The following is a 144,179-nucleotide window of genomic DNA, read 5'->3' on the forward strand; positions in this document are numbered from 1 at the left end:
CCCTGAAATTGACACCCCTATTATGAGGTACATACATTTAAATTTTCGTAGGAATTATATTTTTTATCCATTATGACTATCCTCGTGTTAGAAAAATTTTTTTTTTTTTTTTTTTGAGAATTGAGGACCACTCATAGTTTTGAGATCATCTCCAAGCGAACTGCATGCCATCATAGGCAGTCGACCACTCGGTCCATTCGAACTCTAAATCTCACGCTAAAGTTCTATAGGTGAACAGTGCGGCGCCAATATTGGCGTTGGATTGCTGTTCACCTATGCAAAAAAATTAGGCTATGGGATTTGCCAAAGAATCACGCGAAAGAGGAGAAAATAATGGTTACCTTCGCAGCAAGATCGCGAAAGAAGAGAGAAAATACCATTTGATTGGAGATGAATTACTACATTTCTAAAGTTTTGCTGTATTTTGGAGATAAAAATGAATTTTTTCGGTTGGAGATGCCCTATTGATGGAGAAAAATAACAATTGTGGTGCGATAGTAGATAAAAAGGATATATGAAAGAAAAAGTTACATTTCATCAGAATTAAGAGAAAAAAATCTGATTAAGAGAAAAAAAAAAATCTGACGGTGTAAAAGACATCAAAATGAGAGTCAGACAATAGAAAATACTGATGGTCAGTACTTGATTCCATCACATAAAAAAAAAAGTGTGTATCAGCAAATGGGGCTTTGATATCAGAAAGCTGTGTAGAATCTTCTGCGAATATAATCGTCATAGCCTGCAAAAGAGAAGCTGCACACACAAAAAGGGGCCGAAAACAAAGGCTTCATATTCAAATAAACCAGCATTCATTGGCTCCATGAGAGAATTTTATTTGGTGGGGTTGACCGAATGCAAGAAATATCTGGTTGTAGGAAAAACGCGCCTATACCGAGGTGTACCGAGTTTTTTGGTATAGGCGCGTTTTTGCCTACAACCGGATGTTCCTCTTCATCCGGTTGGAGGACGTAATAATTGTTCCTCCATGAGAGCTGCAAAAAACATAATATAAATGATTATTGCCCTCAAAAATAAATATCACCAATATTTCACTAGCCAAAAAATAAAAAAAAATTTATATAAAAAATCCATGATTTAATTATAAAATTTGTTCAATTTGTATTATGATTAATGAAATTAAGATACCATAAACAATAATTATTTTAATATAAATTAAATTATTTGAAACACATTCTGATGATAAATTTTACATGAAAATATCCTGACATAGTAGAGAGAAATAAAAAAAAAAACGTAGAACTATAAAATTTTTGAGGTCTCGAAACTCTTTTCATTAAAAAGTCAACTTTTAAAATGTGAATGGATCGAAAAGATAATGTGCAATTTTCTTCTAAAAAAAATATTTAATCAACATGAACCTTGATTCAACTTTGAATTCTCAAAGTACTTTGACTTTTCAAAGTAGAAACTTCTAAATCAATTTTAGAATAATTTGAACTTTATTTTCAGAGAACTCATAGTCAAAACATTCATTTGTTATTATGGCATTCAAAAGATTGAAAATATTAAATATTAAAGGAAGATTATTTTGGGTTGTCCATTGATAGTTTATAATTTCAATGAAATAATTAAAATTCTTCTACTAAAAAATCTATAAGTAGATCTTTCATTCCACTATTAAATGAAAAAAAAAAAAAAAAGAGAGAATTCTCATATTTAAAGAATCCTAGAGCACTGCCTGAAGATCGATGGCAATGGACCCCGTCTCCCGATAATCGTCATTCGCCACCAATCTACACTAATGCCCACCATCCCTCGCTTGATGTCGACTAAAATTAATAACCACCACTGTTTTTCATCACTTGTACAAGCATTATTACTTAATTACCTTTGTTAAATATTGACCAACATCAATGCTTGTGTCACTTTATTGCCTTCTTGTTTCATTAATATCTTTTGTTATCTAACATGGTATCAAATTGATAGTCCAGACATTATAAAAAAGCTTTAATTTCTCTAATTGTAAAAAAATGAGAAACATTTATAACCTCGACTTACATAATGGATTGTTTTAGTTGAGGTAGGCCAGATTGTTTCCATTTTCTATATTTTTCGCCTAAAAAACTCTTTCCCTTCTTGTAAGTTTCAATCTTTTTTTATCCATGTGTATGCATAACTTTTGTACAGCTCGAAGACAAAAAAAAAACCCCTCTATTGTTACAATTCTTCTAGCATGCAACATCTAATGTATAGTCTATTGGACAATTTAGGGTTAAGAAGCTTTATGTTTTGTGTTTAGCCTCAATTACAAGCCTAATAATAACTCCGCATTTTTCATTAATTTATACAGAGTAAAAATGTTATATAACAGAGGATCATTAAATATTCTAAGATATCACACAAAATAGATTCTAAAACCATAAAAAGCCGATTCTAAAATTTATCTAGGGTTAAGAAGCTTGATGTTTTGACTTTTTTTTTTATTTGAGATTTTTTAACAAAAAAAAAATGCTTTAGAAAACAGTAGAAAATCTATCACAAACAAAACTTACAATCACCACTAAGAAAAAATTTGCATCTTAGGGCCAAGACCAACATTTTTAACCTATAATTAGGTAAATATAAAAGCTTACATAAACAAGTACATGACTTGTCTACCTAAAGAACATTAATGAACATCATGAATGCTTGAGTAATACATTCACATCAATAAGAAGTTGGCTCCCTGTCACTATGCAAAATGATTTCTTGACCAAAGGTTTTGATTTGTCAACAGTAAGCATCAATTTCATGAGCTTTTCTCCATACATTACATGCTCCTATGAATAGTCTCTATAGTTCACATGCAAATAGAATGGTCCCACTTTGAACTTGATCTATATGTGGTTTCTGATTAAAATGGTGATGTCCTCATTAATGCCCCACTTGTATTTGAAGAAATGTTTATAATGTTTGAAATGTGGTCCATTTTGTAGAGAGGTTTAATGAGGAAATAATAGGCTTAAAATAATAAAAATTTAAAGTGTATAAATATATGTAGGATAATATTTTTAGCTTATTAATTAGGTATTCATATTTTGATTTTTTTTGGGCATAATATAAATATCTTTAACTAACTTGATTGCTACCTTGCATATCAAAGAGGCTTCTATGAATTTATTACATGTTGGAAATTGAGCAAGAAGAATAAGATTGATTTCTCTTGTATTATTTTCTTATGTCATAGAAGTATTTGAGAAGAAATGAGACAATAAGATTTAGGGGTGTCAAAATTAGATTGCGGGTCGGGTTCGTGTCAAATCTGACACTGACCCGGTACTGTTTGACACAACCTGAACCTGACCCTTTTTTTGCAGACAGGTCAAAAATTTCAACTTGAACCTGACCCGTCCTGTTTACAGGTTGACCCAACCTGACAAGATTAGCCCGGGTCAACAAAGAGCCACATAACGCATGGGTGCGTCCAGGGGCGGAACATGCGGGTGTGGCTGTAGAGCGAGGCGAGACGAGTCAGAGCAGTGGGCTGGCAAGGCGAGACACGCGATGGAAGTACCGCAATGGTTTGCGCACGAGCTGCACAATGGGCACGCGTGGTGCGTGCGCGAGATGGGCAACGGTATGAGGGTGAGCCGGGCACGCGGTGCAGAGTGCTAACAGTGAGCGGGATACTACGCGTGAACATTAGATGGGTCATTATCGGGTTCGCGGTGTGAGACCTCGTTCCCTTACTATTCCTCTCTGATTTGGATTTTTCCTCTCAGGATCGTCCAGGACGATTGGAAATCGTCCAGGCCGATCGGCACTGTAGAAAATATCGGCCTGAAGATAGTTCTGGGAACCGTCCAGGACGATCTTTTTGGTCTGATCGTCCCGGGACGATGTGGATCCTTTCACTATTTGATTCTAGGGCATCACACGCGGGTTGACCCAAACCCGACCAAGAATTCGAAATGGGTCAAAATCGGGATCCGAACCTAACCCGTTCTTAAATCGGGTGGACCTTAACCCAAAAAATTCGGGTTGAATTTTTGTGTTGTGTCAATTTTTGACACCCTTAATAAGATTTTTTTCATGAAAAAATCTAATTAGGAAAGAATAAATTAGAGTCTTTGCCTAGTTAAACAGCAATAAAATGCCAGTCTTGCTAGCAATGTATGTCATGTTGTGTTGTAGAGATGTAGCATATATAGGGTCTGTTTTACCGGACTATATGAGCTTGTAAACAGATATGATAATAAGCATTTATGTTAAGCTGGTTTTTCAGTTATATTTATGTGAGCAGGTTGTCGCTTTAAACTAGTATGTTAAAGAAAGATGAAGGATAAAACGATATCTGACATACAAAAGATGAGAATTAGGAAGATGACTTATTGAACTTAAATTGAAAATATGAAGTCATCAAAGACAAAAAAGATCTCAAAAAGTAATATGCTGTATCAATTTGTAATTTTTCAGTTTCTTGAGTCTTCTCATATTTGCATAGATTTACAGAGACTAAACAACTAAGCACACATACAGTGTAAAATAAATAAATAAAAAGAAAGTTAATTAAAATATTTGGTTTTTTATTAATCATAATAAACAATATGGATCATACTCTATATATGATAAGAGTAAGAATTTTTGCAAATAAGATAATCAAGTGTTATTGACTAATATAAAATTAAAATCAAAAGTTTTATATAACAAATTATACTGTACGATATATATATATATATAGTCATATAAGATCTATTAGTTCAATTATTTAAACCAGACTTTTTTTTTTATTTTTCAAAAATACATATATTTTAATTTGAACTAAACATATTGTACAAATATTTAAGATATTTGTTTATTTCAAGTCTCGAGATCAGAGAGTTGAAAGGATAATATTTCATACTATATGATACATATCATATTGTCCGAATAAATAGAGTGATTGTCTATATGATCTCATATCAGGCATGCGAAATCAATATCATATTTTGACAAGTTGAACTAATCATACAGAACAATTTGGATCGTACTATCCGATCTAATAGAGAATAATTTTTAAAATTTCAAACTAAATGAACTAGTTGTACTATATGGTTCTTGGATTGTACTGTACGATCAACCATCAAATTTATTAAACATCCTTTTTAGGAAATTATTTTAGCCACCTTCTAAATAGCAAAACCTTAAGAAACCTAAAGAGTTTCTTTTTTCCAAATGCTTTTAGAACTTTCGTAAAAATTATGCGCGTTTTATAGAAAACATTGAAGAAAACTTGAGAGAAATCTTTTGGAGGAGTATAAGAGATTTCCAAAAGATATGAGTATGAGGTTCAACACGATTATTTATATCTTTTAATCCTCTAAATAATTGGAAAGGATCGTGGGGAAGAGCTCTATGGATTCTTAGGGTAAAGAGTCTTGATCTAGCCTGGAAGGCTAGGGCGTGAATGCTTTTTGTGAAGAGAATTACGTGGTGTTAGAGAGTCTCGGTGTACACAACTCACCTTAGCCTGTTGGTTGAGAGCTTATGCTTTCAACTAAGAGGTCTTAGGTTTGAGTCTTTGTGTATGCATTGTGTGTGTGAGTTTGCCTTAAATGGTCTAAATGTCCCAAAAAAAAAAAAAATCTTGGGTTCGAGTCTTTGTGTATGCATTGTGTGTGAGTTTGCCTTAAATGGCCTAAATGTCCCCCCCCCCAAAAAAAAAAGTCTTGGTGTAAAAACTCTTGACCTAGCCTAGGAGGCTAATGTTTGAAGACTTTTTGAGGAGAGAAGCATAGCAAGGGTTTCTTCATTACCCTATGCACAAGGAGAAATTATTGTGTACGCAGTTCGAACATAGAGAACGGTTCGGATGTTGCGTATTTAGAGCTTATTTTGATGCGTATTTTTTGATACACAATTAAAAAAATATGTAGCAAAATAAACAGTAAATACACAACAATTCGAACCATTCTCTACGTTCAGACTACGTACAGAATAATTTTTCCGCCTCATGCCGAAGAGTGGCTTCTCTGTATTGCTGGTAGCTAAATGAGAAAGTGCTAGTGGAATTCTCAAATAGATGATTTAGGGAGTGGATGTAACAGGACCACTGGAAGTTTAGTTTGTTTGTTCTTACTTTTATTTTTTATTTTTTTATTTATAAAAGCTTCTTCTTAATTAAAATTTTAAAAGACATACCAATTCACTCCATCCCCTCTCTTAGTGTCAGAGCACTTTCATGTTCTAAAATTTGTCTTATTATTGCATTGAAAGTTTAATTTATCTTTATATATTATAGAAGAATATAGATCGTAGAAAAGTCCTGAGTTTGTAGTGAATTTAAAAAATTTTACCGTTAGATGAACTTCTAACTGATCATATTATTGTTCTTAAATCTCTACTGCTCTATCATGTCTAGGCCATCAAGTCATCCCTCATTGTCTTGGTTATATCCTGATGCCCACCACTAAAGATCATCTTGTTGCTGGTCCTTCAAGGGTCATCTCCTCTCAATAATCAAACCCAAAACAATACATGAAAATTGTCAGTTATTGACGGCTTTCCGGCGGACTATTTTTCAACGATTTTCTGACGGATAACAATGAATTTTTTTTCAACTAAATTTCTTGTAGATTTTGCTGGCAGTTTTGATTCTGGCGGTTTTTAATAATTATATTTTTTTAAAAAAGGTGACAATTTTAATACATTTGTCATTCCAGTAAACTAGTCGAGTCTTTGAATTTTTTTTTGGAACTTAGTTCGAATCCTATGGCAGGCGGGCAACACGATCTATATATGATAGCCCGCCCGCTCGGTTGCCTGGTTGCTGCCCTCTCGAGCTGCCTTGCTGCCCGCTTGCTGTGGGATTTGAACTAAGTCCAAAAAACCTTCAAAGAGTCAACTAGTTTGCCTTAATGACAAACATGTTAAAACTGTCACTTTTTTTTATTTAAAATATAATCATTAAAAACAGTCGGAAAAGTCATTGAAAAGCCTCCGGAAAATCTACCATAAATTTAATCGAACCAAAATTAATTGTAATCCATTGGAAAACCGTTAGAAAAACTGCCAAAAAATAGTCTTCTGAAAAGCCGCCGGAAAAACCTGTCGGTAACCAACGATTTTCATGTGGTGAAAAAAAATTATGTATAAACTACTATTCATCAACTTATTAATTACATGCTTAATTCCAACTAATTTGAAAGACTTTACAAATTCAAATTCTATTTATGTTCTCATATTTAATATCAATCTTTCGGGGGGTAAAAAACTAATAATATATCTTATTACATATATAATTGCCCGTGATGCTGTGAATAACATAATCATTTTATTTTATTAGCATGGAGATCTTCATTTAAAAAAGAAAAAAAAAATACATAAATGTTGCAGGGAAGAAAGCAGATGCCTTGAAGAGATCTTCTTGGCCTTCTCATGTGATTTAATGGCAAACCTTGCAATCTGTGAGGATTTGAGCTGTTAAATAGTTAATTATTGATGATGATTCAGAACACTAACATGGGAGAAGAGACGAATAAGTGATGGTTTGTCCTTCCTGTCATGAATTGGTGAGAAGCCATTAATTGCATGTAAGGTAGCAGTCAATGTCAACTTCTGACAATAAGAGTTTTAGAATTGAAAAGTTGCATGCTTGAAGACAATTTTAAACGAGGAAGAAGGTAGATGCCCTCCTCCGAAAGAGATTATTATATGTGGAGTTCGGATTGAAGTTGTGTTCGATTTTTATGAGTGTGTGCAACAAATGCATAGTGATGAACAATAACTATGCTTTTACTGCTCACACTCATAAAAACCGAATGATTCTCCAATCTAAACTCCGTACGTAATAATCTCTCCTTACAAGAATTCCATGCCCATCTCCTTCGATTTTATGCAAATATATATTTATTATTATTATTATTTTAATAGAAAAGAGTAGAAGAAGATAATAAGAGAAAGAGCAAAAAATGAGAACCGATATGAGCGAACAAAGACAAAAGAGAGAAAAATAATATTCAACTTAATATCAATATAAGTTGTCTCCAATACAATAATAACATATTTGCTAGAGATTTAGAAAAATAATATTATGATTCTTTATTAGATATCAAACAACATTAGCAAGTACTTGTCCTTATATATGAGGTCGGTAAATTAAATGAATCTTTTTTCTATATTATACTCTATTAAGAGTCAAATTCTTATTTAAATTTAATAAAAAAAATCTTTTTTGTTAAATATCAAAATATATGAAAATTAAATTAATATTAAACTCAATAAGAAATTTTTTTTTTGTCAATTATATTTCCACCTGTATGATAGGCCGAAGTAAAATAAAAATAGGGCGCGGATACCAACTCTTTTTAGAAAATAAATACAGTTATAAAATAAACAATTATTCATATGTGGCATCAACTATCTTTCAGAATAAATTCAATATCATAACAAATTAATTAACACTCTTTAGATCAATCATTTTCCACTCTAAAATAAATTATTCTTACATATGAATTAGATTCGTAATGCATCGGTAGAATAGCTAAAAATGGGCTAAATTTTAAAAAAGAACTGCTTAATAAATAAAATTAACAGGAGCATTGAAGATTAAATATTTAAAGAAGAGTAAATACTTCAATCAATTAGTATGAATACGCCAAAATATTTCACGCATTAAACTCACCGAGAGAGAGAAATTGGAGAGAGAGAGAGGCCAATGAGTAAAGGAATTTTAACCGAGTAAAAATAAATAAATAAATAAATAATCCAACTCCAGAGAAACTTTTAATATAAATAATCTTACTTATAAAATTAAATATAATATTTAAAATTTAAGAATAATGATTATTCTATAAATTTAGATAAAATAAATAATCCTAATTAAAATATCATTAATAGTTAATCATTATACTTAATTGTTTTAATAAAAAATTAATAAATAAATATTTAATTTATTTTTAATTAAAAATATATAGTTGAGTTAAAATTATAGATAATCGGATGGTTTGAATTTTTCTACGCGATATATTTTCAGAATTTTTGTTGATCAAATGCATTGTTAAAATTTTAACCTTTTATATTTCTTATAAAAAATAATAATATCATATATATATATCTAATAACTAATTTAATTTTTAATTATTGCATTCACTCCAAAAAATTAACAATTAATTAAATAATATAATTATATACATAAATTAAACTATTTAATAATTAATATAAATAGAAAATAATAATAATAATATCTTCCATATGAGATGATAATTTCAAAATGAAAAGCTTTAAATAAAACTAATATAACCTATATTATTAAATTTATTTGTAATCATATTAAAACAAAATTAATACTACTAATCATGTAAAGTTTAATCAATCTCAAAGTTAAATTAAAATTGTTAATGTTATATAAAATAAGTTTTTAAACATTAATTTGTTAATTTAAATTATTAGAATATATTTTCTATGAAAATATTATATTTTTTATAAAAATTAACAATATTTTTTCGGTAAAATTTGCATTAAAAATTTTTAAAATTTTAATATTAAAAAAAAAATGTGTCTCCCATGTTGAATTATCATTATTATTTTAACCTCTCATTAGGCTCTACACAGCTCTCTACTTCTCTCTCTCCCGTCTCTCTCTCTATCCAATCAGCTCGTCTCTCCTGTCTCTCTCTATCTTAATGAGTTGAATGCCACCAAACAATTTGATATATTTTAGGTGCGCCTAAATTATTTGACACATTCTGTAAGTGTCAAATTGTTCAATGTATTGCTCCTTTTAAATTTTCCAAGCTGAGATGCTCCTTCAGCTAATTCAACCTATTAAGCTGCTCTTTTTTTTTTTTAATTTTTAGCCTTGCAAATGAATGTTACATATAGAGGAAATGACCTAGATTTTTTCAATCAAGTATAGTTTTACACTAAGAAAGAAAGAAAAATTGAACTGCACTTTCTTTAGATTCATTGATCAAAATAAAAAGGATCACATACGCTTCTGTTTGGTAGAGTGCTTATTGACCAAAGTAATTAATAAGGTAGAGCCAAATTTTATTTATTTATTTTATTAATTTATTTAGGGAGTGTGAAGCTCTTCTCCTTTCTCAAATTTAAAGTCTTTTGTCTACAATCTCAGCTCCAATATCTCTCTATCTCGGGAAAGGGAAAGAAATTTTGAAACTAAACTTTAATAAAAAAATTTTCTAATAATTATTTTATAAGCAACTCATATGATTTGTTGGTCGGGAGCTTTGACTATCAATCAAGAGGTCTTAAATTCGAAGCTTGTGTAAGTGATGTGTGCAAGAATTCGATTTAATTGACTCAAAAGTTTATATATATATATATATATATATAATTATTTTGTTGATGAGTGTTTGCATGTATAATATATTTGTTAAAATGTTGTTAAAAATAAAATAATTAATTAATTTGCTTCAGACTAACTTTTTTTTTTAATTGAATTTGTTCATGATCAAATTACTCGCATTTGCTTTGCAGTGGCTTGCTTTGTTAATAATTTGTGGAAAAAATATGATTAATTAATATCAATTAAAATATCCACATTGACCTAATGATAATTATGATGGTTAAGATAAAACAAGCTTGAGCCGGTACAAAATTAACTAATTAAACCTATAATATCTCCAAGGAGGATTCACATAGATCTCAAGATGACCTCATTGGCATTGCAAGCAGAGTAATCGAACTAATTACACTTTTTTTTTTCTATTATAGATAGCTCGTCTCCATCCTCCAATCAATCTTGTGTGTTAGACCTTCTCCGACCGAACTGCATATCATTGTATGTCGTTTGTCATTCGCTGCATTCAAACTCCAAACTTATGCCAAAGTTCGGTAGGTGAACAATGCGACACTAATAAAGACGTCGGACTGTTCACATACACAAAAAAATTGGGTTGCCGAATTTTCCGAAGACGGGCGCGAAAGAGAAGAAAAGCGCGTAAAAGAGGAGAGAGATTGTTATATCGCAGGAAGCGCGCGAAAGAAGAAAAAAAAATATAATTTGATTGGAGATGAATTATGCCATTTTAAAATTTTACTATATTTTAGAGTGAAAAATGGGTTTTTTGGTTGGAGATGCCCTTAGGCAATACTATTGCATTTATCATGAAATTAGTATTATACAATAATACAAATTTATATCTAGATATCCTAACACAATTTATCATCATTTTTATTTAGTCTTAACTTGTTTCTATCGCTAAAAAACATTTGTGTTTGAACAGGGGCGGAACCAACTTTATTTTTGAGAGTATGCAAAGCAGATGAAAGGCGCCCAAAAAAATCAAGTGACGAGAGCTTTTAGTGAGTCACAAGAGAGGCAGTGTCCAAGCAATAACCTGACAATCATGAACGAGATACACACAAAAAATAATGAGTGGTTAGGTCTATATAAATTAGATTAAGACTGGATGAGTGCAAACTATTTAGGATTTGATAAAAAAAAAAAAAAATTAGGTGTGATGCAAATTTTTGAAATTGCTCTCTTATAAGTAAAACTCAATTTTAAGGATGAACAATTCTATTCAATATAATACCACCCTTGTGTGTGAATATCCTAATATAATTTGTATTAGAATATACTTGAAATCTAATTATATATATATATATATATATATAAAAGAATTTTTTATGAGAATTATAAGAAAAAAATTATTGAAAACTAGAAAGTAAATGCCTTGCAATCTTATCATCACAACTTGGTTTCTGTCCAAGGTGTCCTCATTGCCCTTACCGATCAGAGATTATTCTGTACATACACCGGATGAAAAAACCATCATGTTTACACTTAAGTATCGAGTGATATTGAGTACCGCTCGGTACTAGATCGGTATCAGACGTGTCGCATTTTTATTGGGATCTAGACTCCGGACATAATGACTTTTCCTTAACAATAAAGGAAGCCATGCACTCCAAACCCTCCGTTACCGTTGCAGATGCCCCTTAATTGTACCCATAATCATCTTTGATTGGCTAGCATTACTGGTTTGGCCTAATTCAACCATAGTTAGTCGGTTTACTCCGACCTCGAGCCAGTTATAATAATCTATTTCGCAACCAACACATGAAACTGAATTGCCTATATTTTCTCAATTATGAGAAACAAACTAACCAAAACATCAAAGTTTTATTAGGATTGAGGTTAATATGGCTCCTTTAATTGAGGGGGCACATCAAGTACTTCAGGCCAATTTGCAAGCCGAGTGGTGGGTAATCAGCTGTAAATTGTACTAGCTTTCTTCCTGTTTGGGACAGTTTTCTTCCTGTTTCATAAAACAATTTTTTAATATAAAAATTAAAATTTTTATACTAGAAAGCTCCGTCCCAAACGAAGCCTAAATAAGAGAAAGTCCTCCAACCAGAGATTTTAAGCTAAAAGCGCAAACAAATTGCCTTCATGATTGATAAACACCCTAAAACAAACTTGCTTATTCGTTGCACATATATTTATAAACACATTATACAAAAAAAGAAGGCCTACAGAAGGTAGGCTTTTACAATTAAAATTAAATCAACCCTCCCACCCTTGAAGATTAAAAATCAAGAAACTGTACATTATGTACCAAGCAGATGTGTTGACTAGTATTTATTGGTCGTATTTCTTGGATTAGTCAGGAGTCCTGCTTCCCATTGTAGGTAGTAGTGGCAGATGAAGCAGTAGAAGGGAGTCTTGAAAGCACAGGCTTTGGTGGTGGAGCTGTGATAGCATGAGGGAGTCTTAAGGAAGAACTTTCAATGAGACCAGCAACTCCTGCTGCGGCAGACTGAGCGTTGGAAGGAAGAAACAAATCATGCCTTTGATCTTTATAGGCACTCCAAACCTGTCAAATGAGAATCCAGACATTTTTGGAAAATTTATGGTGGCCTTCTCTACTAAAATTTTGCTTAGACAAGTTCATCTGATGAGAGATATTTAGTGATTACTTTCCAGTAATGGAAACTTACATCAGAAGCATTCAAGATTTCACGAACTTTGATACAGTGAGCACCATCAGTTGCAAATGCATGTAGAACCTGAATTAAAGAAGACATCAAATGGAAGTAATTCTTAATAGCTCCCCTAACAAATTTTATGAAAAATGCCATTCGAAATTAGTAGGATGCATACCTCGACTGCTAAAACACGGCCGATTGAAGCTTCAGACTCACTCCACTTCATTTGAGTGCAGAGACCATGTCTTCCCCCAGCTCTCCAATCAAGAATTCCAAGTAACACTTCGACGAGGCCAACCCTAGAAATTTTACATTCTCTCAGCAGGTTGAAACATATTCAAGCAAATCTTCATGCACGCAAAGAAAATTTACAGTAAAAAACAGAGCAAGATAGCCGCATATCAATCTAGTAGAGATTGTATGGAGGCTATGGAGTAGCATCGAGAATAATGCATCCACGATACAAGCGTGATAAAATTCAAGGGATTTAACTACTTAGAATGCTACCATCTTAAAACGTTTGCATTAGTATTATGAGGGATATCCACACAAAAAAATAGCATTTAGGCTTCGTTTGGATTGTCAAATAGATGAGCTAAAAATAAAAAGGACTCAGTTTAGGGTTGTCAAATAGATAGGGGCAGCTCATTGGCTCGTAGGGATTGCTCATAATAGGATTTAAAGGGTTGGAATATATGGGCTAATGAGTTAAAATGGATTTTAGATAACTGTCTATTTTATTTACACAAACGAGTTTAAACACCAAATCATGAAAGCTCCATTAAGTCCTATTTGGGGCCCTCCAACTAATGGACATATGGTTGGTGCTTAGGATCCACTCTAGAGATTATGGGTTCAAGTAAGGATATGGATATGCATATGAGTATTGTGCTTTGGTGCACAACGTCACAAAAAAAGTCCTATTTATGACCCACTTAAGCAAAAACAATGAATGTGGAAAGCCGCTATAGATAAGACTAAACAACAATGAATGTGCAAAGCCACTATACATAAGATTAAACAACACTTGCCACTACTTTTGTAGGAGGCTAAAAGGAGCAAAAACAAACTTGGTTCAATTCAACCTATCGAGTAGTCATCAAGGTGTACCTCCATGTCTCTATCGAGGATAACTTTGATGGATTCAATGCCCCTATGCAAACTCGAAGTAAAATGGCCCTCAATATATTCATTGCTTCTAGATCACTCCAGTTCGAACAAAATATTCATCATCCTTTTGATAGAGAAATTGGCAAAATGTGTGAGCTAATTGACACTAAACAAACCCAAATATTTTCACCACTTTTGTAGGTCTATCAAACCATCATGTTGAGGTTATTTCAGGTCAAACAAGGACTCTCGAAGCTCGTAGTATATTTTCCTAAATCTTAAAACTTCAATGATTTTTCATATAAACCTCTTCCTGGAAGCCACTATTTAGGAAAACATTCTTCAGAGCAAGTTGATACAATGGCCAATTAATATTTCCAACTAGTGATAACATAACTTTGATTGAGTTAAGTTTGGCTACCAAGTCAAACCTCTCCGTAATCAATTCCAAGCATTGGCCCATTTGCAACAACTCGAGCCTTCAACCTGTTCATTGCCATCTGCATTGTGTTTGATATCGAAAAACCACTTGTATCAAAGTAGTCTTTTCTATTCAAATAGATCTAAGATTTCAAAAGTTTTATACTTCTCTAGTGCTTTGATTTGTTCATAATAGAGGTCTTCCACTTGGGTAGATCTAAGATACAAGTTATTTAGGATCTATAAATTTGTCATAGTGGTACTAAAAGCTTAAAGCTGGAAGACGATCCTTTATAGGAAACAAGGTTATAATTCAGATGCTGAGCATGAAAAATCTTACACCCTTTCTAGTAGCAATAAGCTTATGAAGATCATTAGGAGGCTCAATAGACAAATTCACTAATGTTGCTACCTAGGAAAATTTCAGGATTCTCTAAAGTCAATTAAGACTCTTTATTCCAAACTAGCAATTAAAGAATCAAAGAGAATGCATACTGTACCCATAGGCATGTCCAAAATAACTATTAGGTAATATGTAGAGAATAAATTTTTCTAATAAAATAGGTCTCTGACAATATATCATATATTTTTCCCATTATTGCAATATCATTGATTGAGATTTACTTTGGATTTTTTTCAGCTGGGAATGATATAAGAGAATCTTGTATTTATTTAAGAGATATTTGAGATCTTCTTTCTTTAAAGTGTGTTAGGAGAATTGCAATAAATAAATATATTGTGGGCTCTGAAAATTCGGCCCTGGCCTCCGCCCGCTGTCTGTTTTTTCTTTATTCAGGGGAGTTTTAACGGATTAAGTTCCGGGGTAAATTTTGGGAAGGCAGATGAGTTTGTAGATAAGACACTACCCAGATATTTCGCTCTCATTTTGCGATGACTTTATGATATGAGTTCTGGTTTCCTATAGGCGCAAACCCCTATAGTTAATTACTCCTCCCACTAACGAGAGAGAACTTCGTCGATCAGATAAGTAGATAATGCATGTTATCTGACATATAGTAGTAGCATGGGTTTGGGATTTGGAAGTTTAAGGTTTGAAAGATTTTGATATTTTCATAATTTGAAATGGCACCATCTTATACTTAAAGCGGATGATGGGGGAATGGATGATGGACCCGATCAATATCCCATGGTTCCGTCATCCCGGGCTATCGTGATCCCTGGTCTACTTAGTCAGAGGAGGTAGTCGACCCAACCTGACAGAAGGATCCTTATCGACAGCCATGGGTTGCTTCGTCCAAGGGTACCTTGTAGACCTGGAGTTGGTATTTGTCTAAGGGGACAAATTTGAATCCACCTTAGCTAAAAGAGGGTTTTGTGCCCTATCGATCATATCTTATTAATTCATATCTAAAGGATTTGATGCCATTAAGGAGCGTATTGACTCTGGCCATAACCAGTATTTCATGGTGTCATTTGGCGGCAAAACCACTCAGTTCATAGGATCCCAGGTCATAACCTTTTATCCTGCAGTGCCATTTGGCAGTAAAACCGCCGGTTAGAGGACACGTATCACATCCTTATTGGCAGGAGATTATTTGAGAATGGATCCTAGTGATATTTTCGACTATGCATTTAGCTCTGTGTAAACTGAAGTTATATTTGAATTTGTGCACCTCGATAAACTATTGCTTTAAGTGGTTGATGATTTAATTTAAATTTTAAATATCTTGGATTTTGAGATTTTTGTGGAATTTGGATTTTGGACTTTGTGGAGTTTTGGATTTCATGAGTATTTGGGTGGCATTTTGGATTATTTAGAATAGACCCCTCCGGTTGAGATATACATTCAACACGTCCATCATCGGGGTAAAAGGAGGTTATTTCCTTTTGAAAATATTTGTATTTTGTGGATGAACCTTGTCAACTCTGTTGAACTGTCGATAGAGGATCTGGTTTCATTGGCTTTATGCCTTTATCAGTGAATTCTCATTGTTATAATCCTTGAGGACCTAATATGAATGCATTAAAACAAATATATCGGTCACCACAACTGTATATTTGTTTAATGGTTCGAACCCTGTCGGCTTATATTGATCCGTATAGAAGGATTAGGTTCGAACTTGAATTCACTTATTGACCCGCGCAGGAATCATTCCTAGACTTCATGTGTGTACCAATAGCACGCTCGTCGAGACCCATGCGGGTGTTTGAGAGCATTTTATAATTAAACCATGTCGACTCCTACTTAGAAGGATCGGATTTCGTAGGCTTTATGCCTTGATTAGTGAATTCTCTTGATTATAGGACTTGAAGGCCTAATATGAATGTATTAAAATAAATACACCGGTCGCCACAACCGTGTATTTGTTTGAAGGTTTGAACCCTGTCGACTCCTATTGATCTGCATAGAAGAATCGGGTTCGAACTTGAATTCACTTATTAACCCGCGCAGCATCCCAAGACGTCGCGTGTATACCAACGACACGCTTGTCGTGCCCATGTGGGTTTTGTGATTGCATTTACCCCTTTTGTGTACCTATGTGTATACAAATTACGGTGCATGTGGGGGGACATTTCAGATATTTTAGTTATGCATAACTGTCATTTGAATGCGCACAATATTTCATTTAAGAGCTTATATACGCCTTCTGTCAGCTAATACGAGTGTTGCGAATCCGGTGGCATGGCGTAACAGCTTCTGAATTGAGTTGTTCGCTGCTTTATACAGGTAAACTGTCGTGCACTAATTTTTGCTTTCTGTAGGTGGATTATAATGTACTAAAGAATCTCCTGCTTGGGCTCATAGGCACTTACATTCACTGCAAGTGTTTTATATCTTTTTATAAATAGTGCATTGTACATACAAGAAGTTTCCTACAACGACTCATAGGAACTTGCACACGTTATAGTCTTTTATACATTTCTGCTTGTAGATGACATGTCATGTGTAGGGTGGGTCTCTTGCAACCTTGTAGACTTTTGCACTTCACTACATATCCTCTGCCCTTACTTGTAGGGAGTCGGTATGTTTGGTGGATGTTAGACAGATGTCGGCCATGGAGGTGCTATAGTATTTTTGCTACAATGAAAGGTAGGTACACCGAATGTGCTGTGAACATTCGTATGTTGTCCGACGTACATTTGTAAAGGGCTTCACTCTTTGTTGGGCTTACTATGCTTGTTGACATTGATGACAATATGTTGTTGTGCTCTTTCTAAATATGTTCATGGGTAATTGCCAGACTCATAACATGTCTATAACTATCATTCGCAAATAAGCTAGTGTGTTCATTTGTATGCCTTGCCCATAAGCACACGAGCTTTTCGTAGTTATTTGAATTCATCATTTGTTATGTCTTGTATATTTGGATTCATCATATGTCATCTACCCAACTCTTTTGCTCGTGGGGGATTCATGTATTCGCTAAATGCTTGATTGGTTTTGACTATGAGAGTGCCTTTGTAATCATCACATGTTGTAATTGCTATTGTTGTTCACAAGTGAGTTGATATAGAAATCTATGAACTATCTGATGTTGAATGTATATTCACCGTGACAAGAAGCCCATTACACTTGCAAAGATTCTATTATTGTTGTTTGCAAACAAATAAGTGTGCTTGCATATAGTCAGACAACTCCCATTGTATGTCAACTTCCACTGCTTAATGCCTCCTTAAATTGATTTTAGCTGGCAACTCACTTCAAGTCGGATCTCGTTGCTTGTAAGGGAATCAATATATTTGATTGGGGGTCGAAGTGCTCATTGGATCATTGCATTCATATTCTTCATGGTTGTGCCTTTTCTGTATCTAATGCACATATCCTTTGTTTCAATTCTCTCCATTCATTCATGATCATGATATATGAGTGAAATAGAGAAATTTTAGTTCCCATGAGTCATTATTAAAAGGGTCTATCAGTGTTCATTTGAATTCAAGTCATAGTGTGATCCCTTGTAATTTTCACTTAGGTCCAAGTTGAGTCACAACTCTTTTAATTTACTTGAATATGAGTCCAAGCCCAAGATTGAGTTCAAGTAGTCCACATCTTGTTCAAGTTTGTTTTGAGTTTGACATCCAAGATCATATTCTTTTTTTTTTTATTAGACTTGAGTTCAAACACAATTCAATTTGAGTCCAAGTCCATCATTTGATCAAATTTGATTTAAGTTTGAATTAAGCCTTTTATTCATGTTTGCACTTAGTTCATTAAGGTTCAGTTCAAGTCCCCTGCTGTCTTGTAGAATTCAAGTCCAAGTACCGTCCCGTGTTCACCCGAAATTTCGGCAACCTCCCGACGTCTCCCCCTTTTAGGGGAAAACTACGAGAAAATGGGTCTTCCCACCACGCGCAATAAAGGCGTGTATGGTAGGTGTCCTCGGACGAGGACACCGCGGCCGTGATCTTCCTTCCCACCACGCGCAATAAAGGCATGTATGGGGTCTTCGAGGGTACCTGTTTGAAAATGCAATTTTCTTTCCCCCCGCTCGGAGGTACTTATGAGTGACCCCGCCTCGCCGTGGGTGCCGCACCGAGGTCTCATCCCACCACGCGCAATAAAAGCGTGTATAGGCGATTTTCCGGTGCGCCATGAACATTGAAGTAAGGCTTTAGGTGATTACCCGCCTCATCGTAGGTGCCGCACCGGGATCTCATCCCATCACGCGCAATAAATGCGTGTATGGGTGATTTTTCAGTGCGCCACGAACATTGAAGTAGGGCTTTAATTGATTACTCGACTCGTCGTACGCGTCGCACCTGGGTCCCATCCCACCACCCGCAATAAAGGCGTGTACGGGAGGTTTTCCGATGCACCGCGAACTTCGAGAACGAGAATCTGAGTTTAGTAAAATTCGTACCTTCGCGGGGTTGACATGTAGATCGAGGCATATGAAGGATTTTTTTATAATTAATTATTAATTATACTTATCTTTAATTAATTATGTTTATTTATAGTTAATTATAATTAGTTAAAGTAATTAATTATAATTAGAATAATAAATTATATTTAACTTTAATTAATTAGAACTAATTAATATTAATTAACTTTAATAAATTAATAATAAAAAGGGTTATAATTAATTAAGATTAATTTTAATTAAATTAATTAATATTAATTATAATTATTTTAATTAAAATAAATTATAATTAATTATAATACCATTATAATTAATTATAATAATTATAATTGAAATTAATTTTATTAAACTTAATAACTCATCTCTCCATCACTCTCTGATTGGCAAGTTACGGGATTTGGCCGAATATTGCATAACAGGGAGAAAGTTACCTTTCACACCAAGCGAAATCTCGTCCCTGCTTTTCGATCGGACAAGGGAAGTCGGTGCGAAAGATGAAAGTTTTGGTTACAGGCAATGGTTAAAATTAAGCGCAATATGAGCTCCCTGGCCTTTGTAGCATATTCCAAGTAAAAAACGGCCTCGATGGCTTACGACATCAGTCTTTTTTATGAGGCTTGCGCCTCAATTTGGTTGAGGCCGCTTGGCCGCCTCGGCCTCAACTGAGTACTATATAAGAATATATTAAATCTCACATAATTTTTGAGTAAAATGCCCGACATTGGAGTCTATAGAAGAGGAGGAAGGGGAAGAGAGCCTTGTATCATTCAATAATGATGATTCAAATAGAATGAAAAGAACCCTTAGTAAGATGAAAGTGCTGATGACTCTATGAGACTTCTTTGTGATATGGTCATTGGCTATTTATTTTATGGAAATATTGAATTATATGTAATACAATATTATGGAATTTTGAAAGATAGAATTTTGAAGTTGACTACATTTCTGTTGTCTATTATTATGGGATATTTTGATTTCACTATCAATATTTATGCTTTTTTCAGCGTTTTAATATTATTATTACACAAATCATTAGTATTAAAAAAAATAACTAATCCTTTTAAACTCCTTGAGGCTTACCCAACGCTACGCTTTCACACCTCGTTCACATGAAAAACCGCCTCAATACCACGAATAACGCAATATTTAAAACATTGGTTTAGAGTATGGTTTTAAGATGGATGAAGGTTGAATGACTTCGGGTGAGCTACAGCAGCGACGGGCTTCGTTGGATCGAAACAGAGAGCGAGAGGGAAGACGCTAGGGGTCGGAAGCTCCACGGATTGGGTTTCGGCTCTACAGGTAGGGGGTTTATGCTTCTCTCTCTCTCTCTTCTTGCTCATCGTTCTTTGTCTCTCCTTTCTTCCTTTTAATGTGGATTCGACAACATTGCGAATAGGCTAAGCGATTTAGTCGGAGATATGTCAGAGATACGGGATTCGATCGAAGGTCTTGTATGGGCATTCGGACAAGACAAGGCGTATGAGAATGGGGAAATCTAGCGTCGGCCTGGAAGGATTGGATAATGAAGTCGACGGAGCGTTGCGCTAGGCACAGGGTTGAGGGAAAGCAAGGGAGGAAATCGGGAAGGCTTCGGTGTTTGGAAGAAATAGAGGTTGGATGAGGCGGTTGAAGATTTGTTCGTGGAGCCGAAGAGCAGGCGAAGAGCCAGTCGGAAGAGTGAAGGTTCCCTTTCATTTTATAGACGTGAAAAAGGGACGTGTCGTCGCAGGATTCCGGGGAAGTACGGCCGACTGCGCGCTAGGCTGCACAATCTTTGAGGATTCATGATTAGGAGCAAGGATTCACTCGCGAGATTCATATGCTGTTATATTTTTTCTTTGTATTCCTCTGGTGTGATTGTTCAGAGATAAGAAACTTATATATATATTATATATTGATATCTTAAATTGCTTCCCATGCCAAAGCAGCCATTCACAACAAAAAAAGGAAAATATTCGAGAAAAAGTAGGGATTTCAGGTGAAGCGGGAGAAAGGAGGTCGGGTGTGTTGCTACAGAGAAGAATATCAGGATTTACCCAACTAAAGAAGCTCAAATGCAAATAAGAAACATTTGGAACAACACTTTGATACCATAAGATGGGTTGGCCAAATGGATGCTTAATTCTTCAACACAATAAAATGTGGTTGCATGTTTTATTTATTGATTCGTAGCAGCCATACCAAGGCGGCAAGGAGATTTGTTCTTTTTTTTTGGTCTTCATCAAATTGGTAAACTTTACACATCTCACAATACATTAAAAAATCTTCCATGTAATCTCTCTTGTTGTTTAGTGGAATATTTTGATCTTTGTAAGATTGTGAATGAATGCGGACATCATCCAACCGCATAAATCTTTGTTTCTCTCTCTCTCTCTCTTTTTAAGTTACTCATGGTCCATCATATTCGCACCTATAGTTGATGCTTCTACAGTTAAATTAGACACATTCTATTTCCTAGAAATAACTAAAATTGAAATATTATAAAATAAAATAAAAATTGAAATAAATTAAATTAGAATTTATTTTTTATTTTCTCTAAGCTTCCGACAAGTACAAATACGAAGCTTTCCATCCTTAGTCAAGACAATCTTAAAATAGATGCAAATCAAACAGCATAATCTCATCCCCAAAAATGGAGTTGAGGCGAATGACATTGATCCCCTTCAAATCAAACAGCATAGCTAAAGTCGAAGCTAGCATGGTGAGATAAGAAGATGATTTGGAGGAAACTAGCAAGCCAGTCCGTGTGCTGGTTTACAAGCATTGATTAAACACTACTACATAATGCCCTCAATGATGCCACCACTGGAACGAGACTAGCCACTTAGTAGTAATGCCAACTTAAGAAGATCTTAAGAGTGGTTTGCCCAGTGGAAGGTGTGGAACGGATTGTTTGTTTATAAAAATCATATTTCACTGCTAGGGCTTCATATGGTGCACCAAGAGCCAAAACTCATTCATAAAAGAACATTTCACTGTGAAGTCGTGAAAGAGAGTTTTTGAATAATTTATAAAAGGTAGAGGACTATACTAGCAGTATTGGAAAATATAGAACTAAATTAATATAGAGGATAAAATTTGTGATTACAAACAAGTGTTTTTTAATGTCTTGGTAACCCACAGTCTACAATATGTTGCAAAGGAATTCACTATTACAAGAAAGGAATTTGAAATAAAAGCACGGTACAAATTCCAAAACATTCTAAAATTAATTATGAAACTAATAAAATATAGGCACGGTAAAAATTCAAAAACACTCTAAAATTAATTATGAAACTAAAAACAAAACACAAACTCAAAAACCATTCAAGATTTGAATAAAATTTCAATTCATAGAGACTGGATCCAAACAAAATGACATAATAGCACATGCATTGCATCTAACATGGTTGAGACTTATATTTACCCAAATGAATAAAAAACTATGATTGATCATAACTTCTGGTCATCTCTTACCACCTATAATGTTCAAGGAATCAAATAGTATCTTGTTCGGCCACCAATCCGCCCAAAAAATCAATTTTTATGATTTAAGTGGTATCTAAAAGTTTATTTTGGAAATCTTTATAAAAAAAGTAATACTTTAAATAAGAAACAAATGCAATACTAATAATAAAACTCAAATAGAAGCATACTTCAACCCTTGGGCAACTAATGCATCTCTTGCTCGATTTCCTGCAACAACAACACGTTTTAGAGTCTCTAGTGCAAGTATACTGCCACCTTGCCACCCTATTGCTTTCATGAGTAAAGGTACAACCTGAAAACAATGAAGAGAACGAAGACATAATCATAGGTAAGAGTCTTATTAAATTGCTAGTGCTCTGAGGTACTAAGTATTAGAAATTCAGTAAAATGGCTAACAAAATAGTAACAGGAGAACAAGGATTAATAATTTCAGTGAAGTTCGGATGTAGCAAACAGTTCAGACGCAACATAACATAAGAAAACCTGAATAAGTTGCCAAACATTGTCAAGTCGTGCTCAAAAAAAAAAAAAAGTTCAAAGCTTCATGATATATAAATATTACACGCATTTATATCAGAAAACATAGAATATTATATGGACAGAAATTACAAAATTTTATCTTTTGTATGCACTGCAATAAAATGATAGGATAGCAAATTTAGAGCAATGTAAATAAATATCTATTTTTTATGGTCTTTATAAATATGTTTAAACATGAGCATAGAAACCTTTCATAAATTATGCAAGAAAAACATGGTATGAACTAACAGACCAGGTTAGAGAGTTGGTTGCAGAGCACAGGTTTAATACCTGCGGAGTTCCTGCACTTGTCGCTGCCATAGCTTCTGCACATGTTGTGCTAGATGCCAATTGATGCAGTACACGCAAACAACTTAGACGCACACGTCCTTGTGCGGTCTGTTCACTTGGCTCTGATTGTCCATCTTCACTTCCAGTTTTCCCTTCCCCAGATGTCATCACTTCTCGCCTTCCTTCATACGCCATAGCAGTAACAAGTTTTGGAACATAGCCAAGATAACCAACGTGATCTGCTAGAGTTGGATGAACCCGTAGCAGGGAGACCAATGCAGCAGATAGAAGCAAAGGAAGCTCAGGATCAACAGCTTGTGTTTCATAATGTGTAGCAGCAATTGATGAAACATATTGATCTAACAGTCCTTCCAAAAATCGTTTGGGATTTCTCAAAGGAAACTTGGGATCCTTTAAGAAAAGTCTAACGTAAATGCCTCCAACCTGAATTAGAATGCAAGTCAAAGAACCGCCAAGAAACAACATATTTATTTGCAGCAGCAATAAGAAACCCAGACTAAATTGAAGTCTACCTGTGGCTCATCTTTCATTACATGTGGACCGGATGCTTGCTCAGTTATATCCCAGTCAACAACGCTCCCTTTCATCTGTTCTCTGTATAGATCAGCTGCCATTGTTGATAACTGTGCTGAAAGAGAAGCAGCCATAGCAGGTGTCCAAACAAGTTCAGGAGTTTCTGTTGTCTGTTCAAGTGAGGCAATCACAGCCTCACCAGGTCCATCCCTAATAACCGAAACCAAACCATCTGGTAGAAACCTTGCTAAAGTTATAGCCACCCTAGGTCCATGCATTGGCTGACCAACAAGTTTGCCCAATAATGAAGCCGCCGCCGCTCTCTGTGGCAAAGGAATTTCTTCTGCAAGGATGGAATTTATCTATCATTCCAACATATTGGCTGTGGTGTTGTGGGGGCAAGAGGTGGAATATCCTAGCATTGCTATACAGTTTTGTATGAAACTCAAAAGTACTGAATATTAATTGGTTTTTCAATCTGTCCTAAATGGCTACTAGATAACAAAAGAAAAGTATAGTGTCGACCTATATAGAGTGGTATGAAAAGGCCAGGAGATTTACTCTGCATCTAGAAAATATAGGAGTCAACTAATAAAAAAAGCAGAATATAAATGGGATAAAATAGCAGTGGTGAGTGATCGAATTCCATATGAATCAACTTGGGGGCTTATAGGGATGCAAGCAGAGTGGGGCTGATTCTAGACATTATTGAAAGACCAGTGCCATCATTATTGAACTTTTTGTTACTTCAATAATTCATGTCAACCATCCTATCAAATTTTTAACCATAAACCAATGATTTCCCTTTCATTTTATCACGTTAGTAAAAAAATGTAAAGAACATTCAATAGGATTGTTTCACCTTGTAAAGGTAAGATAAGTTCCAGAAAATAGACCACTCCGCCATGTTTAGCTACAGCCCAAGCCAGCTGTGGGGTGCCCGCTAAAGAATAAAGTACAGCAAGAGCTCCATCCCTGCATGCAGGACTGCTGTGTAGCAACTGCAAAAGAAGGATAAGGTTTTCCCTCTCGGCAACCATAGCCTCCAAGCAAGGAGCATGTGTTGTTAACAGTGAAAGTACAGCAAGACAAATTTGAGGTATGCTGTTCCCAGCAGAAAAATCAACAGTAAGGCACTGAAAAAGAGGTGCAAGTCGTTCCTTCATTGAAAAAACAGCAGCTAGACTTGGGTTGCTTGTCAGCAGGTTCTGCCATACAAAAAAAAAACAATAAGTAAACCTGTAAATCATCACAAGAATTTCAATAAAATTGATATACCTGAAGAGCAATCAATCCAACTCTAAGGTTTTTCACTAGTTCATCTTCCTCCTTGTTTTTATCCTCTATACTGGAGGAGAGGAAGCCATCAATAGAAGCTTCCTCATTGTTTTGCCCATGCTGAACATTTGATGGCTCATTAAGTGCATTATTAGGATCAGTCTTCTTTGGAATATAAGAGCCTAAATGACTCAAGTTATGCACCAGATCTGATACAAATTTAAGAAGAGCAACACAAAAGGTCTCCGCTTCACTTATTTCATAATCTGGTTGATTATTATACACCCTCAGATACACATTACCAACATGTAGCTCTTTAGAAAGTGCTTGATAAGAAAAGGAATGTAATTCAGTCAGATCATAGGAACCATCGGGGCCTTGATTGGCACGCTGATCATCTACAAATTTAAGAAGCTCGGCCCGAGTCAGAGAGTTCCAAATAATCTGTACACAATGAAAAGAGACCAATCACAAACAAAAAGTTAACATCTCTTTAACAGCATGTAGCAACTCAAAGAAGTTTTGGGTTGATATTTGCGTACAGCACACCAAACTGAAAGTTCTTCCTCCTAACAAGAGTACTAAAATAAAGAAAATATAATTATAAAGGCCAGTCCGCTTCATGTAATTATCTGAATAAACTTGTGACCACATACATAAATGGTCAATTCACTAAGTCATCAAGGAATTGAAATTGTAACCCCAGGCATGATTTGTTCAGGTACATATTTAGGAAAAGATTTAATATCTTTACAAACCCAGGATCATCTTTAAGAGTTTTAATGAGAAACTCAAGTCATTGTCAAGAATGAAATCAAATTCTATTAAAAATTTAGGTTTAAATTCAAGAGTTTCATTTAGAAAATTAGGTTCAGAGTTAAGAATTGACTTAATTTTTATTGTAGTTCCAAAAACACAATCTAGCTCAACTTTGGGCAGTATTTTAGGTTCAAATATGATTTGAACTGCAAAGTTCAGCACAAACTCAAAATCAATTTCAAATTTAGGAATCAACTTTTGTTCGGATGTGGAGTCAAGAATTTGTGCCAATGTAGGTGTAGCATATTCAAACAACTCCACAACATTGAAGAATCCAAATGTAATCATAATTCTGCAATTAAATTCTTCATAAAAGGATGTTCATGGAGTAAAGAATATTTGCCAATGTAGGTATAGCATATTCAAACAACTCCGCAGCATCAAAGAATCCAAATGTAATTATAATTCTGCAATTAAATTCTTCATAAAAGGATGTTCATGAGCAGTAAGTTCTTCAATAAGGTCAGCTTTGACCATGCATGCTTTTTGAGTTCATGTATGTTTGGCAGGTCTGAGAGGAGAAGATAAAGATTTCTCTATAGAGATTTTAATTGGGTGTGCTATTACTAACAAATCGTTCATAGTACTCTTCAATATTCAGACATTTGGTTAATGACTCGTTAGAGGCTCTTAGTAAATTGTAGCTTAAGTTGGCACTAATCTTTCATCTAACACCTCTAACAAAACACAATGATAACAAGAGCATCTCACAAAAAATCACTTTATCATATGATCTGTCCATCTATCATACATTCACAAGAATTATTGTTTATACAACCCTTTAAAGTGATTATTCAACCGACCTTCAAATTTCTAAACGACAAATATCATCCTCTAAGTTTATATTTTAAATCAACTAATGTTGGCTTTCGTTAACATGCAATATTTGCCAAAACAATTGAGCACACTATGAGTTTAGACTTAGCACATTCAAGCCTTTCAAAATCATATAGAATATAATATTCAAAAAAGTATTCCAAATTATTGATCAAACTTGGAAATTCCTTGATATTATTCTTCACATCAAATGTATGCATATAATTTCTTTTCTCATAAAATTGATGTCGTGTTTGTTTAGATCCATGAATTACCCATTTTTGTTTAAATCCCATATAAGTTTTTTTAATTGATTTAAGTATTATGTCCAACTTTTAGTTACCATGACGAGACAACCAGAATCTATGATATCAATTTGATTTCACCAATACAACCTAAGATGAAATGCCCAATAAAACACAAAAACATAATCCACATGTTACCAACTCTTAATTTAGCAGGAATTAGTCATATTTATGGGAAAAACAACAAAAATATTGCTTTTCTTCCAAATAATACTACACTAGTCTTCAGAATCTGAAATTTTTCAAGAAAAATAGTGAAATAATATAAACTTTAGCAACAATTAAGATTCATATTATGAAAGAATCACCAATTCACAAAACTTCAACTACGCACACAGTAGCCACGAAAAAATAATGAGAACAAGAATAAAAATCACCCAAAAGGAAAATTCAAGCCCCACAAAGGCACAAGGAGACACTCAAGATCTATGAAGCACTTGAGGAATAAACAGCCAACTACACGCATGTAATAATTGAGACAATTTGAAAATTTTCATCAATACTCAATGTTCATTCATATTTGCATGCCACAGGTTTTATTATAACCCTAAGAAATCCAAAGAAGGTAACTTTTCAAAATATAAAAAGATCTTATCAAATGTAATAGTTTTCACAGATATTAGCACATGAATTCTAAATTCCAGCATATGGGCAGAGGGAAATCGTCACTTATCACATATAGCAGAAACAAAGATCGCAGAAGGAAATTTACGGAAAGCAACAGAAGGAAGGATCCACCTATGTGCTATATTAAAAAAGTTAAATGATACAATCCACACCAAAAAAACAAAAAAAAATCACCAAAGGAAAGTTGTTGATTGCTATAGCCTACAATCCCAGAGCATTAGTTGGAAGGCAATCATTGCTACAATACCAGAAGATAGGAAGATAGATGATGATTCTACAATCTCACTAAACAATTACGCAAAACTATTGAAAGCAAGTAACGACAACATTTCAAAGTTTGCATCAGCTACTGACTTAACACCCCCTTTAATAGAAGCAGCAGATGCATAACAAAAAACTAAAAACACCTAATTAAAACTAAGTAATTTAAGCACATGTGCATTTGTAAGTTTTTCCTTAATTTTGTAAAAGTACGATAACTTTAATTCATTTAAACTTTTTTTCCCTTAAGATAGCTAGCAATTGGAGCCATGTATTACTAGGTATTCGTCAATAAATAATTTCTTTAATGTTATTAGCAAGAAATCCATCACTAGAGACAATAAATGCTACAAAGATTGCATATGGTGTCACAAAGCAAAAAGATTTAGATTCCAATATCAGTTTTCAAATTGCAAAACCTCAAATACTTCCCAAAAATGCATCAAGTGATCATCTCGTACCTTATTAAAAGTTAAAATATAATCAATTAAACAACAAGAAATTTTCAAACAAAAGATCACAAGATATGATTCATTATCATCATGAAAATACAAAATGCATTGGTTAATCCAAAAGGTGTCACTTTCCTCTCATATAATCCATTTTTATCTTAAAAGCAATTTTTCACTCTTATCCAATCCTTGAATCAATTACAAAAAAGATCACAACATCATTCATCATGCCCAACATATCATCCAAACAATATATAGAAAATCCTATATTTAATGGTGATTTTAGTGATGCTCTACTATCCAAACAAATAAGCCACGTCCCATCTTTATAGGTATAAGCAAAGCTAGGGCAAATTAAGGAGTCAGTAACTTTTCTAATAAACCCATTTTTAAGCAAATCATCAACTGGTCACTTAAGCTTAGAAAGTTCAATTGGATTCATCTTATAATAATGCAAATTAGGCAATAATGATCTAAGAACCAAATCAATGGGATGTTGTACATACCTAAGTGATGGTAATTCATTACAAAGTTAATGAAGACAAATATCTTGAAAAAAAATCTAGCAATTGTGTAATATAATCAAGAAAGGTCACGATCCCAAGTACGACATCATTCAATACAATAGCTATTAAGGCATATACACCCTCTTTCCTTATTCTCTTTTTAAAACTACTGTAGAATTAAGAATGCACAAAGGCTTTTTCACTTCATTGGGAGAACTAGATCTTTTGTAGACTCATATTCACTTTTAGATATTGTAGGTTAATCTGATTACTACATGAAAAACTACATAAAACAGCCTAGCATTAAAGAATCAAATAGAGAATTATTCCCATCCTCATTTGTTCATGCTAACGTAGCATAAATACCAAATTGAAAAAATAATAATGAAGTAAAAACTAAAACTAATCAAATTTAAAAATGATTGATGCATCCGATGAATAAACATGAAGATCGCTAGGGCTTCATATTGTTGCATTTGTTTTCTTGTTGAGATGGAAGGATTTTATTTTGGCGTGCATGTGAGAGAGTTTAGCAATGCAGAAGTTTGAACAGGTTCTATTGGAATCTTACTGAATAGAAAGACTGATGCTCTCCTGATTTCCTACTAATCCTTCTCTCAGTTCCCAGGTGCTATTCTTTCACTCTTCAAACTTCATTTCTATTTACCATATATTTTTGCCTTTTATGTTCAATGCAATGCCTTCACGCTCCAACACAAATTGCTGCACGATTCTAAAGTGAAAGAACAATATGCATGTTTTGTCTATATGGATAGTGGATACTGATATAAGGTTAACTTATATCTATGTAACTTGAGTTTGTGATTTTTTATCAATGGGCATCCCAAATTTGATCCTAGTTCATTTGGGTCATCACCTTCAGGAGATGTTACAAGTCCCATTGGTCACTGTTAATGATTGGGGACCGGGGATGGAAGAGTAGCAATTGTAATTAGTTTGTCTCAATGGATACCCCAAATTTGATCCAAATTCATTTGGGTTTTCACCTTCAGGAAACATTACCCGTCTCATCAATGATGAGGGATGGGAGACCAGCAGTTGTGGTCAAAGGAAACAATAATTGGTAGTTTAACAATGGTATAAAGACCTATTGACTGATAATTGGCCTTGCCGAAAATTAGCAGTTCAGTTGGGTCAAGGACCCTAATGAAACTTTGATCACGTATGAGGGACCTAATGATGAAAGCTTGAGACACCCACGTTGCTAGTCTCATTCCTCAAAGAGTTGATCGGATACGACGAAAGCTGCAAGATCCAGCATCGGGCGGACCGGGAACCACAAGACCGGCTGGTCCAATAGTTTTTGGCCAAGGAGAGGTTGGTGGACAGGGAGGGGAAGTTGGGTGAGTTGGTAGGTCCTAGCACGGAATTAAATTATTATGTTAGGAGAGGATCAATTAGGAAATTCTTTCCTAATTGAAATTCAAATAGAAAAGGGAAATACATTAGGAAAGAGGGCTGAATTAGGACGAAAGAGGAAAGTTTATTTAAGTCTAAGGGTTTGTTTGGGACGCTTTTTACCTACGTTGTTCTACGAAATACAACCCAATGATCGTTAGGGGTGTAATTTTTAACTCCGTTCAACAATTTTTTACGTCTCAGAGATGCTTTTCGCAACCTACAAAAACGTCCCGCATTCTCTCGCGTTCCGCTGTTCAGATCTTAACAAATGACAGAAATATCCCTTCTCATTTTGCTTCATCCTTCCAAGCTATCACATAAAGAACTTCGCCTCTTTGAGTATCTCAGAACATTTTCCTCAGTCGAAGACCACGTTAACCAAAGGAACGTTCATCTCCTTTAACCTCTTGACAACGACAATGGGACCGGACGACAACAATGCCTTGAATTACGAACCAAAGTTTCTAACTATGGCAATACCCTAAGCAGGTCGTGGAATTTGAATCCTCGCTTCCTTCTTGAATGAAAGCCAGCCTCCCGTATAAGCTTTTTTCTTCCACTGAAGTCTTTCCTTCCGCTGGTCCTACGATATTGATGGTGGCAGGTTGTTGCTTTACAGCCGCACCAAGCTCCAACTTTTCGTCGACATATTCAGTGGTGACAAACAAGCAACCAATCACTTTATTTGTTATTTGGCACTAACGGAGTGCTACTAGGGGCGGAACCAGCTTCAATTTTGAGGGGGGGCAAATACAACACAAAAATAATTAAATTTTAAAAAAATAATATTATATATCTATATATTACGACAAGTTTTTTTTTTTTTTAAATCAAGCAAGAAAAATAAAGAAAAAAAGTGTAATTAAACAGTCATGAAAAGCATGAAAGAGAATATTAGAACTAAATGTAAAAAAATATATAGATATTTTAAGGCAAGTTAGGATAAAAGAGTTTTTTAGGGGGGGCCAAAAAAAAAATTTAGGAGGGGCAAAAATTTTTTTTTACTCCTATAAATTTTTTTTTTTTTTTTTTTTCCTTTTTTTAATTTTTTTTTTTTTTTTTTTTTGGGGGGGCAAATTTTTTTTTTGAATTTTTTTGTGGGGGCAATTGCCCCCCTAAACTGTTAGTGGTTCAGCCCCTGAGTGCTACGAAGAGAAGGAAGAAGATGATGAAGGCATTAATGATTACAATAAGCCATGCATTAAAAATGATGCAGGCATTAATATTTTATCAATGCAGTGTGTAAATAATAAAATCTTCTTTGTATTTGTTGTTTATTAAAAACTTTTAAATTTACTATCAAACATTTTTGCTATATACAATGGGTGTACTAATGTAAATTTTATTATATATTTAATATTCATTTAGCTCAATATATCATATTCTTTGAGCTAAATTTATCAAGTTAATATGTAAAAAATGATTCTTGATTTCAAATAACTTTAATTGTCTATCTCCCCACACAGAAATTATAATAGAGTACATAGAAATAATTTTTTCATGATATCTAATTACATCCTTCTTTTTTTAATTTACTCATAAATATTTATCAAAATTATTTTATTATTCTTTAAAAATATAATTTTTTATGAAGGAATATCAGAGAATCTAATTTTTTGTCAGGTTATTTTAAAATATGATAATAGTTACTTTAAAATATGATAGTATATTATAAAAAAATTTATAGTACTTTGATATATAAACTTATAAAATATTTGCTTAAATTGGATACGATTTTAATTTAAATTTGATAGTTTTTTTATCATATTCTTCTTAAAAAAATTGACACAAATAATTTTCTTTCATCTCAATATATAAAAGGTTATCAAAGTAATTTATTCTGATACAACTACAGCACGGCAGCTCGACGGTTATACTTCAAAAACAAAATACACTGACTTTTGCACAGCAACTTCAGAAAGCGGTTTCTATATAACAATTTTACAACCTACTTTACCGACAGGCGCAGCCGTCCCAAACAAACCCTAAGTTTAGGGTTTATTTTGCTTTATGTATAATTTTGTGAAAGGTGTTGTCTATTGTTTTTGTAAGGGACCCTAACAGCATATAGGGTTTGACAGAGAAAGTCCCCCTCACAAAAGAAAATAATTGTATCTTGCTTTGTTAGTATTTGATTTTCTATCAATAAAAATCTGCGTTTTTTGTTGGATCTCTTTGAGTTTGATGTTGTTTTTAATACCAAGGCGTATCAAATTGGCATTAGAGCGGTGTTCTGGACTGAAATTTCATTTTTTTTCTCACCAAATTTTTTTGAATTTTCCCTCTCTGTTGCTGTTTGGAGGCCATATTCGCATCAAAGTTGTTATTTTTTTTACTGTTAAAGCCTTGATCCGGTTACCAATGGCCGGAAGAAGAGTTGAGGCGTTGGAAGAAAAGGGGTAAGTAGGGAAACTATTAGATGTGGGATCAATTAATGAACGTATTTTAACAATAGAAGGAAGGTTTGAGAATATAGAGGAGACAATGAAGCGAATGCTGGAGCTTCATACTAAAATTGCTCCGTCGGAAGCAAGGATAAATAATGAAGATGACTTGTCGAGGGAAGACAGAGGGGTAAAAATTTAATGAGGGGAGGAGGAAATATCCTACATTGAGCCTCTACAGAGAAGGGGTAATGGGTAGGGAATATGCAGGTAAGAGGGAATGGAACGAAGAGAACAGGGGGTTGAATTTAAGGGAAGAAGGGAATATGAACGAAGAAGGGAGGAGAGGGAACCATGGAGAGACCAAAATGCTCATGTCATGGGAGCAGAATGGGACATAGGGGTGGAGGGGATTAGAAGATTAGGAAATTAAAAATGCATGTATTTGAAGGAGAAGATATGCATGGGTGGATATATAGAGTGGAGAGATACTTTATAGTAAATGGGTTGACAGAAGAAGAGATATTGTTGGCCACCGCTCTGTCTTAAAGGGAAGGCACTGGCATGTTACCTATGGAGAGAGACGAGGTACCCAATCCATTCGTGGGAGGAGTTCAATGAATGATTGTTGGAGCACTTTTGAACCGAGCAGGATGCGGATTACTACGAGCAATTTTTTTCCTTAACAAAGGTTGGCACAGTGATGGAGTATCGGGAAAGATTTGAGCTTATGTCAAGACGATTAGGGAGGTTATCATAGACAATATTAGAAAACAACTTCATGAAAGGTCCCAAACCTGAGTTGAGGGCAGCAGTGCGGGTGGCAAGACCACGTGATCTAATAGAGGCGATGGAGTTGGCGTAGATGATTGAGAACAAGAAATTACTACATGAGAATAATAAAGGGGTCAGTGGAGGAGGTTCTTACCGCACAACGGCCACTTTCCTAGCACCAAAACCATACCAATTAAAAGGGAGACGCCAAAGGAGAGCAATTCGGGAGCCTGATCGGGAGGGGATTTCAAGAGGCTGACTGATACTGAACTGCAAGACAAGAGAGCTAAGGGGCTATGTTTCATATGTAATGAAAAATTTACATCATGACATAGATGTAAAAATCACACATTGCAGGTTCTTATTATATGTGATGGAGATGAATTGGATGAGAATGAGGCGGTGAAGGAGGAGCCCGTGCACTTAGAGGTGGCGAAAGTTTCATTGAACTTTGAAGTGGGATTCACCCTAAATCACACTATGAAAGTAAGGGGCATATAAGAGGAGCATGGTTTAAAATTGCGCAATATGAGGCTCGCCTTGAGGCCCGCCTTTGCGCAATTCCAGTAAAAAATGCCTCGATGCTTACGCCTCGAGTTTTTGTTATGAGGCTGCGCTAATTTTAAAATAATATTTTATTATTATCCGAACCTATCTCTGCGTTCGGTCACCTGACCCAATAAAGCCTCACGCTATATATATTAAAACTTACATAAATCTTGAAGTAAATGCCCGACATTAGACTCTATAGGAGAGGAGGAAGGGGAGAGAGCAGTTCATCATAATGATATCGAACCAAGTGGTAGACAAATTGGGGCTGAAACTGGTGGACACTGGAGGGTTTGGAGTGATGATGGATACAAGAAAGATAGAGAAGAGTAGAGGCATATGTCAAGGTTTGGTGGTAGAGCTGTAAGGGATCCACATCAAGGAGAATTTTCTTCCATTAGAGATGGGAAGTACTAACTTGATTTTGGGCATGAAATCGCTACAAATCTTGGGGGAGATCAAGGTGAACCGGAAGGCTTTGGCCATTGAATTTAGGTGGAGGAGAAAATGTGGTAATTAACGGAGACCCCAGCCTATTCAAGGCAATAGTTTCTTTGAAAACTATGGTTCGTGCCCTTCAAAGGGAAGGAGGGGGGTTTCTTGGTGGAGCTCCAGAGTCTGGAGAGAGGAGGGATAGAGGATGGAGAGGACATTCCAGACATTGTCCAGCCCCTGCTTCAATAGTTCAAAGAGGTCTTCAGCTTCCCCAGAGATTACCACCCCTGTGGGAGCACGAGCACTTTATTATTCTAAAGGAGGGAGTTCCCCCATTAGTGTACGACCCTATAGATACCCCCAAATCAAAAAGGACAAGATTGAGAAACTGATCAAGGAAATGCTTGAAGCTGAAATTATCAAGCCCAATGTGAGCCCCTTCTCTAGTCTTGTATTGCTGATGAAGAAGAATGATGGGAGTTGGAGGTTCTACGTAGACTATGGTGTCTTAAATAAGAAAATGGTACCATAAAAGTTTCTCATATTTGTTATCGAAGAACTGTTAGATGAGTTGCATAGATCTGTGATGTTTTTTCAAGATCGACTTGAAATCTAGATACCATCAGATCAGAATGTGACCAGGAGACACCCACAAGATAGCTTTTCAGAGGCACGAGGAACACTATGAGTTCATGGTGATACCGTTTGGCCTCACTAACGCACCAGCCACCTTCTAGTCCCTGATGAATAGGATATTCTAGCCCAACTTACAAAGGTTTATGTTGTTGTTTTTTTTTTTTTTAAACTATATATTGGTTTACAACAGGCCCGAGGGGGAGCAATTGGAGCATTTAGGAGTTGTGTTGCCCACCTTAAGGGAGCACTCCTTATATGTCAATCTGAAGAAGTGTTTTTCGCCCAAAGTGGAGTACCTAGGGCTGTGATATCTCAGGAGGGAGAGGCGGTTGACCAAAGTAAGATTGAGGCCATGCTTAGATGGCCCATACCCAAGAATTTAAAGTAGCTGGGAGGATTCTTGGGACTCGCAGGCTACTATCATAAATTTGTGAAAGGATACAGTTCTATAGCAGTGCCATTGATAGAATAGCTCAAGAAGAACAAATTCAAGTGGGGAGAATCAGCCACCCAGGCTTTTGAGGAGTTGAAGAAGGCTATGAGTAGTGTCAGTCTTATCCCTTCTGGATTTTAGCCAGCCTTTTATAGTGGAGATAGATGTTGCGGGCATTGGGCTGGGAGCGATACTCATGCAAAACCAAAGGCCAGTGGCCTATTTTAGTATGGTGTTGACGACTCGGGCCAGGCTCAAGTCAGTCTACGAGAGGGAGCTGATGGCGATTGTGCTAGCCATTAAAAAATGGCAACCATATCTACTAGGAAAATATTTCATCGTCAAAACTGACCAGAGAAGTTGAAAATGCAGGTGAAGGTAAATGCGCACATACGGGACATTCAGTTCGATGTGAGGGATAAGGTTTACTTAAAGCTTCATCCCTACAAACAGAAAACCCTAGCACGGAGATGGAATGATAAAGTATCACCCCGATATTTTGGTCCCATGAGATAGTAGAGCGCATAGGGGCCATGGTGTATCGCCTACTGTTACCACCATCGTCAGCTGCAACGGATATCCCTTCTTCTACACTTCCCCCAACCTTGACAGATGACAAGGTGTTGTTGGAACCACCAGAGATCGAAGGAGTGCGACCAGGAGTAACTTGAAGCAAAAAAGTGTTGATCAGGTGGAAGGGCCTATTATAGCACGAGGCCACGTGGGTCTTACCAGAATATGCAACAGCAGTTCCCTGCATTTCACTTTAAGGACAATGTGGGACAAATTTTTTTTTTTTTTTTTTTTTGGGGGGGGGGGGGGGGAGTATTGATACGGCAGAAGTAGCGAGAACTAGCACCAGGCGAACCTGAGAACCACTGGACTGATCGGTCCAATAATTTTCAGCCTAGGAGGGGTTGGCAGACAAGGAGGAGAAGTCGGTTGAGGGGGTGAGGCCCAACAGGGAATTAAATTATTATGTTAGGAGAGGATCAATTAGGAAATCCTTTCTTAATTGAAATTCAATAGAAAAGAGAAATACATTAGGAAAGAGGGCTGAATTGGGAGAGAATAAGAAAGCTTATTTAAGTCTAAGTTTAGGGTTTATTTTATTTTATTTAGAATTTTGTGAGAGATGCTGTCCACTATTTCTGAGAGGGATCCTTGTGGCATCTAGGGTTTGGAAAATAATGTCCTCCTCTCAAAAGAGGATCATTGTGTCTTGCTTTGTTCGTATTTGATTTTCTATCAATAAAAATCTGCGTTTTTGTTGAATCTCTTTGAGTTTGCTGCTATATTTAATACCAAAGCGTATCATGATCATAAGTAAATATAAATTTTCAAAGCAGGCGTACAGCATGCAATGAAAGATTTTTTTTAACCTTAAAAGCTCAGCCACATTATTGCAACTATAAATTCAGAATGTAGAAAAACTATATTCCAATATACTTGGCCTTAAAACAAGAGAAGCCATCTGAAAAAATTGATAGGATATATTGAATATGGTAGCAACTGAAAAATTCCAAATGTAACCATTATATATAACAACAGTACTTTGATTATACCTCGGGAGACTCCAGATTAGAATTCAGACTTAACAGAAGATCCTTTGGCTCTTGAGCTTTAAGCATGCTACAAAGTTTAGGAGTTAGCAATGCCCTGAGTGCATTATCTGCTGAATGATTACATGGCATAGACACTCCATCACCAACAAAACCACATAGCCTAGAAAGAGCCTGTGCTGCACGGACAGCATGGAGATTTTTAGCTATCTGCACACTAGCCCCAACGCCATGTGCTTCACCTGAATCGTTTTCCTCTGCTGTAGAATCATACTGCAGTAACAGAGGCAATAGGTACCTGGAAAGTATTTTTTTAATTTTTTTAAGGGAAAAAAGAAAATCAAATCATAAGCAAAAAAGAAACTACATCCCAAAACAAGGAAGAACCTAGTCATTCAATATATGTTTCCTGCTCTATTTTATTTTATTCATTTTCCTTTTATGTGCCGAGTTTGTTATCCAGGGAAGAAGTGAACAATGCCTGAAACTAAAAAAAATATGCACTTAAATAACAGTCCAAGAGTATCAGGAGTCAAATTAAGAGTAACAGAAGACATGTAAACAACTGTACTTGTAGACAACTTCCAGCCAGTAATCAAATTGAAAGTTTTAAATAGAAGTTTAATATAATACATATGCAACAAAAATTTCTTCCAATATCATAATGTTCAACGGCTCAATCTAACTATTTAAGACAGCCAAACAAGCATCATTCAGGCCCTGCAAGTCAAAAATGGAAAATAAACATTTCCTGAAATTCATTGACAACATACCATAAAAGGCCAGCTTTAAGCAAAGCATCTTGCATTTCAGCAGACACAGAAACATGCGCTGCAGTCTGAAGGGCAGCATCAACAGCTAACGGAACAAGTTCCAGTTCAGTGCAGTGAACAATATCCTCAATCAAGCCCCCAAACTTCAGCATCTCTGTTATTGCATTGTCAAATTGACTTAATGCTGAAAAAGTACACATTACGTTTGTGACAATTATTGTTGCAGGTTCATTTGGAGGAGTTGTTGGCTGTACCACACCCATACAGCGAGAAAGTAGTGCCGCAAGCAATGATATGCCACCATCCCTGATAAGTTCCTTACCATTCAAGGCAGAAGATGCACACCTGAGGAGATGAAAGCAATACACTAACTTTATTAAGATTCAACAATGACCGTTATGTACCTTTACTTCTAAAAAAAACCATATGAAGATAGTATATTGAGAATGAATTTCATTACGTTAGCCAAATTAGCTCGGAAGCCGCAACTAGAAGAGAGGCTCTTTCAGATGAAAGGAAATTGTTATCACTTTCGTCCACAGTTATTGCATTAAGTAACATGGGATAGCCTGCATATTTGAAAGGTTCCAAGACATCCCCATAACGTCTATACAAAATGCATTGTCCTTTCAGCAAAAGCAGCAATCTCCAAACTTGCGGTCCTTGAAGTCCTTGCATTGTCGCCTGCAGGTGCATAATGTGATGCACATATAAAGTACACATGTTTGGTGGAAAAATAAAAGCAATTGATGATTAGAAAGTAGTGTAAGCATAATATAACATAGAAAATTGCAAGAATTTCTTTGCCACGATATTTTAGCCTTTGTCACAATCTTTAACACAAACACCCAAGGAAAAATGCATAGGGAAACGTACAAAAATGCAACAATCAATAGATGCTAACAGGGATGTGTGCACATGCATTTATGACGGAAAAATGCAAAGAAATTTAAAATTAACTATCAACTTAACAGGCACATTTTAGAAATAAGGTAGTGTCTAGGAGTGCAAACGAGTTGAGTTGAGCTCGAGTCAGAGGTGTTCGAACTTGGCTCAACATCCAAATACCGAGCTCGAACTTGACTCGCCAGGGAAAATAGCTCGTCAAGCTGCTCGTCGAATCCGAGCACTGATACCGCGTCTCACACCGAATATTCATTTTTTCACCCACGGATTCATTTTCCTGCCCGCATCCTACATTCTCATCTTCCTGCCTTTCGTCTGCCCGCGGTTTCGTTCCGTCGTCGAGTCCAAGCTCTAATCCCGCATCCCACATCGAGTCCAAGCTCCGATCCCGCGTCGAGTTCGCATTCCGTTGCTCCGCCTTCGCGTCCGAGGTCCGCGAGCCACTCAAAGAGTACTCGATTTGAGCATAGGGATGTTGGAACTTGAGCTCGATAAGCCCATCAAGCTCGAACCCGTCGAACTCGAACCGGCTCGCGAATCGACTTGACTCGATTGCACCCCTCGTGGAATCCATGATAAAGATTACATGTCTACTTAATGAATAGGTTCACAGTAAGTACAAAGTGGATGATAAAAAATGTGGCTATTTTATAAGGTTCACTCTTAGCATGGAAATGTTTCAGTTGGAGAAAAGAACATAATCCACTTCAAAAAAATGTACAAATCAAATGCTTACTTTATTATGCCAAAATACTAAGATATTACAAGATGACGCCATTTTTTAATGAGATTTAAGTTATCTAGTTTAGTGACATTCTAAAACAAAAATTCTGTTGATGGAAATTGCATCCTAATTCAATGACACCTAGTATTGCTCAACTTGGGCAACATTTAGATCTCATGGTGCATCTCAAATTCAACTGCATTCATGGACTCTCCCATTCTTAGTCTATGTAAATAAACCTCGCTTAATAGTAATAGCACCAGAAGTTCCATACAGTTGAAGTAATGAACAAGTTATTAATAACACTTTATATTATTCTTCAACAGCTTTTGAATTGCTAAAAAATCATTTACATATATGCCAACTACATTGCAGCAATGCATGTGCATAGAACTCTACAATTATTATCAAAGGAAACGATAGCAATCTCAAAAATACTGACATCCTTCAAATGTTCCAACAATAATATTGATATCTTGACATAAAACTGGCCATTAAATAAGATTGAACCAACGGCTTCTAAAACCTATCAAATCTATTTAGAATATGCTAGGAAACACTTTAATCTCACAATGTGAGAACAATATGGTAAACTAAAAATAGCGCATACTAGCATCCTAATCTACGGAGGGAAGCTTGCATAGCAAGCTAGGGCCTTCAACAGTCGTACAGCAGATTGATAGCAAGCCGAAGCTAACATCTTCTTGAAATTCTCTTTGTCAACACCTCCCGCATATTTATAAACTTCTCTCCATTCCTAAAATGTAATATGAGCACATATGTGTTCAGAAATTTGTTTTCTAACAATAGTCTCAAAGTAAGCTGGGCCATGTAAAGAAAGCAAATCCTTCCCAAGCTAATTACTTCATTTCCAAATGAAGCAAAACTATCTTATAACAATGTGGCAACAGGAAGCTAAACGGTTAAATATATGTTGATCTTTAAACTCCTGGCAAACACTATAACTCTCATCATATTATTATAGTCTTCATGAAATAAATAATCTAATCAAGCAAAAGTTGCAATGGCATATAGCTAAAAGACATATTAAAAACCATAATAAAGATTACAGAAAAAAATCCTCCATCATATGGAAATAGTTGAAATTCAAATATTATTCTATTTATGGGAGCGCCATGAACGAGAAATTTATGGATTTTCTTTGGTGGTTTGGGTGAGCTATCAAGAAAATCCATATTCTTTCCTCAATAAAGAATCCCTTGGTTATTCTATTTATCGCATAACAATGACCATTCTCAAGATCTTCTTTCTTCCTTCGGGATCATAATGTTAGACCGGTCCAAGGTGGATTGGTCCAGCAGGCCCTACGCAAAGGGCCGGCCCGGGTTTACTCCAGGCGGACTAAAGGTCAGCATTTGCTGCAGCCCGCCCCATTGGGGGCCCCACTATTTGAATTGGATTTGGAAGGAGGGGGTGGTTAGGGCGGGAATTAAGTTATGCATGGGTTGTTTAGTAATTTTCCTTATTATTTTGTATTTTTTAAGTACAAGGGTTGGGATTAGGATTAGGGTTACCTTTGATTTGCTGAATTCTGTTGGTACTTTGATGCTCTTAGGCTCTAGCGACGTCTAGAGAATTGGAGAGATATATCCCCTCTCAAATTGAGGATCAATTGTATCTTGGTATTTTTCTTCCGATTTCATCAATTATTACATTATTTCTTGTTGTTTTTCTTGATTTGTACGAAGAATTGTGGTGGGAGATCACTGAATTTTCATTATTTATAAGTTTCACTTGAGTTATAAAAGTGTTGCCTATCAAATTTGTATCAGAGATGTATCCATGGCTAGATTTGGGGCTGTTTTTAGCTGACTCCTGCAGCAGCTTAATTTCACCTTCAAATCGCTGTTTTTTTTTTTTTTTGCTGTTTGGGGTGGGGCTGAAATGCGTATTGTTGGGTCTAACGAAGATCCGGGTATCAATAGTGGCCAAGAATGTTGATGCCATGGAGGAACGACTTCATGGGGGATGAGTTAAATCAAAGTGACGGTGGAGGATAGAATTTCCTCCATGGAAGACAAATTCTCGGGCCTACAAGAAATGGTGAAGATATGGGATCTTCAAAACCAAACGCCAGCATAGAAGGCAAGAGTAATGGTAGGAAGAGATACAAATTATGATAATCGTGGGGATGAAAATGACATGGAGATCATAGGAGAAGATGGAAGAAGACCCCATCTAGAACCAATTCAAAAGGATGAGAGAGGTGGAAGGTATGAGGAGAGGCGTGGATACATTGGGTATGAGCAAAGGGGTGCTGATTTTGAAAGAAGGGAAGGAGATTACAACCGGAGAGGTGCTGATTTAGAAGGAAAGAAGGGGGGAATCAAGGAAGAGTTTGGATATGAACGTGGAAGGGAGGATCGAGATACTTGAGGGGGACCACCCACTTGGGGAAGGGCAAATTATGGAAGAATTAGGGTAAATAGATGAGATCCGAAGGTAAAGAAGTTGAAGATGCCCATCTTGAGGGGGATGATGCACACTAATGGATCTACAAGGTAGAGAGATATTTTACCGTCAATAGGTTGATGGAGGAGGAGAAATTGACGGCAGTTGACCTATGTTGGGAAGGTAAGGCATTGGCTTGGCACTACTAGAGAGACATGAGGCGGATTATACGGAGTTGGAGGGAGTTCAAAGAGTGCTTATTGGAATGTTTATGAATCAGCATAGGGGACTTCTATGAGTAATTCTTTGACCTGACACAGGAAGGCTCGATGAAAGAATACCGCAAGAGGTTTGAGTACCTGGAGAGTCGTTTGATGTTGTCTGAGACTGTACTAGAGCGGAATTTCATGAAGGGGCTCAAGGCGGAGATCCACACAGCAGTTAGAGTGATGAGGTATTGTGACTTGGGAGAAGCTATGGAGCTAGCTCAACTGGTGGATGATCAGAAGTGCTAGGAGATGGGAGCCAGCGGCGGCAGTTCAGGTGGCTTGTGCAGGCTGACCATCACCTTCTTAGCACCCAAATGACCAACATCGAGCAATCTTCGTGAGACCCCAAGGCAGAAACCTATAAGAGGGGGTAGTGGGGGAACTTCAAAAGGCTTACTAAGAGAGAGCTGCAGGAAAAGAGATCGAAGTGATTATACTTTAGATGTGATGAGAAGTATACTCCAGGGCACAGACGTCGGGACCGAACTCTTCAGGTTCTCACTGTCTATGATGATGAAGAAGTTGAGGGAGGTGGGAGTGAGGCATGGGTAGAAGAGGAGGACAAGCTGCATCTAGACATGACAGAGGTCCCCTTGAACTCAGTGGTAGGATTCACCCCAAATCATAGCATGAAAGTTAAAGGAGAAATAGCAGACATGGAGGTAGTGGTGTTGATTGACAGTGGGACCACTCACAATTTCATCTCTAACCAGTTCGTGGACCAACTGGGGTAACATTGGTGGATACGGGGTGTTTGGAGCGATAATGGGCATGGGGAAGGCGGAGATGGGTAAGGATATATGTAGGGGAGTATTGTTGGTCATATAGGGGGTTCAGGTGAGGGAGGATTTCCTCCCATTGGAGTTAGGAAGCACTGATGTCATCTTAGTAATGAAGTGGCTGCAAACCTTGAGAAATATCAAGGTTAATTGGGGAGCTTTGACAATGGAGCAGGTGGTGGAGGGGAGAAGAGTAGTGATCAGAGGAGATGCGGGGTTATCCAAAGCCATGGTATCCCTCATAACCATGATAAGGATGATACAAGAGGTAGGGGGAGGATTCCTAGTGGAGCTGCAGAGATTAGAGGGGATCAGATTGGATGAGGGGGAGACATTCCTCCTTCAATACAACCACTGATACGACAATTCAATAAGGTCTTTAAGCCATCTCAAAGATTGCTACCATCGAGGGAGCAAGGGTACGCTATTACCCTAAGAGAGGGAGTGTCACCCATCAGTGTCAGGCCTTACCGTTACCATCAATTTCAGCAAGATGAAATTGAGAAATTGATCCGAGAGATGCTAGAGGTATGGATTATCAGGCATGGTGTGAGTCATTTATCTAGCTCAATCTTACTGGTTAAAAAAGGACGAAAGCTGGAGATTCTGCATGGACTACCAAGCCTTGAATAAGGAGACTGTGCATCTATGCCAGACAAGTTTTCCATCCAAGTGATTAAATGAGATATTAGATAAGATGTGTGGGGCAGCTATCTTCATAAAGAAAGATATGAAATCCGAAAACCATCAGATATGGATGAGAGGGAGAATATTTCGAAGATTGCTTTCCGAACACATAAGGGACATTGAGTTCATGGTGATGTCGTTTGGCCTCACCAATGCCCCGACTATATTCCGGTCTCTCATGAACAGGGTGTATCTCAGAAGATTTGTGGTGGGTTTTTTTATAATATCCTGGTGTACAGCAAGTCGGACGAGGAACGTTTGGAGCACTTAAGGATGGTCCGAGAGGTGTTATAGAAGTAGCAGCTGAGGGTCAATCTAAGAAGTGTTGTTTTGCACAGGCCTGTGTGGAGTACTTGGGACATGTAGTATCTTAGGAGGAGGTGGCCGCTGATCAGGCTAAGATTGAGGAAATGCTGAGATGGCTGCTTTCGAGGAATCTGAGGGAGAGATTTCCTAAGGCTGATGGGATACTACAGGTGGTTCGTGAGGGACTATAACACCATCGCCTGGCCACTGACAGAACAGTTGAAGAATGGTAGCTTCTTGTGAGGGGATGCAGCCACTGTGGTGTTTGAGATATTAAAGAAAGTCATGACCATTGTATCGATCATGGCCCTACAAAATTTCAATCAGGTTTTAGTGGTAGAGACTGATATATCAGGGTACGAATTGAGGGCAATCCTCATGCAGAGCCATCGATACATAGCTTGCTTCAACTAAGTATTGACAGCTAGAGCTAGGCTAAAGTCAGTCTACGAGAGGGAGTTGATGGTTATTGTGCTAGCCATCTAGAAGTGGCGGTTTAACTTGTTGGGTTGACATTTCATTGTCAGGACAGACCAAAAAAGCTTGAAGTACTTGTTGGAGCAAATGATGGTGATAGAGGAGCACCAGAGATGGCTATTAAAGTTATTGGGATATGAATTTGAAATCCAGTATAGGCCTGAGATAGAAACAAGGCAGTAGATGCCTTGTCCAGATGTATGGGAGAGCTCTAGGAGTTGGCCATATCGATACCCCTGATGTTGGATTGGAGGGTCATTAAAGAGGAGAGTGTGTGAGATGAGGAGCTGAGAAGGATTAGAACATATTTACTGAAGGATGAGAATAGTCACCCTGGCTATTCTCTAAGGGGGAAGAGACAGCTATATGAGGGGAGATTTTTTAAGCCTCGAACATCAGTCCATATTCCACACCTGCTACAGGAGTTCCATGGGAGCGTTGTTGGGGGTCACTCTAGGGTGCGAAAGACATACAAAAGACTTGCAACATAATTGTATTGGAAAGGGTTGCATAATGATGTGCAGGAGATGACAGCTAATTGCGAAGTTTGTCATAAAAACAAGTACATGGTCATGGCTCTAGGGGGATTACTTCAACTCCTACCTCTACCAAATCGGGTGTGGGAGCAGGTCGCCATAGACGTTATAGATAAGTTACCCCGATCTGAAGGGCTTACAGTGATTCTAGTGGTAGTAGACAGATTGAGCAAGTATGCTCACTTCATTCCTCTATAACACCCCTATACAACAGTGATAGTGGCAGCAGCTTTCATCAGAGAGGTGGCTAGACTACATGGATGCCTAAATTTATAGTGTCTGACAGGGATAAGGTGTTTCTCAGTCACTTTTGGATGGAGTTGATCAGGTTGCAGTGAGCCATACTAAAGAGGAGAACCGCTTACCACCATACAGATGGGCAAACGGATGTGGTAAACATGAGCCTGGAGACCTACCTACAATGTTTTATTTCGGAGACACCTAGGCTTTAGGCAAAGCGGCTAGCATGGGCAGAGTATTTGTACAACACTTTGCATCATTATGCTTCCCAGATGACCCCATTCAACGTGTTGTACGGACAAAACCCGCCTCACTTGGTGCATTTTAGGTGAAGTCGCACACTAGTCTTTTCAATAGAGCAGTACTTAGAGGAGAGATAAAGTGTTGGAGGAACTGAAAGGCACCCATTGAGGGCACAACAGATTATGAGGAAATAGGCAGATGGACACAAGAATAACATCTAGTTCAACATAGGGGAGAGGGTGTTCTTAAAGCTATAGCCCTACAGGCAAAGGACTGTCACCAACATGAGGAATCAGAAGCTTGTCCCAAGGTACTTTGACCCATATGAGGTTTTGGAGAGGATTGGAGCAATAGCATATCGTTTAAGATTACCATCGACAACGACTATACATCTAGTGTTCCACGTGTCATAACTGAAGAGAGCGATTGGGGATCATGCAGCTAGTTCAGAGTTAGCGATGACACTGATAAAGGACTTGGAGGTGGTATTAGAACCACTGGAGTTGAGGGGGGTTCGTCAGGGAGAAGAGGAGACTAAGGAGGTTCTGATAAAATGGAAGAGCTTACCAGACCACGACGCCACCTGGGAGCCATATGAGAGAGTGAAGCATCACTTTTCGTCATTTTATCTTGAGGACAATGTGATTCTTTGGGAAGGGGGTATTGTTAGACCGGTCCAGGATGAACCGGTCCAACCAGCCCTAGGAAAAGGATCGGCTTGGGTTTACTCCAGGAAGACTAAAGGTCTGCCTCTACTGTAACCCACCCCCCTTGGGGGTTGCACTATTTGAATTGGATTTGGAAGGAGGGGGCGGTTAACGCAGGATAAGTTATGTATGGGTTGTTTAGTAATTTGCATTATATTTTGTATGCTTTAAGTAGAAGGGTTGGGATTAGGGTTAGGGTTACCTTTAATTTGTTGAATTATGTTGGTGTTTTGTTGTTCTTGGACTCTAGCGGCGTCTAGAGAGTTGAAAGAGATCCTCCTCTTTGTATCTTGGTATTTTCCTTCCGATTTCATCAATTATTATGTTGTTTCTTGCTATTTTTCTTGATTTGTGGGGAGAATTGTGATGGGATATTGCTGAATTTCCATTATTGATAAGTTTCACTTGAGTTCTACAAATGTTACCTATCACATAACTCCCCTTTTGCCGCTTTACTTAGCAAGACATTGTGTCTTACCTTTGTTGCAAACACCAACATGATAGGTTCCATCTCTCATCACTACGATTCACCCATTGTTCTCTCACGATTCAACTATCATTCCTTTACCAACTCATTCCGTAGTGACACGGCCATCATTCCCTTAACGCCTTCGACATCGCAACAATCTCATTCAACTCATGGTTTCTCCATCGCAACAAGTTTCATGTTCTACAAAGAGACAAGATCTCGGCTTCTCTTGCTAGATAACTCCATCGAACATCAACTTTAACTACTGCAGATCCGTCAATCAAGCAATCTTGATCTATTGATCTCATGCAATTGTGGCTCTTCAACAATCAATATGATTGTCTGCTAACCAAATGCTACTCTTATTCCATCAATCTTCCACCAACTTTAACCCTTCACTAAGCATGGATCTCCCATAGTCGTAGATCCAACAATCTATTGCAGCTTAGTTGGATTGCAGATCTTTGATAACCATCTACAATCATTGATAACCTTTATTGTTGTTCCTTAGGTGAGCGCATCATCGTGCCATTTCCTTCTATATGAAAAAAACATGGCATATCTAGGGAAAGGCATAGATCCTCTTCTAAAATCACCTCTACTTCAAAGACACTTGTCTTAGGTTCTAACCATGGATATGAGACCATCCACGTTTCACATCACTGGCACAAATTGAATTTATATAACTACAATGGTCCCAATTAGTATCTTTTCAAAAAAAGTCAAAGATGATTCAGTTGACCAAAGTATTGACGACCCCAAAGAATGAAGATCCAAAGTTTAGAGTCTAGAAATGAAAAAATAGTATAATAATGGCATGGCTCATCAATTATATAAAAAATGAGTAAAAGCTCAAAATAATCCCCAGACTATTTATAATATCTAATTTAGTCCCAGAGTTTTACATTGCCCCATTTTAGTCCCTCGACTATTAGAAATTGAGCCAATTTGGTCCCTAGCCGTTTAAATTAACAGAGAGAGCTGGAGAGATTCATTTCATTGGGGGCATTTCGGTAAAATATTTGCTTACCCTTCCCGCTATAAGCCCTCGACGTGTTCCTGCTATACGCCCTGGAGATCAATTTGTCGAGGTGAACCTACATAGCATAAGACACGAGCAACCCAGGGCGACGCGAACGAACAAGGCGACACCAATTGCATTGTTTTCCATGTAATCTTGAGATAAATGACTACAAATGATTAGGAATGTGAGTCAAGCTGGCTAGGGCTCAGGCTTGGCTCAAAAAATGGTTTATGAATTGAGCTTAATGAGCTATTGAGCCCAATGTTTAAAATTTTGGATCGGGTATTGAGGCGTTTTCGTTCGTGAGGCGTAAATCTCAAGGCGTTTTGAGGTGTAAGCCTCAAAATCAAAAGATTGTGTAAACATCAAATGATAAATTTTATATATAGTAATGAGTAAATAAAATATAAAGCATAAAAATGAAAAAGATATGAAATGAAATCAAAATATCCCAATAATAAGACAACATGAAATATAGTTCAACTCAAACTCCATTTTTCCCAAATCACAGTATTCTTTTCATTAAAATATAATTCCAAAAATAAATAAAAATGACATATCACATAAGAACTCATAAGTCATCGGCACTGTCATCACTAAGGGGGCATTCATTTGAATAATCATTATGATGAACTGCTTTCTCCCCTTCCTCTCCTATAGAGTCCAATGTCTCCCAATCAGGTCTTTCCTCAATATCAGTGATCTTCCTCTTCCCTAAATATTTTTGAACAATATCAAAATAAACAATACTGTAATACATTAATAAAAGTCTAAAAAAACTATATTATTTATATACCTTTTTTGATTTGTTCTTGAGTTGTGGATGTAGATGTTTTAAGACCATCAAAGAAATCAACATTTAAATCTTTATCTTGTAATTCAGACAACATCACTTCAACTTCATCATCTACAAACCACTCATCATCAGATGCCACATTTTTCGCAAAGCAAAGGATCTTCATCATCTATTAATTATTTTTTCTTCAATTGAGTCTCCTATTGTACATAATGTACACCGGTGAATTCATCCTCAATGTCGACAAGCGATTTCTCCTCTTTGTATGTACTTGATTATAGGTACTCTAATTTCTTTCACAACCAGATGAAAATCATGTCAAGCCCAAAACTTTCATAGCAAAATGCTGTAATTCTGGAGTCCCATCGTCAAATTGATTCCACCACTCAACTAATATTTATATAAGAGAGTTTAATTAGTGCGAAAAAAATAACTTTTAAATAAATGTTTAAAACATTAAATAAATGTCACAACTTGATGTAGGCAAAGGGGGGTCAACTCATGTCCAAATAAATCAATTTTGGTCTCCCTCGAGTTTATAAGCTCAATCAAAATTGAGCTGAAATTTTAGCTCATTTATGAGCTGGTCTTTAGTTCACTTATTGAACTAAGGGTTAGCTCATTATTAGCTAACATTTTAGTTCATAGTTATCTTTTATTAAATGTACTTTTTATTGTTTTGTCTTTAATTATGTTTGTCCCTTGGAATTCCAAACCGGTCTTTGGAATTCCAAAAGTGTTGTTTCTCATGTGTGGCTCCTTGGCTTCCACCATGGGCTACTATTTTTCCGTGCTTTGCCTCTTGGATTTCCGGTCGGCTGCTGGTTTTCCGAGCCTGGGAGTTTTCCTGTGGCTTTAGCGCCTTGGTTCTGTGCGGCCTCCTTGGCTCCCACGGCTGCTCCATCGGTTCTTGGGCTTGGGCTGTTTTTCCGTGAAAAGCATTTGGGTTTTAATGTTTGTGATGTTTAGAATTCCTATGAGAATTCATTGTTAGTGTTCTTTTGTATTCCCCTTTCATACCTATAAATATGAGGGGCTTGTAATGTTTGAAATAGTGAATGATATGTGATTTTTGGAAATGTAAACATATGGGTTTCGTGGAAAAGCTTGCGAGCTTTGTCCGTCTTCTTTCTCATCCCCTCCGAAAATCTTGCGAGCTCTTTCCAACCTTTCGTCTCGGCTTCTAATCTCTTTCGTCTCTCCGCAAGTGCCACTCCATTTGTATCTTTCGTCTCTAAGTAAAGCAACATTAGGGTGTCTTTGATTTCGAGTCAAAAGTTGTAATCCGTCGTCATTTGTAATTTCTTCTTTTTAGTTTAATTTGAATTGTAAGAGTTTGTTCTTCCTCATCTTAGTCGCATCATTCGTGATTTAGTGGGTTGTCGTCGGTTTAAGGACACGAATCTCTCGTGTGGGCGAGGGGTATAGGCTCCCTATATTTCTTGCCCCCACAACAACTTATGTTGAGGTAGCTCCTCAAGCTTCTCAATAATCAGATCTATGCAATGTGCAACACATGGAGTCCATTACAGATGTTTCCTCTTCTTCATAAGTTTGTTACCTACAGCCTTGTAAGCACTTGCATTATCTGTCATAACTTGTACAACCAAATGTTCTCCAACCTCCTCAACAATGCTATCTAATAATCAAAATATGAACTAAGCATTTTTGTCCTGGTCAGATGCTTCAACTGACCTTAAAAACACAGTATGATAAGGATTATTAATGATGATGTTAATCAGACTTCTGTGTTTGATATCAGACAACCATCTGACATAATTGTTACTCCTGTTTGAGCCCAAGTCCTCTTAATTTCTTCAATGCTTTTATCAGTGCTTTCCAACTCCTTCAGAATCTATGCTCCCAACACCTCCTTCAGAATCATACATGGTTGGAGATTTGAACCTTCTCTCAAATGCTCCAACTGAACGAATCATGTTGTAATAGGCAGGTGATGTTGCAACATTAAATGGAATTGCATTTTTGTAGAAGAATCTGTCTATATCCTTACACACTCTTCTCCGTGCCTCCCTTGCATTTTTTTGGGGTCATCTTCTATGTAGTAGGAGGTCTATCCTCTGATGTGTCCACCATATAATGATCAATAGGCCCTCTAGCACCCCTAGATGAAATTGGCTTCATCGAAGAAGATGAATCCCTAACACTGCGCTCACTCTCGTAATAAGAGCCAACATCAACTCTGTCCTCAAATTTCTTCTGTGCAAGATATTTTGATGTGGTAGACTTATTCATGTATGACTTTATCTCCTCCCTTACAGTATCAGGAACTTTGGAGCATTGAACAACATTCTTGTGAAACCCTGAAAGGTGATCTTTCATCCTAGTCACACCACCCTTCACAACTTTGTCACAGTAATTGCATTTTAGATAGATATATATTTTATTATTTCCCCCTACATCCATCTAAGTGTTATGTTTCTATGCTGGATCTTTTCTATGACCTGATGCAGCTTTATCCTTACTTTTGACCATCCTTTATGAGAAGAATATATTAGTGCAATATATCAAACCCCTAAACATAATGCTTCACTTATTATACATTAAGAAAACTTATACAAAGCATAAGCACTCATGAAGAAGCAGATTAACACTAACAACTATTACTAAAGATGATGAATACAACAATATGCCGGTCAACTGGGGGTCCAAGGGGGCGTTGCCCCCTGGCGGGGTTTGACCTATAAGAGTAATTTTAAAGTTATGTTTATTTTTAAATTTCGTAAGTCGTTTGTATGGAAAGATACTGAGCGGTACCGAGCATGTACCTTATAGTAATGAGCATGTACCTAGTGGTACCAAGCATTATTGTATTGAGTGGTACCGAGCATGTACCTAGCGATACCGAGAAGACAGACCGATTGTGGAATCTTACTTATCAGAATATGGAGGTCCTTATGGCAGAATGGACCGATCTTCTATTTCACAATAAGGTGATAGATGGAACCACGAAGAAGAAGAGCTTTCAATGGTCAGTCGAAGGAGACTCTAGCCCAACTCGCGGTAGACGAGAACTCCAAGCAATAGGAGAAGAGCAACTCACAGTGAAGGAAGCCATCTTCCAAGCCGATTGTTGGTCGAATGGACAAAACTTAGGAAGAGGGGAAAATGTTGCTCGAAGAAAAAGGGAGAATAAACCTAGTTTTGGTTCGGAAATGACCGAAGACGTACGGGGGTGGGGGGGCGAACCGAATAGATATATATTAGGTTAGGGGTTTTTTTAATTTAAAGAAGCGGATGCCTCTAAAACATGAGGCAAGGCGCGCCTCAGTGAACTTGAGGCGTACACCTCAATGACAGCTCTCATTGCATAGGTTTTGAGGCTTAAAAGTTCAAAATTGCGTTAAGGCACGCCTCTCTTATTGCGTAATTTTAAACAATGATTGAGCCAAGTTTCAGTGAGCCTTGACTCTGACTTGTCAGTTCGTAAGCCAACTCATTTAACATATGTTATTACAAAATACACTTAGAATAAATAAGAATTTAAAAGTTTAAGTATAAAATTATTATAATTATCTCTCACTTCCTTGTATTGAGTGATTTATTATAATTTCTTATCTAATTTCTCATTCATTTTACAATTTCATTAAAATAACTATTTGAATTAAAATTATTCTCTTTTTCATAATAAATGAGCCAATTTGAATTCGTAGAATTAAGTTCGAGCTCAAGCCGGGTGTGGCTCAAGTTAGATTGACTTGTTTAAACCCCTACAAATGATGATCAAAAGGTCCATTGGCTCTGCAGTGCCTTTAGATTTTCAAAAGAAAGAACGGATGAAAGTATTTAGTATCACTATTTATGTTTTTTAAGGCCATCTTCATCCCTTCACAAAATTAGATGTCTGGGTAAAGTTAAATCAACAAAATTTTCTATGTTAAGTTCCAAACTAAATTTCCAATACTATTTATAAATGCTGAGGAGGAATACCTGCAACCGCTCATAAGCCTTCTGCACAGCAACAAATTTCTCTCTACCGTCAGGATTTTTGTCAGGGTGATATTTTATTGCCAATTTTTTATACTGACGTTTAAGCTTTTCCTCGTCAATGTTTTCAACCCGCTTGTTTGTGCTGCCTTCCTGCATCCCTGTAGATGGCTTATTACAGTCATCTTCATCAACAGTAATGTCATCCAGAGATATCTCCAGTATCTTGCATGCTTCTTCCTCAGAAAGATCCATAGGCCGTCGAGTTAATTCCTCACGCCACATTGCCAACAATGACTGCAAAAACTCTACATGTTCAACAATAGGCCAATTTGGAAACCTTATCTCATCGCATAAATTCCGGAGGTAATAACGATGACACCACATCTCATCCTTCAGCTCTGGATATGTTACTGGAGGCATGGGTGCATAGTCATACAGTGAATGGCAGTGCTGTGACAATTTCTGCGGGAAATCTCCAAGATGCTGCAAAACCTGTCACAGAAAATATTTGAACAGATAAGATACAGAGTGTTGCAACATTCAACCTATTCAGAAACAAGACATACAAAAAATATCAACATCATGAACAAAGCAGCATGAGCCAAGAACCTATGAAATACCTGACGAATAAGATGTTCTGCCCGCATCTTATGTGTCCAGATGATCTCAGGAGTATCAGAATCGGATACCATTGCTGCAGCAAAGGCGGCAGGTCCGCTACGCTCCAGAACATACAGTAATGACTCAGGAAGAAGTCCACCCAGTACACTTCTCTTTGCCAAGGGCAAGGATGAAGAGACAGCTGCCTCTTCACCACCATGGAATGCTTGATAGGCATGTGTTATGGAGAAGAGTTGTGCAATAGATAGAAGATTAGATCCAGGATATGCAAGAGCAAAGTAAAATGCCCCAGTACTGTATAGTCGAACCATTGCTTTGGGGTTTCTAGTCACAATAGCCTTTAGCAGAGAAGCAACACCATCGACAATGCTGGGTTCTCCAGTTAGCAAAGCCTAGAATATGTAGTCAGCATAAACAAAGTACATTCATATCATTGCATGCACATGAAAAGTTATAAAGTGCTAATGCATCTGCTTTCTAGGAGATTGTTTGCAAGGCAGGGGTGTGATTCATGCCGCTTACTGAGCCTTCCTAAAAAATCATGGCCCCAAAAACAGTTTTTCATCCGATTTAAGCGGGCGGGAAGTGGGAGGTGAGGAGAATGCCACAGCCCTAAGTCCCCGTTATGCCCACACCCATTTCATAAACCTAAGTGGAATTTCCGAAAGTAACATAGCAAGCAACAATAGTTCCATTTTAATTATCTTTCATGATTGGACAAAGAACAAGCACTAATTGGGTGCCTGCTAATATAAAAATAAAGAACAACGAACAATACAAAGATAAAAGTAATAAGCATACTAAGATCAGGAGATAGCATATTCATCCTTACCTTCAAAATTCACCAAACTGCGACGATTGGTTTCACGAACCATCCTTCACCAATATTTTTATGAGTTGCATTAATGCTTAATTCTAAATTTATTGTAAGCCTGTAAAGTACCAACACTTCTAAAAGGTTTTCAAGCAGTGTCATGTCATGTCATGTCAGACACTTGGACATTGACGCTTAACCCATGTAGAAAACATGCAAAAGGAAGCAAAAGGACATTGACGCTTAACCCATGTAGAACACACTAGATGGAATCTTAGAAAAAAAAATTTTTTAACACTTCTTGAGTACTTCGTGCAGAGGTATCAGAATAAAAAATACAAATTGTCACTCTAACTCAATAGGATATACCTATTTATTAACATCTTATACCTTGAACGTAACTGAATTGATTTGCCTAATCAATAGAATTCTAATTTCCTCTCTATCACTCTCTATTAACACTAACCTGCTTCAACTATTTTTAAGTTGTGCTTTATCATTTGAAAGAAAAATGATATTTTATTCATTATTCTTACCATATCTAATTTAGATGCCTAGCATATGTGTCTATGTCAGTGCATCATAACCTTTTACATTAATCCACCCCAACTTCCAATTGTTCCTTTTACACTCCTGATGAGGACATCGACACGTTTTCGATGAGTATATCAGCGCAGGAGTCACAAATCGATGACTACGATCCAAAGCCTTTATTTTGATGCTTAGTCTTTATTTTGATGTTTTATGTACTAATGGTTATTTACGATTGTATCCTTTCTTTTGAGTCTTCTTGAGTTGTAGCCCCAGGAGTATTTGAGTCATTGTATTTCTTTATTTCTTTAGGCTTATATATTGTGGCCTCCTTTATTGTATCAGATGATGAATTATGAATGAAATTTCAGATTTCTTACTTGATCTCTAAGTGAGTTCCTGAGAGGAGAGACCCTAGGTGGATGAGAGCAATACTCGTCAACCTTCGGAGGATTCCAAGGTTCGCGGCTCCAATCTTTTCTTTTCTTTTTTCCTCTACTTCCACCTCCCCTCCTAGCCCCCACCCGTCGGCCTCCCAAAGCCCCATCCCCTTCCCTCCTCCCAAAAACGAACCCCCACCAACCCGCCTCACCCTTGTGCCGCCGGCCTACCCTCACCCGTCCACCACCGACCACAGCCAACCCCTCACCGCCGGCCTCCCCAAGCTCCACAAGCCGCCGGCCCTCATTCCACTATCGAAGGATTTTGAATTTCAAATTTCAAAATTATACTTAATTACTTTCCTAAATTACATCCCTATTAATTTGGAAAGTTGTCTCATTTAAATTCAAATTCAAATTTGAATTATAAAGCTTTCCATATTAATAATGTATATTAGGAAACCTCCTAAACACATAAAATCTGAAATCAATTTCATATTTAATGATAATCCCCCATTAAATTCTTCCCGAGCCCACTTATTAAACATAAACACCTCCAATCCCCCTTATTTGGCCGACTCCCCTCTCTAGCCTTTCTCTCTCCAATTCGTCACCTAGACCCTCATTATTACAATGCCCAAGGAGAGATAGATATCTTCCGATCTACTTTCTACGAACCAGACTGGGAGTACGACAAATCATTGGAACACCACGTTAACCGCATCGTTCATTGCCTCGCCGAAACGATCGAGCTCCAACCACCCAGAATACATTGGCTCCTCGTCGGGAGATCCGTGCATCCTCCACCGCCGGTTACCTTCCCAACAACAAAGCTCCTCGGTTCTTTCTTCCTAGTGGTGATTTCAAGTCTAGTTTAGAAAATCTTCATCCGCTAAACCCTAAAACCATAGAGTGAGAGAGAACCCTAAAGGTGAACATCTCATTATTAAACTTCGGATTTATGTTACAAGCTATTAGTGTTTCTATTGCCTTTGTATTTGACTAAGAGTGACTTGGTTAATCTACATGTGTTTCTTTGCCTAAGCAAATGGAAAACTATGAATTCTTAAAACTTCCTTTTGTCTTGAAGCATAATTTTATAGTGGTAAACTTTTAACAACTTTCTTATTAATTTTCTAGCTAACTCTTTGTAGTTTCACATCAACTCCATTTTGTATGAACATGCCACTTTTGTTTCATTTCTATCGCCTTTATCGTATAATCCTATATGCCAATCTAGTAACATTTCTAATATATTTGTATTATATTTCGTAACTAATGGCATGACCGATATTTCATGAGCATGCATATTTTGGAAAAGTAAATGTCAAAATAACATAGTAAATATTGGAAAGCTACAGTAAAGGGTGAAATATGATTTTTAAGAAGACATGTTCATATTTTTGTTAGTATGGGTGATTGTCAAAAATCAATCAAAAAATAATAATTGAGAAAAGAGCCAAATGGCTCCTCAACTCTTTGAGGGAGCAAAATGATCTCCAACTCTTTTGAGGGACCAATTTGGTCCCTCAACTATTTAAAATGGGATATTTTTTATCCTAACATCCAATGTTGGAGTTAATGGTATTAAATGTAAGGGTATTTTGGTCATTTTTTAATTAAACATTTATTAAATATAATTTTCAAGTAATTATAATTTTTCTATAAAAATTATTAAATATTTCTTTAATAAAAAAATAATAATAATTTTAGTTTTAATTTCAAAAAATTTAATCATATTTTATAAAATTTTAGAACCAAAAAGATCTCATTTTAAAGAGTTCTGGTCCCTCAAAAAAAGTTGAGGGACCAATTTGATCCTTTTCTCAATAATAATTATTAAAGCTCATTTCATGCCACACCCTCCCTCTTGTCATCATTTCTAACGGCATGGCAAAGACATTTTGAAAGCTGTTGAAGAACACGGGCTGTAGCCAAGGAAGCAAAAGGAAGCTGTAACTGTAGAAACAATTTCAGGGAGAAATTATGTACTTGCATGCTATATGATTGGCAGTCAAGCTGGTTGTAATTGGCGGACCGCAAAATATCAAGGAGGCCCTTGAATCCATGATTGAAGGGGGGAAAGGCACCTGAATCCATGGCAACAAGCGAAAATGGATTTGTTTTTTTTTTTTTAATTGTGATTATTAATCTTTCTAAAGATGTATATGCAGCTCCATGTATAAATATCTTTTGAATGTATGATAAAACAAACAAGTTTTGCCATTCTTCTATTTTTCCAATAGTGTTGTATGTAATAGCAGAAGCATGCCATGCACGTTAGAAACACGTACTTTTCTTTTTTACCAGTATATCTTCTATTGGCTTTTTAAAACCCAAAATTGCAACTTTTCTATTTAACCTTTTTGTAACTTCACCTAAAATATTTGAAGAGGTTGCAAGTACGGAACAATAATTAAATGAAATAATAATTGTGAATTTCAGAATGGAATATGGAGTCTGCATTAATGCATAATTTATGCATGTATCTGCGCAGCACAGAACAAGGGCTCCTACTTTTGGTAGTAAATGTCATTGGAACCACCAAAGCAATTTAGTTTGATTAAAATAGTATGCATATTTTGAAGCACTCATTCCTAATGACTGTGATTCAATAACTAATAGATTCACTAAAAATCCATTGAGTATCGGAAAAAAAGTTATGCACCTGAGCAACATGCGGAAGGCATCGAGGGCTTGAGAGAATGCGTTTGACTCTTGGTGTTGGCGTCACAATCTCTCCAGCATCATCAAGATCAGAATGCGCAGAAACCATGCTATGTAATATGGATAATGCAATCTCCCCCACCTGAGTGAGCAAATGTTCAGTTAGCTCTATACTAATTGAATATTTGGGAGGATAACAAACACAAGATGGTATCATACAAATGCACAAAAAGGACCACCAATGAAGAAGAAAAAAGAAAAAAATGAGATGGCTGAAGGAAACCAAATATTCAACCAAGAAAGGTCTCTCTGACACTCAACAAATATTAAGGTGCGGAAGACAATCTCAAATAGGGGTTACTCTAAGTCTCTAACAGTGATAACAAATCGAAATTGTTTTAAAAATATGTAACAAAAAAATTAATTAGCTCTTCTCAATTTAACAAATTAGTTTGAGATTAAAAAAAGGATAAAAGCAATAGAAGTGAAAGCAAAAACATAGATGAAGAGGAAGTTAGGAAGCCTGCTTTTCCTTCAAAAAACCTTCAAACAAAGTTCTAAGATTACATCCATGTGATCAGGCTCAAAACTTCATGAAGTGATTGTTTGCTCTACTTGCATCCAGAAACAGAATGTTCACGATCAAATTGAAGGATCATAAAAACACTGACATTTTTATTTTTAAACGCCAGAAAAAAAATATAAAATGTAGGAATGCGCCATGAAACAGAAAAAAAATGAAGCTTCTCATATAATTAAGATCAAACTTCACGATATGCAAATTCAAAGACAACCATAGCATGCTGCATGCTTAATATTCTCTAAACTTGATGAAATTAAATAACTTAGTTATCAAGATAAAGCTCAATTATAAAACTTTAAATCTCAAAGATGATTGACAGAATAAATTGAAGTACACAATTCAATACCCTGTTCTAGATGATCAAAAGATTTGATGCGGGCAATACATGCATAGCTTGTAATATTTATAGCATTCAATGATGAAAGTAAAAAAGCTTCACAGTGGAACTGCATGGATTACAGTCCATCTCATGGTGAAGAGAGTGAGCATGAATGCAGCCACATGCACGAGCATGGGTGCAGTGATTAAGTTTCCTGTGCTGTGAGTTGTAGGGCAGGAATTTAAATAAAAATTGCAAACTATTTGCTAATGCAAGAGTAAGGACAAAAATCCATCCACAAACGCAATGTTTTATGCACTTTGTTCCTCATTCTCAGTTAATCTAAAACACTAAAATGATTTTCAATAAGAAAACTGTAGAAAAAAACTATGATCTGAAGGTAAATAAGCAACCAAATTAAAAAATTCAACACTTCTACATCAAAGATGTGTAAAGTAAAATAAAAAGAGAGTTCCTAAATAAATATTGATACTTATGTTCTATAATTGAAACAGTATAGAATATGGCAAGTTAACCACATTGCTGGAGAAATGTTGATAGCAGCAAACCACCTGAACATGAGTTAAAACTTGAACACGCAGAGCTAGTGCCCAACGTAGTTCACGAATGTCACGCAGTTTCTTCCAGTCAAGCATACCAGAAGACCAGAATCTAGTACTCCAATCAATGGCTTTCTTTGACCAAAGCCTTCTAATTGCATCTTTCTCAAGGGGTCCAATTTCTGCACCATCATTGTCCGTGTACATCCATTCCTTTAATGGTTCCATGAATGCAGTTGCTGCAATCAAATTAGACTGCAGGGGTATGGAAGTTCTTTCAGATGCTTCATGGGCTACAGTCAGAAGATCGACAGCTAAAACGCACCCTCCAACTAAAACGCAAGCTTCAACATTCGGAAGAACTTTCATTAAGACCTGCACTACCAAATAACAAGGACAGGACACCAGCTGTCAGAAAAAGATATGGTAGACAGTAGGGAGAGTGGATCAAAAATGGAGTTAGTCGTGTTTAATACAGTAAATAAATGAATAAGAGGCAGCCTAGAAATAAAATGCTACAAGCATCAAGCTACTGAAAATCCTTGCCTATATCAAATTAGATTATGCAAATGCTTCAGGGAGAAGAAAATGAAACAGGTAAACAACATACAAACTTATAGATGACTAACTTAGTAATGGAGCAATCATGATAGCTAATCACGCTATTAAGAAATCAATAACAGCCCTACTTGTTAAAATATGATAAGTTGATAGATGAACATAAGAAAAAACGTTAAAAATAACTAAAATAGTCCCTTGACTCTTTAAGAAAGACCAAAATAGTCCCTAACTATATTAAATGATCATTTTGATCAGGGGCAGATCCAACTTCTTTTTTCAGGGTGGGCAAAAAAATTTTTTTTTTTTGGGATGGGCAAAGATGCTTATGATTGATAAAATGAGGGCAAAAAAAATTTTTAATAGGGGGCAAAATACCCATAATATACCAAACTATTCCCTCTAAAATTAAAAAAAAAAAAATTTTGAGGGGGGCAAATAGACAATGGGGATCCGCCCATGATTTTGATCCCTCAACTTATTAAAGAGGAGCCAAAATAGTCCTATCATGAGACTTTTTGATTTTTTTTAAAGACTAGAGATATCAAAATGGTCCTTTAATACAGTTGTGGACCATTTTGGTCCTTCACAAGTCCTTAATAAAGAGTCAAATGACTATTTTGATCCTTTTTCTCAATAAAAAGACATCAAAATACAATTCAAATAGTATTATATAGGCAAACAACAGCCGGGCTCTGTTTATATGAAATAGCACCCATCATGATCAGCAGCTTTCCCAAAGATTACTAGGATGAAATGTATTAAACTAAGGTCAAAAAGCGCATGAACAACAATGTTTTTTGATGTGTTAATAAATAATTTGGTGAATCTTCAGTGATTAAAATGCCAATATATCCATTCAGGTTTTTAGTCATTAGTTATAAATAAATAATAAAACAGCCAGAACCAAAATACCAAAGAAGACATTAAAAGCCTGGTTTTTAAATGCCAAACATTGTAGTTCGTGCTGGGTTGCAATGTGCCCATAAGATATAATTCAAGCACAAAATTAGTATAAAAAAGTATGACATGCTATGAAGCACGAATTTTTCCAAATGGCTTTCATGTCTGTGTCAACAAGGCTTGAACATGGGCACTGCTCCGACACGCCTCGATATCAGTCCGACACTTCAAATATTGTGTTGAAATTTTCTTCCTGTGAAATTAAACTTGGACACTTACAAGACATGGGTGGGACACTGCTATGGCACGAGCGGGACACCCAGAACTCAAAATAGTAGAATTTAAAACCGATGCAAAGGAAATAAACCCGTAATATTTGTGTTTTCCCTAGCCATATGCAATACACTCATGTATACGAAACTTCTTCTCCCATCTCTACCTCTTCTTTTTCGAAGTTGAAGATAACCGAGACCATCCTACGAAGCTGGAGCCAAAGCTAAAACGTGCCCTTTGAAGTCATTCCTTGGAAGCCGTAGTCGAAGCCTTGTGCCCTTTGAAGTCAGTATTCTTTTTAGACAAAGTCATACTATGCTATTATATTCGAGGCCATCTTCAAACCCAAAGCCATGCCCTTTAAAGCTGAAGCCAAAGCTATGCCATCATGCCTTAATCAACCATTGAAACTAGGTTCGTGTCAATTTTACTAAAACAATAAATAAAAAAGTTAACATAAATCTTCTCAAACAATATTTATTTTTATTTTAATATTCAAATAAGCAATTTTGTTTATATGAAAAATATCTAGACTTTCATTCATAGAGATAGTAATTAAATAGCTAGCATTTTTTATTGTAAGAGTATAATTAATTTGTAAATTATTAAATTTCTTTTATTGTTTTTGTTTAATAGAATAATGATTTTTGTGGACACTATCATGGTTAGTAATAACCTTGCAGAGGAGAAGACAAAAAATTTATGGCTATAGTTATCCAGTTATACAAAATAGGAAAGATTAGAGTGGGAGGCAATGTAGAATTTCAATTTCATATTAATAATTTATTAAAAAAAATATTGCATTGTGTTGATGGCATTTCAGGTCATATGTTTTTTAGTTATATCAAATCAGTGCGTCCGTGTCATGTACTTGTCTTTTGTCCTTGGGACCGTGTCCATGGATCATAAATCATAGATCATAAGTATCAATTTAAGTGCCAACCATGTAAAAAATAAGTTACCCCCAAAAGACACCATGGAAAGGAGCACATTATGTCATTGATCACCTATCCAGCATATAAAAAACATCTTCATTAGCCTTATCATGCCTATTTCATGTCTGCTGTCCTGGTAATCAAGTTCAATGACGTAGAAAAAACTTCCAAGAAAAAAAATTTCTAAGTGAGCAGAATCCACCAAGTTTAGTATCATGCATTGGCAAGTTTCAAATTATATTAACCTCAAAGTTCAAATTCCAAGGAAAAAGCCTCGTCTAACTAGGCTTATGTAGCTATGAACAACAAGTTCCCAGCAAATATATCTCTTAAACTACAAGATGATCCTTTTGAACAAATAAAGAAAGCAAATTTACATAGTAGCAAATCAAAAAATAATTATTTGAGAAATGTTTTTAAAGATTCACCTTTAAAAGAAGAAGTAGCCGATGCCTCAATACTCGATCATCCGTTCTGTCCAACAAAACTGTAATATGAGCAGTGCCATCAAAAGATCCGATGGCATTATAGTGTTGCTCATACACAATAGCCATTGCCCTTGCACAAAGTTCTCGAACTGAAGAACCACCTCCACCGCCAAAACCATCTAATCTACCCATATCGCACCAATCGTCTGAGGAACCTAGTTCATCAGGAATAGCACCATCCACAGTAAGCCCAATGTCTGCATCACATAAAAAACGATGATACAATGCTCTGAAGAAAGCAACTGGGTCACGTAAGGGAAAATCTTGTGCCTGACAACTGCTGCTGCTTTCAAGTAACAACCTAAGATAATATTGACCCACACAGACCTCTTTTGACAAACTGGGATAGCTAATTGAAAACTCAGCATAATTCCACGATAATTTAGGTAAATTTTCATGTTCTGTGGTATTTTTTGTTAGCGTGCTTCCAGGCACAATGTCATCAGTTCGCTCCTTCTCAACATCTAATTTGTGAACTTCAAGTTGTAAAGCTTCTCTTAGTTCCTGCCTGGTACGTTCATTCCATATTAAATCTGCCCGGTTGTGATCTAAGCCAAATGCCCTCCAAAACTGCAGCCAGTTACACAATAACCTACCAGATCCAACAGGAGTGCTTTCAGCGACAACTTGAGCAGGAGCAGGTAGGTCAGAATTCAAGGAGCCGATTGGATTGGTTTCAGAATCAGTTAAAACTGTAGGATTTGGATTTAATAACTGTGTGTTCTGCAGAAACTTGTCAGCAGAAGCAGTTGCCATGCTACAATTTTGCGGGCTTCCTACATAGGAATATTCACTAGCCATGTTACGACCAGGAACAGAGGTATAAGTAGGAAACTGAACAGAAATTGACTCCTGGGTAGTTCTTTCATGGTTTTCTGTCCCCTCAAAGGCGCTGATCTCCGTTTGTTTTCCCAAATCACCATTTTCACCATTACAAGGAAATAAATCATTTTCATGATTAGGTACACACCTCATAAAACGACCTTTCCTTTGTTGTAGTATGCGTCTCTGCCTCTTTCTGGTCAAAGGAGCATCATCATTAAATTGATTCTGTAAATCCTCAGAGGTTTCATCAAAACGTGTATGTAAGTATGCAACAAGCCCAGGAGGAAGGACTCTTGACAGTAAATCTAAAGCAGGTTGATATGAGTCTGCCCATAAAGCTACAAGTTGTCGGCTCACGTCACGTCTCTCACCAGTTGGAAGGAAAAATGCATTAAGCAAGTGTCTTAGGAGAGCGCCATCCCTCAAAGCAGCATCTCGCATGGACTCTGCAGCAATTGCATCTTCCTCAGCAATTGTCCGCATAATAACAGCAACTGTCTCCCTTACACTTTCAGCAGGATGCCCAAACAATGCGAATAAGCGGCGCCTCAACCCAGCAACTTGCCTTAACAGCTCCACAAAAATAGCATGTTGAGTTGTTTCACCATGAGGTTCACAAAGCAAGGCTTCAAGAACTTCAACAATTTCCATTGAAAGCAATGGTGAAACGGTGGTTGGTTTCAACCTATTGACAAGTATAATAACATAATGTTGATGTGCAAATAACACAGACTTAGCATGCATGAAAGTTGCATGCCGTTCTCCTTTTGAGTCCATTAGTAAACTAGGATCACCAGGACCACCACCAATAAGCATAGAAATAAGTCCTGCAGCCTCAGCTGCTACCCCATCGGATCCATTTCTGAGTAATCCCATTATCCTCCCAACAGCAGCAGGAAATGACATTACATGAGATGCAGCATTTCTTGAAGCAAGTAATCTGCGCAAGCATGCAATGAAGCCCATCACAGTTGCAGCTGCTTTTGGTGATGGAGGTGGAGGGGGAGGAGCATCTGCAGGGAGATTTGGAGTTGCTGGAAGCATTGTGATCAAAGCCATAAGAACTACCTCAGGCACCTCAATGCTGTGAGGCACTCCACTGTAGGCAATGCATGCATTGAACTCCCTTATTCGACGCCACAACTTTGCTCTTGACCCAGGAACCGAACCTCCTTCAGCTACAGCATCCTTGGCAGCAGCAGCTAGATGCTTTAAATGCATAGAAGCACTTTCCATATCAGCAATAGGGCGCTGTGCAGCAACATGAAGTTGCATCTGCAAATAGACCCTTCCACAAGGAGGATCTATGCGGTGACCAGGCATTGTCAACCTCGGCAACAAGGGAACGGGGTATTGTCCCTATGAGAAGTAAAAAAGGGAAAGAGATTGGTGAATAAGACCTTGCAAGAAGGAAGAAGACATGAAGAGTTAATAAAACATTGGAAGAATAAATGAAGGGGGGAAATTTGACCAAAGTTTAAAAAAAAAAAAAGAACATGCATTTTAAGCAGCAGATGTATTCCTACCTCAGCCTGAATCACATCTCGTATAGCTGCAAGTAAGCTATCTCGCGATGTGCTTGCATAAACCTGAAATGAAGAAACAAGAAAACTAAGAAGATATCCAAGAGAAGAAGAAAAAAATTGGGGCCATTTAAGTCGTACATGAATAGGGCAACCATCACTAAATTCCACAGCAAACATCTGTGGTTCTTCAGCGAACCTAACAAGAGAACTAACGGTGGACAGTGGTCGAATAATAACAGCCTGCACATAATCACAAAATATTCCATTAGTATCATGGAAACGAAGCAAAACCATGTGTACACGCACAGACTGTCAAATTGTGCCCAAGTTAGCAGTACGCATGGAGTTTTGGTAGTGCCAAAAATGTTTATTCACAAGAAGTTTATGACAACAAAATTCAAAACAAGTAGCCTTAACTAAATATCAGATAGCATATGAAATAAAGATGGACTTTCCAGTTACATCTAAAAGCAAATAAATGTGTAAACAATAGTATATTCATTATTCTAACATTAGAAAGCATACGCCCTTATACCTAGAAAAGTTAAGAGACCAAAGGGCGTGGAGATGAAGCATGCAAAAGAAAAACATATTGCACAAATAAATAGTCACCGCAAAAAAAATATCATCCTTAGGGATTATGACTTATACCTGACACTAACCAATCTGAACTACGGTTCTCATTTCTTACTTGTGACATCATTAAAAGGTAGAATCAGGCACTATGGTGATATCAAGCATCACAATAACGCCAGAAAACAGCCCAGGCAAAAAATAGGTCGAGGCAATAGCGATTTCAAGAACCACACACATGCCAGAAAACTACACAGGAATCACCAAAGTCGAAAAACTGCACAAGCAACATGTTTCAACAGACCTTGTTCTCATCATGTGTCTGCTATTCACAGTTTAGTGTTGAAACTGGGAAAATTTAAACCTATAGTCCACTAACTGATAACTCATTTGGTGCTATAAAATATTATGAAATAAAAATATAACAAGCCAGCTAAAGAATCTGAAACTGACAAGCCAGTGAGTTCTCATATTCTGCAATGCAACACATTTAAAAAGAAACTATTTTCTTGAAGTAAAGTGCATAATCCAATAATTGCAACATTGAGATGCCTCCAATGGGAAGAATTATAGATAATTAACGAGCATTGCTTGAAGAGATTAAGAATAAAGATTGGCAGCAAACAATACTAAAGATGAACCAATGTATGAATCAGAAATAAAATAATTGTATGACGGAATCAATACTTCATAATTATTAGGGCGCCTTTCAATCATTGAAACCCTTGTAAGAACAAGTTGACGAGATACAGAATCCCCTTGCTGACCAAGGCCTCCCTTGGGTCCAATACCGATACTTAAGCCCATGACATTAGCTGTACCATGTGCACCAGACCGCAATCTTGTAACAGACCATTCCCCATGGGGAGTTTGATCTCCTCCAACTGCTTGCTTGGCTGAAAACAACATGAACTATTGAAGATATAAGCATGTTATTGCCATAAACATTTGAAATTATCATGATGTGACTCACTAACACTGAATCCAAGAAACTAATTCACTTGAAGGCATGACAACCAAAAATACACAAACCAATTCAAGAAAGTCCATGGCACTAACAATATTGATGAAATATTTTAAAAGTTTATTTCTCAATGCAATAGTCATCTTAAATATAGGGTCTCAGATGCTGCAATAAAAAAACGTGAAGCTGCACGAAGATTCTATAAGATCATAAACTTTTGGTGAGGATATAACTAAATGATTGAAAAAGGCAGGGGACTTACAAAGCCCAAATAAGTTTATAATAATCATTTTTAATAGATAATTTAAATGGAAATGGAAATAGCTTAAGGGTACAAATTCAGTGTAGCTTTTACTTAAGATCAATAGAAACCTGTTTTAACAAAAGTTTTAAATGTTCTAAATGTCATCTTGCTTGTCAATTGAAATACTTTCCCAACAATAAAGCAAAATTTCTAATTAAATCATGGTTTACCTAGCGAGAATATATAAAAGTTATTATGACCTCAAATCCGAACCATTCTAAAAAATATCATAAGCCTAACCAGCAATCTGAAAAATCTCATTGCACCATCATTAATATACAATGGTTTTATACTTGAGATATTCATATGGACAACTGCAGAATTTGATCCCAGAAAACATGAAACTTACATGAAAAACAGCTGGACTAACATAGAACACATGATAGATGTCTTCGAAATTTAACTAAGAGCATGAAAGAGAAAACAGAAAGAATTACATCACAAAGCTCACATTCATAACTTACCCCTTTGTTTAATAAAATCTGCTGTAGTCAGTGATTGAGAACTTTCAACAGATAGTAACAACCCAACTGACGATCTTGCAGCTTTGGTCTGCACAAAACACAAGATCATAAAAGTGGATATTATGCAGGGTTCTAGAAACAGGACCGGGCATGCCAATTGGACTAGTTAGATGACGAATTGGTCATATGGTGGCCTGAAACAACAGCAAATAACGGATTGCTTAAAAAAATAAGATTAAAACAACAGAAAATCCAATGGTTGAACATAGGACAATTGAACCGATATCAATTTTAGAGAAACAGGCAATTTGCTTAAATGGTTCAAAATTTTCCGAAAAAAACTAAAATAAAATCACAAATCCCTCCTTAGAGGTTGAAATTAATCCTCTCGACTACAAAAGACAAGATTAGTGATATCATTTATTATAAATTTGATGTAATTAAACTTTTATTTTACCCTAACTTCTTAGTCTATTGGTTATTTGATTAGAAATTAAAATAGAGAAATGGTGTGTGGAAATTAGTTCGCTGCTTGATAAAATTGTATGGCTTATTTCACTTGGATGTTTTCTATTTCATAAATTTTTTTTATTTTCTATCACTTAATTGAATCATTATTAAAATATTATATCATACAAGTCATTAGTAAATAATTTTAATATTTATGATGTCATCATAATTCAATTCACAATTGAGTCAATGAATCTTGAATACTTTGATCTTTGAGCTCATACATTATTAAAAATATTATACCATACAAGCCATTATTAAATAATTTTAATACTTATTATGTCATCATAATTCAATTCACAATTGAGTCAATGAATCTTGAATACTTGGATCTTTGAGCTCATACTCCGATTATGTTTTCAGAATCTTTCTCTAATGTGTACTTATGACGCAATCAAAACTTTAAAACATTAATTGGCTTCTAAATCAACAAAAAAATTTAAAAAGGGGAAAGCAAACATACCAGATATGAAATAATTGTGGAGCTGGTGCTACCAGAGGCCGCAGTGAAGGCTTTACTCTTTCTCCCATATAAGGGGCAAAGTAAAAACCCTTCTTGCTCACTACTTTTCTTTCCATATTTGTCTGTCAAAAGTGTAATGGCAGGTGAATCCATGTCTCTAAAGTCCAAGCACCAGCGTATAACTCCAGACTGTGTTTCTATTAATTCAACTCCCACAGCTGTAACTTTTAGTTTCTAAGAAGTATAAAATTTGTCATTAAACCTCCAAAAAAGAAAAAAATTTGCATCAAGCAAGCACTAAAAGAAACACAAATCTTGGAAATACTGCAGTCTCAAGTGATACTGTGATAGAAGGAAATTTTAAATTTTGATTTGGTCTAATTTTGCATCAAGGCATCAACGTACAATGCAGAGTTTAAAATGCAACAAATGAATGCCAGATAAGATGCCCATAAAGTTTAGTGACACCAACTAAATCATAAAGAAACTCTGGCAGCTTACTCGGATTTGGAATGTGGGGCCACATAACACCACACTATATTTCAAACAAGATGGACAACTAAAGGTAAGGTCTGTGAACTCTTCATCAACCATGGTTATGCAGCGAATAACATTTCTAGTAATGAGGCCAAATCTTTACAAATGAAAAGTACTACCAAATATTTGCATCCTTACAAAATTAGTTCAATCAAAATAGGAATCGCGGTTCTCATCAACAATATGTTCAAGATAACATTCTCTATTGGTAAAAATTTCATCTGTGAAGTTCTTTGTGACCTTTTAGAAATTAATGTTAGCCACATAATATTGGGCCAACCTTGATAATTTGAGATGGAAGCGTCATGTGACTGTCACACCAATGCTTTACTATATATTCAAGTGGAAAGGCAGACTTCAGAACCATCGAACAAGCTATCTTCTATTCACAGCATTCAACATCACATTGATCTCATAACTGGATCCAATATCCCTAATTTACCACATTATAAAATGAGCCTAAAAGAGCACATGATACTGCAAGATATTGTCGACAATCTTTTGCGCAAACAACTTGTTCAGCTTAGCCTCAGCCTATGCATAGTTCTTGCACTAGTTGTCCCCAAAAAAGATGGAAAATAGCGGATGTGTATTGCAATTCAGGCAATAAACAAAATCATCATTAAGTGCCGCTTTCTCATGCTACAACAATAAGATCTACTCAATAAGCTGAATACAACAACAAGCCTTTATCATGCTATGTAGTGTCAACTACATGAACCATTTTTCTGCATTGTGCTCTATTACAAGTCAAATTCTCATTTAAATCTAATAAAAATATCATTTTTAATATTTTACAACCAAGTTTATTTAGGTCTACCTCTACCTTTCTTAACATAAGATGGATGTAATACATCTACTCTCCTAACAAGATCATCTGAAGTACGACGTTTTATGGGACCAAACCATTTAAGGAAACTCTCACAAATTTTATCTGCCACTGAACTCCAACATTTTCACTTATATGCTTGTTTCGTATTTTGTCTCTAAGTGCAAAGCCACCCATCACTTAACTTAATTTTATGCTTCACTTTTAATAGCCAACATTCTATGTCATAAAACATTGCACGTCTCATCACCATCTTATAAAAAAATTTCTTAAATTTGAGGGGTACTTTTTTCTCACACAACCGGCCGATGCATTGCTCCACTTCAACCATCCAACTTGAATTCTACTAATAATATCCCAATCTATTTCACTATCGATTTGAATAATAGACACAATATATCTAAAACGTACACTCTTGTTAATGACTTGATCACCCAATGTCACAATCCCACCACTAGATCTATTACTAATAAAATTACACTCTACGTATTCGATTTCAGATCTACTCAAACGAAAACCTTTAGACTCTAATCTTGACCTCCATATTTCAAGTTTTTCATCAACTCCCTCTCTAGTCTTATAAACAAGAAGAATGTCATCAACAAAAAGCATACACCAAGGTGTTGCAAATCTGGACCCAAGTCTTGTGGTTTTGATGATAACAAATATCATTGAATTTTTCACTATGCTATTTTGCATATTTGTTTTGCCCTACTCACTAATATTTCAGGATCACAGCTCGTCTGCAACCTCGATCAGCTCAAGATTGGGTAGACTAGGAAAAAAATTTGTATTTCTCAGTCTTTTTTTACTTTTTACCTTTCTTGAGTCAAAAATATATTGTGGTGAATCTTACAGCTAAGTAACATTGCTCACACACACTCAAGGGAGTGAGTTAGTGAGTTAGAATAATTTCTGTTGTTGAACTAATCATACAATACGATTTATATCGTACTGGACGATCAATTAAATAGAAAACCAAATTAGGGCATGGGCACCTCAATTAATTAAGAGTGATTAAACTAATCGTATTGTACAATACGTATCGTACAGGTCGATCAATTATAATCATCAAAATAGACGTCAATCACAATTTAGGTAATATTTTAAAATTCAAATTTTGTTATAATTGTGTTGTATAATATGCATCGTAATGTACGATATATGACAATCATGTCTAAATTGATCATGTGATTATGTATTTAATTATGGTTAAATTGCTCAATTAGATCGTACAGGACGATCGGAGACGATCGTACTGTACGACCCAATTCATATATGGGACGATAATTAAACGTTGCCCCTCATACAGGACGATTAGCTATGTGTTTGTATTGATCGTACAGGACGATCGGAGACGATCGTACTGTACTACCTGATTCCTGCATGGGACGATAATTAAACACCACCCCTCGTATTGGACGATTAGCTATGTGTTTGTACTAATCATACAGGACGATGTTCCCAATCGTACGGAACGATCAATATAAACACTTGAACTGATCATAAAGTGGGTTGCAGTTCATACTAGATGAAAATGTTGTTTTGAAATATTCGTACAGTACGATCTTGGCTCGTATTGGACGATCAGAAGCATCAGATTGAAATTTAGGGTTTTTTTTAGGCTCTCTATTTAAACTCTCATAATGTCTTAATTGAGAAACTTTTAGCTGCTAATTGTTTTTGGAAGGGAGCAAAGAGGCGCATAGGAGAGCTTTGGGAGAGAGAAGAGAGGGAGAGATTTTTGTAAGGGAGATTTGTGAGAGATTCACAAGATTACTCCAAGCAAGGTTCTTCCTCATCTTCTTAAAGCTTCTGCCTTGATCCTTTGGAGGCTCCAGGAAGACATTCTGCAACAACAATCCCAAGTTCTCTGCCTTCACCAGGAGGGTGAAAAAGGATTTTAGTTTCTCTGCCTTCACCAGGATGGTGAAAAATGCCTTCGGCGGTTTGGTGAAAAAGATTTTGTAAGGGCTTCTTCGCATTGCTGTGGAGGCAAAAGGAAAGACACTACTTTTAGTGTAATACCTGGAAATAAGGTTTCCAGGGAGTGGACGTAGGTTAGGTTGGATCGAACCACTATAAATTTTTGTGTGTTTTGTTTTTATTATCCCGCACTTTTTTTTTTGTGGTTTACTGTGTGGTTGACAAACTTTGAATCTTTGTTATCCTAATTTTAATTTGCTTCCGCAATAAGGGGATTAAGGTGTTTCCTTTTTATTTAAAAATTTTAAATAATCAATTCATCCCCTCCCCCCTCTTGGTTAGCCTCGGGCTGGTTCCTTTAAGTTTAACAACCTACACAAACTTTCACAAGTTGCATCCTCTTACAAATGTCTAGTAAGAGCAACTTGATAAAATGAATGGTGCAATTTTTTTTCCAAATTAGATCTTCACATCGGCTATCATCAAATCTGAACAAGAAGCGATAATGATTGGAAAATGACATTTAAAACAGCGAAATGCTATACGAGTGTTGCATCATGACTTTTGGAAACACACCGAGCACGTTTATGAGATTAATGAATGATATTAAAACATTCCTTGAACATTTTTACTTTTTTTTTTTTTTTTTTTTTTTTTTTTTTTTTGATATCTGAGTGTTCAACATTTCTATAACGGAACATTTATATCACCTCAATTTATTCTTAGCTGTATTGAGAGAAAATAGGCTTTGCATCTTCGTAAGTGAGAATTTGTTGCTTCCATTGTGCACTTTTTGCATTTATATAATTGTCCCAAATGGCCTACATGCAAACCTTTGAAAGATTGAAACAATTCGTTCTTGGCCAATTCCACCATCACTAACTGATATTCTTTCACGAACTAGAAAAAATTTTTCATCAATCTATTAAAAGGCTTAGCATTATAATGGCACAAATAATTGATTATTTGAAACAAAAATATTTTACTTAGGACTACGCACAACAAAGCATTGCTGAGATCAAAGACCTTTGTTCTACTCCCATGCTTCCATTCCTGATTTTGAAAAGACAGTGCAAGTTAAAACTAATGCCTTGGCTATTGTATTGGTGCAATCCTCATACAAGAGGAAGAACCAATTGAATTCTTCAACAAAAACTTAGCTTACCTACAAGCAACAACTAAATGCAACTGTCTGAGCTCACAAGCAAAGAGAATACTACCTATTACACCAAGAGTTCATGTTATTCAGTGACCATCAATCATTCCAATTTTTGCTTTAGAAAAAAAAATTTAAGTCGCATGCATGTTGAGTTGGCTATGTTCATTAGGGCTACAAATGAACTGAGCGTTCAAGAAGCTACTCGTGGCTCGAATCAATAAGAAATCGGTCACGTTCAGTTGATTAACTAATCAAACAAGCTTGAACGCCTTTATAAATGCTCAGTTGTCAAATGAACAAAACTAAATAGCTTGTTGCTTGATTCATTTATGACAATAAACTATACCATTTAATGCTAGTGAAGAAGCTCGTTAAAAAGCTCAATTAAAATTTGATATCATACTCGATATTAAACTCAATTTGTAATTGAGTTAAAAAAAACAATTAAAAAATCAATTAAACGTATGTATACATTTTTTTCTCATCACCGCTCGCATTCACATTCACGTCACCATTCTTTCACATGAAATCACAATTTGAACCAAAAATATATATTAAAAAAACTAATGGTAAGCCAGAGATACCATATGCATTTATACTTCGTGTGAACTATCCCAACTGTTATATGCTTTTTTAGTCCCACGTCTTTGAAAGTTTAGTATAATATTATTTAAATAGAAAAAGAGCTATGTTGCATGAGCTACTTACCACATGAGGCCCTTGGTTCAGAAGATGATGAGATGTTTTGGGTGGCATGATGTGAATGAGTATTTTAAAAATTTGTTGTGTCAAAACTTTTATTTTTTTAGTTTAATGATCCACTCGATAATAAGCTCATTTACTCGGCTCTAAAGAATCACTTATGGTCCAAATGAGATACTTGTTTAAAGCTCAATAACTACAAAATGAGCCAAACTCAAGATGAGCTCAAATCAAATTCAAGCAAGCATGAATTTAAACGAACCAAGCTCGAATATTGGCACAAAAGCTTGAATTAAGCTAGAGCAAAATTTGGTAAATGAGCATGAACAGCCTTTGGCTCACTCGGTTCATTTGCAACCTAACATTTACGTAAAAATTTATGTTCATTCTCAAGCATAAAGATGAAAATAGCAATCGAATGACTAATCTAGTAAGCTAGTGAACTAGCATGTTTGCAACTCTATAAACAAAGATAATCGAATCGGGAGAACTTTGATATCTTTATTCCACAGACCTATAATTCACATACCAATGGGTAATATACTTGGCACATGTTCCAATTGGCAATTTCTCCATCCAACATGGATAGCTCTTCAAAGGTAATCAACTTTGGATATAGAATACTTTCTCAAACAACTATTGAATATGGTTTGGATTAATGCAATAAAGCTTTTGACATCCAGTTGTTAAGGCTTTCTTCTGTGAGATAGAGTTTAAAAAACCTCCCTCATATCCTAACCTCCGATCACAATGTTAAATTTAAGATATATTTTTTACATTAACTCTGAAATCACCTATAAATTGAATTTCATTTAAGATTCACTTATCATCCTCAATTTGTTGGTCAAACAAAGACCGAAAACCGCGCATTAAGAAAAATCTTGAGCTACCTTGAAAACGAGCATCCAACGCAATGGGATTACATGCTCGAATAGGCTAAATTCACCTATAACTCTATGCTTAATCGAATAACTAGGAAAAGCACATCCCACATTGTCCACACAAAGTTACCTAACCATATAAATGACCTTAAAATTCTTCCAAAGCCAAGAAGTAATCCTATCGTTGATTTAAGCACTTTTTTACCACCAACTTAAGTACTTCAACATGGAAAATTTGGTTATGGTGTATCTTCAAAAGGAGTGATCTCCCTCATGCTAATAATCCAAATTAAAACCCATGAAGCACAAGCCATTTCCAATAACTAACCAGATCAATGATAATGATTTTGTTGTTTCTATCCCATCTAATTTAAATATTTCTTCCAATTTCAACATGGTTGACCTCAACGACTATCACCTACCAAATGACGAACATAACCAGCTCATTGAACTCAAGTCAATTTTTTGAAGAGACAGGGAACTGATGCAGCTCTCCAAGCTCCACTATTAATCAATTACTATTCCCTACTTATGTGCTATTTCGTTTGCAGTAAAATAAGTGTAAAGTATTCCAAATGCATGGATTTTGAGAATATTGATGTTTGGTTTGAAGTAAATTATGTAGTGTAAAATTTTGGTGCATTTGAAATTCACTCTCTAGTTCAATTTGGTGCATTTAGAATTCCTAAGATTTTGGTGATTTTTAAATACACCATAAATTTATCACCATTGCCTCTAACCGCTGCCACTATCACCACCGCCGACCACCAACTATTAGCGTCAACATCTACCATTGCCAGCCGACCATCACCCACTACTGGCTACCGTCGCTATCATCTACTACCACCAGCCATCGCCCCACCTTTGGCCTCCGCTGCCGCCACCACTGTCGACTACTACCAGCCGCCCACCCCCGCCCCGCCACTAGCCACTAACCACCACCATCTTTGGAGTTTATATTGCATTCATTATACTTCAAGAAAAAAAAAATATCTTTATTTATTTTACACTCATCCAAACAATTCCAAACCATTTCAAATACATTGTATTTCTTTTTCAGGCAACCAAATAGCCCCTTAATTTTATTGTTTTCATGATTAGCTATTAATAGTTAATAGTAGCTGTTTTCTTTAATTGTTATTTGATTGTGAGCTTCATATATAACAGAAACCACAGAGTATTGTGATTCTTATTCTCTGAATACACCATTTAACTGGAAAAATGCAAAACTTTTTGTTGCAATCATCATCTTCTCCTTTGGTGTATCTTCTACTACGCTAAAAATCAATCATAGTGACTCACATGTACAATTTCAACTGTTCAGAAGAACAATGTCAAGGCATTTAGCCGAAAGGCAGCGCTACACCGTGGCCAAGTTATTATCGGCAATAGTTGGGGAGAGCTAAGCAATTTAAACCGAGAAGGAACGATGCAACTTACATATGGAACCCATTGCAAGGTCCGCCGCTGCAGATGAAGCACATGGAATTCAGCTATTTGCCCGAGTTTGCCCGGCCTGAGCAAGTGCATCTCCGTGAGGATTCTCGCCCGGTACCTTGAAGAGAACTTGATTGCTTTGAATTTTCCGCGCCCGTCCGTCCGCACACTCACTGTGAACTCCTGTGCGCCACCGTCGCCATCGTCTCCCCTGCCCAGCGCAGGCGCAGCCCCCTCGAAGTCATTGGAGACGTCATAAGAATTCGTTACTGAAAGCGTCGAAGGGTCCAGCGTGATGATCGCAGAGTTCGAGATGCATAGGATACGCTTATAGCGACCACGCCACGAGTGTTTGACAACCATGTAGCGAGACAGGTACTCCGGTTCCTCGGGGACTACAGGGCCGGCGACAGCGGGAGCAGAACGATTAGTAGAGGTTGCGGCCGAAGGAGGCGTCGACTCCATCGTCGATGGAGGGGGGTGAGTCTGGTCGGCGTCGGAGTTGGCGTGGCGGCTGACGAAATCCATGGGCGACAACTGGTCTAGGTATCCGATTCGGCGAGCATTAGGATTACGAAGGAAGGGGAAGAACCATAAGCCCGGGTTTGCCGCAAACGGGCCCTGACGAGACTGATTCGCCCCCAGCGCTCCCGATCTCTTCGAGATACCCTATCGATTTATTGCACACAACCTGCTCAATGGAGAGATGGTTCCGAGTATAGCCGCCTTCTCTTCTTCGGATAGGGGTTTTCTAAGCCATCGGCATCGAATTAGAAAATCAAAATCTTCCGTTCGTTTCTGTCTCTGATCGGAGAGGCGAGGGCTCGCCACAGTGGTTTCTCGGACGTCGCTGGGATTTAGCAAAGGGGAACTGTGGCTGTGCCTTCAGCGAAATGGACGGCCCTGATCTCAACGATGGTTCATGGACCGAACTCGTCGCGATGAATTTTAGTAAGTTCAGCCGGCAAAGTTGGTTCGATGAAATTTCAAAATTTTGGGGTTGTATAGGGAAATCGGTTTCGGGTTGAATTCAATATAGATCTACTACTTTTTGACATGATTTGAATCTAACCTATTTTTACGAATGGGTTAATAATTTCAACCCGTACCCAACCCTTCGGGTTTTCGGGTTGCCCCAGCCTAACAAGAAGGACTGTGCCGGATCGATAGAAGTTTGCGAACGGTTGCTTCAACAGGGGAGAGAAGAGGATGCTCTATGATAATCAAAGGATTGAAAGGAGAAAGATTAGCTCACTGGTGGCGTTCGCGGTGGTGGCTTCGACATCAGCGCCGGAGATGCCAGTGAATCGAGCGGGATCATCGACGAACTCAGTGGAGAAGGGGAGCATATGTTTTCAGCAAACTCATTGCCACCACCTCCTAGTAGTACGACAGAGTTGATTGGAGAACGATAGGCTAAGGAAGGAGAACCGAAAGCCTGCTAACGAGGTATCCAAGATGAAGAATTTGTGTAACAACATCTTCTTCTTGATGTCTGAGTATGCCAACACTGCGCCGCAGGCACTAGAGTTGATGCCAGCGAGGCAGGTATCGAAGGAGGAGGAGGAGGAGGAGATCGGCGTCAAGGCTGAGTCATCATTCACCATAGGGGACGATGCGGTTTATGCTTGCACAAGTGTAGGCATCAAGCGGAGGCGTGGCCTCAGGTCAGATCGGATCAACTTTGGGTTAGCGGGTTATCCCGGATTCAACCCGATTTTTCAAACTGGTCAAAATTTGGAACCCAAATCCGACCTATTTGCCACACAGGATAATCCTAACCCGGAATGTTTGGGTTAGGTTCGAGTCGAGTTTTCAGGTTGTGTCAAATATTGACACCCCTAGTTTTATAAGTGTAACAACATAATATAATCACAATAATTGTCAAGGGTGAAATCAAAAAAAATTCAAGATGCTTAATTGCTCGTTCTTTTTTTTCATAAAAAATATAAATATTTTAATTAATTTATCTACCTTCAATAAATACATGCTCGAATTCCAAGAAGAATTTCCCTTTTCTATATCATATATAAGATTATTTATTTCAATCCTATTTTTCCCACCTTCAAAAGTGAGTTTGATTGCACTCATAAGTTGATTGTACTATCAGTATATAAAGTATATATAACTAATGGTAAAATTACAATGAAAAGCATTGCATTAGACAACAATAATATTTTGAAATAATATGATGAGTGCAATTGTAATAGTAACATTAGACAAAAAAATTTATACAATTGAGTACAATTATAACATATATAATAGTTATAAGAGAACTAATGTGCAAATTCATAACATTCATATCATCTATAACAAAGTTTTATAAATTAACATGTAAATTCATCCATATTATATCATCATGTTCTGCAAACTAAACTGTAAATTTATTTATATCATTGATAGCATCTAAATCATTCATACTATATCATCACCCATGTGTGTATTCTATTAACTTGATTAATAAAAGAAAAATATTTATGAAGAATTATTTTGTTTATATGAAGTATATTTGAACGTATGACTCAACGTTATTGTGGAATAAGACTTCGTTTGGGACAGCTTTCTTATTACTTCTTAAAGCAGCTTTCTTGTATAAAAATTTTAATTTTTATACTAGAAAGCAGTTTTAAGAAGCAATAAAAAAGCCGTCCCAAACGAAACCTAAATCTGCTTATAAACTGACTTTGATAATTATATTGAGAAGAATTTTTAATTAAATAAATCAAGTTTTATATTGCACATACCTCATAGTCATCGTTACAAATAAGATATAGAGTAATCATTAGAATGTATTGGTGGTGGAATCAAAATGTGAAAGAAAATATCATAAATAAGAAGCTTTGTTATGAAATTGGTTTATATGTTAAAACTCAAAGAGTTGAGAATGATATAAAGAGACCCGTAAGAAGTCTAAGAAAGTAATATGTAATGTGAAAAATTTAGCTTTGAATGATTTATATAATATATTATATACTAAGGAGGGTAAAAGATATATATATAAGTTAGCCAAACAAAGAGATAAGATAAATAAGGATTTAATTTAAGTGAAGTACATTAAGGATGAAAAATAAAAGTGGAATTATTAGAAGATGATATTCAACAAAGATGGATGGGATAATTTGATAAGATTTTCAATAAAAATTATGAGTACGATTGACTTTAGTGACCTTAGCATCATAAATGAAAATTGAAATTTTTACTTTTATCAGCTTATTAATAAAACAAAAGTTAAAGAGGCATTAAAGAAAATAAAGTATGAAAAAGTTCTTGGACCTGATGATATTTCAATAGAGATATGAAAATGCTTAAAGGATGAAGGAATTTCTTGACTTACAAAAAATTTCAATATTATTTTGAAGACTAAAAAGATGCCACATGAGTGGAGGAGTGTGTTGATTCATATTTTTAAGAATAAAGGTGATACATAAGAGTGTGTGAATTATAGATGAACTAAGTTAATGTGTCATACTTTAAAATTTTGGGAGAGAGTTATTGAGCATAGGTTATGCCGTGATACTAATATTTCTCAAAATCAATTTGGATTCATACTGGGTAGGTCTACTATGAAAGCTATATATTTATTGAGAGGTTTGATAGAGAAGTATAGGGAGAATAAGGAGGATATACATATGATGTTTATTGATTTAGAGAAAGCTTATGATAAAATTCCAAGTGAAGTGTTATGAAGAGTTTTAGAAAAGAAATGAGTTAATAATGCTTATACGCAAGTCATTAAGGTATGTATGCATGAGATTTTACTTGTGCCTAAACACAAGGAGGTTGAATTAAGTATTTTCCTATTTCAGTTTGATTACATCAAGAATTAGCTTTAAGCCCATATCTTTTTTCTTTAGTTATGGATGTTCTTACTAAACATTTGCTGGAGGATGCACCTTGATGTATGATTTTGCAAATGATATTTCTCTTTTTGATAAGACTAGAGAGGGAATTGAAGGTAAACTTGAACTATGGAGGTCAACCTTAGAGTCTAAAGATTTTTGTTTGAATAGATCTAAAACTAAATATATGGAGTGTAAATGTAGTATCAATTGATCTAATGGGGGAATTGTGACTTTGGGTAATCAAGTCATTAATAAGAGCAAACATTTTAGATATCTCAGGTATATTGTATAGAGCAATATTGAAATAGATGGGATATTATTAGTAGAATTCAAGTTGGATGCTTGAAGAGGAGGAATGCATCAGGCATGTGGTATGATAGAAAATTACGCATCAAACTTAAGGAAAACATCTATAAGATGGTGGTAAGACCTGCAATGCTTTAGGGCACAAAATGTTGATCATTAAAAGAGAAGCATACAATTAAGTTAAGTGTTGCAGAGATGAGGATGCTCAGGTATATGAGTAGCTTTACTCTTAAAGATAGAATGTGAAACGAGCATATACGTGAAAAAGGTTTGAGTAGCTCCAGTGGAAAATAAGATTAGAGATAGTCACATTTGATGGTTTGGTCACATAAAACGTCGACCTTCAAATGACATGATTAGGAGAGTAGATTTTTTTATTCCTCTCTTCTTTTTTTCCCTCTTTCATTTCTTCTTCTTCCATTTCTTCTTCTTCCATTTCCTTCTCACGCAAGCTGGCGAGTGAGGGAGTGAGTGGAGAGCACGAAGATATATATATATATATATATATATATATCTTAATTTTGGTCGCCGATTTGTTTTGTCGTACACGAAAATTGATCAGATTGTGGTTGGCACATTTTATCATATTCTTGTTTTCAAAAATTTTAATTTCAACTATTTGATTTTTTTCAAATTGATTTTATTACATTTTCTCCATAATTAATAATTTTCTACCACGTTATTTTTTACATATTGTAGTAATTATTAATTTGAATTTTTTGACTTGTTGATTGTGTCATTTCATTGGGTAAAATAAAAATTATTGTATTTTGTATGATGTGCACATAATAGTAATTTAGTATTTTAATACAAGTATAATGTTAATATGAGCATTATGAATGAATATGAATATGTGATTGGGTAATAGAGGTTGTTATTACTTTTATAATTATATAATAATGTCTTCAGACAAGAAAAGGTTGAATATTTACTGATATTAGCTGGAAACTGACTAACATGTATATATATGATGGTGGGTTGACGGACTTTTCTTTAAATATGATAGTTTATTGTTATCTTATACTAATTCAAATCATTCATTAATTGAGAGTTATTAGAGTAATTATTGCATCGATGGGCAACGAGTAACGTCTTTGTTTACTTAGCCAACAGCTACTAACTCACTAACTACTAGAAAATACCACTAAAGACAAAACTCCTTGTTTAATGTGATCATTGAAATGCATGCTGGTGCAATGATTTATTGTTACTGCATTGCTGTCACTCTATTGTTTTATTGTTCTACTAATTACTATTACTGTATTAATTTATTGTTGTTATTATACTGATTTGTTATTACTTAACACGTGATTCTTATATTGAGCATGTGATATAAGATATTAATTTAGAATAGTTAAATATCATGTGTATACCCTTATATAATTTCCTAATAGTACTACATTGGTATGGATTCTTACAGTTATTATAGATGTTTTAGTTTTACTAATTTATATGTTTTTCTTATTGATTTGATATTACTGCAAAGACGTAAGATTTAAGAAGTATTGTGAATGACTTTATTAATTTAACATCTGTAATGGTTTACTAATTTACATATTTCATTGTTTCTATACTGTACTATTTTACTGGCATTCGTACTGTACTGGTTTATTGTTTTATATGCCTTATAGTTATTTTATGTGTTTTATTATTTCTAGACAGATACATAATCATATTGACTGCTACTATTATGGACTGACTAACCACATGTATACTGTTTTTTTTTTTCGTGCTTTGAGTTCAATTGTATGATTTAGTTAGATGTTGAACTGTTTAGTTCATTATATATAGTTTAAATAATTTCAGGTTAAGAGAGAGGATCAGGAGTGTACATTGATGGGTTACAAGATTTATCAGATTTTATTATTGTATATTTATTTTTATTTTTAGATGTTCTTTTGTATTCAGGAGTGAAAAAATGGGTATTATATTTATATGACTATGGGATATCGTATATAATTTTTGGAGTATAAATGCAAATGTATACTAATGTTTTGATCAATAAATTCATTTATGTTGATATTTATACTATTGATAAAATAAATTAGACATCTCTAATTGTAGTTATTACAAAAGATAAAAGAAAGATTTCTTCCAAATCAATTTATGGGTAAGGCAAACCTAACTCGAAAATAACAAAAAAAATAAATAAAATCGAACTAGAGATGCTACTCAAATGACATTCAATAATACCACTGGAGTTGACACTAATGATGAGCTTATGGTCGCTAATAATGACTTTCAAAATTCCCTCAATGACGCAAGCTTATATTCATGATGTTCATGTGACCTTTGTCTTGGTTTAATCCAATTAAAATTTTTGAATAAGGAATTTATTGATGTCTTTGAAACCGTCCCTCTTATACATTATGTAGTTTTTGAAACATAGTAGTAGGGGCTTCGGCTCTCGGGGCATGTGACATGTGATACTTTCGTGTCGGTCATCTAGATCACTGGCACGGAGGTCCTGAAATACAGTTCCGAACGGATGATGTGCTGAATCCTTTGCAGACAACTTAAATTCACGATGGGGCATTGTACGTGACAGAGTGGCCTTTGCTGTCACAATCCACTAAAATCCTGCCCTATGTCGCAATAGATTCAAATTATCTATATATATATATATATATATATATATATATATAGTTTTTGAGACATGAGTTTCACAAGGGGGTGCTCCATCCACCAAGTACTGATTCTATTGTGATTCCCAAGAATAGTGCCAATGTGGAGGCTTTGACTGCTGCCGGAAATAAGGAAGGTCCCTTGGTGGTTAAATGTTGAGAAAAATTTCTTGGAGAAGTTTCGTTGAATTAAATCACAATTTCTCCCATGCTCCAATAGACAGTTGGTTTTTTATTTTAATTTTCATTTTTTTTTTTGGGCCGTCAGCTGGAGTCATCATTGTTATATCAAATATTATTTAAGTACTATTTAGATGTTTAAGAACCTGCTTTATAGAGGTATCAATATTGTACACGACCCGAAAATTTGACTCGAATCCAACTGAAATTTTCGGATTCAGATTAGAGATTTCGTCCGGTTTGTAAAAATGGGTCAGGTTTGGATTGCCCCAGAAACCCAAAATCAACCCGGCTTGAACAGGACAGATCGTTTCTCATTCTTTGTCCATCTCGTCGCGTCAGTCGTGACCTAAGAGAAGCCTCGTTAGCCTTCGCGTCCGCCGGCCATCTGCGTCAAGCTGTCGCGTTCGCCAGCCGTCTCCTCAGCCAGCCGCCGCGTCTGCCAACAGTCTCGCATCCGTTTCCCACTCATCGGGTCATCGGTCCACCCAGTCGCATACTTGTCAATCTCAACATCTCACGTCCGCCATCCTCACCATCCCACTCCCATGCACAGCGACGCGCCGACACCGGTCTGCTGTCACTGCCTCACCCTGGTCAAACGTCCCGAGATCTTAATCCTGTAGCCCTTCTGCGAACCGCACGAACCCTTCCAAGTTCCAAACAGACTCCCTATCGCCAATCTGTCAGGTCAATTCTGGGTTCAACCTGAACCTGACCCATGACCCGAAATTGAAACCCCTACTGCTTTGTTTTATTTTCTGTTGACGAGAAATAAATTGCTGCTTCTTATTTCTTATTTGGACCTGGGAAAGTGCTTCATCAACTTCATTGCTGCTTTTGCTGAAATTTGCTGCTCCATGCCTCCATCTGAAGTAAATCATGCTAATTCATGAAGGGTTACAGTTTTGATTGCTGGATTAAATCCTGTTTTACTTACATAAAAGTGTTTCAGTCTTCTGATTTCGGCAATATATTGCAGTAAGGTTTTGCTGACTACCTCCTATATCCTGCTTGTTTAAATTCCTCCAGATTCAGTATCAGGATGTTGCTTTGGGGTTTGTTGCAAATAAATGCTGAGGATAGTTGATTTGGTTTAGATTTTACTTTCTAGTTGTCTCTTGCGCTGCTATAGATTTTTGTTATTTGGATTCACTGTGCAGGGATCAACCTCCCTCACAATCCCCTGTGAGAAATCTCTGCTCATACACATGGAACTTGACCTCATAATTATTTTATTTTTTATTCGCCATTAAATGTAGAACCTCTTTAGCTGTGCTCCCTCTTGTAATTGGCTGCATATGATTTGATCCACTAAATTAGGGTACATGTAAATCTAAAATAATCTATTCACAAGTGCTGAAGATGAAACTATTTTGTTTTTTTTTTATGAAAGAGTGTAACCATAATATATATATATTCAATTATATATTTAATTAAATATATTAATTATAAATCATGAGCATCCAAAAAGTTTATTTACCCCAAAAAATAAACAAAATTTTCAATATCTCCTTAGATATATATTAAAAATTATTTGAGCATAAAACTTCATAAAAATCAATGAAAGCCCATAACAGTTATTTTAAAAATTAAAATTTTAATTTCACTTTTAAAAATATAATTAAAAAAAAAAAAAAAAACAACTCTGATTGGATCAAAGCTAGAATCTATGGTTACATATAAACTAACGTTTTATCCATTTGGGCCATACATAATAGTAAATAGTTTTTCAACAAACCTCTGTAATGAGCATATAAAAAATGAGTTAATTAAGAGAGATTATTCTATGCATATGTCAAACGGAGTTTATCGTCCGGATATCAACCCACGTCAACAGTATTGAGCCGGATACCTAGCGGTACCGAGTAGTACCGAGCCGGATACCGAATAGGAGGCGACGCGACACATTCTGATTGGTATCTGAAAGATATTCTGCATCCGCACAGAATAATTTGATGTTAATTAAAGTGAAAGTTTACTACTATCTTGTCTTGTCTCGCCAGCAACTCCCTCCTCCCCTTCTCACTGAGTGACTAACAGTGACGAATGCACTGATTAATATCATCATTTATCACAAAATATTCAAATACATGGCCAGAAACCACTTGTATTAATTTTAAGGATTCGAATCATATGTGCTCACCTTACACTTTAGAAATCAATCATAAAAATATATATATTGATTTTTTTATGATGAAGATGAATTAACGGAACTGTTCCATTATATAATTCAGGAAGAAAACTTTGGAAATACGCCTTTACAAACTTACACGTTCAACTCATTCGCCAACATCTACCATTTAATTACTCCAAAGACTATGCATTAATACACTCAAGGTCAACCAATTTTGTAAGAGAGGGTGAGGAGGAGGAGGAGGAGGAGGGCCGTTTGTGAAAGTAACTCCCCATCAAATTACCTTCCTCCATGCTAATCAACTCCTCCCTCTCCTTGTCTTCGGCTTCATCGAAAAGCCCGAGCTCTTCCTCCAAATAGGCAAGCCATTTCTTGCTGTCGTCGGCCAACTTGCCACCATCGCTGGTGTTACTCCAAAGGTCTGGATCAATTGGAATATCGCTGAAAATATCGTCATTCTCGACCGCCGCCAGCGGCGGCAGCGGTAAAGATGACGGATTAGGAGACAACGAGGAGTCGAGTATGTCCCACATGTCAATCTGGGGCTCAATGGGGATCTCAATTTTTTCCAAGGAGAGCTCATCGCCTTCTGTGAAGGACGTTATACCGGAGGATGCGGAGCTTGGGGGGTTGACCTCAGACCAACTTTTGTTGGTCATTGATGATTGTGCTGTGTAATCCTGATGCTTGATACGCTTCTTGAGATGCGTGTTCCACACATTCTTGATTTCGTTATCCGTCCTCCCAGGTAGGCACGCGGCAATCTTCGACCATCTATGATTACAACACAATTTTTAATATTAAAATTCACCTCGAAAAATCAGGCTTTTTCAGCACCTTTTAAGATCTACCGCAGCGATTTAAACACATGTTAATTTATTTAAAGCAGTTTAAAAATCGCTGTATTTGTTTTCGCTGGAAAGATTTTAGCAGTGTTTTTATGAGTGCTACTGTAAGAAGGCTTTAGCAACGCTTTTAGCATGTGAAATATGATTAGAGCAGCAAGTGCGAAGAAATAAGTAAGATTTTTGCAGCTGTTATAACTTTTGTTTAAAGCTCGCTACAGCTGTTATTGAAATATCAGATTTTTGGTACGTAGTGTTAGTATGTTACGAAACTAAATTCTATACTCATATACAAATAAAAATGACAATCATGACGAGTTGATTACTTGTTGCCGAGCAATTCATGGAGATTGATGATGGTGTCCTCTTCCTCCTTGGTGAAATTACCTCGCTTGATGTCAGGGCGGAGATAGTTGATCCATCGAAGGCGGCAGCTCTTCCCGCACCGCAACAAGCCTGAAAAAAAGAAGCAGATTTGGATTAATTTGCACCTCAAATCTTTCAGATGGAAGAAGAAGAAGAAGAGATAATCGAAGGGCTAGCTAGAATGACCTGCTTGTTTAGGAAGAGCTCGCCAGTTGCCATGGCCATGCTTGCGGATGTAGGAAATGAGGCGTATATCTTCTTGCGGAGTCCATGAGCCCTTGTGGAGCCCAATTTTTTGACAACAAGGAGCTCTGCCTCGTCCCATCACTCCTGCTCTTTCTTGCTTAGTTTCTTTTCATCCAAGTTTTGAAGGTAACTAACAATATGTTATGTTATTATCTGTATCTCTCTCTATATATATGGTAGCTAGCTTGACAAAGCAGAAAGGAGATATGAAGAAATTGAGGGGAGGTTTGATGATGGAGATTGTGATAGAGGAAGTCTCACCAAAGAGTCGGGATCTCTAAGCTCAGAGATTCGCTCTCCCTATACCAAACCACTATAAAAAAAGCTAGAAAGATATGCTTGAAAGACAGCAATATAGTCCTTGTTGCTGCTCTCATCCGATTAAGGAATTCCTAATTTTCTATAAGTAATTTGTCCCTCCTCATATGTTGATTTGTGTTTTTTTTTTTTTTCCTATCATTTTTTCCGCCATAAAATACAATTATTCAAATACAGTCTTTGATTGGTAGGTATAAGAAATATAAAATATGATTCAAGTATTATAAAATAAATGTAAGCTCCCTAAGGACAAATAATTTGGGTAAATTAATTTAAGACGGTTGATCAGTCCTTTGACTTTTATCAAATATTTTAAAATTTGTTACACTTTATTTTACTTTATAAATGATATATCATCAAAAAATTATCTTGATCAGGCACGCTTCTCGAAGCAATATCAAGTTGGAAATTTTAAAATTAAATAGGAACCATTTTAACTTCGATTTCAGCAAATTTATGGTCGAACTAAACGTCTTGAAAAGACGAACCCAACCACACAAAATCTATACTACTATATAAAAGTGGCTTGGGACTTCACTCTTAGCAGATCCTGATCGTTCATTTGTAAATTTTAAAATAATCTGAAATGTTCATTTATGACTCTTCAAATTCTTTATTAATGCACGTGCAATAGAACTAGTTTGATGATAAGTTTGGTGAAATCAGAGTTCAAATGGTCCCAGATTTAATTTTTTAAATTTCCAACTTAATTTTACGTCGAGATTCATGTCAGATCAAGATAATTTTTTTTATGATATATCAATAATTAATCAATTAAATTGGAGAAGATAGAGAGAAAGTGAGACTAAAAATGGTTAGAAAATAATAATAACAATATTAATACAATTCAATTCCAGGGATAATTAGCAATTCATCCATATATAATTTTACGAGAGACGCATGAAAATTATCCTGCAGTGAAAGCAACCGAGTACTGAGCACCTTGATGTGGGCAGATTTTTTTCCCAGCTTCAAATTTGATTAAGACGTCAAGCTATTTTCATTCCAGCACTGTCCATTTAATTAAATAATTAAGTCCTTAATCAAACAAACACTTGTCATTAACCTACTACAAATGTAGAGCTTTATTAAGAGATTCTCTTACCGACTTAATGATAATTACTTGAAGGCCAAAAGATTTTGCTTTAAGCTCGTGCCGACTTGGTCATCATTTGGTAGGGTTACAAGCTAACAACTCAATGCAAACTATTTTGTATAAAATTCTCTTATTGAATAAATTTAATAAAATTGTTAACTTTCATATATAGATGAATATATTTGAAGACTTGTCTTAGTTCTTTGTGGAGTCAATTAATCAAGTTGTATTGTTCACTTAGATCTCAACATAGTTGGTCAAGCTTGCAGGGGATAGCACTTACTTTGGGTGCAAAGCCCCCGAAATTTTTTATTTTGTGCATAACCAAGGGGCTTTGGATCTATTGAGTCTGTTTTTTTTTTTTTTTTGGGAGTTTTTTCATACATTTTTTTTAATTTCGTAGGTTATAGCTGTATGGAAGTTATGCTCAGATGTATAAGAGAGTATAAAAACTACAAGAGAGACTGAGAGAGTAGATCTGGTGAAAGATCTATACAATTTCCCTCTATATATATTTTTTTATAGTGAATTTCTTGGTGTGAGATCGGGTCTGCGGTGTGACGGTTGATGGCAGACATTCCTCCCGATCTCACCCAGGCTCGAATTACCTAATTTGCAAAAAAAAAAAAAAAAAAAAAAAAAAAAAAAAAACTTTTGATGTGATGTGACTCCGTGATATTTTCAATTTTCAGGTTTTTCATTTAAATTTTGATGTTCCGCTGTTTTCATCTTATTTGCTTATATTTATTCACTCATAACAACTTGCACATTAGCTTCTTCATTTTAGTACATTGGTAATTAAATAAGATAATTAATTTTTACTAAATAATTTCCTTACAAATGGATAATACGATCATTTAATGATTATTTTATTGTTTTTAAAACTTATATTATGTTATTATTACGTCAATTTTTTTATATTTTATACATTTAAAAATTATTCATATTACATAAATATGCTGAAAATTTATTAAATAAATACCTAGATTGATAGGTTTATAATTTATTTATTTTTTTCATTAACATTGAATAATTAAAAATTTTAAAAATAAATCCTGCATTGATAAATCAAGAATCTGATTTTATTTAAAAATGATCATTTGATAACGAAAATACTGAATAAATAAACAGATGAATTGATTAAAAATCTTATTTTATTATTTATTAAATATCAGAAATAACACTAAATTAATTATGATCAAATTTGATAAGTAATTTGAATAAATTTATAATTAGTAATAAGACTAATTATTTACCTCATTGACATCGGTGCATCTTATTAATATATACTTAGTTAGAATCGATTATGCCTTGGGCTTCTTTTGTGATAGTTTTTTTTTTTCTGTTTTTAAAGTGGTTTGAATTTTTTAATACAAAAAATTCTAATTTAAATAAAATAAAATAAAATCAGCGATAGTTTTTTTTTCCTGTTTTTTAAAGTAGTTTGAATTTTTTAATACAAATAATTCTAATTTAAAAAAATAAATAAAATAAAATTAGCTTTAAAAAATAACAAAAAAGCTATCCCAAACAAAATCATATAGTTAATAAGAAATCTAATAAATAAGCTTGAACAATTTGGGGTGGATTTGTTGAAGCTCAACAAGAGCTTGATAAAATAATCACTAAATAAGCTCATATAATATAATGCTTAGCTCAACTTGATTCACTTACAGGCTTTCGATTGATTGAGCAAAAAAAACCTCAGTTGGTCCTCAGCATGTGTGGCTTTTGAGATATTTTATATGACATCTGTCATTCTTTAAAGGGTGGGTGGCATCGAGAATATATATTCAAATCATATAACACAATATATTAAGCAATGCTACATTAATCAGCCTATAACTTAAAATATATACATACATTAATAAATTAATGATGAGTTTCATAATTTGACATGTGAGTTTATTAAAATTTGCTCTCTCTCTCTCTCTCTCTCTCTATCTCACTCTTAGGATTGATTATTTTGTGCGGACGCCGAACGTCGTCTAGAGACAAACCAGAATGCACCATGTCACCCATTCGCTATGCATCGCTAGGTACCACGGCTAGATACTATTGATGTGGCGCATTCTGGTTGGTCTCAAGACATCATTCTACGTCCGACTTCCGCACAGAATAATTTCTCCACTCTTAGGCTTTATTTGAGATGGCTTTCTTATTGCTTTCAAAAGAAACTTTTTAATACAAATTTTCTAATTCAAGATATTTTAAATGACATCTGTCATTCTTTAAAGGGTGGGTGGCATTGAGAATATATATTCAAATCATATAACACAATATATTAAGCAATGCTACATTAATCAGCCTATAACTTAAAATATATACATACATTAATAAATTAATGATGAGTGTCATAATTTGACATGCGAGTTTATTAAAATTCTATCTCTCTCTCTCTCTCTCTCTCTCTCTCTCTCTCTCTCACTCTCACTCTCACTCTTAGGATTAATTATTTTGTGCGGACGCCGAAGGTCGTCCGAAGACAAATCAGAATGCACAATGTCACCCCTTCGTTATGTATCACTAGGTACCACAGCTAGGTACTATTGATGTGGCGCATTCTGGTTGGTCTCAAGACATCATTCTACGTCCGACTTCCGCACAGAATAATTTCTCCACTCTTAGGCTTTATTTGAGATAGTTTTCTTATTGCTTTCAGAAGAAACTTTTTAATACAAATTTTTTAGTTCAAGATATTTTTAAACTAAAAAGCAGTAAAAAATATGTTCCAAATGAAGCTTTAATACAATTTTTTTATTGCTTCTTAAAATTGAGTTTTTGTACAATTTTTTTTTTAATTTTTGTACTAAAACTATGTTTTAAAAAATAATAAAAAAGTCATCCCAGACGAAGCCTTAGTGTCATGCTTCAAAAGTTTTTGAAGTTTTGTGATGGACCTCATAATATTTTTTTCTAAAATCATCAATTAAATAATTATAAGAAAAATATCGCATTTCTCTAACAAATTTTATAACCAATAAGGAGTAGAATGAAAAGAAAGATAATTATGCAGGAATCAGGATGTGTTGGTAGCTTCTTTATAATTCTCCATATTTTATTATCTTTTGATTCCATTTGGCTCACTTGTTGTTTATTAACACATGCTTTAATTAATATTTTGTGCTGGTTGAGTAATATATGATATAAGAGTAGCAGTATATAATAAATTTAGCAGAATAGTCCATAAATCTATTGACTAATTTGTTGTTATTATTATTGTTGTTGTTTAAAATGTATGATGAATATCAAACAAATGTTGATACATATGCGTATTATGCATGTTTGATTTTAGAATTCGATTAAAATTACAAAATACAATTAAATTAAAAATATATAGTTCATTTCGATCAATATTCATTTTGTATATGTAGTGTTAGTTCATGTGTTCACATTCCTATAGAAATCACATGTGGAATTTTAAAGGATCGTTTGGGACATTTTTTCGTTACTTTATATTTCAGATAGCAACCTCATTTTTGTTTGGCTATTATTTTCTTGCAATTTTCAAACTTTTTTTTTTAAAATTTCTGTGGTGGAAAGTTATTTTTTGCACCATAGTAATTAAGGCTTCGTTTGGGACATCTTTCTTGCTGTTTTGTAAAGCGGCTTTTTAGTACAAAATTTCTTAAACTAAAAATTTTTGTACAAAAAACTGCTTTAAAACGCAAAAAGAAAGTTGTCCTAAATGAAGTCTTCATTTGTGGCAACTTCTTTGCTGTTTTCTAAAATGACTTTTCAGTATAAAATTTTCTTACTAAAAAACAGTTTTATAAAATAGTAAAAAAGTTATCCCAAACGAACCCAAAGTCTAAATTACTTTCTCCAAAAATAACTTTATAACTCTATAACATACTGCAATCACCCTAACAGACTCTGAATCTCTAAAGCTTATTTATATACTCACTTTTTTTTTTGAAATTAGGAGCGAAATCACAATGGATCTAGTGTGCATTTACCCACCTTCAAAGTTTTTTCTCTATAAGAATAAGTTAATTTTTAGAAATTTGTGCATCATAATTTTACAATTTTGTCCAAACCTTACTTAAAAATACATTACTCAAGTTTTAACTATCAAAGGACTGATTAATTAATTAATAACACAACATTGGCAATTCAACTCTTTACAAAAAATGTTAAACTACAATATTTATAGATATCTAGTCTTTGAGTTGAAATCAAATTCAATGGCATTCTACCATACCTTACCTAACTCTAAGAAATGAAGGGGTGAATTGGCCTATGAGATCCTTCATGCAAACATTGCTTAAGACTTTGGCTTCCCATGCAAAACCACTCTTACTTTTATGAATTGACTTGATTAATATCGCTATATATTGAAACAATATAGATAGAGGGTTCTATTATAATAAAGCTATAGCATTTATCTTTCCATTAATGTCCTTCATGAGTGATTTTTCATTAATTATTCAACAAAAAAATGAGTGTAATTCATTTGGGTGTTTGATTTTAGTGTAATTCATAGTTAATTTGATTTGTGAGTAAAAGGTAATATATGGATTTTTCATTAAAAATTCTTGTAAAAAATGAGAAAAAAATCCATAAATCACTATTGTAATTTATAATATCGAATTATTAATCATTAAATCACTATTGTAAGCGCATTAAAAATATCATTAATATTAATGTATTTAAAGTAAGACATTTTTTTCAAGCATACACTCTAATGTGATTTAGAAATCGAAATGATATATAAAGAAAAAAAATGATTTAGTTGTTAGATATATAAACATATAAAAATTTTATGATATGGAACTAATGATCCGTTTGGGACATCTACAGTTTTTTTATAAAAATGGTTATACAACTGTTGTGGAGGATACAACTTATTTTAAAACTACTATAGAAATCAATTTCCTAGCACAATTTAAAGCAAGTGTAAAATAGAAGACTCGCGCATAAAATAAGTTTTAGTTGTTCAACTTAACATAGCTAAATCATTTATTTTATCTTAACATCATTATCATATTATGATAATATTGCGAGGCATGACTCACTGCAAAATATTGATATGATGTCAAAAAATAATCTTCAATAATTTTTCATTGTTTGAGATAAAACTTCATGATTAATGTTGGACTAACTTTCATGCAAGATTCGACAACATGACATCTCTCCAACTATGATATCACATATATAATCTACTCTAGATTTGTGTTGAATTGACAATTAGCCTTCATAAAATAAACTTCAAGATTAGGGTAAATCTTAGGCTTTGTTTGGGACGGTTTTCTTATTACTTCTTAAAGTAAATTTTTAATACTAGAATTAAAATTTATGTACTAGAAAGCTACTTTAAAAAGCAGTAAGAAAGCCGTCCCAAATGAAGCCTTAAAGTCTTAGGGTACTTCTTTATTTTTATTTTATACATTAAGAGTTAAAAGCAGAATGAATGTACATGTTATGAGTTTTTAAGTGATATAATGAAAATATTTATTTTATTTTAAATAAATTAATATTAGTGATATATATATGTCAAAATAATATAATAGGTGTAAATCAAAGCATATATAATATTAGCACAGAGAGAATTTTCAAAATTTAAAGGTAAATAATATTCCTTTTATTTATGAGTATTTATCTATTTATTCCTCTACAAAAACCTTATGTAGGGTTCAATCAGAAGCACAATTAGCATCCTAATTAGAATAATCATAATAGTAAAAATTTTTAGCTAAAGATCAAATGATTCGAAAAATTTCCTCATAAATTTTATCTTGATTCTGACCTTTAATACGAGGATAATCTCTCTCTCTTTTTTTTTTAATCTTTTATTTGATTTTTTTTTCTTTGTGGTATTTCATTTGATTCTAACTTTTATATATTGTATTATTCTGTCTTTAATTTTACAGAGTCTAGATGTGTCTGGACTCCAATCAAAGTTGATCACGTTGCTTGCATACATGATTTGTATTATACGCATCATATATACAAGATTTTACATAGGCTGCGTACAAACGACCTAGCCTATTTTAATTGGAGTCCGAACGCAAGCTATTTTCGGACTCTGCACAAAATAATTTCTCCTTCAATTGGTGTCGGCAAAACCATACATTTATTGTATCTTATACTTTAAATTTTTCCCTTTTTTGTTATTGAATAGCAAAGTGTCTAATATATATATATATATAATGATGAATTCCTAAGCTTAAAATGAGGACTTGAAATATAAATCGGTGTTCATATTGGGTGTCCAAAGAGGGAGAAATTATTTTGTGCGGAGTCTGAACGGGAAGAGCCGTCCAGACATATAAGCGTACACACTATGCACATATTTGCATATAATGTGTATCAAATCAGTGTACACTCACAGTCAGGAAGATTATTCCCATTCGGACTCCGCACAGAATAATTTCTCCCAAAAAGGAGCCAAAGCTTTAATTTTCTAGGAGTTGGTTTACATTTGTTTATGTAACATATATTATTTTTTTAAATCCTTGGATTAACAAATATGTTGCAGTAATTAAGCTCTTGTAGTTTATATTAATAATATTTTTAAAACCCAAAGAGTTTACACTTTTTTACCACAACTCATATTTTTTTTACTACATTTACTATTTTAAATTTTGCTTAATTACTTGAGATCTATTTGGGACGGCTATAATATTTTATAAAGTTACTTTGGTTGTAAAAAAAAAACTTTATGCTATAAATTTTTTTGAAAAGCAATGAGACTAACAAAAAAATAATGACCAAACAAATTTATTATTTTTATTTAAAAAGTGAAGCAGCAAGAAATCTGTCCCAAACAAATAGTCAGATTCATCCCTTTTCATTTCTTTGAGTCTCGTAAACTAATTATAAGTTTATTGGAACCAGATTAGTCAAACAGATGGTATAATTGAAGTCAAAATTACGTCATTTTCAGAGTATTTGGTGGAAGGGTTAGTTATCTCCCAAAGAATGGTTCATCAATCCATATCTAACTTTGATAATACAACTTATGCGCATTTAATAGGTCTTATTCCATTAAATGGCCTTTAAATGTTTGATTATTAGATTTGAGAATTTGATAGAAAATTTAAATTAATCAGATAAGAAGAACTTATTTAATAATAATATTATTTTTTAAAGAATCACACCAATTTCAAAATGTTTTCTTTATTAATTATCAACAAATAATTAAACCCACCCGGTAGGGATATATATATAAAGGGAAAAAATTTTTAGGGTGATCTGAGCTCTTTCTGATTCCACGTTTGGTTATTGAAAAGGATGATCATCGATGTTGAAGACAATTTCTTTAAAAAAGAAAAAAAAATAGTAATTATTGCCTCTCTATTAAGTTATGATTTGCGGTAAATATAATTGAGTTATAAATTTGGGTTAAAAGGACAATAAATGCTGGGCTTAAGATCTGTTTGAGATGGCAGCAACTTTTTATAAAATTGATTATAAAATTATTTTGAGAAAAAAAATTTACCTAAAAATCCTTGTAATAAAAACTAAAAAATTAATGAAGAGGGATAAATAACCATTAAAATCATATAAAAAATTTTAAAAAAAAAATTGTAGGGGGGCAATGGGGTTCCACCCCTGTTGCTTTCTAAAATAGTTTTATGCTACAACAATTTCTTAATTTTGAATTTTTTGTAATAGAGAACTATTTTATTAAATAGTATGAAAGGTGTCCCTAACAAATTTGCTTTAGACAACTTTTTTATTGCTATTTAAAGTAGCTTTATTTTTTAGCACAAAAATTTTAATTTTTATACTAGGAAATTGCTTTAAGAAGCAACAAGAAAGTTGTCCCAAACGAAGCCTTAGGCCTCATTTGGAACAGCTTTTTTACTGCATTCTAAAATAGATTTTCGATACAAAAGTTTCTTGAACTAAAACTTTTTAAATTAAAAAAATATTTTTAAAAAATAATAATAAGAAAGCCTTCTCAAATCAAACCTTAGACAACTTTTTCTTGAAGCAATGGGGGTAAATCCTACACTAATAATCATTGGTAGAGAAAGAAAACAAGTTGCCTGCGCAATGCATATCGTACTAAGACTACATTAATATATTTTACTTGAATCCAAATGTTAAAGCAACCCTCTTACGGATTCATTTAATTATGATATGTTGTTGTCGTGATTTGTTGTATAAAATAAATTAGTTGTTACTCTCATAAATACAGACGAGTTGCTTAGATAACACATTGCTTATAATCTTCAATCTAATGAAGAGGTGCACATTTAATACAAAGCTTTCATCCACAAATTTTTTTCGTAAATTAAAATTATAATATTTTAGTTTTCTCAAAAAATAAAAAACAGGGAAAAAATGTTCAATATAATTTTTTATGCTATTTAATCATGGCTTTTAAAATGGTTCAAAATATTAGCCTTGTAATTATGATTGTTTTTCTATCATTTAACCACTACAGGAAAATTGATAATTACCGGCAGCAATTTCTAGCGGTTTAAATATGATTTCCGGCGGCTTGTAAAATTTTTGGCTGTTTAAAATCGCCATAATAAACCTTGTAGGAATGGAAAACCGACGGCCATTTTCCGGCAGCCAATGTTTCCGGCGGCTAAAACAGCCGGTAAATTCCAACGCCAAAATCGTTATTCTAATAAACATATATAAAATATATTCTAATAACAAATAATTATGACGGTCTTTAATGTTCTTGAAACTATTTTATGATTAGTGTAATATATAAATAATATGTATTGTACTCATCTCAAAAGAGTACTTTGTAAGGATTTTAAAGCTCATATAAATAAAAATTTTGATTTGAGCATTTCGATCAAATTTTTTTATAGTAAATATTTTTTGTTAAAAATATGATGGACTATTTGGTCAAGAAAATTAGGTTGGAGAGAACAAAAGCACCAAGTCTTATTACATAGTTATATATTAAAAATTCAACAGATGGCAACAAAATTTGTAGCCTTGTGTAGAACTGATCGAATTGGCAAGCATACATGAATGAAAGTGACATATAGGCTTGAAAATGTTTCATTTGATGAAAGTAATCAATTAAGTCTAAGGTTGGTGCTCCACACTCCATCGAAACATACAAATTCCAACTAAATATAGTCCCTATAGAGGTGTCAATATTTAACCCGACCTGAAAACCCGACCCAAAAATTTCGGGTTCGGGTAACCCGAACCGGGTCGGGTTTGGGTTAGGGATTTTGACCCGTTTGTAAAACCGGGTCGGGTTCGGGTTGACCCGGAAACCCAAAATCAACCCTGTTTGACCCGATTTTAATTAATTTAGGAGGATTTTAAAGGTTTTTTATGAAATAAGTAAATGATATTTCAAAAGATTATAAATATGGTTGCCCAAATTAAATTAATCATGATTTATTTTAAATTAATTGAAATAAATCTTACCTTAATTTGATTTAGATTTAAATAAATTAAATTAAATTAAAAAAAATTTGATGAAATATACCTGAAACGGGTCGGGTTCGGGTTGACCCGAACTCAAAGCGGGTCGGGTTCGGGTTCAGAAAACCGACCTGTCTGTAAAAGCGGGTCGGGTTGAACAGTGTCGGATCAATTTCGGGTTGGACCCAAACCCGACTCGTGACCCGTTTTTGACAGCTCTAAGTCCCTATATATAAATTATTCTAATTTACTTTTAGGTCTATATTTTCAATTAAAGAAGTGCTTAATCAGCTCTTTTGACTTTACTAATCACTTTCAAAATATGGGTAATTAATATCTTTTCAATTTCACTTTCATTTTATTCTTGATGCATTGTTTCTCTTGTTAGGTAAAGCTTGGTGAGATCACTTACTCATCATTTGATAAGAAATTTTGTTTTCAGTTCTAATGGTGACTTTTCTTGCTAGAAAATGTAAAATAAGTCTTATTTACTACTATTGATATAAGAATTGGAGTTGAACAAGAAGGTTTCCTTTACATTTTTTAGCCTTTAGTTGGTGGGGAACAACATCAATCTCTTTAATTAAAAGCAAATCTAATTAGAAATACTAATTAATTACTCTGTAATTATTTCATGATATTGGCTCTGATAAGGAATTTGAAAAGGATATATATATGTGAAAGAATTATATTTTATCAATTCTTTGAGTAATTTAATGACTTTTTTTTAACAAAATTTTGTTAGGAGAAACCAAGATAAAAATTTTACAACTAAAATGCAATCTTTAGCTACGTCGTTTACCATAATTTTATATAACAAAATGATTATTAATTGTGTGACCAAAAGTTTTAGTCACACATGAAATAATGACAGTTCAACAAAAAACATGATAAGGTTAAAAACGTGTAGATAGAGAATAAAGCTTCATTTAGAAAAGCTTTCTTTCTGTTTCTTAAAACAGTTTTTTTATACAAAAATTAAATTTTTTTTCAAAAAAGCGGATTTAAGAAGTAGAACAAAAACCGTGGGACGGTTTTCTTATTGTTTCTTAAAATTAATTTTTAGTATAAAAATTTTAAGTAGCACTAAGAAAGTCATCGATTTCAAATGAATATTGAAAGTGTTATTTAACCATATAATTTAAATATTATATATATTCCAACATTTTAAGCAACGGTCACCAGGATAAGATATTAATTGCAATGGGATTTGCTAGAAAAATGGTGTTTAATTATTCTTAGAAGTATATGTAATGGTGCCAAAACATGGTTTTAGTGGCATGTGCTTTTTTATTAGTGTACTTATTGGTGGGTTTAGGTATTGCTAGCTGGAGTAGTTAATGCTTAATTGAAACCATCATGACTTTAAGGTTTGGATGCATTCACACTATGCTTTTGAACTTTGATATGCAATGACATAAGAGTGAGGTAAGCTAGGTGTAATGATCCTTAGGTTAATTTTACGTCTATTTATTACCCTAAAGTTAATTATCTTAGTGTTTATGATCAAAACATTGAATGGTATATATATATAAATAAAAAACAATCAAGAAGGTCATCAAAGGATGATTAAATTTATAGTTGACTAAGCCGTCAATATGAGACACCAGATGCCTATCTATAGAGTAAGTCGAATTCATATTTATGGATTTTACACAAATCCGTCACTTGTTCAATATTTGCAACATAACCTTATTAGAAATCCACTCTATATATTGCTCTTCTATGATTAATCTAGCTTCTAGGAGATTTTGAACTTCATCACGAATTAGCTCAGTTGTCGCAAATAGGCCAATTTTTCTACTTAATTGGCATTATATTCTTATCAATGTTAAGTGTGTGATATATCATTTGGATACAAGACCTTGTTGGCTCACCAAAAAAATACATCGACATTCTCCTTTAGAGTTGTGATCAACATGGCTCTCCTTTTTTCATCAAACATAATGTTAATTCGAAAGGTTAAATTTTGATTTTCTTTATAGATCGACACTTTCTTAATGATTTTAGTAGTTTCTTGCGTGAATCACCTTTGAACATCAAGTTGGAGAATTTTTGCTTATATATTCTCCACTGCTTTCAGACATCACACCCTGTATTGTAGCAGGTCACCTCTCACTCTCTTTATGACTTCCTACTAAGAATTTCATGGTGATATGGCATGTAAAGATGACAACTCAAAAAGTATTTAATTATTGTCGACCAAAGATGATATTATAAATAGTCAGTGTTTCAACTAAAAGGAAGTCTATAATGGTAGTAAATTTTAAGTGATTGATAAAGCAATCAATCTCTCTCTCCCCACCAACCATAAAAAACTAAAGAGATGACCAAAAGTTGGTGTTAGACAAGAAGCGTCAAGGTTCATCTTCTCTTAGATAGTTTCAAAAATGATGTTCATAGAGCTCTCAATATCAGTGAAGATGTTTTTTTAGATCGTTTGCAATCAACACTATGAAGACCACCACATCATTATATGGATTGTCATTTGATAGCTGACCTACTTCAGTACAAATGATAAGTTCACCTCTCCTATGTGAAGTCATTTAAGGCTAGCCCAATTAGAAGCCATTTCACAAGCTCTTCCATGAATGACTAGAATCACAACAACAATAAATCACCTACATGAAGACTGGTTCGGTATGTTTCCTCCATGTGCACTTTTTATAAAATTATTTCATCATGAACAAGTTCTTTTAAGTTTACTTGTTTTTATCGAGCCCTTCACGAAGCTCCAGAGATGTCGACATTCTTTAGCGTCATGGCTATGTTCATAATAATCCATGCAATACTTCGATTGGTCATATAGATGACCTCCTGCCCTCATGGGCCTCGACTCTTAAATAAATCTTTGTTTTGGATGTCTTTAATGAGCTCATCCATAGAGACTCTCAGTTGAGTCATAGTTTACATCAGAGAAAATGGAAGTGGCGGCATTCTCTAGCATGGCAATCATCTCATTGCTCTTCATTTTGCATTTGTCCCTCAAAAGGATAAGTACATTGATGGTGCACATATATTCTTCTATCATTTTAACATCTCATCTCAGCCTCTAGCTCTTAGGACCACTTCTCTTCCTCTAAAAAATTGTTAAAATTTCTCTCATATAACTTTTCTTCTTCTCCTTCTGACCCTCTGAGTAGTTGTTGGGGTCAACTTTATAAATCGTACTCTTTAGGGCCGAGTCGATATGTAAGTCTCCTATTTAAGATAAATTCATAAGTAGATTCATGTGTCCCTCTTAAGCTAAGTCAAAGAATATCAAGTTGAATTGTCTTGAAATAAGCCTACCTAATTTGAACTAAGTTTTTCGGATATTTAGTTATATATTATTATTTTTTAATTCTGTAAATAAATAAGCGAAGAGAATAATAAAAAATATAATAATAAAAGTATATTCTATAATAATAAAATATTATAAAAATAAATTGTAAAATTTTTTATCATAATAAAATTGATATATATATATATATAAAGAAATTTCCACTACTTATAATGAGCTGATGGTTGTGGCATCGTTTACAAATCTTGATGTTTTGCATGCATGATAGGGTTTGTTAGATAAGATGAGATGGTTTTATCCCATCTATCTGCTATTTCGTTAAAGGAGATTGAAATAGAGATCAACCTCTTTTGCCTTCTCACAAAGCTTTTATTTGGGTAAAATTATTTTGTGCGGATATGTATGCCGTTCGGAGACCAATCAGAACGTCACATAGCCCATTTGTTGTGTATCGCGACAGTGTATGAGTGTATCGCTATGTATCGGTGACGTGACATACTATGATTCGCCTCCAAACTGTCTGGTGTCCACACAGAATAATTTCTCTTTATTCGGAGATATCTACCACACAAAATGTTGATAAGTTCTGTCATTGCCAATGGTGAGATGAGAGGAAATGGAAGGATTATTGAAACTTCATTGAATATTATCAACTAGAAAATTAACTTATAAGCTGGAATCTCTTATCAACATTTGTAGTGCATGATAAATGGGGTAAACGGGTAGAGTCAAGCTCCAGTTGCGACTTATTTGAACTTGACTTGTTTTACCAATGGCAAGTTGGAACAAGGCTTGAGCTCAAGTTAAGTTCATACAATAAGCTTGAACTTGAGTCCGGCTTGCCAGAATAATAAGCTCTTTGGTTGGATGAGAGTTCTTTGAAGATGGAATCTACATGAGCTTGCTAGAAAAGGCAATAACGGGACCAATTGCTTTGTAGAAACTCCCGATGGGAGCTCACCGGAGAAGATAGTGATGGACTAATGGCATTAGGGAAAGTTGCGGGAGCACCCTACATAAAGCATTGGCAAACAAGCGGCCGCATTTAAAAAAAAAACGAAAGGAGCTCGTTTGAAAAGGTAACGACGGGACCAATAATGGTTGGCATTTGAATAAGAAGTAAAGCTCGAGTAATTGAGCCAAGCAACATGTGGATCGAATTTGAGCTTGATAATCCAACAAGCTCTAAATTTTGCTCTAGCTCGAGCTCGAAATTTTTTAAGATCGGCTCACGAGCTTTTTAATTAGTCGAGCTCAAGCCGGCTCGACTTACTTTCATACCTATTCGAGGCAGCTCAACTGGAGCATAACTACTTGCTTCCCCTAAAATGGCCAATTTGCCCTTCTAAGAGAATTGACGAAGTCGCAGTGGCAATGCTTGGATGTTATTCGGCTTGGCCACTTACATTGCGCTGGAGGTGATGGGCCTGATGGTATTAGCTGCGGATAATAACTCCTTGTCACCGTCCCTCAAGTTGATGGGTGGAACAACCATAAACTTGGTACGAAGTGATTGAAACTTGGAAACATGTAGAGACTTTGTAAACATATATGCTATTTGGTCCTCAGTTGCTATGTGTTGGACGGCGATTTGCTTAGCTTGAATAATGTTCCAGACAAAATGATAATTGATTTCAATGTGTTTAGTCCTCGCATGAAAAATTGGATTGCATGCCATGGACATTGCCGAGATATTATCGCAAAAGATGGGAGCTTGCTGTAATGGTATGTTGAAATCATGGCAAAGATGGCGAATCCATATGAGATCAGCGACTGTAGCGAGTGATCGGTATTCGGCTTCGGTAGATGACCGAGCTACTATAGTATGTTTCTTAACAGACCAGGCTATGAGAGCTTTGTCGAGAAAAATACAGTATCCAGTCGTCGATTTACGATCGACGGTATCACCGGCCCAATCCGAGTCGGAGAAGGCAATCGGTTCAAAATCAATTTTTGGAATAAAGAGACTGTAGTCAAGTGTTCCGCGTAGAGCTGGTAGTGTAGGAGAAGTGGTTTATGCATTTGTTGACAAAGTTTGTTGACGACGTCAAAAGAAATATCTAGCCTGACTGAGGACAAGTATTGTAGAGAACCTACAATTTGGCGGAAGAGTGCTGGTTGAGAAAATGGTTGTTGTAGGGATGGGTCGGTGGGGAATTTATTTGGGAGTGGTGTTTGGATTGATTTGCAGGTTGTCATGGATGCTGTGTGAGGAGCTCTTGGATGTAGGAATTTTGTGTGAGGCGAAAACCGATGGAGGTACGAATAAAGTCGATGCTGAGGAAATGAGAAAGAAGATCAAGATTGGTGGCTGGCCGCGGGCGCTAATGGTGGTGGTGGCTGGCGGCGGTGGCGGCATGTGGTGATGGCAGGCAACTGGTGGCCACTGCGGCGGGCGCTAATGGTGGGTAGCGGGGATGTGGTGGTGGTTGCCGGCACTTGGTGGGGGTCAAGCAAGTTTGCTTGTGGTATAAACGGTTCTCGCTCAAAGCTGAACGAGTTTAGTTTATATATATTAAAAATGAACTAAAATGGTTTAAAACACATTGACTTCTTATTCCTTTTTCATCCAACCAAACATAAAAATTTTTGAAACTATTGCATTTGGAATATTTTAAACTCCTAAAACTTCCAACCAAACACCCCCTTGGTAAAACCCAGTAATTGTTTCAGCGTGATCCGTTTTGTTGTGAAACAAATAAAAAAGGAAAACGAAAAAAAAAAGAAAAGAAAGAAAGAAAGAAATTTGATCACCATTTTATCTGGAAAAATTGAAATAAAAGGTGAACACGTTATTGTATATGGGAGATGAGCAGAAAATTAAGATGGCCCAATCTGGGCTTCTTTAACTTGCTTGATTTATTTCAAAGTTGGCCAGATTTATTTCTAGGTTGCCGTCCATCTATCAGCTCTATTGTAACCATGGACTTCATCCATAAAAGTCCACGTTTTAAATGATAAGAGTAATTGCTTTTTTTTCTTTGAGATATTTGTTTAACCAGCAGCCAAGATCCGTTGGGATCATTAATCAACACAGTGAAGAAAAACTCAAGGAAGAAGACGAGTTGGTTTGGGATAGAAACGCTTGCACATTTTATTGTAGTGGAGTAGAGGTATAAATACACAAATAGTGTAATGAAGCACAAATGTCTAAACTATCCTAGACAGTTACATAAAACGAAAAAGTGTAAGCTGCTTGATTAGGGTTGAGGCGCACCAGGAGTTAGTTGATGCTTAGAGAAGTGGAGGATAATAACTCCTTGTCACCGTCCCTCAAGTTGATGGGTGGAACAACCATCAACTTGGTACGAAGTGATTGAAACTTTGAAACATGTAGAGACTTTGTAAACATATATGCTATTTGGTCCTCAGTTGCTATGTGTTGGACGGCGATTAGCTTAGCTTGAATAATGTCCCGGACAAAATGATGATCGATTTCAATATGTTTAGTCTTCGCATGAAAAATTGGATTATAGGCTATGGACATTGCCGAGATATTATCGTAAAAGATGGGAGCTTTCTGTAATGGTATGTTGAAATCATGCCAAAGATGGCGGATCCATATGAGATCAACGTCAGCTGTAGTGAGGGATAGGTATTCGGCTTCGGTAGATGGCCGAGCAACTATAGTCTGTTTCTTAACAGACCAGGCTATGAGAGCTTTGCCGAGAAAAATATAGTATCCAGTCGTCGATTTGCGATCGGCAATATCACCGGCCCAATCTGAGTCGGAGAAGGCAGTCAGTTCAAAATCAATTTTTGGAATAAAGAGACTATAGTCGAGTGTTTCGCGTAGGTATCGGAGTACACGTTTGAGAAGCTGGTAGTGTAGGAGAAGCGGTTTATGCATTTGTTGACAAAGTTTATTGACGGCAAAAGAAATATCTGGCATGAACGAGGACAAGTATTGTAGAGAACCTACAATTTGGTGGAAGAGTGCTGGTTGAGAAAATGGTTGTTGGAGGGATGGGTCGGTGCGGAATTTATTTGGGAGTGGTGTTTGGATTGATTTGCAGGTTGTCATGGATGCCGTGTGAAGGAGCTCTTGGATGTAGGAATTTTGTGTGAGGCGAAAACTGGTGGAGGTACGAATAAAGTCGATGCCGAGGAAACGAGAAAGAAGACCAAGATTTCTTATTTGAAATTTATTGTGGAGATTTGTGATGAAAGAGGAAATGAAAGACGAGTTGTTGTAGTGATAAGGATGTCGTCGACATAGATAAGCATGTATACAATGATATTGTTTTTAGATAGGAGAAGGAATAACGGGTCGGCACTATTAACTTGGAAGTTTTGAGTGCTAAGATAGCTTGTTAGTGTAACAAACCAAAGGTGCGGAGATTGTTTAAGGCCATAGATTGCCTTGCGAAGAAGACATGCATGATTTGAAAATTGAGGGTCAGTGAAATCGGGTGGTTGAGCCATGTAAATGGTTTTGTCAATGTTACCGTGGAGGAAAGCATTGACAACATCAAGTTGAAACACTTGCCAATTGTAATGAAGAGCGACAGTAAGAAATACACAAATGGATTTTTGTTGATGATATTTTACTTGTTAAATTTTGTTATTTAGGTTAGATTACATCAAGGATCATTCTTAATTCAATATATTTTTGCTTTAGTTATGGATGTTCTCACTAGACATTTGCGAGAGGAATGAATCCAATATTGTTTTTGCTTTAGTCATGGCTTTTTTAAGTAGACCTTTGCTAGAGGATGTACCTAGTTGTATGATTTTTGTTGATGATATTCTACATGTTGATAAGACTAGAGAGGGAGTTGAAGGTAAACTCGAATTATGGAGGTCAAGTATAGAGTCTAAAGGTTTTCACTTAAGTAGATCTAAAACTAAATATATGGGGTGTGATTTTAGTAGCAATAGACCTAGTGAGCGGTTTGTGACTTCATGCGATCAAGTAATTAATATAAGTACACATTTTAGATATCTTGGATCATTTATTTAGAGTGATGGTGAAATAGAAGGGGATATTATCAGCATAATTCAAGTTGAATGGTTGAAATGGAGGAATGAATCAGGCTTGTTGTGTGATAGAAAAGTCCCCCTCAAACTTTAGGGAAAATTCTATAAGATGGTGGTGAGATCTGCAATGCTTTATGGTTCTGAATCTTGGTCAATAAAAGAGAAGCATAATAATAAGTTAAGTGTTACAGAGATGAGGGTGCTTAGGTGGATGAGTGGCTTTACCCCTAGAGATAGAATACATAATGAGCATATACATGAAACTGTAAGCTAGAGGGTTGCAGCGCTGACTAGAGAGATTGAAGAAATGAGAAAGGTTCAAAATGAAATGCAAGCAGAGCTGCGATCCTACATAGATGAAAAGAAAAAGAAGAAAGAGCAAGAGACAGAGCAGCCGCATGCATCTCTAGACAGTGAGGATACGGACGAGGATTAGCACTTTTTTATGTTTGATGAACTTATGATGATCTGATTGTAAACTTATTTGGTTGAACTTATTGAACTTAGAACTTGTGAACTTGGTTGAACTTATGAACTTTGATATCATTTATTATTTTGTTTAGTTTTACTTATCTATAAATTTGTGATAATTGATTGACTATAGTGGCATGTTGCTCAAAATTGTTGTTATTATTTTATGTGCAGGTTTAGAGTTTAGGGTGAAAATCCCTCAAATAGAGGGGAGGCTATCAAATTTTTTTTTTCAGATGCTACAGGTTTTCGACGGCTAACCGGCGGTTTAGCCACCGAAAACTATCAAACCGTCGGACAATATTCAGCGGCAGACCACCAAAAAACCGTCGGTGACAAAAACTATTCGAAATACACTACCGGTAATGGTTTCCGGCGCCTTTTTTACTGGCGGTCTTAAAACCACCGAAAAGCCGCCGGTTTTTTCCAAAATCGCCGAAAACCATTAGTTAACCACCGGTCTAGGCCGCCGGTAATCGATGCATTTCCTGTAGTGGTGATATGAGTAAGATTTAGAATTTGGTGGGGCATTAGCGAGCCTGTCTGAAATCTTGTGATCATTGGATGGTGTGGTATTTTGGATGGGGAAGTGTAAGAGCTAGATGGAGAAATTTGGTTAGTGTTGCGTGGGGAGGTCAGGGAAGAAGAAGGTGTGGAGGAGAAATATGAAGCAGGTGAAGATTGAGCAGGGGAAGAGGTGCTTGTACGTTGGTGGGAGAGTTCAGTATATGTAGTAGAAATTGAGTTAGTGGTAACGGGAGGAAAATGTGGTGTTGGGGCAATATGTGTAGAAGGTTGTGTTGTATGTGGAGGAGGTAGAGTAGAGGGAAGTTATGTTCATCAAAAGTAATGTGACGATATACATAAATTGTGCCTGTAATGGGGTCGTAGAATTCATATCCTTTTTGCTGAGTGGCATAGCTAAAAAAGAGGCAAGGAATGGAACGAGGCGCTAGCTTATGTGGTGTATATGGGCGAAGCCTAGGGTAGCAACGACAACCGAATATTCTCATGTGGTGATATGTTGGCCAAATATTTTAAAGGAGTTCATATGGTGATTGGCAAAAATTATGAGAGGAAGGAAGTCTATTTATAAGGTAAAGCGCAGTATGCAGTGCCTCAGTCCAGAAGGAAGAAGACAATTGAGCATCTATGAGAAGTGTTCGAGTAGTTTCGAGGAGGTGGTGGTGTTTACGTTTAGCAACACCATTTTGTTGAGGGGTGAGAGGACATGTTAATTGATGTGTAATACTTGTATGTGAGAAGAAAGATTTTAAGGTAGTATTAACAAATTCACCTCCGCCATCTTATCTAATATTATGAACTGAGGAATTTAGTTATTTTTCAATAAATTTAATGAATTGAATTAACAGAAGCGGAATATCAGACTTGAATTTTAAAAGAAAGAGCTAAGTGTATCTTGTGAAATCATCGATGATTAAAAAGTAATAACGATATGCATCATAAGAGAGAACCGATGAAGGTCCCCAAACATCCATATGAAGTAGTTGTAAGGGAGAACTAGATACATGATTTGAGGGGGGGAAGGGGAGCTTGTGCTTTTTTCTAATTCACAAGAATTATAGGAACCACTAGAAAGGGAAGTACATATAGTAGTGAGCTGCTTAGCTAAGGTTTGAAGAACTTTGGAGTGGGGATGACCCAAACGGCGATGCCAGGTGGTAGCGAAGAGGTGTGGACAGGGGAGATGACAGTAGTTGTGGCTGCAACTGGATTGGTTTGAGCTGGGGAAACCGAGACGTGTTAGAGGCCATTATGACAAGGACAGCTGAGAAGCGTTTGATTGGTCATCCAATCCTTAACATGAAAGACAGATTTATTAAAGACAATAGAGCAATGATTGTCATTTATAAGTTTGGAAATAGAAAGAAGACGATGAGTTAAGTTAGGAACATGAAGTAGGGAATTAAGAGTGAGCTTACGAGTGGGAGTGGGGAGTAGGTAGTTACCGAAGTGTTGTATTGGTAGAGGTGTACCATTTCCAACCAGCACGTGATCCTTACCAGTATAAGGTTGTTGAAAGGGTAATGGGTCCAGTAAGGTGAGCTGTAGCACCGGTGTCGAGGTACCAGACAGCATAATCAGTATTGGAGTTGTTGGTTAGTAGCACGGCTTCAATAGAAGGGTTGGGGGAGTTGCATTGAAAATTTCCTCTATGCCAACATGTGACTGCCTAGTGATCGTTCTTACAGCAAATTTGACATTGTCCATCAAAACGGGGTGTCCTGGGATTGCAATTTGAACTAGATCCTCGGCCACAGCCTCTATAGTTGTTGAATCTGACTCAGCCGCATCCTCGATTTGTAAACAAAGCAAGTGTGGGATTGGACGGATGGTGATGTAGCGAACGACAACTCTTTAACATCATCGGTTGTTTGGTGAACTTCTTCACTTCTAAGTAATGAATACAAGTTGTCCAAACTTATCAGTTGAAGGGAGGATCTGATAAAGGCCTTAAAGGATTGATAGGTCTCCGTAAACCATTTAAAATGTAGTGCAGGACGTCTTCATTGTCCACGGATCCTCCTGTGACATTTATATTGTTGGCGAGAACTTTAACAGAGGCAAGGTATTCAGTCATTGTCTTGTTTTGCATAGATAATGAGTGTAACTCATTTTTTAGTTGAATCACTCGAGATCGATTTGTGGAGTAAAATCGCTGTTCAAGTGTCTTCCAAATGGATGCAGTGGTCTCGAGATTTAGAACATAAGGGAGAATAGCCGTCAAGATGGTAGAAAATAGGGCAACATACAAACTTTGATCTACCAACGTCCAAGAAGAAAGCTGAGGATTTAAAGTAAGCTGACCAGCGGCGGTTAGCAAGTGTTTGGGAGGGCATGGTTGTGTACCATCGAGGTAATCAGAGAAGCTATTAGTGGCGAACAACTTTTGAATGGCCAAACACCAAGTTGGGTAGTTTTCCGGAAGGAGTTGGACATTGATGACATTCTTGATGTTAGAGAGCAAAAATTTGTAGGTGGGAGGTATGAGAACATCGGTGCTGGTCTGATTTTCATGAGTGACTGCCAGTGGAGTAGACGCAGTGGAAGCAGCTGTCGAATCCCCCATTTCAAACGAGGATGAGAGCCACTAGGTGAGAAGCTCTGATCCATGTTGAACCAACAACAAAGATCCGTTGGGATCATTAATCAACACAGTGAAAAAAAAACTCAAGAAAGAAGACGAGTTGGTTTGGGATAGAAAGACTTGCACATTTTACTGTAGTGGAGTAGAGGTATAAATACACAAATAGTGTAATGCAGCAGAAATGTCTAAACTACCCTTGACAGTTACATAAAGTGAAAAAGTGTAAGCTGCTTGATCAGAGTTGAGGTGCAGCAGGAGTTAGTTGATGCTCAGAGAAGTGGCGGATAATAACTCCTTGTCAATATTTTGATCAATTAAGATAAATTCATACACACATTACATAAACAAGACTCGAACTCAAAACCTCTTGATTGACAGCTAAAGTTCCCAACAAGCAGACTAAGATAAACAACATAAGAATAGTTATTTCAATACTTCAAAATAATCACCCTTTATATTTGTCCTATTTGGGGCTTTTGGGGCGATGGTTTATTTTTGGTGGATACAAATCATTATTTGTTGCATTTTATTACACTCATTATAACTATAAATGGGCAAATAAGTTTAATGGACTTACGGTTTGTTTGAGGCTTCTTCAGTGTTTTATAAAATTAATTATGGAGTTGTTAAAGAAAAATAACTTAGCTACTCTTCATCGGAAAAAAAAAAACTGTTCTCTATAAAACAAATTGATAAGTAGTAAGAATATAACAAGAAAATAATAATTAAATAAAATTATGATTGATTAACAAAAAGTTGTCTCAAACAGATGCTTAGAAAATAATTTTTTTTTGTCACGTTATGACTTATTATTGAGATCAAATTATAGATTAATATATGAAATCAATATAACTCTGAAACAGTTCCTCAGCCACACTGTAATTACATCGTGCAACAACTCCCGTTTAGACCGTTTATCACATTAAGAAGAATAGTGATTGGATTTATTAAAATAGTAATGATTTAAAAAACTGCAATAAAACGCCTTTATCGAGGTTGTGAAAAATTTCGGTAATGTTAAGTTGTTAACTTCCAAAAACAAAACTTAAATGGGATGACAATCACATTAGAGGTGTCAAAATGGATTTTCGTATTAGGTTCGGTCCAATCCGAAATTGATCGAGTTCAAATGGATTGACCCTATCCCAACTTGATTTTACAAATGGGTTAGTAATTCCAACCCGGACTCGCTGCACCAGGATGCCGAGTTGACCTGAATCGACTCGCCAACCTGAATTTGATTGACCCGAGCAGTGTGACGCCCCAAGATCTAACTTGGAAAGAATTTCAATCAATTCATTAAAACCATTTACCAGAGCTATCTATAACTTCAATCAAACAGTCTAGACAAAATCTATAACATTTAAAACATCAATATACAAGTCGATTCAAACCTCAAAAGTTCATATACAATACTCAGAAACTACACTATGACCACAAACACATGAACTGAAATCTATCCTGTCCTGAGTACAAAAGAATCACTATAACAAAAAAGGACAAAAATCTGGAGATTCCTGATCAACCTCAATCTCCTGCTCCCTTGCCCTGACCTGAAAATATTAACCACATATAATGAGCTTCATAAAGCCCAGCAGGTCACCTAATACCTACAACTGAAATCAAAGTTTGGGTGACGTGACACATTTTGATTGGTGTCCGGACTAATCCGGTCTCCGGACGTAATAATTTGCCCATCACGGGATGCCTCTTCTCGTAGCCTTAGCGCTGCCTTTGCCGCCTCCGATGAAGCGGCATATCCACTACTTACTTTTTTTTTTTCCTTCTTTAATTCCACTCTCCCCTTCTTTACTCCAGATCTGCTCATATCTTAGCGCTGCATTTCAAAAAATCTTTCTCCTCACATAGCCGTTAGATTATTAGCCATATTTTACTGCTCATTTGCAAATCTTAGATTATCAGAATAAAAAATATTGACTTTAGGAGGACATTACCTTTTAGCTAAAATTATAAGTAAAACGGCAAAAGCGGTTAAGAAGCGTGAATATAATAGATAAGGCGCGACGATTTGATTGTTAGGGTATCATCTTAGCTGTCCACGTGTGCCAATGACATATATTTCTGTAATCTTGTTCCTGCAACTACTGCTATATATTATTACCCAAAAAAAAAAAAACTACTGCTATATATAGGGGTCTATTCTGTAATAACTAGATTAATCTCAATACAATACAGTTTTCTTTTCCACTGTCTCCGTCTCTCTGCTCCTGTACGTTCTGCCATCCTCTCTTTTTTTTGGGACATTTAGGTCATTTAAGGCAAACTCACACACACAACGCATACACATAGACTCGAACCCTGGACCTCTTAGTTGGAAGCCTAAGCTCTCAACCAATAGGCCAAGGAGAGTTGTGTCTGCCATCCTCTCTTCTCCTTCCTGCAATTCTTTCATTGATTTCATTCTGTAGAGTTTTTTTTTTATTTATTTATTTTTATGTGGCATGTATTTCTTCCAAACAAAAGATAAAAGGAGTTTCTTTTCAAAAAATTATTCATCTACTATTGGATTAATTTGAAATTCTTGTTAGTACAAAAAAAAAAAACTAGATATTTACTTATATAAACGTTACTCAGCAGCAGCTATGTAATTTACAAGATTTTGTCATGAGGTTTTGTCCGTGGTATATATTGATTAAATTTAAACTAATACGTACGTTCTTTTAAAATACAGAGCGGAGCAGAGAAGATTATGTCTGCGAGTAAGATGGTTGGTGGAGTTACCTCAGCGTGGGCACTACTACTGGCAGTCGCCATTTGAGTTGGTGCCGCAGAAGCGGTACAGTGTCAGAGAATTGTGGACTCGGCTCCCTGTTGCTCCGAGATCTGTTTCACATAGCTTCTCTACCTGTGCAAGTGTGGCCATTCCTTCAACTATTTACATTACCTATGTTAACACATCAGATAAGTCAGCAAACTTATATAAGCACACCAACTTATACAACTCTGCTCCACCCTCACTGCAGCGAATCATCACAGGAAGTGGAAGCCTGCTCCCGCCGTCTGGCAACATCCTGCAACCTCTATATTCGCCAACCGTTTTGATTCCTTTCCTCTTATTAAAAAGAGCTAAATGTATTGCAGATGATTATCAAGGATGAATACACAAAATACATCAAAACTTCTTCTTCTTCTTCATGCTTTCTATTTTATCTAACCTTGATTTGCAGGTGTTTTCATGATATCAGAGCAAAACCAGGTTTAGCTCCTTCTGCGGTACAACTCATGGCAGACAACCAGCTTTCTTCCTCTTCTCTGGATATTCCCACTGCAGTCGCTACATCGGACATCGTCATCCCAGCCTCTCTCAAGTTCATCATCTCCAACATTAAGCACATCGTGAATATCCAGCTCAACAGCGATAATCACGCCATTTGGAAGCTTCAGATACTCAAAATCTTCTCAGCTAACGGTTTTGAGGGTTTTCTTGATGGAACTGAACTCTGTCCTCCAAAATACCATACCGCAGCTACTGGAAGCATTACGCTGAATCCCAAATATCAGCTATGGCAATTAACCGATCAAAATTTGGCCGCTGCTCTGTTTTCTACAATTTCACCAAGTATACTGCCTTATGTCTTGACGTTGCACACTGCGCATGAAATCTAGGATGCCTTGGAAAAGCAGCTTCAGCCTACAAACCGCTCTAGAGTTATACAACTCAAGAATGAGCTGTATCGTATTGATATGAAGGATCTTACGGTGAATCAGTATCTAGCTCAGGTAAAGGCCCTAATTGATAACATCTCAGCTGCGGGATCCAATGTGGGTCATGAGGATATAATTTTGCACATTTTGAATGGTCTACCGCCATCATACAACGCCTTTAAGACAGCCATTCGCACTCGTCCCTCTGCCATTCCACTGGAAGAGCTCTATTCTCTTTTAATCAGTGAAGAAATCAATATACAAAAGGATCTCTCCAAAGACACTGCAACATCCATGGAGACAGCAGCCTTAAATGCTTTCAAAAATACCTCCAGCAGAAACAGTGCAAATGAGCAAAGCAGATCAAACAGAGGTCGTTTTGCTCCAAATCGTGGATCTCAACAGAGAACATTTAATCCAAATAGCAGAGCTCCCAGGACTCAATCCACTGCTCGAGTGACTTGTCAGATCTGTAATAAACCCGGACATATAGCAATGCACTGCTGGCACAGAACCAACCTGCAATATACCCCTACTGTGCCAAACAATCAGCGAAGTTTCTTCACAAATCAGCAGAATGCATCTCCAATAGATTGGTACTTGGACTCAGGAGCATCCTCGCACCTCACTTCCGACCCTCTTCAACTCCAAAATTCACAACCATATATCGGCTCCGACAGCATATCCATTGCAAACGGAACTTCCCTCCCCATCACTTCCACGGGTCAAGGCTTACTTCCCCTGCCCAACACTCAACGTAAGTTACATCTTCAAAAACTTCTTCATGTTCCTTCACTCACTCATAACCTCTTATCCATTCAAAAACTCACCGCTGATAATGATTGTTCTGTCTGTTTTGACACTTTCGGATTCACTATAAAGGACAATCAGACCAATCAAACTATCCTTAGGGGTCGAAGTCGCGATGGTCTCTACGTCATTCCTTCTACCTCCTCCCCGTCTTTCCACAATCAGCACAAATCAACCACAACTTGGCATGCGCGGTTGGGCCATCCTCACCTCCAACAGCTGCAACACTTAGCTAGACACAACTCTACCATATGTATTTCAACTAGTTCTTCTTTTCAATGTGACTCATGTAATGTGGCCAAAAGCCACAAACTATCTTTTAATTCCAATGAAAGAAAAAATTCCACACCATTTGCTCTTGTTCATTCTGATGTATGGGGTCCTGCCCCTCTTCCTTCAATGAGTGGCTACAATTACTATGTATTATTTATAGACGATTTCTCACGGTTTTCATGGGTATATCCAATGCATACAAAAGCTGAAACATCTATAAAATTTCAAAATTTTTTCAATCTCATCAAAACTCAGTTTAGTGCCACCATTAAAATTTTAAGATCTGATGGTGGTGGAGAATATCAATCCCAAAATTTGCAATCCTTTCTCCTCCACCATGGCATTCAACATCAAATGAGCTATCCTTATACACCAGAGAAAAACGGTATAGCTGAAAGGAAACATCGTCATCTCATTGAAACAACTAGAACCCTTCTCCATGCTGCTCATTTACCTTTAAAATTTTGGCTGGAAGCACTTCACACCGCAAACTATCTCATAAATTGTCTTCCTTCCAAAACACTTCAGTATGATACTCCATACGCTCTCCTTCATCATCAAACACCGTCCTATCTCCACCTAAAAACCTTCGGATGTTTATGCTACCCCTGGCTTAAACCATCCTCACCCAACAAACTTCACCCAAAATCTACAGCTTGTGTATTTGTAGGATACTCTCCATCACATAAAGGGTACAGATGCATAAATCTTCAAAATGGCAAACTACACATTTCTCGCCATGTCGTGTTCAATGAAGATATCTTTCCCTATCCAGTACATAAGACTACTATTCCCGCTTCTCAGTCACCTTCTACTATCTCCCCCCTCACTCTTATTCCTACTTCAACAATCTTACCCACACCACAAACACTTCCCAATTCTAATCCCACTGCTCCTGTTACATCACCTCCAGCTCTAACCGAAAATACTCCTAACCCGTCCTCAGATCACTCCATCTCCCACACAAACTCCCCAATTCCTCCTCCATCTACAGCCGTTTTACCCTCTTCTCATCCCATACTAACAAGATCTAAAACAGGAAACCTCAAACCCAAACACCAATTTGATCTTCTAGCCACACAACACACTCAATTCACCCCAACCTGCTTCAGCCAAGCTATCAAATCTGCTCATTGGAGATCTGCCATGTCTGAAGAATTCACTGCCCTTCAAAAGCAAGGTACATGGTCATTAGTCCCTCCTCCGACCAATAGGAACATCCTTGGCAGTCGGTGGACATTTCGTACCAAGCTCAAATCCGATGGCACACTCGATCGCTATAAGGCTCGCCTCGTAGCACAAGGTTTCAACCAGCAATTTGGCATCGACTACAAAGACACGTTTAGTCCCGTAGAGAAAATGCCCACTATTCGTATTTTACTCACCGTTGCTCTGCATCGTGGTTGGTCCGTGTTTCAATTCGATGTATCCAATGCATTCTTGCATGGAACATTGCATGAGGAGGTCTATATGAAGCAACCTCAGGGCTTTGTAGATAAGCAATTCCCTCACCATGTGTGTAAACTGCATAAAACCATTTATGGACTTAAACAAGCCCCAAGAGAATGGTTTCATACCTTCACTGATCTTCTTCAGTCACTTGGTTTCAGCTTTAGCAAATCAGATCCTTCTCTACTACTCTATAAGCATAATGGTATTCAAATCTACATGCTCTTATATGTAGACGATATTCTGATTTCTGGTAATAACCACTCCAGCATTTCCTCACTCATCACAAAGCTGCAGCAGAATTTTTCTTTAAAGGAACTGGGTCCGGTCTCCTTCTTCCTCGGTATACAAGTTCTACATAAACCCAATGGGTACTTCCTGCATCAGGGACAATATGCTCAAGAAATTCTGCAGTCAGCCGGACTTTTAGAATGTCAACCGTCTCAAACACCAATTGCTCTCAAGCCAGTTCTCACCTCCAGCAACTTCCTGGACTCCGACCCAAAGAAATACAGACAAATTACAGGATCTCTGCAATATCTAACCATCACGAGGCCTGATATTGCATACACTACCAACATTATCTGTCAACACATGCACAGTCCCACTGAGCAAGATTTTAATTCCCTTAAACGGCTCCTCCGTTACATCAAAGGGACATATCACTGCGGCATTCCTATCACCAGAGGTAATCTACTCCTCACCTCTTACTCTGATTCCGACTGGGCATCTGATACTCAGGACCGCAAATCTATCACTGGTTTTTGTACATATTTGGGCACGACTCTAGTTTCATGGTGTGTAAAGAAGCAAGTTACAATTGCAAAATCTTCAACTGAAGCTGAGTACAGATCACTAGCTTCAGCCACATCCGACCTTATATGGCTACGCAGACTGATTGCTGAGTTTGATGCAGCCTTGGACAAACCTACTACCTTATGGTGCGACAACACTTCGACGTTGGCTCTCGCAAACAACCCAGTCTTTCATGCCAGAACCAAACACATCGAAATTGACTATCATTTTATACGGGAACGTATACTATCCAAAGAAATTGATGTGCAACACATAAACTCGACGGATCAACCAGCTGACATTCTCACCAAACCTTTATCTCTTTCCAGATTTACAATGCTTAGAAACAAACTTACTGTTCAACCTCTCGAACCATAAGTTTGCGGGGGGGCTGTTAACACATCAGATAAGTCAGCAAACTTATATAAGCAAACCAACTTATACAACTCTGCTCCACCCTCACTGCAGAGAATCATCACAGGAAGTGGAAGCCTGCTCCCGCCGTCTGGCAACATCCTGCGAACTCTGTATTCGCCAACTGTTTTGATTCCTTTCCTCTTATTAAAAAGAGCTCAATGTATTGCAGATGATTCAAGGATGAATACACGAAATACATCCAAACTTCTTCTTCTTCTTGATGCCTTCTATTTTATCTAACCTTGATTTGCAGGTGTTTTCACAATCATATAAGAATTTGAAACCTGAATCTTACCCATTTTCTAAACGGGTTGACTCGAATCTAAAATTTTTGGGTCGAGTTGGTTTAGGTTTTCGAGTCGTGTCAAATATTGACACTCTTACGTGGGAACACCTAATTAGCTGTAAGAGGATGAAGTCAACAAACCGAAGTTTTGTTTGTCATAAGGTGATTTAAGTAGGGAGGAGGAAGTAGCTATTGAGCGAGTCTTAAGAGATGGACTTGTCGACAATATATCATCTTGTTAGGTCGGTGAGTGACATTCGGAGTTCATTGTTGCCCCTATTGAGGAAGGCGAGCCGATGCGTTTGAAGAGGATGAGGAGTTCTTGGGTATGATATGGGTTGCATGCAAATGTGTGAGAATTTACTAAGGTAGGTATTTTCTCGCAAGTGGTTTGATAGGCTCGATGAGTCCATAAAGGATGAGAGCTTGATTGAGATGAGTGATGATATGTTTGTTTGGTGAGGGGCCTTCTGGTCGCCAAGTGTAGGTTGATTTCCTGAGTAGATATGGGCGAGCGATGTTGTTTCCTGGGTGAATTCCTCTGATAGTCATAAGAAAGCCCCTTGAAGTATTTGTTTGTGAGAGGGGATGTTCTTGTCATGACTTTGTTATTATTTAAGAAGACACCTAAGAAAGCAATGGAGAGTGTACATATATAATACTTTTATTTTGTTTTTTTATGATTTATTTTTAAATAAAGTATTTATTATATTTTATTTTCATTTTATATTAAAATGATATAATATAGTTAATGGTAAGAGAAGTAGGTATCTTATAAGAAAATGGTTTCCCATCAAATGATAAAGATAATAAGCTAGTTTGATTAGTGGACGCAAGATATATGTATATGATATAAGTCTGTAATTAGATATAATATAATGTAAATCATGAAAAAAGAGCACTATGCATGGCGTCAGTTAATTCATAATAGTAACAATTTTATGATCGAGAATTAGTCGCAAAATAGTAAAATTTATAAGTAGTAGTAGTTGATCGAATATATAAAAAGTAAAATATTATTATATAAAAGCCAATAAATCAGTACATAAGATAAATCAATAAATCTCTATGTATGTTAAATCAATAAAGTAGTCATCATATTAGTAATTGTAATCAATAAAATAATCATATAAAACGGTAGAGCTAAAACATTGATAAATAATTATAAAACTCAGATCAATACAATAAAATCTTATAATGATACACATATATTATCCAGCTAGTTAGTATCAATATCATATCGATATCTTAATCACATGCTCAATATATCATATGCTCAGTATCAATAATCAGTACAGTGATTCAATAATAGTAACAACAATAGTGAACGAGTAGTAATATCATTAATAATATCGATGTCCATATTAGTACAAGTGAATCCAGTGGTTGTAGCAGTAAAACGATGTCGTAACAGAAAATCCGTACAATGACAATAAATAAATAAAAAATCATTAATGGTGTATAGTTATAATGATTATGCAACATGCATTTTAATAATCACACTAAACAGGTAAGGAGTTTTAACTATCACGTTATTTTTCAGTAATCAATAATTAGTAAATCATTTACTCATTAAGTAGAGTCACCACTCTATACCCGTTGGCATAAAGATAACTCCTTAAAATTCCTAATTATTGATTTAAAATTGTTATATCATTGTATTAGAATATACCAAATCATAATATTTAAAAGAATGCTCATCGACTCACTATCCTGTACATGTCAATAAATATTTAACTAATGGTTCAACTTGTTTTTACTCGTCTTTCACACATATTCTAATAAAAGCAACAACGGGCAGCTATTACTCAATCACATTTTCATATTAATCATAGTGGCCAGGTATAAATATTGCAATAGTGGGTGGCCGGGTGGAACTCCGACCACAATTGGTGGCCGGGCATAAGTCCGATGACAATCGATGGCCGGGCGTAATTCCGACAACAGTCGGTGGCCAGGCGGTGGTCGAGGAGGAGCTTGATTGCGAGAGAGATCTTAGATATCTTTTTCTCTCTCCTCTCTTCTTTCTCTTCATTGCTCCCCTGCTTTATCTCTCCTCAATGAAAAATGACGAATTTATTTATAGTTGTTGGGGAGTGACATACCAGTAAATATAGAGGATATCATGAACATGTTTGAAGTGTTTTGAATAGACTACCGATCTCGACTTCTTTGATCATGTATTGTTTATCGAGTATTTGAGTGCCTTAGTGATGTTAGAATTCAACAATCTTGGGCTCGTTAGATTCATATCTTCGCGTCGCTCGATTCGAACATAAGCATGTCACATTTGGAAATCGTTTGGTCATCCAATTTGTGATTTCAAATGAGCTTCGAGTCTTAAATTTGGACCCATTTGGACTCAGATTGGTTCGAATTTGGTGTCGTTAGGTTTATCTTTTTGAGACGTTCAGCTCGACTATAAGTTTGCTGAAATCAGAGTTCGGATGATCCCAAATTTAATTTTAGAAGTTTCCAACTTAATTTGTCCTCAAGATTCATGCATGATCAAGATAAATTTTAGATATATATCAAGATGAATTTTCTAATGTGAAATCAATTTTATTATAAGAAAATCAAATTGTATTTACCTCAAATTTAAGAACTAAAGATATTATCACCATAAATTTCATAAATTTCTAAACAAAATTCATTTTGATAAACAATTCAATTGACATATATATAGAGTAGATCCACTGCATCATTTAGATGAAGCTTTGAAATAAGATTTTTGAATAGTTCCACTGATCACATTTGTTATCCATATTTCTATTAGATTAGCTGTTCTATATTCTATTAAGTTAAGAATATGAAATTTGAGTAAAACTTTTTTCTATAATATTAAGATTTTTGAGAACATGCTGTGAGTTGTTAAATGTCTAAACCAACTAAATTGCGGTTTACCTCTACTTGCAATTTCACAACTTAGTAGGGACGCTAAAGGGTAATTCTTATATTTGTATGATATTTGGGATAATGTTAGTTTATCAACACTTCACTCCTGAGGAGATAAAACCATTTATGATACATTTTAGCATTCTCCTTCGAGGAGATAAAACTAGAGACTAAGGCTTCATTTGGAAAGTTTTTTTTTATTGCTTTTTAAAGCAGTTTTTAAGTTTTAAAATTAAAATTTTTATACTAAAAAACTACTTTAAGAAGTATTAAGAAAGCTATCCCAAACAAAGCCTAAGAAATATAATATAAATCTTGATGTTGCATCATAAGTTGGAATTTGTGTCAATAGTGTGTATCGATCTTATTGAAAATATCAAGTATTGATGTTATTGGTGAAGGTAGATAACAAAATAGGCAAACCATGTCATTAGTGTTCTTGATCTGTATCAGTCTTATAAATGATGATACACACCAAAATTATTGATGATAATATTTGAGAGACTATAGTTAAGTGATGATGGTCAGGAAACGGTCAGGAGGCTGTCAAACAATTATGTTCAAGAGATCATAGTTAGATGGTGATGATCATGAAATAGTGATTAAGTGATGGTGGTTAGGAGCCCGTTAGGCAATGCCATTACAAATATGTTGGTCGGATAATGATGGTGAGACAATGTCAAGTGCTAGTGATGATTATCACCATCAAATATTAGATGATGCTTTAGAATTCTTTGGACTCAAATCTCTCACTAATTTTAAGCCAAGGTTGAAGCTGGATGCTCCCCTTAATGTGAAGAATGGATGTATATTTAAAGTTTTCTAGAAAAATATTTCGATAAATTAAGTTAAAATTTAATAACACTCCATTAGATGGCCCATGTTGATTCTTTTAGTTATATATTATTCTTTAAGCATTTAATTATCTTAATGACCTCAAAATCAAGTGATTTTATGCTTACTAAATTTATTTCATCAAGATGCTTATTTTTCAATTAATGTAATAAAACTTTAAACTATATCAAACGCTTGATTTTTGGGCTCAATTGAAATCAAATTGGATAACTTTTGATATTGATGAGTTCATTTCATATAACATTTTATTTTGATTATAGGTTTGATGAAATATCAATTTGAATGATAGTAAATTTAATTCTAAAATTTTAAACTTAAAGATTGCACCAATTCTCATGTTTGTTCAAATAAATTTTATTATTACATATCATTTTCCCCCTAATTTAGAATATTGAAATTTACGTTGTCCAAAAAATTTAGAGAGCTTTGAAAATACTTGCAATGTGAAATTACAATTTCAAAAAAACCGCAAGGCGTGACCATTCTTTGGACATAAACATGGGCATTCTCAAAGCTATAAACTAAGGTTTTGTTTGGAAAAGCTTTTTTACTGCTATGATATGTTTGCTACAGGAAATTAAAAAAAAGAATATTTATAAAGAATTTTGTAACTCCTGTTCACCCATAAGGTCATGTAAGTACGGGTCTCTAGTAATTTTTTTTTTTAAATTTAAAATATTTTCTATATAAAAATACAAATGTTTTGAAATGTAATAAATGCATTGCATGACCAAAAAAACTACTGGAAATTGAAAAAAAAGAATATTCAAAAATAATTTGTAACTCTTGTTCACCCCTCCAAGCATAAATATCTCCTCATAGAGTCATAGTCATTAAGATGTTATGGCTCTCTAAAGAACAATGCATTATTCACTCTATTAACATATAAGATATAAAATAATTATATATTTATACCGCTTCTGCCTGTTAGTAGTGGTGTCAATTTCGGGTCATGGGTCAAGTTCGGATCGAACTCCAAACTGACCCGACACTATTTGGGTCAACCCGAACCCGGCCCATTTCTCCAAACGGGTTGGTTTTTCGGATCTGAACCCGCCCGCTTCGGAGCCGGGTCAACCCGATCCGACTCGAATGACCCAAGTCAGACAAAAATTGCTAGTTTTCGGGTCCAAAAATGGGTCTAACTCCGCTTTTCGGGTAAAAAACAGGTCAATCTTGGGTTTTCTGATCAAAAAGTGATTTTTGCGTAAAAATGAGTCATTTTTGGGTCAACGTGTCAATCCGAATACGACCCGATTTTTAAAATGGGTCGAATTGTTGAACCTGAACCAGACCCATTTCGGAATTGGGACAACCCGAACCTGAAATTTTCGGGTAGAGTTCGGATCGGGTTTTCAGGTCGGGTCTAATATTGACACTCCTACCTGTTAGCCATGGGAAAGCTTTTAGGCCGGATAATTGGGCCGGGTTCAGACTTGCAGATGGCCCATTACGCCGATCCGGTTAGTCGGTGAAATAGGGAGAGAGGCTGGCAAGTACCACTGTCGAAAGAAAAATCATCGCCGTGAGAGGCAGAGAGAGAGAGAGAGAGAGAGGCGATGGGACGGAAGAAGACGGTGGAGTTCGACGAGGGTCCGCCAGATGACTTCGATCCGAACAATCCTTACGCCGATCCGGTGGCGATGCTGGAATACAGGGAGTACTTGGTGAGGGAGAAGTGGATTCAGATCGAGACCGCCAAGATCATCCGCGAGCGTCTCAAATGGTGCTACCGCATCGAAGGGGTCAATCATCTCCAGAAGTGCCGCCATCTCGTCGAGCAGTACCTTGAAGCCACCCGCGGCGTTGGGTGGGGCAAGGACCACCGCCCACTTGAGCTCCATGGTTCGTTCCTCTCTGCTGTTTTCCATTCTTATCCTAATCGTTACTTTCTCGTGCGTTCTTCTTATCATATTGATCGATTCTGGATCTCTGATTGACTTTTTTAGGCCCGAAGAAGGTTGTTGAATAACTGGACGGGTGAGCAATCTAGGTTAGTCCTATTTCTTTCTTCACATGTTCAGTTTTCTTGTTTTTTTAATGCTAGTTGACTAGCTATATTTGCCCAGTTTATTACAGCATGTGTTTGGGTTCTCTGAGTTTGTGATGATTTGCAGGGTTCTCTTTTGGGGACCTTGATGATAGAATTGAGCTTCAGCTTCCCAAATTTCCGAAAGAAATTTTCTGTTTTTTATCTGATTACTGTAATACGAATTTTCTCAATCGGTTGATCCTAGCTGTTGTCCATGAAAGTTTAGTTTGGTAAAAATATGATCGTAACTTTTTCTCTTAGACATAAATCGGCCGTGTGATATGAGCTAATTAGGTCTAGGGGTTTTTTTTTTAACAATTGATAATTTGAATATTGGAATTTAAACATAGTCTATCATGGTGCAGACTACCAAGTAATACTGCAATTCAATATGCTTGTGTGATTCTAGATTGTTTGTGTAGTCTCATAGATAATTTTAGTTTAGTGTCCAACCGTTACTAGTTTCCTACTATTTAGACATACTCGATGTATGAAGCTCCCTCCAATGCAGGGTAGGTTGATATGCACAACCTTTTAATTGCTTTTGCAGAGAAACTACCTTCATGGCTCAAACTTTGAACCTCCATATTAAATTAAAGGCAACTTAAGCAACACCCCTTTTTGAATTGAATACTCAATGCATGCGACTCCTGCAAATGTAGAGTTTTGAGACCACTTAAGTTTTCATTATAAAGAAAATGAAATTGTTTTCCCTAATGAGGCGAAGCTAGAAATTAGTACCACAGAATCAGAAAAAGGTAAAGATTGATACGTCATAAAAACTTGCATTGATTGGGCACGAATTTTGATGCATATTTGAATTGGAAACTCTCAAGATTAAATTCAGGATCATCCATCCTTCGATTTCAACAAATTTAAAGTCAAAGTGAACGCCTTGATGAGACGAACCCAACAATACCAAAAATGATCCAATTTAAATCCACATGGTTCCATATCAAAGCATAATTGAAAACTTCATGATATTAATTGGATGATTAAACAACTTCAAAATATTGCATGCTTATAATTAAATCGAGCCGTTCGAGCGCCTCTACGACAAAAGTCTAACTAGCCCAATATTGCTTAATTCCGATAACTTTAAGGCATCTAAAATCTTCAACAAATGCTCTATGATTAAGAGAATCAAAGTTGGCAGTCTAATGGAGTTTTTCAAATTTTCTCTATATTTATGTGGCATGCCACTCAAAAAAATCTATAAATAGTCCCCTACTCTCTACATGAATGGGGATTTGGAGCTTGGACTTTAGCTTGAGATTCAAGAGAGAATCCCGGAGCACCACCGCTGGGCCATTGTCTAACCGTTGATCCATCGCTAGATTATGATCCTCCGACCATTGTTGCTCAAATACAGTCTTCCAACAACCGTCACTGACAACATTCCTCAGATTCTCATCACTCGACCATGACCAATCACCTTTGCTTGATTGTGGTCCTTCCGACATCTTCTATCGTCGGATTGCTGTGCTTCGACCTCCATCGCCCAATTACTATCATTCTAGTCATCATTGCCCAACTACAACCCTTGCAATCATCATTTCCTGACTACGGTTCTTAGCCACCATTGATCGCCAACTTCGATCTTCCAATCTTTGTCGCTCAACTACAATCAGCCGACCACCGTTGCCCTGCTATGGTCCTTCGACCACCACCACTCAATTTCGGTTTTTCGACCTCCGTCTCCCAACTAGGACCCAACAACCACTGTCGCCCTACTACGACCCTTCGACCACCGTCGTTTATCTACAGTCCTCCAACCTCCGTTACCCAACTATTTATTGAACTATATAAACATGGGATAAGAAAAATGTATCCATGAATAATGATTTAAAAATATAATGACATAAAATTGAAAGCCCTTCGCCTTTTGTAATTAACTCGTTTCCTTTGTCATCTCTCTAGAGCTTTGTTTGACAACCTTTAAAATGATTACATAAAATGGAATTGCAAGCAATACGAAAACAAAATCATGGGATTAACTTGCATTAAAATAAAATCCTCTATAGATTTTTATACTTTAGAAATCAAATTGCAAGTAGATGAGATAAAAGTATGAAATTAACTTACATTAAAGTCACTATCCATTTCAGATTTTTATTTAGAAATTAGCTTACAAGCAAATGAGATAAAAATATGGAATTACATTAAACCACAATCCGTTTTCAAATTTTTGTTTAAAAATTAGACTACAAGCAAATAAGAGAAAAACATGGAGTTCTCTCACATTTTTCCTTGGACAAATGGGAGAAGAAGAGGCTTATTTTGTTCCTTGCTTGAAGTAGTTTTTGCTTGGCCGAATGGAAGAAAACTACAGTAGCACTCTTCTTATTTTCTTTTGGAGGACGTGAATAACCAATAACCCTTTTTGCTCTCAGTTTCTTGCTTGAAGGAAGAGACGAACAGCAGTAGCTCCTCTTCAAGTTTTTTTTATTCTTCTGGATGAAAAGAACCAATAGATCCTCTTGTTTGGAATGGAAATGATGGACAGTAGCTCTCACGGCTTCAATGGATGAAGACAAGTTGCAGCTTCACCCTTCTCCTTACTCTCTTGGATGGGATGAATAGCAGCAGCCTCTTTCCTCTTGTTTTTGCCAGAAATCTTCAAGAGGGAGCCAAAACTGAGAGAGAGAGAGAGCTGGTTGAAACTTCCTGTAGAGAGAGATTTCCACGAGGGAGAGGAGAGTCTCCTCCAAGAGAATCAAAACCAACCTTTGTCCTATTCAGAACTGAAAAAGAATAAGAGTGCAAATTATAATTCAATCCTCAAGCACTTTTCATCTATGTTGTTGGATTTAAATTGAAAGGTTAAGATGAAAGCTACTGCTGAGAAGGAAAGAGGACAAAGCCCTCTCCATTCATCATTCAGTCGCCCAAGAAAACCCTATGTGAATTAGTCCTGTTAGGTGAGAAGAACAGAAGACAATTTTTCCCTTGGAAACATTTGATCCGATGGAAAAAAAAAAAAAAAAAAAACACTTCATGCTACCCTTGGAGGCTTGATGAAAAAGTGGTATTTTTTGCTTGCATTTTTCAGCCATTGAAGCAAAAGGTGTTTAAGTTAGATGGCAAATCCTAATAGCCATGACGAATAGAAAGTCCATCCTACCCTTAGAGATTTTAAATGGATGGCTAGGATGGTTTGCTTTATTTAATTACTATTTGAGAGCTAAATTTGGATTTTGAATTTGATTTAAATTTGGTTTTAATGAAGTTAAATGGCGTTTTATTATTTATTTATTTTCTTTTATTTGCTTTTTATTTATTTTATATTTTTAATTTTTATATTTTATGTTTTAATTTGGGAAATTTTTATTTATTATACTTATTTAATTTAAGTTTTAAGAAGAGAAAATTCTCCTCATTTTATTAAATTTTTTAAAATACCTTTAAGAATTGTTTGGTTGGCATGAAGGTTAATGATTTTGTAGTCGATAGTATCAAATGACATGAAACAAGAATTATTAACAATTAGTTTGCGAGCTGACAATCTATCATGCGAGTGATGGGAGGCATTGGGAAGATTTGGAAGAACGAACTTAGATTGTGGGGTGGGTGGAATACCTTAACCCATAGTGGTAATGGATAGAGCTTGGTCATTGCCAACAAATACTTGTTGGGAACCTTGGTATGGTTTGAGATTTTGCATTTGAGTTTGATCAGCAACGAGGTGAGAGTTGGCTTGGGTGTTGAGAATCCATTCCTTTTTATGTGGAGTATATCCCACAAACAATGCATGAGGGTTAGTGTAAATGTGTAATTGAGATTAGCTTCATGCTAATATTTGACGGTAGAAAGGCCAATGTTTTCATAGATTTGGCAAGTTATTATAGGATTGAGGTGTTTGCCCACCTCTAGGTTAGGTTGGGATTGTTGGCCTGATTTGAATGAGTCGGAGTTGTAGCATCCCCTAGTAGCGGAGAAGGTGGAGGATTGAGCTTGGCCCTAACATTGTTGTCTCAAGAAAGAGTGGAATTTGAGAGTCTGGGGCTAGCGGAAGGTTAAGGTTTTGAGCCATCTCATTCACTAAGTTTTTTCCCCATTGTAGAGGGAGTAGAAATCATCTAGGCTAATGAGTTGAAGATTTGTTTGGATGGCTATTTTAAATGTTTGGTAGGATGTGGTGAACTGTGTAATGTGTAAAGGATGATATATTTTGGATCGAGCAATGATCCTACAACTGTGATGGTATTGACCTTCACCTTGATTTTTTAGCGGTATTGCACTATGGATTGATCCTTCATTGCTCTGTGATGTTGTTTGTTGTTAAGCTTTATGATGTGGAAATGATTAGGATTGATGATGACAGTCTAAGGTTGTCCATATTTCTGTATTAGATCTAAGTTCAGGCATAAGGGAGTTTGGAGGTGGAAATGGAAGAATATAAGCACCTGCAAGATTTTGATATATGAGAAACTAATGATTACATTGCTGTTTGGGTTGGGTAGAAGTAGAACCATTATCATGTAGAGTTTGGTGAGGAGATTTATAGTGGCACTGTCAAATTATCCTTCAAATCCATTGGTGGATATCAACAATGAGTAGTTTTGAGAATGCTCTTTATGTTGGACATGGGATATTTAAGGGAGGAGAGAAGTGAAGTTTGTGTGGTGTGGGTGCAGTGATGGCGTCATTGATGAGGCGGAGGCCGCGGTAGTGGGGAATACATTAAGAGAATCATGGTTCTTGATTGAGGGAGATGAGTGTGGTGAGGCTATTAGAGTTCTGATTTCATGTAAACTTCATTTGACAGGCAGAAAAGAGTACATGAATATAAGAAGTAATCAAGCAAATAAAGCTTTACAGTATTTCCATGGTAGCTTAATGCATACAAATGCTCGTACTTGCACACTTTGCTAAAGAGAGTTTATTACAATGACATAACGTTTGCTAGGGATGGATGGGAGAGATTGAGCTTGTTATTTCAGATGAGCCATTGATATATATTGATGAGTACTAGTTGGTCCCGTCAATGATGTTATTGAGTTTGATGAATATAGGGTGTTGTTATGACCATAATGACTCACAGGGAGGCTCAAGTTAATAGTGTTATTGTCGCACAAAAAGAGAGCATTGGGGGAGAACTCCCCAAGTCAACTAGTGTAAAATTGTGAAGAATGTTTATCATGGTCATTTAGGATATCAAATGATGTTCGTTTAGGGTATAATTGCATTCAAATTGACAATCAAAGTACATCAACTCATGCATGGGGCATGGAAGTGCTTATAGCAGGGAAATTTGCATCAAGAGAGAGAGAGAGAGAGATTTTTATCCTTCCTTTTGGCTCATGTATTGGGTATAATTGCATTCAAAATTTGAAACTTTGTTTCGAATTCGTATCAGATTGAGGTTGGTTGACTTGAAATTAAATTGATTCAACTCAAGAAAATTTTTAGTTGCAAGTTTTGGGTGTCTCACTCAAACTTGACTCCAAAGCACCGCCACCAATCACATGCTTTATGGAGTAGAGTGGAGATCAGTGTTGAGAGAAAAAGGGATAAGACTTTTGGTTTAGAAAAAGTGAATGAGAGGGGGAGAGACTTAAGGGGGGAGGGAGAGAGAGGTGAGGGAGGAAGGGTTGATATAGGAGAAGAGAGGCAGGATTGCTCGAAAGCAAGAAATAATAAGGTTCCTAGGTAATAATACATTAAATGAGAACTAAAAATAAGAAATGCTAAAAGGAATTAAGGAACAAGTATATCATGACGTTGTTATTATAATAAAACAAGAAATGTACCAAAGCCAATTTTGGTTAAACGTTGGGCAGCGGTGCATATGGATCTTATGATGATTTACAATGTGTAGTTCAGTGACCCACCTATTGTTTTCTTTCAAATTCCAGCATCCAATTAAATGCTGCTATTTTAATAAAAAAATCAGTTGCCAATGTCCGTCCAATGAACTTGATGCCGTAGCCTCAAACTGTTGCAAAATATTTGCTACGATCTCGCAGTCCACTTATAGATGGTATATGCTGGCTGAGAAGAGAGTTCCAGCATCGTATGAGGTAATTGAGCATAGTTAATATTAAAGGAATATGCGGAATATTATTGAAACTTTCAGTGATGTTTAAATCGAGTAGCAATTTTGAAGGAATTAAAGATGATTTGGGGTTGCATGCGAGAGAAATGAAATTTGGCAGTGAAACTTGGGTGATAAATATGTAATATTGAATTATTTAAATGATATGTTGATTCCACTTTTAAGTGCATAGTTCTTTATTGTTTTGGTTCAATCTCAAGAATGACAGGTCTGACGAACCTTGACATTTTTTTTTTGGGAAAAAGAACCTTGACATTATCCACAAAGTTCTTGCAAATTGTGGCAATTTGCTGACTGTAATCTATAGCAAACTTTGTAGACGTGATGGTTGGTGGCTAAGAAGTGAAGTCCAATGAAGGAAGAATTAATGAGGGTGGACTAATTTTAATGCAATTTTTGCAATATCATTAAAACTTTAGGTGGAAATTTTGAATGATCTAGCAAGGATTTTGGTTTTTTGCAAGAAATATGAAATTTGGATCTGAAACTTGGGTATTAAATATGTAATTTCTAAATGTTTGAATATGTATGTCATGTGTCTTGTAAGTAAAAACTACAAACAAAAGAGAAGAAAAGCGTAGGAGCACGAAGATAATGGCTATTTTCTGATTTCTCCTTAAAAAATAATGCAAGATATAATTGATCTACTATTCGAGAGGTAGATCAGCTCTCCCACAAATTCTAGACGTCTTTAGGAAACTTACAAAGAAAACTACAACAGAAAGCAAATTCCCAAATACCAAAATAACATAATCAGCCATAAATATGCTTTCCTGATTCCCTCCCAAATAAGCCCCATTTCCTTAATTAATTCTCTCTCAATTTTGAATTCAAAATTAGAATTCTCTCCTTAAATAATTTCCCCTTGATTACTCCTCCTTAAATAATGAACCATATCTTTTGTGGGCCCCACAAGGGGGGGGGACTGTCTCATGATCATCTCTTATATTTCCCATGTAGCTTTGTGCTCCAATAGGTCCTTCCATTTAACTAATACCTTCAGTGCTCCTGTTTTCCCTCAATGCACCCCTTCTACATCCATAGGCTCCAAAATGACCTCCATGTTTTTTGCTTGAGTTGGGGGTAGTGGAGACGATGTTTGATCTCTTATTGCACGCCTTAACTGTGAAACATGAAATACAAGATGGATATCTGAGGTCGGTGGCAATTGTAGGTGATATGCTACTTCTCCAATGCATTTCACTATCTTGTAGGGTCCAATGTAGTGGGGGGAGAGCTTCTCATTCATTCGTCGGGCTAAATCTTTTGTCTGTAAGGCCATATTTTCAGATAAACCCTGTCCCCAACCTCAAACTGCATGTCCATGTAAGTCCAATGAGTATAGTCTATAGCAAACTTTGTAGACGTGATGGTTGGTGGCTAAGAAGTAAAGTCCAATGAAGGAAGAATTAGTGAGGGTAGACTAATTGTAATGCAATTTTTGCAAAATCTACCTAAAACTTTAGGTGGAAATTTTGAAGGATCTAGTGAGGATTTTGGTTGTTTGCAAGAAATATGAAATTTGGATGTGAAACTCGGGTATTAAATACGTAATTTCTAAAGGTTTGAATATGTATGTCATGTGTCTTGGAAGTAAAAACAATGAACAAAAGAGAAGAAAAAGTCTAGGAACACAAAGATAATGGTTGTTTTCTTATTTCTCCTTAAAAAGTAATGCAATATACAATTGATCTACTATTCGAGAGATAGATCGGTTCTCCCACAAACCCTAGGCGCTGCTAGGAAACTGACAAAGAAAACTAAAGCAGGAAACAAATTCCCATATACCACAATAACAACATAGTTAGCCCTAAATATACTCTCCTAATCCTCTCCCAAATCATACTCTTTTTCTTAATTAATTCCCTCCCAAATCAACCTCATTGTCTTAATTAATTCCCTTTCAGATTTGAATTCAAAATTGGAACTCTTTTCCTAAAAAATTTCCTCTTGGTAGCTATGGTAACCTTGAGGTTACAGTCTAGCAATCTCTTAAGAGGTTGTGGGAGGCTGAGAAGTTAAGTCTGATTAGGTATGAGGTAATGATGGAGGGTTGATTTAATGGAACATTCTTGAAACTTTAGATGGAAGATAAATAGGGTGGCAATTTTGAAGGAGTTTTGGGGATTTGAATTTTATGCAAATAAATATGAAATTTGAGCGTGAAACTTGGGTATTGAGTATTTAGTAATGAAAGATTTGATCAGTTTGCATGCATACCTCTTAAAAGTAAATATTGCTTTATTTATGTCGATCAACCTCAGAGACTTAGCAAACTAAGATTGTCTTGTTTATTGGCTGGAATAGACATAAATGTCCAATGATAATGTTTTAGGGGACCTAATAGCTGATTGTTTGTCGAGCGTATTTGGATTTTACAAAAGTGTAAACGAAATGGCAAGGGCCCACCAGTACTGGAAATAGAAAGACTTGTTCGCTGAAAACGTCACTGGCGACCAACTGACATGAAGGCCCAAAATTAGGTGGTCATTGCTTGCATTTTGCCTTATAAGATGTTTTATAATCGTATTGCCTTTTTCTGAAGTTCAATTTCACTATGAGTGCATTCTTTTTTAATTAATCTTAGAATTGGTTGCATTGTTGAACGATAATTTTACTGCCTGATTGTCAAGCTTCATGCCCTCATCTTGCAATTGGGTTAGATAGAGCATGTGAAAATTAGCGTATTTTTTCCTATTTTATTTTGAAAATGACGAGACCTTAGTCTTTTATCATTTAATAGAATAAAAAACATCAGGAATGTCAATTTGATCCCATTAATGTATTAGGTTAACGTTGCATTGAAAACATTATGGGGAATGCTATCTTTGATTCTCAAGCAGCATCCTATCTTCTTCCAGTTGAATCTAGCAAAACACTTCTTAAAATCAGTGTCGTTTTACTTATTTCAATTGAGTAAACTCTCATTGCTTCTATTTATATGACGACTTGAAAACCCGATCCAGATCCGACCCAAAAATTCCGAGTTCGTGTCTACTCGTTTAACAAATGGGTCGGGTTCGGATTTAATTTTTCGACCCGATTGAAATATCAGGCCTGGTTCGGGCTAACTCACGAACGTGAACCAACCCATTTGACTCGTCCGTCACCCGCTCGCTTGGTCGCATCTCGCATGTCACGCTCATATTCGTTGCACTCACCCGCCACACTCAACTGGGTTAGCGGGGTGGGTCGGGCCAAATCGGTTGGTGTTGGGTTTGAGTCTAAATTTTTAACCTATTTCGACAAACGGCTCCGATTCAAGTTGGACGTGTTAAGAGCTGATTGATTTCGGGTTTGATCGAGCCTGACCTGAAAGCTTGTTTTGACATCCTATTTATATCCTCTTTTTATTGATATAAGGGAACAAGACTGTAACAGTTACTGTTCAATCAGCGATATTTTAGCTTAACCATCGATTTGAAGCGTTTTGTACTTGAAACAACCTTGCCGATGCTGGATATGAAATTTTCAATATGAGGGTAAATCTGAAACGCATGGCATTATTATTAATGAAAAAATGCAGAAGGCAAATTTGAGTTGACTTTTGGTGTATTGTACCCTTTTATCGTTTTTTGCTGCTTAGATTATTTTAATTCTCATTTTCCTCACCTTTTAATTTCTAATGGCGGATTGTGGTGGTCTTTGATAAAATTATGATTTTATAAGTATTTTTCATATATTCTGTTTATATATTTTCTTAAAACCTTCATCAGACATCAAAGGCCCGTCTTGTTTGATATACTCTTAATGAACATCTAGGCTCTGTTTGGTTTGAATAGTTGAAAGGGAGAAAATTATTGTAAATGAAAAGTAAAATGATAAAGGTATTGAATTGAAATTAGTTGGCTAAATCTAATTTCACATTGAAAGTATTTTTTTTTTTCGGTTGAATACAGGTGTATCAGAAGACTCCGAATTGAAACAACGCCGGACCATTTGAGTAGTTTTCTTCCCTTGTGTTTCTTGTGCTCCTTCAATTTGCTGTTGTTTCTTAATAATGGCTGCCATATAACCTGAATGTATTCACTTTGCTACCCTCTGCTTATATCAGCATCTCAAACGTTTATGGTTTGCTTACAGATTTTTCTAGTAATTTCATTTTAACATCGCTATGTAGTTTTAAGCTATTTGACCATGTGAATCAAGTTATCCAACACTGTTGTTATGATCAAAATTTAAAGATTCTGTTTAGTTTTTTATTATTTTTCTTTTTTTAAGAATTAATATAAACTTATATTAAAATAAGAAAATATGTACATAAAAGCTTAAACTTACCATTACAAAACTTGCTATGTATATTCAATTGATAACTCCACTGAAGAAACAAACTAATGATCCCACAAAATGAAACACTTTCATCCATGCTTACACCAATCTTGATCAAATTATCCAAAATTGGCCTATTGTAAAAAACTTCAACACCCAGCACATCTGTACAGCTCATAAAGCCATGAAAAAAGGTCATAAAGCCATCAAAAAAGGCTGTGCAGGTTTGAAGGAATTGAAAGTGAGGAAATGGGAAGGTAATCTCTATTACATTAATGCTTCATTTGAGACAGCTTTTAATCTTTGTTTTTTCACTGCTTAAAAAAAAGGTTGTTTTAGAAAACAATATGCTTATATGAGACAATTTCACACATTAAATTCCCCTAAGAGCTCAGTGTCATACTGAGCGCAACAGAAGTATACCGTGAAGATAACTAGACTTCTAGTTGATCGAAAATCAATCTGTTGATGGTAAGTCTGCAACTCCTACTTGAGTAGTCTGAGGAATTTGGCCGTCGAGAATCTGAACTTTAAACTTCAATGGATATGATTCCTTGAAATTCAACAGCTCAAACACACAGCCATCTCCAATCCTAAGGTTGTTGTCAACCACAAACTTTTCCCATCCATTTTCAAGTTGTTTCTTGTGGTCATAGATACAGCATTTAACAACCCATTCGTTGCTGCGGCAATAGAGGACCACCAATGCAGAGTATGAAGGAAGAAATTGATGGAAACTACGTGGAAATTTCTAGCAAAGGAAAAAAGCAGCTTTCTCATTGTTAGTAAATGTATCTACATGTATAGCATAGCAGCTCGATATAACTATCTACCATTTTACAATGATCATTGAAGTTCAAGCGATTCATCCTAGCAAATTGTTTGATCATGGAATGATTGATTAGCAGATCAACCTTTTCAGAGAATCGATTAACAAGTTCAAAAACTTCATAAACCATATTAACGGCACAGCTAAATTTAAGAAAAACCTTCTGTTAGATTTCTTTGCTATTCTAAACCCTAAACAAATCAAAGCAATAAAACTACTAGAGAAAAAGAGGAAAACAAATTAAATATAATAATAATAAAAATAAATAAATAAAAATACTAGAGAAAAAGAGGATTCATGACGCTTGCCTGAATGGCTTTATGAAGCAAGAGAAATCAAAGCACTTAAGGGAAGTATTGACACAGTTAGCTTCAAGTTTGTGCCCAACAAGAAGAGACAACAAGAAGAAACATTAAACGATCAAGGGTACTGATATAGTTCCCCCCGCCCCCCAACCAAATCCTAAACCCAATGAAATGGGAAACCAATTGATAAATATGAAGGTTATTTTATGATAATGAGTAGAATTATTTATTTCTTGAGTTTGTTAGTTGGAAATAGCAACTTTCATTACGGGTGTGCTTTTTTTAATAAGTGATGAAAAAAATGGCATGTAGCATGAAGAAATTATGTGCACAAAGAAAAAAAAAAAGGGGTCAATCAGAAGCATTAAAAAGAAAGAAGCGACAGCATGGATATTAATATTCATGGCGACAAATGTTTTAATGGTCATAAGCCAGGTTATAATTAGAGGGGCATAGGATTCAATAAGAATTCAATTAGGCGACTAAGCAAATGAGAGGAAACATCATATATGTTTACTTGTAGTGAAGATCTGTCAGGATTCTGCTTGTGTGATATAGATTCAACAACTTCCTTTCAAGTGAAGTGATGAAAAGTGATGAAGGATGCAGAACCATAATGTGGGTGAAGTACCATATAAACTGAGCCATAGGAAACTACCCAGGTTATAAAAGGAGTTGAATCAAACTAGCGAGTTCAGACAGCTGAACTGACCGAAGTTAAAGACAACAAATAAACCAAATCAAATCAGAAGAAAGACTTCATAATAATAGAGAATATGTTCCAAGAGACCATCATAAATATGATAAAAAGGAAAACTAAGTACAAACACCTAGAAAACTACTGAAGTAAGATGAACATTCGGATTGTAAATTTATTAGTGTCAAGGCAAATATATTGCATTTTTTACGAGTATAGACTTTCAAACTTGCATCAAATTTGCTAACTTTGAATAAATTTGGTACCCATGAATCTATCATTTGATATTCATTAAGTAAATTTGGGCATAACTGTTTGTTTCTTATTTAGTAATCTACTAATCTATGAATAGCCCGCAACAAATCTTTGTTATCCACTATCACAAGTGCACAATTTTAGATACACAATTTCGAAAACAGTTGTATTGTCGCAGCCTTTACAATTCCTCATTGACTCTAATGAGAAACTTCATCATTTGGAATCTCTAACTCCAAAACCAATGAACAGAAGAAAATGTACAAAGTGGCGAGCCTCTGACAATGCAGCTCTCACAAGGATGCTCAATAATATTGAACTTGAGAAAGTTTCCATATTTAAGTTTCTGGTGATTGCCAAAAGAATGTGAGACCTTTCTTCATTCCACTTATTTTCAAGATAGTAGCTTCGGGATACACTATTTACCCTGACATCTTCTGTTTATAACACGATGACAAATTCAATATTACTATAGAACTTTGAAGGCCAGTGGGATGAAAATTTTCAATATCAACCATATATCACTATTCTCACTACATGGAAAAAACAAAATCAGTAGTTTTATGTTGTCAAAATATTTTTTGGGTTCCCATCCATCATACCAATCTGTTTAGGCCTAGTTAATGGTCGACTGCACGATCAACAATATATTTACAAATCTCACATGTACTTGTGGGCTCCAAAAATTTGTGTCCGGACTCTCTGCAGCCTCTTTCTTCTTTTCGGGTCATCGAGGAGAGTTTTAATGAGTATGTTTCAAGGCAATTTTTTGGAAGACAGATTGAGTATAAATAAGACACTAACCAAAGCTTTCGCCCTCATTTTATGAGGACTTTATGATCTAAGTTCAGGTTTCCTATATGTACAAGTCCTTATAGTTAATTAACCCTCTCGATAGCGAGAGAGAACTTTCGATTAAGGCTAGTTGTCAAACAGATACAGAGTATCTGACATATAGTAGAAGCATGTTTAGGTATTTGAAAATTTAATATTTAAAATTAAAATTTTACCATTTTGCACTTAAGTAGATGGTGGAGAGAATGATAATAGACCTGATCAATATCCCATGGTTATGTTGTCCCGTGTCATCATGGTCCATAGTCTACTTAGTCAGAGGAGGTAATCGACCCAACCTTGTCAGCAGCCATTGATTGTTTTGTCCAAAGGTACCTTGTAGACATGGGGGAAGATTTTTCTAAGGGGATAAATTTGAATTCACCTTAGCTAATAGAGGATTTTGTGCTCTATCGATCATATCCTATTGATCCATTGTTCAATGATTTAACGCTTTTAGGGAACATACATGCTCTGACCATGATCGTAATTTAATGGTGACATTTGGAAGCAAAACCACCTGGTTAGAGGGCTCCGGTCATAACTGTTTACATGTGGTGCCATTCATTGGTGTGGTGCAATTTGACAGCGAAACCACCGGCTAGAGGATACGTGCCAAGTCCTTATTGACAAGGGAGAGATGGAAAATGAATCATAATAATATTCTCGATTAGACATTCGCTTTTTGTGAGCTGAAGTGATTTTCAAATTTGTCCACCTTAGCAAACTAGTGCCAAGGTTGGATGAATTTACCTTTAAGTTTTTTGGTAATTTATTTTGACTTTAAACATTTATATCATTGAACGTATTTTATGAGAATTTGAGGCGTTTTTAATATTTGGGGTCCCCTTTGGTTGAGTTTTTTTGTCAATACAACCATCATCAGAGTTTTTATGGGTTATTTTATTTTTTGTTGATTGAACTTTGTCGACCATGTCTACTTGACGGCAGAGGATCGGGTTTGAATCTAAACTCATTTTTTAATCCGCACAACATCCTCAGACGTAACGTGTGTACCTATGAAAAGCCCTTCGGGGTCCATACAAGTATGTGCCATTATGTGTATTTTGCATGATGCATTTATGTGACTGCTATATGTATGCAGTGGATGTATGCGATGTCTCTGCATGTATCATATATATTGGCCTATGTATTTTGCATTTTTACACTATGTAGTTGCAGTGTGTGGTATTTTTAAATATAGATGAAATATTGTATAATGTTACTTGAATGAAACCCTCTGCATCCTGCAAATACATGCAAGAGGACATTCAATTGCGCATGTGTAGGCTTTGAAAATTTCGCGCCTCGGCATCTCCGTATTAGCTCTTTCTTTTTATTTACGTGGGCGAGGATAGTTTAACGAGTTTAGATTCCATGGTAATTTTTCATAAGTCGGATTGGGTTTGTAGATAATAAACTACCTAGAGATTTTGCCTTCATTTTGCAAGGACTTTATAATGTGAGTTCTGGTTTCCTATAGACGCAAGCCTCTATAGTTAATTACCCCTCTGGATAACAAGAAATAACTTTCAATTAAGGCTAGTCATAAAATAGGTTGCAATCATAACGTATAATAACAACAGTTTTAGAGTTTGAATTTTAAAGTTTATCACCATAAACTTATAACATGTGATGGGGGGAGCGCAGACAAGCCCGATTAAGATCACATGGTTTCGTCGTCCCGGGCTGTCATGGTCCATGGTTTACTTAGTCAGAATAGGTAGTCGACCCAACGTGACAAAATGCATCTTATTGGCAGCCATGGGTTGCTTCGTCCAAAAATACCTTGTAGACTTAGGGTGGTGTTTGTTTAAATGGATAGATCTGAATTCACTTTAGCTGACGGAGGGCTTTATGCCTATCGAATATACCATATGCTTCATTACCCAAGGGTTTAACGCTTTTAGGGAACATGTGGACTTTGACAGTGATTGCAATATAATGGTGCTATTTTGTAACAAAATTGCCCGATCAGAGGGCACGTGCCACGTCTTTGCTGGCAAGAGACTATTTGAGGATAAATCTTAGTGATACTCCCGAAATGACATTCACTTTTTGTGAGCTGAGATTAATTTCAAATTTATCACCCCCGTCAAATAGTTGAGGGAGATAGATTGATTTTATTTTTAAGTTTTTAGGTATATATTTCATTATAGGAAATTAGACCTAGCTTTAATTTTGAATTTTTAAATTTATTAGGATTTGAGTATTGACCTCTCTAATTGAGATTATCTGTCAACGTGGCCATCATCGGGGTGACTTTATAGTCATTTAACAATATTTATAGTTTATAGGAATTTGGATGCATTTGAAAGTGTACAATCCCATCTGATTGAAGTTTACTGTCAATACAATGCATATAAATGCTTTCTTGTACTTTAAGAGAATTCCAAAAACATATATTATTCATGTTGATAGGTATACATGAAGTACGTCATATATATTAAAAATAGAATTTTTCTTGGGTGAACTTCATGCATGGTATTTCTTCAAGTATTGATTGTTGATTGGCGGCATAGGCCTCTGACCATTTAGATTGATAAGCTCCTCCATAATACTTTTTCTCGATGACAAAATGTCATTCCCAGTTGGATTCAAACTTACCACCAATTCCTTGATGCGAGATGATTGGCCTTTTCTACATCATGATCAATTCCCCTTCTTGAAATGCTCGATGGCGCACCATCCGATCAAAGAATTTTGTCATCCTCGCTCGATAAATCTCTATGTTCTGTTGAGCCTGCAATCTAATTTCATCTAATGTGTTGAGCTTTTCCATCCTTAGTCAAGCATATTGCTCCTGAGTGAGCTTATGCTAGACAACTACTCGAAGCGATGGTAGCTCGATTTCTAGTGGAAGCACTACTTCCACCCCAAACACCAGTGCGTAAGGAGTGGCTTTAGTTGACGCCTTGTAAGTTTTACGATATGCCCACAATGCTTTTGCCATCTTAGTAAGTCATTCTCTTTTATTTTTAGTGAGGATTTTCTTAAGCAGTTTTACCAGCATTTTGTTGAAGGCTTCTGCCAGGTCATTTTCTCTTATATTATAAATTGATGATTATCACCTACCCTTTTCAAGTTGCATATATGAGAGAGAAAAAAATAAGATCTATCACAGCTTCAAATTTAGGGTTTTGTTCAATCCCCATTTATTCTTAATAGTTTTGGCGCCAGCAAACTGCAGGAGATCATGCGAAAAGAGGTGAGGAGGCGTGGCAAGCTGTTAGGAATAGCCCGTTGTCTTTTGATTTTAACCATTTGATCAAATTTTTAATAGATTTAGAAGAATTTTACATAATTGTAATGAAATAAAAAAGTGTTGCTACCAGAAAGAATAAACGGAGTTGAACCAACTGAATTAAGCTCGGTTTAATTTAAATTGGTTCAAAGGAATTTTGCTTTAATTCGATTTAGCTGGAGTCAGATTGATCATAATCGAGTTAGCTCAACACGAGTTGATTCAATCATAATTCAATTAAAATTTATTTGATTTGATGGAATTCAATTGACCTCACATTAATGAGATTAATGTTGAATTGACAAGGAGACTGGATATGTGTTTATCAGGTAGGTTCAAGTTGACCTATTTAGGCTATCTAGTCTATCCTAGTGGGCTGAGTCGATCAGTAGACATCATGTCAGCGGGTGTCCGCTAAAGGATCCTATAGGCTTCTACACTAAAGTAGGAAGGCCTAACTTTTAAGAGAACCCTAAGGGAAAGATAGAGCGTCAACTACCAAAAGTGAGATCAACAACTCGCAATCCTAAAACCAAATCACAAATATGAAATGAATAAGAACATACACACATGTTACTCATAGTTTTGCCATGAATCAGTTAGATTGTTTGACATCAATTTAATTTTTCCACATTAAAGGAATAATTTTGGAAGGCCAAATGTTCACCACCTCCTCTAACTTCATACATCTTAGATTTGTGTCTTTCTTTGGTGCTCGCAAAATCCACCTTGTTTGCTGCAGCTGTTGATTTTAGACGATTTTTCACTGCGTGAAACTTGAAGAACCCATTATTGTTGCATAGTAAAGACTTTGCCTGATCTAAACCCATGGCTTTTCCTCGTGGGTTGTTTGGTTTGGCGAAAGATTTGGTGATGTACAGTGTAATATTTACAAGCAAAGTAATTTTCTGTTAAGAATATGAACGGGAAATTTATGGATTGCCATTGTGAGATATGAACAGATTAAGAGGGACAAGAAATTTAACACAAGGTAAGCATTTTCCAATAGTAGGCTGTTTACACAGAAAGAGACAGCTTTAAGCAAATTCTAAATCAAATGGAACATCACTTAGGAAGCTTGAAAACATTACCAATATGAAATCTCTGATGTGACGCTCAGACACTATAGATGTGAAGTATGGCTTTCCTAGAAGTGGAACAATCCCATCTTGAACAGCTAATTCACTAGGTTCTACTGATATTTGAAGAGAGGAAGGGCATAAAATTTTGCTTCGATCTTCTTGGCAGTGCTCTACAGTTTGATCTTAAGACAAAAAGGCAAATTTTAGAAGTGAGAAAGTTAAGTTTTTGGTAGGGGTGTCAATTTCGGGTCACGGGTTGGGTTCGGGTCGAATATGGAACTGACCCGGTACTATTTGGGTAAACTCGAACCCGGCCTGTTTTTGCAAACGGGTCGACTTTTCTGACCCAAACCCAACCCACTTCTGGTCCGGGTCAACCCGACACAACCCGAATGACTTAGGGCCGATCAAAAAAAATGCTAATTTTCGGGTCAAAAAATTGGTTTATCTCCGCTTTTTAGGTTAAAAACGGGTCAATCTAGAGTTTCCGGATCAAAATGAGTTTTTTTGGTAAAAAAACAATTCAATTTCGTGTCAACCCGATCCGATTTTTGAAAAGGGTCGAATTGTTGAACCTGAACCCGGCCCGTTTCGGGTCCGGGTTGATCATAACCCGAAATTTTCAGGTCGGATTCAAGTCGAATTTTCGGGTCGGGTCAAATATTGACACCCCTAATTTTTGAAGTGCAACTACATATCTTTGAGCTTTATGAACCTAAAAGAATGAGAAAATGCAGCTAACCTGCAATGCTTTATCATTTAAATTGAAGTAGATCACATACCATCTTTTAATTCTTGGGAGCTGGGTCCAAACTCCCGTTTTGGAACATCTTTGCAGAATGCTGTAGCAGCAGCCTGTAGTGTATGTTCACAGGACAAGAATGAGAGCAGTTCTGATCGAATTTGAGCTTTGGACAATTATGAACAAGTGGTGAATATCTACATCAAAGCTTTGGATTATCTCCCATTTTATCACTTACATGATAAGCTTAGATAATAAATATATATGCTCCAACTTAAGGGAGAGTGCTAATATATGATGCTTGTTAGAAAATAATAAAATTATATTAGGAGTGCAAATATTTTGAAAAATATGCATTTCTTCTCCCTTGATCATATTTATTCACTCATTTACTTTCATCATATTGTATTGATCACCATTTACGTTTATAAATAAATATCTTAGTTCTGTGAATAAGCTCATCAAATTCTCTCCTCACAACAACCACATTCAGTTGAAACTTGGGCTTAAAATTAACTCAAAATCAACCTCTTCTAAGTAGATTTTGCATGCCAATCTATATTTTCTTCCATGAAATTTGTTCATAATTTTTCCAACATTTTCCAGCAAACCAACACCAAGGCTTCGTTTGGAACGGTTTTTTTACTACTTCTTTTTAAAGTAGTTTTTTCGTACAAATTAAATTTTTGTACTAAAATTTTATTTTAAGAATCAGTAAAAAAATCGCCCAAAACACACAAAGAAATCAACGAACCTTTTTTTTAAAAAAAAATCAGGAGTGCATCTACAACTCAATGTGAGACTTTAAGCCCTAATGACCCTAAAGTCTTCATTTGATATGGCTTTCTTACTACCGCTTAAAGCAACATTTTAGTAAAAAAAATTAAATAGATGCCAACATAACACCGGTGAGACTTGAAAAAAAAAACTCCTAAATATGTCCGGTGCATCTGGGTGGCCTGGCGCATTCGGATTCGCCTCCGAATAGTCCGGACACCACATGTAGTAATCTCCAAACTCTAACACCAAACTTTATAAGAAGCCAAAGGATAAAAATTGAGAACTTGCCATATGAACAACTCACTTGAAAGAAAACATAATATCCAATGAAAAAAAAAAAAGAATGCACGGAGAAGTATTAGGTCAGCTTACCTCCAAGGAGTTACTATCCGCCATTGATAAAGCTCTGGAGTAAGAAATGCAGCAAAGAGTGTAGGGACGAATGCTTGATTAAAAGGATTATATATTTGTAGGGGCATTTGATGAATTTAATGGTCTTAAAACCATGGCCGTGATTGCTAAGACAGGAAAATGGTGCATGACGTCGTAGGGATGCCGGTAGGCAGAAGGCTTTGACCTGAAAGAGTGAAAGTTCAAATTATCACCTGCAATTCACCTGTGTAAACGTTCAGTCGGAATTTAATGGTATTGAATACTGAAGGAAAAGCACCAAAATTATCGCTTATATCTTATTAGTGGTGTCAATTTCGGGTCACGGGTCGGGGTTCGGGTCGAATCCGGAATTGACCCGGGTTCAATCGGGTCGACCATAATCTGACCCGGGTAGGCAAACGGGTCGAGAACTCGGACTTGGACCCGACCCGTCGGGTTGCCGGGTTGACCCGACCTGACCCGACACGGGACACGAGCTTGGGCGCACATTCGGGGGAATGCGGGGCGCGCGGCGGGTGCGCGGCGGGTGCGCGAGATGCGGGCGAGCACGCGGGCAAGCCGGGTACGCGTTGGGTTTTGCGGCGAGAACGCAGGGCATGCGGCGGTGTGCGGCGGGCAGAGGATAGGCCCGGGCGTGTGCGCTGTCGTGGGTAGCCGCGGGCTCGTGCGCGGGCAACGACAGCTATGCGGCGCGGGCAGTCTCGGGCAGGGCTCGAGCATCATTGGCAACCACGCGGTGGGGCAAGCCTTGGGAAGCTCATTCTAAGCGGGTTTCCGGGTTGACCCGCCAACCCGTCGGGTCAACCCGAACCCGACCGTTTTTTTCAAACGGGTCGAATCTGAGAACTCGAACCCAACCTATTTTGAAATCGGGTCGGCTCCAACCCGAATTCTCCGGGTTGGGTCCAACCCGAAATTATTAAAAATCTTTAATAAATTTATATTTAACATTAAATGTTCAACAAATTAAAAAAAAAAATGTCTTCCATCATTAAAATTTTAACTTAAGGAAAGACCTCAATTTCAAAGTGAAATTTTCTTATTTTTATTCATTTAATATATAATCTATATACTATGTTTCTACTTTTTAGTTGGTCAAATGAATTGATAAAAAAATAATTTTAAATATTTAATTATTATATCATTAAATTAATAATACTAATTTATCAATGTATCCTTCAAAATTATATTGGAAGATTTAGGATTATTTAGAAGTAGAATCGAGCAAATAGATGCTAAACTTGAGATCAAATGGAATAGTTTCAAGTCAATTATGTATTGAGCTAAGACCATACCAACTAGGGTCAAATCATGAATAATGGTAAAAAAAGTATCATAATAATAAATAAGAAAATAAAAAAATTTATACAATATTTTTAATTATTATTGAATACTTACTATTTATTTCTTATTCTTGGATGAATTGCATAAGACCATTTCATTCTCATAATATATTCTTTATTGATGATAGATATGAAGTTAGAATTACATTTGTTACCTTATTGTGGCAAATTGGCCTAAATGATAGAGATCGGCACGACGGGCGGGAGCAAGACAACGGTTTCATTTGGTACAGCTTTTTTACAACTTTTTAAAGCAATTTTTTAGTACAAAAATTAAAATTTGTGCACTAAAAAACGGTTTTAAATAATAATAAGAAAGCCGTCCCAAGAGAAAGGCATATAGATGGGCGAATGGTGGCTAGGATATAGGTAGTAAAAATACAAATAAAATGTGGCTGTTTAAATCGCTATTAAAAAAGATCTTTAGTGAGGAATCTGAGTTTGGTCAAAATGATCCTTTCAATTTTTTAGAGTCTCCTGAACCTGTGGGTATAAATTCTTTTGACCAAAGCATTAGTGTATATGGCCTGGACTGTATAGGCTAGTGGGATGATTAGTTAGCTGATGTAAATCTTATCAAAGTAAAGAGTAGTGAGGCGAGCATCATTCATCAAACACATCTATTTGACTTATTAGGATGATAAACCAATCAATTTGATAAGCCAATCATAAAATACTTAAATATTGTAATAGGAGGTTTAAGTTTTGTTTGGGACGGTTTTATTACTGCTTCTTAAAGCAACTTTTTAGTACAAAATTTTAATTTTAATTTTTATACTAAAAAGCTGCTTTAAGAAACAGTAAGAAAGCCGTCTCAAACAAAGCCATAAGCTTCATTTGGGACAGCTTTCTAAATCAACTCTTTAGTTCAAAAATATTTTGTACTAAAAAATTGCTTTAGAAAGTAGTAAAAAAAGTTGTCCCAAATTAAACATTAGGCTTCATTTGGGATATTTTTCTTACTATTTTATAAAACAATTTGGTACAATTTTTTTTTGAAAGCAACGAAAAAACTATCTCCAATGAAACTTAAGTTTATTTAGACTAATCTAAATCTAATTTAGATAAAATATTCATATATGTGTGAGCTAAAATTATTTATGCTAATATGTCAATATATAATGTTGATATGTCATATCCATGATGGCAAATATAGAAAGTAGTGTAAATAGAGTAATTTCAAGTAGCTTAAATAATTGTAAGAATATAGAAAATGTGACCACTTTGTTTGGGTGGGGTGAGATGTAATGGTGATGCTTTAGTGCTCTTAATTAATTTTACTACTCATTCTAGATTGGGTTGGGTTAGGTCTTAAGCAGCCCAAATCTAGTGTTAGTCGAGCCCAGTTAAGTTTGATTCCATGGTTGAGCTCATTTGGACCT

The 144,179-nt window shown here is 35.8% G+C and overlaps 3 protein-coding genes across 4 annotated transcripts; 1 reads left to right on the top strand and 2 right to left on the bottom strand.

Annotated features, from left to right (window-relative positions):
• Positions 1-12,308: 12,308 nt before the first annotated feature.
• On the bottom strand, positions 12,309-76,188 carry LOC110105423 (dnaJ homolog subfamily C GRV2). Its single transcript, XM_020834931.2, has 22 exons — positions 75,332-76,188; positions 67,858-68,091; positions 66,885-66,972; positions 65,840-66,048; positions 64,718-64,819; positions 64,580-64,642; positions 62,169-64,412; positions 59,084-59,446; positions 57,611-57,751; positions 53,217-53,609; positions 52,597-53,088; positions 38,534-38,757; positions 38,074-38,418; positions 37,304-37,598; positions 25,320-25,763; positions 24,904-25,249; positions 24,041-24,384; positions 23,508-23,951; positions 22,865-22,989; positions 13,052-13,175; positions 12,889-12,957; positions 12,309-12,764 (listed from the first exon to the last, which is right to left on the bottom strand). The coding sequence occupies exons 1-22, from the start codon at positions 75,854-75,856 to the stop codon at positions 12,555-12,557; spliced, it is 7,824 nt and encodes a 2,607-aa protein (XP_020690590.1). The 5' UTR covers positions 75,857-76,188; the 3' UTR covers positions 12,309-12,554.
• An 8,360-nt stretch (positions 76,189-84,548) lies between these two features.
• On the bottom strand, positions 84,549-85,962 carry LOC110105411 (myb-related protein Zm1-like). The gene is made up of 3 exons (XM_020834905.2): positions 85,815-85,962; positions 85,589-85,718; positions 84,549-85,191 (listed from the first exon to the last, which is right to left on the bottom strand). The coding sequence occupies exons 1-3, from the start codon at positions 85,951-85,953 to the stop codon at positions 84,600-84,602; spliced, it is 861 nt and encodes a 286-aa protein (XP_020690564.1). The 5' UTR covers positions 85,954-85,962; the 3' UTR covers positions 84,549-84,599.
• Positions 85,963-121,423: 35,461 nt separating this feature from the next.
• Positions 121,424-132,154, top strand: LOC110105406 (NADH dehydrogenase [ubiquinone] 1 beta subcomplex subunit 10-A). Of its 2 annotated transcripts, none has more exons than XM_020834894.2 (3): positions 121,424-121,779; positions 121,884-121,916; positions 131,925-132,154. In XM_020834894.2, the coding sequence occupies exons 1-2, from the start codon at positions 121,494-121,496 to the stop codon at positions 121,904-121,906; spliced, it is 309 nt and encodes a 102-aa protein (XP_020690553.1). In that variant the 5' UTR covers positions 121,424-121,493; the 3' UTR covers positions 121,907-121,916; positions 131,925-132,154. The 2 variants fall into 2 exon arrangements, with proteins under 2 accessions (XP_020690553.1, XP_020690552.1); XM_020834893.2 differs by having other exon boundaries at positions 121,425-121,779; positions 121,884-121,929.
• Positions 132,155-144,179: the final 12,025 nt, after the last annotated feature.

Source organism: Dendrobium catenatum, unplaced genomic scaffold (assembly GCF_001605985.2).
Source record: "Dendrobium catenatum unplaced genomic scaffold, ASM160598v2 fragScaff_scaffold_1122, whole genome shotgun sequence".
In the NCBI taxonomy this organism is placed as follows: Eukaryota; Viridiplantae; Streptophyta; class Magnoliopsida; order Asparagales; family Orchidaceae; genus Dendrobium; species Dendrobium catenatum.

What these genes read in the sequence shown, in the direction of transcription:
- LOC110105423 (XM_020834931.2), bottom strand. Translation starts at nt 75,856, where the DNA reads ATGGATTTCGTCAGCCGCCACGCCAACTCCGACGCCGACCAGACTCAC. An exon ending in TTGGATTGATTGCTCTTCAG is followed by an intron (nt 25,250 to 25,319) that starts GTATATCAATTT and finishes TTTGTATGGCAG; the next exon opens with AACCTGCTGACAAGCAACCC. An exon ending in TAATGAAAGATGAGCCACAG is followed by an intron (nt 23,952 to 24,040) that starts GTAGACTTCAAT and finishes ATTCTAATTCAG; the next exon opens with GTTGGAGGCATTTACGTTAG.
- LOC110105411 (XM_020834905.2), bottom strand. Translation starts at nt 85,953, where the DNA reads ATGGGACGAGGCAGAGCTCCTTGTTGTCAAAAAATTGGGCTCCACAAG. An exon ending in AGCTCTTCCTAAACAAGCAG is followed by an intron (nt 85,719 to 85,814) that starts GTCATTCTAGCT and finishes TCTTTTTTTCAG; the next exon opens with GCTTGTTGCGGTGCGGGAAG. An exon ending in CATGAATTGCTCGGCAACAA is followed by an intron (nt 85,192 to 85,588) that starts GTAATCAACTCG and finishes TTGTAATCATAG; the next exon opens with ATGGTCGAAGATTGCCGCGT.
- LOC110105406 (XM_020834894.2), top strand. Translation starts at nt 121,494, where the DNA reads ATGGGACGGAAGAAGACGGTGGAGTTCGACGAGGGTCCGCCAGATGAC. An exon ending in CCGCCCACTTGAGCTCCATG is followed by an intron (nt 121,780 to 121,883) that starts GTTCGTTCCTCT and finishes TGACTTTTTTAG; the next exon opens with GCCCGAAGAAGGTTGTTGAA.